The sequence below is a fragment of the Gymnodraco acuticeps genome, unplaced genomic scaffold (assembly GCF_902827175.1).
Source record: "Gymnodraco acuticeps unplaced genomic scaffold, fGymAcu1.1, whole genome shotgun sequence".
Taxonomy (NCBI): Eukaryota; Metazoa; Chordata; class Actinopteri; order Perciformes; family Bathydraconidae; genus Gymnodraco; species Gymnodraco acuticeps.
Genome location: NW_022991001.1, coordinates 857,096 through 989,927, shown reverse-complemented (window position 1 = coordinate 989,927; position 132,832 = coordinate 857,096). Strand labels below are relative to the sequence as shown.

At 40.2% G+C, this 132,832-nt stretch overlaps 2 protein-coding genes across 5 annotated transcripts; both read right to left on the bottom strand.

Annotated features, from left to right (window-relative positions):
• Positions 1-11,881: 11,881 nt before the first annotated feature.
• atp9b (ATPase phospholipid transporting 9B) lies at positions 11,882-73,524 on the bottom strand. Of its 4 annotated transcripts, none has more exons than XM_034235999.1 (30): positions 73,391-73,524; positions 66,804-66,977; positions 61,473-61,623; positions 59,419-59,532; positions 58,482-58,590; positions 57,832-57,890; positions 56,121-56,172; positions 47,087-47,181; positions 45,006-45,086; positions 43,299-43,374; positions 40,806-40,882; positions 37,025-37,185; positions 36,637-36,779; positions 34,667-34,782; positions 32,853-33,104; positions 29,551-29,712; positions 29,274-29,366; positions 26,870-26,953; positions 25,392-25,562; positions 24,495-24,593; positions 24,301-24,390; positions 23,172-23,316; positions 22,613-22,680; positions 21,854-22,006; positions 21,607-21,671; positions 21,240-21,348; positions 16,483-16,540; positions 14,569-14,772; positions 13,795-13,827; positions 11,882-13,535 (listed from the first exon to the last, which is right to left on the bottom strand). In XM_034235999.1, exons 1-30 carry the CDS (start codon positions 73,468-73,470, stop codon positions 13,399-13,401), a joined length of 3,411 nt encoding a protein of 1,136 aa, XP_034091890.1. In that variant the 5' UTR covers positions 73,471-73,524; the 3' UTR covers positions 11,882-13,398. The 4 variants fall into 4 exon arrangements, with proteins under 4 accessions (XP_034091890.1, XP_034091893.1, XP_034091892.1 ...); XM_034236002.1 differs by having other exon boundaries at positions 73,337-73,462; XM_034236001.1 differs by lacking the exon at positions 73,391-73,524 and adding an exon at positions 72,887-72,933.
• A 991-nt stretch (positions 73,525-74,515) lies between these two features.
• Positions 74,516-84,562, bottom strand: sall3b (spalt-like transcription factor 3b). The gene is made up of 4 exons (XM_034235960.1): positions 83,809-84,562; positions 76,986-79,934; positions 76,533-76,876; positions 74,516-75,354 (listed from the first exon to the last, which is right to left on the bottom strand). The coding sequence occupies exons 1-4, from the start codon at positions 83,885-83,887 to the stop codon at positions 74,962-74,964; spliced, it is 3,765 nt and encodes a 1,254-aa protein (XP_034091851.1). The 5' UTR covers positions 83,888-84,562; the 3' UTR covers positions 74,516-74,961.
• Between the last annotated feature and the right edge of the window lie 48,270 nt (positions 84,563-132,832).

Here is a 132,832-nt window from a genome sequence, read left to right as displayed (position 1 = left end):
CTCATTATAATGACTTACTATCTCATTATAATGACTTAGCTATCTCATTATATTGACTTAGCTATCTCATTATAATGACTTAGCTATCTCATTATAATGACTTAGCTATCTCATTATAATGACTTAGCTATCTCATTATAATGACTTAGTTATCTCATTATAATTACTTACTATCTCATTATAATGACTTACTATCTCATTATAATGATTTAGCTATCTCATTATAATGACTTATTATCTCATTATAATGACTTAGCTATCTCATTATAATGACTTACTATCTCATTATAATGACTTATTATCTCATTATAATGACTTATTATCTCATTATAATGACTTACTATCTCATTATAATGATTTAGCTATCTCATTATAATGACTTAGTTATCTCATTATAATGACTTACTATCTCATTATAATGATTTAGCTATCTCATTATAATGACTTACTATCTCATTATAATGATTTAGCTATCTCATTATAATGACTTATTATCTCATTATAATGACTTACTATCTCATTATAATGACTTAGCTATCTCATTATAATGACTTACTATCTCATTATAATGATTTAGCTATCTCATTATAATGACTTACTATCTCATTATAATGATTTAGCTATCTCATTATAATGACTTATTATCTCATTATAATGACTTACTATCTCATTATAATGACTTAGCTATCTCATTATAATGACTTAGCTATCTCATTATAATGACTTACTATCTCATTATAATGACTTAGCTATCTCATTATAATGACTTAGCTATCTCATTATAATGACTTACTATCTCATTATATTGACTTAGCTATCTCATTATAATGACTTAGCTATCTCATTATAATGACTTAGCTATCTCATTATAATGACTTAGCTATCTCATTATAATGACTTAGCTATCTCATTATAATGACTTAGCTATCTCATTATAATTACTTACTATCTCATTATAATGACTTAGCTATCTCATTATAATGACTTACTATCTCATTATATTGACTTAGCTATCTCATTATAATGACTTAGCTATCTCATTATAATGACTTAGTTATCTCATTATAATGACTTACTATCTCATTATAATGACTTACTATCTCATTATAATGACTTAGCTATCTCATTATAATGACTTAGCTATCTCATTATAATTACTTACTATCTCATTATAATGACTTAGCTATCTCATTATAATGACTTAGCTATCTCATTATAATGACTTACTATCTCATTATATTGACTTAGCTATCTCATTATAATGACTTAGCTATCTCATTATAATGACTTACTATCTCATTATATTGACTTAGCTATCTCATTATAATGACTTAGCTATCTCATTATAATGACTTAGTTATCTCATTATAATGACTTACTATCTCATTATAAGGACTTACTATCTCATTATAATGACTTAGCTATCTCATTATAATGACTTACTATCTCATTATAATGACTTACTATCTCATTATAATGACTTACTATCTCATTATAATGACTTAGCTATCTCATTATAATGACTTAGCTATCTCATTATAATGACTTACTATCTCATTATAATGACTTAGCTATCTCATTATAATGACTTAGCTATCTCATTATAATGACTTACTATCTCATTATAATGACTTACTATCTCATTATAATGACTTACTATCTCATTATAATGACTTACTATCTCATTATATTGACTTAGCTATCTCATTATAATGACTTAGCTATCTCATTATAATGACTTACTATCTCATTATAATGACTTAGCTATCTCATTATAATGACTTAGCTATCTCATTATAATGATTTAGCTATCTCATTATAATGACTTATTATCTCATTATAATGACTTAGCTATCTCATTATAATGACTTACTATCTCATTATAATGATTTAGCTATCTCATTATAATGATTTAGCTATCTCATTATAATGACTTATTATCTCATTATAATGACTTAGCTATCTCATTATAATGACTTATTATCTCATTATAATGACTTAGCTATCTCATTATAATGACTTACTATCTCATTATAATGATTTAGCTATCTCATTATAATGATTTAGCTATCTCATTATAATGACTTATTATCTCATTATAATGACTTAGCTATCTCATTATAATGACTTATTATCTCATTATAATGACTTAGCTATCTCATTATAATGACTTATTATCTCATTATAATGATTTAGCTATCTCATTATAATGACTTAGCTATCTCATTATAATGACTTACTATCTCATTATAATGACTTAGCTATCATTATAATGACTTACTATCTCATTATAATGACTTACTATCTCATTATAATGATTTAGCTATCTCATTATAATGACTTATTATCTCATTATAATGATTTAGCTATCTCATTATAATGACTTAGCTATCTCATTATAATGACTTACTATCTCATTATAATGACTTACTATCTCATTATAATGATTTAGCTATCTCATTATAATGACTTAGCTATCTCATTATAATGACTTAGCTATCATTATAATGACTTACTATCTCATTATAATGACTTACTATCTCATTATAATGATTTAGCTATCTCATTATAATGACTTATTATCTCATTATAATGATTTAGCTATCTCATTATAATGACTTAGCTATCTCATTATAATGACTTAGCTATCTCATTATAATGACTTACTATCTCATTATATTGACTTAGCTATCTCATTATAATGACTTAGCTATCTCATTATAATGACTTACTATCTCATTATAATGATTTAGCTATCTCATTATAATGACTTACTATCTCATTATATTGACTTAGCTATCTCATTATAATGACTTAGCTATCTCATTATAATGACTTAGTTATCTCATTATAATGACTTACTATCTCATTATAATGACTTACTATCTCATTATATTGACTTATTATCTCATTATAATGATTTAGCTATCTCATTATAATGACTTAGCTATCTCATTATAATGACTTAGCTATCTCATTATAATGATTTAGCTATCTCATTATAATGACTTCGCTATCTCATTATAATGACTTCGCTATCTCATTATAATGACTTCGCTATCTCATTATAATGACTTCGCTATCTCATTATAATGACTTCGCTATCTCATTATAATGACTTCGCTATCTCATTATAATGACTTCGCTATCTCATTATAATGACTTCGCTATCTCATTATAATGACTTCGCTATCTCATTATAATGACTTCGCTATCTCATTATAATGACTTAGTTATCTCATTATAATGACTTACTATCTCATTATAATGACTTACTATCTCATTATATTGACTTATTATCTCATTATAATGACTTAGCTATCTCATTATAATGACTTAGCTATCTCATTATAATGACTTACTATCTCATTATAATGACTTACTATCTCATTATAATGACTTACTATCTCATTATAATGACTTCGCTATCTCATTATAATGACTTCGCTATCTCATTATAATGACTTCGCTATCTCATTATAATGACTTACTATCTCATTATAATGACTTACTATCTCATTATAATGACTTAGCTATCTCATTATAATGACTTAGCTATCTCATTATAATGACTTAGCTATCTCATTATAATGACTTACTATCTCATTATAATGACTTACTATCTCATTATATTGACTTAGCTATCTCATTATAATGACTTAGCTATCTCATTATAATGACTTAGTTATCTCATTATAATGACTTACTATCTCATTATAATGACTTACTATCTCATTATATTGACTTAGCTATCTCATTATAATGACTTAGCTATCTCATTATAATGACTTAGTTATCTCATTATAATGACTTAGCTATCTCATTATAATGACTTACTATCTCATTATAATGACTTAGCTATCTCATTATAATGACTTAGCTATCTCATTATAATGACTTACTATCTCATTATATTGACTTAGCTATCTCATTATAATGACTTAGCTATCTCATTATAATGACTTAGTTATCTCATTATATGACTTACTATCATCATTATAATGACTTACTATCTCATTATAATGACTTACTATCTCATTATAATGACTTACTATCTCATTATAATGACTTACTATCTCATTATAATGACTTACTATCTCATTATAATGACTTACTATCTCATTATAATGACTTAGCTATCTCATTATAATGACTTACTATCTCATTATAATGACTTACTATCTCATTATAAGGACTTACTATCTCATTATAATGACTTACTATCTCATTATAATGACTTACTATCTCATTATAATGACTTACTATCTCATTATAATGACTTACTATCTCATTATAATGACTTACTATCTCATTATAATGACTTACTATCTCATTATAATGACTTAGCTATCTCATTATAATGACTTAGCTATCTCATTATAATGACTTACTATCTCATTATAATGACTTACTATCTCATTATAATGACTTACTATCTCATTATAATGACTTAGCTATCTCATTATAATGACTTACTATCTCATTATAATGACTTAGCTATCTCATTATAATGACTTACTATCTCATTATAATGACTTAGCTATCTCATTATAATGACTTACTATCTCATTATAATGACTTACTATCTCATTATAATGACTTACTATCTCATTATAATGACTTACTATCTCATTATAATGATTTAGCTATCTCATTATAATGACTTAGCTATCTCATAATGACTTACTATCTCATTATAATGACTTAGCTATCTCATTATAATGACTTAGCTATCTCATTATAATGACTTACTATCTCATTATAATGACTTACTATCTCATTATAATGACTTACTATCTCATTATAATGACTTACTATCTCATTATAATGATTTAGCTATCTCATTATAATGACTTACTATCTCATTATAATGACTTACTATCTCATTATAATGACTTAGCTATCTCATTATAATGACTTACTATCTCATTATAATGACTTAGCTATCTCATTATAATGACTTACTATCTCATTATAATGACTTAGCTATCTCATTATAATGACTTACTATCTCATTATAATGACTTAGCTATCTCATTATAATGACTTACTATCTCATTATAATGACTTACTATCTCATTATAATGATTTAGCTATCTCATTATAATGACTTACTATCTCATTATAATGACTTAGCTATCTCATTATAATTACTTAGCTATCTCATTATAATGATTTAGCTATCTCATTATAATGACTTAGCTATCTCATTATAATGACTTAGCTATCTCATTATAATGACTTACTATCTCATTATAATGACTTAGCTATCTCATTATAATGATTTAGCTATCTCATTATAATGACTTACTATCTCATTATAATGACTTACTATCTCATTATAATGACTTAGCTATCTCATTATATTGACTTAGCTATCTCATTATAATGACTTAGCTATCTCATTATAATGACTTACTATCTCATTATAATGAGATAGTAAGTCATTATAATGAGATAGTAAGTCATTATAATGAGATAGTAAGTCATTATAATGAGTTACATGATTTTTTTTCCCTGTGGCGCAAACAGGCTTCCATACATTTCTGTTATATTTATTCATTATATATATTTTTTTATTTGATTCATTTTTTTTTCAATATTATTTTTGTAAACTAAGTTCATTAAGGGGTAAACTACGTTCAGAAAACAAACTCATGTTTTTACTTTATGTATACAAATTTCACACAAAACAATGAAAAATAGAAATAAAAAATGTAAACAGTAACATAATTTAAAGTAAGATTAAAGCTGATAAAAGAGCAATGATACACTAAGATATGGTCACGTTATGTCTCCAAGATGCTTCAATTAATTCTTTATTAAGGGTAACACTTTTTTATTCTTTTTATTTTAGAATTTTGTAAGCACTTATTCATACGATCTCCTAATTTCTTCCCTAAAATTTCATCATTTACACAGAAAAGACAGACATATTTGAGCGTCATGTAGAAACCATAAATTCTCTTTTTTTATTTTATTTAAATGTATTGAAAAGAGTATTGTCCCAACAAAGACAAACTGTTCTCTATTAGTATAATAAATCATTAGTCACATGAACATTATCCGCTCCATCAAAGCTCCTCATGCAGCGCATTAAGTGCAGCTGCTTTGGAAAAGACACCACAATCGACACACACACACACACACACACACACACACACACACACACACACACACACACACACACACACCACACACACACACACACACACACACACACACACACACACACACACACACACACACACACACACACACACACACACACACACACACACACACACACACACACACACACACACACACACACACACACACACACACACACACACACACACACACACACACACACACACACACACACACACACACACACACACACACACACACACACACACAGTCAAAAGGAGAAGATGAAAGAGAACATTTCTGAACATGTTAAAGCCAGCGGACCATCACATTCTCAGGTCACTCCTCCGTCACTCCTCCGTCCACAAAGTGTTTCCTCCTCTGTGGGGAATAAATTGATAACACATTTGTTTGCTCCATGACTTCCTCAGATTACATGGTAAACTATATATTTTTGACTTATATCTCCTTCTACTCTGTTTGCATTTAAACACACAATCTGTAATTACTCTTTGCTCGGGCTTGTTCTCCTGCGTTGGCTCTAAAAGATCCCCCATAGAAATGTTTATCTAATGTTCTTTTTTCAACAAAACGTTCCATTACCTCCAGACATGTTTTAAAGGAGACATATCATGCTTAAATCCAGGTTCATACCTGTATTTAAAGATCCCATGTCATGGCCATTTCTACTGATCATAATTCCATTGTTGAGGTCTACTAGAATCGATATATAGTGTGCAATTTTCAAAACTCACATTGGTTCCTCATACAGCATCTCTGTATAGTATGTGTATTCACTCTCTGTCCTAAACGGCTTGTTGGAGCTCCTTCCCCCCCCCCCTCCCTGTGAGCCCAGTGTGCTCTGATTGGTCGCGACGTCAGAGGCTCGTTGCTGCGATCTGCTGCGAGGAGCGGACAGGCTTCCGTGTCGGCGATACAGGAGAACAAGCAAAACTCATCCTGAGCACACACAAACACTCACAGCCGAAGTAAAAACAATAAGTGTGGCTTGATATTGAGTAAGAAAAAGGTTTATAACGCTGTGAACATGAGTCTGTGGAGAGCATTTAGCCTGAAAAACGTTTACCCATTTAAACAGTCGTGGTAGATACCTTGTTTTTTTAAACATCATAAATACACAAACAACAATTAATGTGTGGCCTCTGGGTATTCACACGTCAGAGTACCCAGGAAGTAAACAATGGAAAATGAGAAATCTCCAACGAGGCGTTTTGGGGAGGTCTTTTCTGTGTTAGAGTTTTACTCGCTACAGGATGTACTTTGAGGGTTTTTGCAGACCGTTTACATGCATAAATCATTACTAGCTTAGCTTGGTTGGTGATTGGCTAATGAAGCTTAGCGCAAGTTCAAGCAGGAAGACCAAGCTCTTCATTCATATTACACGTCACTTCTTTACCCTCTCCTCCCTCATTAAGTGATCGGGGGTGTCACTCCCCAGCTAACCAATCACTCCTCTCTCCATTCTCACAAGCCTATCGTTGCACCCGCTAACCCCTTTATATCTGCTCTTCCCTCTTGTCAGCTGTCATTTCAGGTGACAATACGCAACCCTCCTCCACCCCTTTCGCCTCCCGTCTCCTACAGGACCAAGCTAATCCTTCTCCCTTCAGACCGCTCCCACCTACTTATCACCACCACCACCACCAGTGTCTAGACCCCGGGGGGTTTCTTCGGAGCGGTTCTTCCCCTCCTGAATGATAAACCTGCAAACCGGGGCCTAATCACCAAACACCATTCCATTCTCCTGTCTCAATTCTGGCAATCATTATTTCATTCATATTACGTGTCCCAGTAATAAATATGTATTTCATACATCAACGTCTCTCCTGATTGAAATGGTTACACATGCCAAAAAATCGTTATGACATCATAAAGTCGCCAAGATCTGATCAGCTCATTTTCAGACAGGTTTTTATATAAATGGATCAGGACAAAAAGTGAGCCAATCTTTTTTCTTGAAACTTTCAAAATCTCTTTACACAGAGGGAACACATGTTGATGTAGAAAATACATGAATACGTGGATTTTGCACAATAGGTGACCTTTAAGGGCTTCGACTACAACTTGTGTTCATGCTTTAATGTACAAAAAACACATTATGTTTCTCATAATGTAGGCCTGATAGAGAGGCGAAGTCCCGCCCTTCTACTTCCACCCCATGGGACCTTATTTCGGAAAAATTATGTATTGAAGTCAATGGGGAAAGAAAGATTATCTTTCGATCCCGTTTGAATTGTGCCACGAATTACACATATGATGTTTGTCAATCTTAAAAAAACATTTCCATGTGAAAAAAGTCACAGTTTGTCGTAAAACTATTGAAATATAAGACTATGGAAAATACGTAACTAGAAAGACTACAAATCCCAGAGTCCTGTAAGAGATGTCATTAACGTTACACATTACACTCGTGTACTCACCGAAACCTTGTAAAGCCGGTCACGCATGCTGGCTCTTACGGACAGACTAACTCCCCTTTTTTGTATGTACAGCTCTCAACATGCCCAGACTTGTAGTCATTTTCACCTCTTTTACTACTTTTCGCCTCATTCTGAAAGAAAGAGGTGAAACGTGACGGCCATCTTGGTGTGTGGTGACGTGTGCGAGACCAGAGATGTAGTTCATTGAGCGTTTCACACAAAATGTTTTGTTCTTCAGTTTTACGACTCATTTTAATTTTTTTGACTTGCAAAATTATCTTTTAAATTGACAAATATCATAGCCTATGTGTAAGTCGTGGCACAATTCAAACGGGATCGAAAGATAATCTTTCTCTCGCCATTGACTTTAATACATACTTTTTCCGAAATAAGGTCCCATGGAGGTCCACCGGAAGGAGAGGGGCTTCGCCTCTCTATTGCTGATTTTACCCTCTGTCGGAAACGCTTCGTTTTAGGGCCTGTCTCTTTAAGAAGTCTTCCGAAAAAGCATCCTCTTCTCTGATTGGTCATTTTGAGTAGCGTCCCAGTGGCCTTATTTGTGCTGGAGAACCGAGGATCGAGGAGCGATAATGGAGCGATAGTATGTATTAGTGATTTGTCGGTCGCGAACAAGCCGGTTCTTTTGAACGGCTCTTTGGTACGAACGAGGGGAACCGTACTTGGTGAGAGCCGTTCTTGTTATCGTTCAATCGTTGGTTCGTACTCACTGCCTGCCAAAATCCACTCGCCTTTTAAAAAGCTTGATTTTGTTCCCCACACGTATTCTGTGAAGACCTGCCCCTACTCTGATTGGTAGGTTTCAGCACGAGGAGTGAGATGGGGTGGGTCTTAATGGAATAAGCGAGAGAGAGAAGTCATAACAAGTGGTACAGGACAGGTAGACGACGTGTTTTTCGGATGGAAAATTAGCCAAACGCCAAAACGCAGCAGCATTTGGATGCACTTCAACCAAAACCCAGGCAGTGATAAAGCGCACCATTTGTAAAGGCAACATATCCTTTAAAGCAGGGTCAACAAATAATCTCCATCGCCACTTAAAAACGACAGTATCTAATAATAAGAGTTGCGTGAATTTCATTCAAGGCAAGGCAACTTTATTTACTTAAAGTGGACCTATCAAGCTATATTTGAAACATATATTGTAGGGCCATACCTATATAAAACATGTCTGTGAAGTTTGTATTTCAAAATACCAAACAGATCATGCATTTTAGTCATGCCTCATTTTGCTCTATTTGCTCTTTTCCAGCCCTGTTTTTGCAAGGGCTGATTCTGCTTTTGTGGCAGACTACAGCGCCACTTACAGACCTGGCATATGTACTACAGCGTCTCCAGTGCTTTTGAGCGGTCTCTCATTCCCCTGATAGGTGGAGAGTTTCCCTTATAGGCGGAGCACCCCTTTTCTGACGTCAGAAACATTCAAATAATAATCAGCTCCGTTGCAGCCCCGTTTTTAGAGATTTGGGTATGGAGGAAAAGAGAGAGGGTTGTGTTTTCTGACACTTGGTTAGTTCCCTGACACACCGGGGACACATATTCATATATAAAAGACATACAAAAGTGCATTTTGCATGATAGGTCCCCTTTAACACATACAAAGCACATTCAAAGTAGCACATTCACTGACATGAATGACATGGATATGGCGCCACCTTGTGTCATGTTTACAATGCAGATTATTGACATTAGGTGTGGCAATACAGTCAATCATTATCCTGGTGAGATAAACCTAGTAACCCCGCCCCCTTTAAAAAAAAACGGCTCTTTGAAAGGAACGGAGCCATAAGATCCGGCTCCCTTCAAAGAGCCATAATTCCCATCACTAGTATGTATGAACGATAGTCGAGGAACTACCGGACCATCCTCCGGTGAAATCCTCAGACAGTCGCCCCGCCCCCTTACTGTGTATCGCTCACTGATTGGACGATGCTGCGCATGCACTGATCTGTTGCTTCTTGACATGAGAGCAGTTTCCCAGCGGAGTGAAGAAAACACATGAAACTCACTCCTCAGTTTATACTGTGTTACACGGAGTAGAGCATCATTTATACCGCTCACTTTAGCTGTGACATCATAACCTAATAGGGGTCCTGGCTGCTCCTTTAAAGGCAGTTTCTCGAAACAGACTGCATGCATTTCACCAGGTGCGTCGCCTGGGCTGGGCATCCGGGGCTTTCGCAGAAAATCTGTTTAGAGTTCTGTTTCATATGGGTGTTAAAATAAGTATGCATATCTCTAAATTTTGCTCTCAAAGTGCACCAGATTGATGCTTTTAACTTCAATATTTAAAAACAAATCTTCCCGGGGGAGAATGCCCCCGGACCCCCGTAGAGGAGGTGAGGACCCCCCTAGCGGATGTTACCCCCGCTTACACCTATATGCCGTGAGCTGATTATCAAGCCTTCATTGTAACAGTCACAGGTGTACTGTGTTTGTGCGTGTGGGGAGTGTTGCAGTAGAAAGTTCCACTGTAGCGCCCGGTACCTTAATGTACCTTAATAAACTGTGGGCTAAGCCCCGAATGTTTCCAGGTCCAGGAAACACCCCTGCATTTCACTGTGGATTTAGAATGTATATAAATGAATAAATAAACGATATCACATTACAAAGTTTGACCCAAAGTCCAGCTCAGATTTTGACCATGAAAAGGCAAATTAAGTGGATAAATTGGCACAAGCTAAATGTTTTTAAACAAACATCAGTAAGAACCATCACTACCACAGACATATAACACAGACTGCGCACATGTCACCAGCGTTGATTTAGCATTTTGACACTTTCACAGTATTTGTATGGCTTCTAGATATGCTTTATAATCAAAATAAATCTCGCTTAATATACAATGGGATCTTTAAAACATAAAAATACAAATTCAAAACAAATATTTTAAATAAATTAGCACTTTATTTGCTTTCTGATGCAAAAGGTTTGATTACCAAGTTATTCAACAGGGGGCTATTAAAGTTATATAAATCTAAAATACAAATACAATTCAAAAATATATATGTATTGATGATATTTTAAATGAATAAAATAAATCCGAAACCAAGTGGGCAATTAATGTAGTGGAGGATAAAGTAAAATGTTTGCCTCTGAATTGTATTCGAGTAAAAGTATATATTAGCAGTATAAGTATTTCAGTGTAATACTTTACTTTGAGCCACATCCATGTCCAAGGTTTAGTCTCTACCTCCGTCTAGTGGCCACAAGATTCACTTCATGGTGAATAAAACAAACTCTTCTGAAGAGTTTCTGTTGCTATATAGATGTTTATAAAAAAATTGATATGTATAGCAACTGTTGTCTCTTTTTATTATTCATTTTCAATAACAATTGTATAAATAAAGACATACTGTTAGAAATCGCAGTGTAGGACAGGGAAAGCAAGTTGACAAGAAAGAAAAGTGTATACATTATCACACACTGAACACCGGTCTCAGCAGGAATACACTTTTGGAATTGCTCTTCATCAGAATGTCAATCAGGAATTTAAAACGCTGTGTCGCAGTCACATAACTGCATCATTTATTAGTCTTTTTTATTATAGTGTAGCTACATTTTAAAGTATGGTTGCCACGATTTAAACTAACAGCCGTGTTTAGGAATGATCGACCTGAGTTTAACTCAACTATGATTCAAACATATATGACAACCAGACTAATAATCATAGCTATAATAAATCCTGTATACTGAAATGTATATTTAAAAAAACTGATTTAACGCAAAGCTTAGATCATGCTCAACAATAGCATTACACAGAGGGAATGATAAAACTCATTCCTCCTCAAAGAGAGCTCAATGTCACCGTCTGCTACAGGACAAAGTCACATGGAAGCCCAGGGGAGTCATATTGTCAGTAAAGGTTTAAAAATAAACAGCCGTCAGTGTTCGGGGTCCTTTGTTGTGACTTTTTAAGTGGTTTCCCCTTCGGACATTTTTTTTCTTTAAGAGAATTTAAGTTCCTCGAAGTTCACATCTGGCTGCAGAGGTAACTAAAACAAACACCTCTGATGATTGTTTATGTGAGATGCAGCTTCAGCACACTAACACACGTCATGATGAGGCACAAAGCCAGCCGCCACGTCCAAACAGGAAGTTTGGCAGACATCGACAAACATCGCAAATACACTAACAAAACGATGTTTAATGCTGCTATGGAGTGCTGGTTCATAATACAGAGATGATAATGTCATGCGCCGTCTTACAAAATGTAAAGGACGCAAAGCAGCAAACGCACAGAAATAAAGTTTTACCAGCATTTGTGAATGTTGTGTTTATCTTTAAGGAGTTAGTGCAGTTGGTTTTACCGTGACAGCATTAAGGATAAATGCTGCATGTAAAGGCTTTATTAACAGTAACAAAGAAAACACTTTTGTCCCTACTCAACTCAGTTAAAAAATGCAGGCCGGCAACTGTAATTAATACCAAGAATAAAAAAACGACACTAAAAAAATTCTAAACTTCACATATTAAAATGTAGACATCCAAAAAAATGCAGAATTGTATAAAATGACATTTGGATTGTTTGAAATGCGTTAAAACAAATAAAGGCAGATTGACCCTTTATGAAAAATGGGGTCTTAGTGCAGTCACTCACACCGTGTTGCCCTTCTTTTGCGTGACTAAATCCATCGTTTAGAGTTTTTTTTCCCATGTGCTCTGTTTTTTCAAGTAATCCCAAATCTCAGTGAGATAATCCGAAGAACTGATTCCCCTCCATTTTGGATTGTTCCAGTGGTTCCTTACCTGTCCATCACTGAGGATCGGCGAGTGGAAAAAGTGCTGACAATAGAAAGCTCATGGCTTATGAGGAGAGTTTGGAGTAGCTCGGGGGGGAGAACTTGCGTTTCAGGTACTTGATGATGTAGAGAGGAAGACAGCTGACCAACGTGATGGCCGACACCTTCCACAGGAAAGGCCACGTCGTGATGAAGGACAGGTCTGGGGGGGGGAGAACAGCTTGAATACACATTTTTTTTGTGGTTTATTACTTCACAGGAAAGTAAGCGCTCAATCTAGTATAACTTGATCACAGGGGGATAAAACCACACGAACAGTGGAGAGACAGCGGAGAAGAATCCAATCACAACATGATGACACAAGCTCAAATGAAAAAAAGACAACATGATGACACAAACAAACATCACTGGGAAGTGCAAAGAGAGACATGAGGAGATCAACTGACAGGCTGCCAACCTACCAAGGAAAGCTCCCAGGGACACCCTGCCTATGCCTGTCGCAAACATACAGGAGCATAAGAGAGCAGCAGAAACAGTGAGAGACAGGTTAGCAGTGATGACAGGGACAGACAGACGGAAGCATAAAAGCACAGAGCTAAAGCTACTGCACACCATTAGGAGTAGTGTTGTAGTGTTACATTAGATTCAACACAAAGCTGTTGCAGAGAGAAAGTGTAAAATGAATACTGGATTAAAAGGGTTAAGTGAAGATATGCTTCTACTATAGTGAAAAGCCAGAGCTATGTGCTACATGAAAGCAGACCATAATGGATTAGCCAATGTATTCAAATGATATCTTATTTGGGATCTATTTTAATAAGCTCGAGTCATTTCAAAGTCTGAAATGTGGGGATTTGCTTATTTTCTTTGTCACATGTGATATTAAACTACATTTCTTTGGGTTTTGAACTGGTTGAACAAAAGTAGCAATTTCATAATTTTAACTATTAATTACCTTAATAATTGTTCTATATCTTTTGACATTTTAAAGAGAAATAACGTCACAACATGTATTTATTTAGAAAGGAATAAGCAGATGAATCTATAGCAAAATGTAAGTTAACTGACGTTTTTCCAAAAGCCTTGTGTGGGTAACTTCTCTCATATTTATTTATATATTTTCAGTTTTCATTAAACTTTGACACATTCATATATTTGTTTTATTAAACAAATAAGCTTTTCTTTTAGTTTCAGAGATTTTCAAAGATACAAGCGTGGAGTAAATGGAGACCTACCGAAGTACTCGTTGAGGAAGGCGAGGGAGGCCAGGTAGCAGCCCAGGCTGAAGAACTCGGCCACCACCATGAGCCAGTGCCAGGTGCGGATGGTGAGCGCCACCATCAGCAGCTCCGTGATGATGAGCGCAGTGAAGGAGATGGCCACCACGTGCACAAACTCAGACTCAAACAGCACCAGCGCGCCGTACATGAGGCTGCCCCCTGGTGGCCAGAGGAAACACATCAACCACATGATATTACCAGAACACATTTGTGATGGAGGAGGCGGATTAAACAAGGGCTGTTGTTGAATAATATTTTTGAAAAGTTCCTTAGGGAGTGAAATGACACGGAAGTACCGTGATAGCCATGATAATATCTTTTTGAATTTTCTAGATGATACCAAAGGAGCTTCAATGCTTCCTTTGTTATCTCCTGCAGCATAGGAAACACCGGACCATCCTCGACTAAAGGAAAGGAGATAACGCTGTCCCACAATTCCTTGCAGCCGCAACATTTTAAGTGATGCAACATTTTAAGTGATGCAACATTTTAAGTGATGCAACATTTTGCCGTTCACAGAAACGATCTATTGTGGCCAAATAAGCATCATGTCAGTTACACTGCTTATTTAGAATTTCCCCTCTTGTCAAAACTTGCTAAAGTGCTTTTATGTTCCACTCATACTTATTGGGACTAATAAATAGGGTAATGTTGATACATCTGAGGGGAAAGGAGGTTGAGGGTGAGCACATGCTACTATTTCATATCAACAATTGTTTTTTCATTCAAACCTTCATAAAGAAATTGTAAATAATCTTTTGCCTGTCCACGTTTATAGAGCCCGCATGAACCATCTTGATATGAACACACGCCCTTTTCTTAGTCACTCTATGGAAGATATGGTTTTCCCACAAAGGACGCACATCAGTAACATCTGCTTTCCACTAGAAGTTGCACTGTCTCAGCACTGTAATTGTCTTTTCCTGATGATTTCTCCTTCACATCTTTCGTTAACGCAAGGACGTTTTCACTGAGGTTACGAAAAATGGTTAGGAAAACACATAAGACCTGTTTTTAAAAAAAAATAAGATCACAGCCCAGGATTGTAAAGAGAAGGTTGTGTCATTTTCAAAGTATTATTTCTTCATCATTTTTTCTCAGGTCTGCTCCACAATCAGCTGCCTGGGACATTGAGGCAAGGATGTCTGGAGATAAGGACTGATTTAATAACTTTACAAGAGTTAAAGGTGCTTCAGTGAGTCTGTCTGAGTAACATATTTTAGTATCCAGACACTCAGTCATCTTTAGGCGCCTGCTGTATCTTGATAGCTCTTCATTCTATCATAACCAACACAAATTGAGCTCAATGGCCTCTAACGGATCACATAATTGCTGCTTCATAGTCTCCATATAGCACATTCCAGCGAGTCAAACTCTGTAATAAATTAAGCTAGATTGGCGGCTAACATTTTCCTCCTCCTCCTCCGCTGTCGTCCTCTCATATCGTCTTTACATTAACCTGCCCCCCCCCCCCCCCCCCCACCCGTACCAGAGACCTGGTATTGGCCTTTAATTAAAAAACCCCGAGCTGTCAGGAAGTCACGCTCCAGCAGGAACATAGATCTTTCCCACACGCTGCATGGCTTAGCGATTACAGAAATATCGATTTACTGGACGGACAAAAGCCCGCATGTAAAGGCGGATGGCGGTTGGAAACCTAAGATACTGAGAAAGTGACCGTCCGAGAGTTTGAAGGGGGCCCGGGGACCCTGGTATTAAGACACGCTAGAGAGAGATGATGAAATGGTGGTTGAAGAGTTGCTTTGACAGTCTACAGTAGCAGACTGCACATTCTGTACAGACAAGCCATGCTGTACCTGGCTCAGTTACAGATATAAGAGCTATTATGTTTTAGAATGAGCACCTTACCTTGATAGATGCTGATCAAAACCCAGATCAGGAATGTCTTGAAAGATAATGAACGCCCCTAAAAGAGAAACATCATCCATAAGTGGAACACATATATATGATATGACTTGATGTTAGGGAGAACATTTGCAGAAAATAAACTTTAGATTTAAAAGGTCAGGATTTGATTTGATTTTTCAAGCACTGATGGGATAAATGGTATTTATAGCGCTTTATCCGGTCTTTAAGACTCCTGAAAGTGCTTTACAGTACTGTATAGGGATGGGTATCGAGAACCGGTACCAAGTCAATTCCGGTACCTGATTGGACGGTATTGGTATACCGTTAAGCCGCTGGACAAACGGTGCTGCTATCGGTATATGTGTTACGTCTACTTCCTTAGTTTAACTTTAAACCATTCTGGCTGGTTGGGAACCCTCATCCCGTGTAATGTATCCGGGTTGAGACCCCTCTGATTGGCCACTGTAAATGCCACTCGTCATCTCTCTCAACAGTGCTCTTATTATTGTTGTGAGACTCCCGCAGGCATGGCGGACAGAGCGAAGCGATCGAAGGTCTGGGTGCACTTTAAAAAATGTAGTGGCGATAGTGCAAGGTGCAATCTATATACTCAATTAGTTGCTTGTAAAGGGGGTAACACAAGCAACTTAATGAAGCATTTGCAAACGAGACACTCATTGAATCTAAAACGGTGCAGCGTATTTGACAGCCTAAACAATGTGGCTGCTAGCGATACTGCTAGTAGTGATGTGTCGGTCGCGAACGAGCCGGCTCTTTTAAGTGAAGGACAGGGGCCGGCTCGAGCCGTTTTTTTTTTTTTTTTTTGTTAAAGAGCAACTTGCAGGTTAAAGACACCAGTGAATAAATGTGTAGGAAAATGATGAATACACTAGATTTTCCAAAAAATATACAGAAATATACACTACAGTGACATCTGGCGTCGTTTTAGTAAGACATTTTCACTTCCGCATGAAAAAGCCTCCGCACGTGACCTCCCGCGTGTGACGTAGTGATGGGCATTTTGATTCCCTTCGGGGACACAAATCTTTTGATTCAGTTCACTTTAAAGATTTGTTCACTGATTCGGTCACCGGTTCGCTTCTGGTGATTTGCACATTCGCGAACGATTCGTCTTTGTACTTAAAGGTGGGGTAGGTAAGTTTGAGAAACCGGCTCGAGATACACTTTTTGTTATATTCCATGGAATGCTCTTAACATCCCGATAGCAATGAATATCTTAAGTGCTTTGACAAAACATCCATAAAAAAATGTCATCTGTGGAAGCCGTAGTACTGTAAAAAGCACGACCAATCATTTTAGCCGGCCCGGCTAAAGTAACTGGATGGCCTACCTGCCTGTCAGCCTTCCATCTGTGCACAAACTTATCTCATGCCCTCATTGGTCATGTGCGCGTTCGTGTGTGTTGGAGGAGGGGCTCTGAGGAAGTGGCAGATTTTTTCCGGCTGTGTATTTTCAAATTCTAGCGCACTCGAGCTGGTTTCTCCAAAATTACCTACCCCACCTTTAATTTGTTCAGTGAGTCTTCACTACTGCCGAAGTCCGTACAAGAAGTTTGCTGGCATAAAATGTATGATATTAAAACACATTTTACACCTCACCTTGTTGCCCCATGAATTATGCTCTGGGAATAGGCTACATATTATTTAATAAATATAATTGGCCATTGTTAAATCTCATAAATGTGTGCCTGACTATACGATGTATTCAGTGGCGAACCGTGTCTATCACAACTGGACCTTCTGTAGACACACACACCCGCCGCTGCCCCCCCCCCCCTCCGCGACATTATAATGTCCGTCTTTTCACTGAATTGTCGTCTTGAAAAGGGTACTCACAACGATTCCGCAACAACTTCATCTTCACCTGTTGCACTTGTCATTTCAACGTTAAAAACAATAAAACGGCATGAATTGCTTCGTCGCATTCTAGATCCTCTGTCTCGAGCCAGTGAACTAGCGGGCCTTCTAGAATACCCTGGAACCGAGGGAAACTCTGAAAGAATACGCCCATTGGCTACAAATCAATATATGATTGGTTGATCAAACTGTCAGTCCGAACGTACACTCTCAGTCAGTGCAACGGCCAGGGCATTCGATCAAGGATGTAGAATACCTTGGTTGAAGGATATTCTACCCAGAGACCCAGAACAAGATCTGATTGGTTGCTTTCTTTTCTAACAGAAAACCACTGAAATGCGTAGTGCATGGTCCAAGAAGGACAAACAAATCAAAGTAACACTTTAATATTACAGATCAACAACACAGATACGATTCTCATTTATTCATTTTATAAAATTGTATTTCTATAATTAAATCGATATTTTGTTTGTTTTATCTGAGTGTTCCTGGGTATTCTCTGAATACCTTGAAGGCCCTGACGGTTCGCCACTGGATGTATAATCCCAAAGCATTGAACTCCATTAGGCCAAGTTCAAAGTGAATAATATATAAAATATATCCTCTACATCGGTGACGATTTATTCATATTCTATGTACCCATCTATGTTTACCTTTAGCTAGCGGCTAAGCTAGTGGGACGCTACGGAGCCCAGCTATCCGCCCTCTGAAGCTTTTAGGGCCGACAGGGGGAGGAGAATGTCCCGCTAACGCTGTGTGCAGGGGCGGACTAGGACTACAAATCAGCCCGGGACTCTCGACCGGCCCACTTCGGTACCCCCCAGACCCCCCCAATAAAGCAAAACTGAACATTTCAGAGTGGCCTTTTATTGTGGCCAGCCTAAGGCACACCTGTGCAATAATCATGCTGTCTAATCAGCATCTTGATATGCCACACCTGTGAGGTGGGATGGATTATCTCGGCAAAGGAGAAGTGCTCACTATCACAGATATTTTCAGATTTGTGAACAATATTTGAGAGAAATGGTTATTTTGTGTATATAGAAAATGTTTTAGATCTTTGAGTTCATCTCATTTAAAAATGGGAGCAAAAACAAAAGTGTTGCATTTATATTTTTGTTCAGTGTAATTTGGCCTTTCATTGAATGCTTTATAAACCAGTTAAACTTACAGATGTCATTGTGAATTAGAAAACTGCATTTAAATGTTGTTAAAGGTCAACGTTTCAATGTATGGTTCAGCAATTGTTGGTCGTTTACTAGGAATTGACATATTTTAAGCTCAAATACTTTGTTCTATGTTTAAACCTTCAGACACATTTTGACGTGTTTCAGTTCAGCACATCATTTATTTTGTGATGATTTAAAAGTACAATCCAGAATAATATACGTACTCGCCTTTATCTTTTTGCCATCTTAGCCTTTTACCAATTTCTTCATATCACAGTTTTGCATGATGTCACTGTAGGACAATGTTTTAAGGATCTCTTGTCGAGCTAGGTTGTCAGTTTGAAATGTCTGGATGAAGATGTAACTGATTTACAATTTAATGTTAAACATTTTTTTTAAAAATGCCTCTTTTCATCCTCTGTCTGAGGGAAAACCCCAAAAAGCATGATAGGGCGAGCCAGGCCCCTTTAAGTTATTTTATTTATTTTTGTCTGCTTCTGAGAAGCTAATGTATAAGTTATACAGTTATTTCTGCAAGAACATTACAATAAAATGACTGTTTAATCTTCACATCTTGTATTCATGTCTATAATTTTGAGCACCAAATTATTGAAAAGTATCGATAAGAGTATAGAAAAATACCGATAAGCGGTACCGGTATCGATAAAATCCTAACGATACCCATCCCTAGTACTGTATGTACAGTAGTATACAAGTCATCATTCACTTATTCATACAGAGCTATGTGGCACTTGCTTAAGTAAGCTAACATTCACACACATTTACACAACGTTGGCATCGGGAGCAACTCGGAGTTAAGTACCATGCCCAAGGATACATCGACATGTCGACTTCGAAGGTTGGGATCAAACCTTCCAATTGAAAGATGATCGCACTACCTGACAGCCAAAGTCGCCCATGATCGTGCGTTGAAGCTTGCCGGTGGGCGTGTCTGGCGTGCGACCAACAACCAATCACATTCATCTCCCGCCCTGGACACACAAGCACGCGGTTTGATTGGCTAGAGCTTGTACTGGCATATGAGTTGATTGGCTGGCACTTCCGTCGACGCTTGAAAAGTTGAACTTTTCTCAACTTTCGAAGCGAGCAACGGAGGCAAAGCTTCAACGCGACGCTGCGGTGTGGACGTACCGTTACACCACAGGGCGACTGTGGCTGAGAGGGGGTGCGGTCGTCTTTCAACCAGAAGGTTGTGGGTTCGATCCCAGCCCGTGCAGCCAACACGTCGATGTATCCTTGGGCAAGATACTTAACCCTGAGTTGCTCCCAATGGCATGGACAACGGTGTGTGAATGTGTGTGAATGTTAGGTCCTAGAGCAAGTGGCACTGCTCTGTATGAATGGGTGTGAATGGGTGAATGACATGTAGTATGTAAAGCGCTTTGAGGGGTCGTAAAGACTGGATAAAGCACAATATAAGTACAGTCCATTTACCATTTACCTCCCTAATTTAAAAATAAAATCTTTTAATGTTTTGAAAATGCTGATTCAGGCTACCGCTAAGTGTTTTTTACCTTCTGATGCATGTAAGTAAGTGTGGGTGAAGAGAAGAAAAAAACAAGGAAAATGGCCAATCCTGTTCTTGATTTTGAACGTAAAATCAAAAGCTTATTTGGATGGATTTCTAATTTAGAATACATATTGCGACACTGCAAGTAATGTAAATATATTTAAAAAAAGGGCACTGTACCTTGGTGAGGTCTTTATAAAGCTCTGGGTAGAGAAGAGCCATCTCTGGCTTCACATCTTCGTCCAGAACCAAGGAGAACACAGGGAACATGGTGTACATGGTGGCATACCTGCACACAACAAAACAGGGTTAAGATGGACCACATATTTCCACAAATCTGTGCTGTGTTACCGTAAGGCTGTTGCCATATTAGCCATAGTTAACCATTGCATTTGGTTGTCCTAAGACTGTTATATAGAGGTAATAGCTTTGTTATGCTAAACAGGCAACTTAGCGCCTTGGCTACAATAGGAGTATCTGTGAGGTGGCAGATACATTTAAAACAATACATTTTTACCACATTAAGACATTTGGAAAAGGTACATACCCAACCATGAGGAAACCCTGGTACAGTGGCACAGAGGCAAAGTAAAACACAGAAGAGAAGACCGCCTGAGGAAAGGGAACAGAAATTGTGTCATAAAGTCAGTTATTTAAGAATTGTATTGGCCACAATGTGGAAGATTGTCTCAGGCTTCAGCACTGAGCAATAATTAAAAGCAGGACCACTTATTTAAAACAGGCATCAAGGAGAAAACGACTTAAACATGAATATTGTGTGAGTGTTTTAATACCTGCATGGTGGAGATGATCATGCCTCTGTGCATGACGAACTGACCCAGCGCTGCAGAGCGCTTGTAGCTGTTCCTGCCGTGAACCATGAGCAGGCGCCCAATGTGTTTAAACTGCGTGATGGAGAAGTCTGCAGCCAGAGATGCCTGCGTGCCCGGCCGGCACACACACACACACACACACCACACCACACACACACACACACACACACACACACACACACACACACACACACACACACACACACCACACACACACACACACACACACACACACACACACACACACACACACACCACACACACACACACACACACACACACACACACACACACACACACACACACACACACACACACCACACACACACACACACACACACACACACACACACACACACACACACACACACACACACACACACACACACACACACACACACACACACACACACACACACACACACACACACACACACACACACACACACACACACACACACCAAAGTGTTAAACCATATACTTCTGAAATTGTATTAAAAAAGTATCTAAAGTTACAGAATGTGTCACTTTGTTCCTAGTTTCCCTGAAGTTTTATAGTTTGGTATAATGTGTGGCCTTGCAGGAATAATATCCGTTTGACTTCTTACTAAATTAAGTGTTTAATAAAGTTTTTCAAGATTATTGCAGTTTCTTTGACTGAATTAACTAGCTCTCATGAGTGATTAATCTAAATCTGTTTATGTAGTAAATGGAGGTCTTTACCTTTCCTTCAATTCCAATACCACAATCTGCAGCCTGGATCATACTGACATCATTTCCTCCATCACCTTTCACAAAAAGAGAAAAAACAACAAAATAATTGTACAATATTTGAATCTGGAAAAGCTAGATTAAAATGTATTTATTTTGTATTGTATTTAAGGCTGTAATTGTGGTGAAGTATGTCCCATGTCCTCTTGTATGTTGTGTTTGTGCCATCTCCTGTAAGCCAAATATGATCTGAACTGAAAGATGCACACTTTGCTGGGTGCTTCTCTTAGTGAGCTTTGACTGCCATCTTGTGGATAAAAGAAGTACAATATATATATATATATATTTGCTCCGGTGTCTGTGCATTGTCAGCATTTGATAGATATCAATGCAGGCACAACTGGGGTATGGCAGACAGTTTGAAGGCAAATCATAACTTTAAACCAAATCCCCATCCAAAAGAGAATAAAATAAATCACTGGATGGGTATTTAATTCATCTGTCCAGCCTTTCCTCCCTAAGGGACTGAGCTGTACAGACACGTGTGTCAGTCTGTGTCAGCCCTCACCTATGGCACAGGTCCTGTTGGCTGTGTGCTGCTTGAGGAGCGTGACGATCTGGGCCTTCTGGGTGGGGGAGCAGCGACAGCAGACCACCGCAGGACACTGACACGCCAGCTCCACAAACTCATGCTCGTAATAGCGCAAACACACCTGCAACACAACACAGATACACTCTGGTTGTCTTTGTTGTAATTGCATTATAGTTTTTTAAATCTGTACACAGGAAATCTGAGCTAAGATACAATACATAGATTACTGAACAATTAAAGTTCTACAGATATTCACGTGATCTCTTGCAATACTTTATCAGTCGGACTTAAATGCCATACAAGTGAAAACACTGATTACAGTAAAGCCTTTTAGGAAAGTAAATGGCCATTTCATCTCCTACACAATCTTAATTGTCTTTTACCTTTTGTACCATAGAAATATCCCTTTTGGTTCCAATAAAAGCGATACACATCCTGAGTTGGAAGAAGTACTTGCATAAAAGTCCAGTATTCAAATTGAACTCAAGTAAAATATACTTAATATACTTTAGGTTCAAAAAGTTAAAGTACGTATCTTGATGAATGGCCCATTGCAGAATGATATCTATTGCATTATGGTGTTCATCACTTCAATGTTGCACTGAGTAAAGTTGGTGTTTATTTCAATTACTTTACATGCTGCTGGGTAGCTTGAACTGTAATAATACATCATGATTTATTGTTTTCTTTTATTATAAACTCTTATCTGCAAAGAAGCTAGTAACTAAAGCTGTAAAATAAATGTAGTGGAGTAATAAAAGCTTCCATTGCAGTGTATAAGTATAAAGTGGCATCAGGTAGAAATACTGTACTGATGTAAAACAAGTCCAGGATCATAACAATGTCTTGTGTTTTTGTTCGGCACATTATATTGACCATTACCTGGCTGTACCTGTGCCTTTCTTTAATGTATGTCTTTTTCTAAGTTAAGTTAAAACTGAACTTTTCTAATCTTTTAGCCTCATAAAAAAGGACTAATATGATTGATGTCCTCTCCAAATCTTCAGAGCTCTGGTTAAAGTGTTAAGTATTGGTTTTGGCTGCATCCTCAGCATCATCTGCTCCCTTAGTAAACATGACTGTGTGCTGCGCTGTGCTCTAGTACCTCTAAGGAGTCTCCAGAGATGACCAGAGCACAGTCATGCTTCCTCCTGAAGGCGTTGAGCTCCAGATGGGCCTCTCCTCTGCTGGAGATCTGCTCGAGAGCCACACAATACAATTAGCCGTGAGGACATTAGGCTTTTAGTCATTCCCCGATACATAAGCGCTTTGTGATAACATCAAAGGGAAACAGCGTACCGGCTTGAACACATGGATGTCTTGGGTTCTGGACACCAGGTGGGAGCTTTTGGCGATGCACGTAGCCGTCTCAAGTTTATCCCCCGTTAGCATCCAGATCTGTAATTCAAGAAAGAGACATAACTGGTTGCTCTGTGTACTCAACCTGAGATGATGCATGTGTTGCATGCTCTTAGCAAACAGGGAACATCTGAATCAACAGAATGGAGATCAGGGCAAAAGATAATAACCATGAGAAAGGAAATGTTAAAAACTAATTTTGGTATATTACAACAGCAAAATGTTCCAACTACTCTATGTCAGGGCTAACAAATGAAAAAGGGAAATCTTTTTGGCTTTTCAATGATCAAGTTATATTATTTATTGATTTGTTTTTTAAATAGTTTGGGATAATAAATAATAGTATATTAGTATTTTAAATGATTTGAGTTAAGTAAATATATATTTACAATTGTTTTTAAATAAAGGCTTTTTAACATTTCCTTCCCCGCGGTAACTTGGATTTGAAGGGCCTGAAATTCACCTTAAAGTGTGAACTGTCTTTAATAACCTCAGATATTTTGGACGTGTACAAATTAAGATTATCATCATTACCTCCTTTTTGTGTATCTGGTTTAAACGCTGAATGACTCTTGAGGTATTAGGGGATATATTTGAGTCTCAGAGTTGACCAGAATAACCCTGGTGGCAGTATTCATAGTAGGTATGTTGCGAAATATCAGTATTGACAGTACGGAAAGTCATTTCACAACAGAAAGAGTTGAAGATGAATTTTACTGATACAGTTGCATTGTTAATTTTTCAAAATGTTCTACAGATATTGTCACAATATTTTTGCTAAGAATGCTTTTGGCACTTTAACCATGTATTGAAAGTCTGACACAGTGACAGCCTTACCTTGATGCCAGCGTTCCTGAGCAGCTCCAGCGTGGGCCTGACGTCGGCCTGCAGCTGGTCCTCCACTCCGGTCAGACACAGCAGCTCCATCTCCCGCTCCAAGCTCTCCACCACTGCTGCCACCTTCAGGCCGCGGTCATGGAGGCTCAGCTTCGCCTGGCTGTAGCGGTTCTATACATTGAGGGGGTAAAGAAAACGAAAAATAATGAATTGTGAGGTAAAAGTGAAAAAGGCAACTGATAATTACTCATGTCAACATAACTAAAAAGTGTGTGTGAATGCTGAGTTTTTAATCATTAAGTGACTCAAAAAAGCTGCTGTCATGATATAGAAACAACCTAAATCCAAGAGGAAACATCGCTATTTTGTTGAAAAGACTTACCTCTAGTTCCAATTAAAGAAAACATGAGTCGTTAACACTAGAACCGCCAGAGGTCGCTGTATACCTAAAACCGCCGAACGGGTAAAATGTACCCGCTATTGATTTTCAAGGTACAATGTTCTTTTATTGATCATACAGAACAGTGAGTTTTGATCCCACAGGGATGAAACTTATACCAATATAATCTGTGGACTCTCAGCTCTTCATTTGATATCGTTTGTGCAGATAGCATGAAGTATAACATATCGCTAAGAGTGCTGATTTAAACGCTTGGTGTTAGACTTGTGTTTTGTTTAGGTACAAATCTCTCTATCTCTCTATCTATCTATAACTATCTATCGATCCATCTGTAATGTTCTGTTCTATGGACATATAATTGTTTACATAAACAGACGACACGGACTACTTCTCTCATTCCGAGTGTCCATCTTTATTCAACTGGCACGTAACCTGCACACATGCATTACGTCCTCAACGTGAGCTCAGTCATCCAAGATCTTGTATTCTCCAAGATGTTACACTATCTATAACTATCTATCTGTCTATCTCTCTCTCTCTATTCATCTATCAATATATCTATCTCTCAATCTATCTCTCTATCTATAAGGAACCGCAGTAGATAAAAGGCGTTGCTATAGCAACACGTTATGTTTACGCTGCATTTTCTATGAGGTAAATATTACCCGCTGGCGGATATAGGTATAATGGCATTTTTTTTGGCGATTTTTTCAATCTGACTTCATATTGACAATTGTTAACAACTGAGGGTGCTACATAACGCACTTTCAGGAAAAGTCACGGACTGGGAGACTTTAATATGTTATTGAAAAAAAGTTAAACAGAAGGGCAACCAGGCAACCATGGCAACCATGCTCGGGAGGTCTGATTCGCTACTTTTGGTGTATTTTGTGGCGGAAGTACAGCGCCACTTACAGGCCCGGCATATGTACTACAGCGTCTCCAGTGGACGGACACCTTTCATGAGGCGATACCGTGTGGACGGAAGACTTTTTTGATATCGAATTCGGTTCTTTCTCCGTTTCGTCTCTGTGTAGATGCAGCCTAACACAGCATGCAATGTATTGATGATCCATACCTCAAAGTCCTGGTACTGCTCCTCAGACAGAGACTTCTTGGCCACCACCAGAGTCCTCAGGCCCTCCCTGGCCATGTTCCCACACTGACAGAGAGGAGAGGGACAGGGTGTTATGAGATATACACATAGTTCTGCCTTTAAAAGAAAGACTTTCAATTTCTATTCTTTAAGGTTTTGGTTTTTTAACTCTTGTGCCGCTCGAGACACACTTTAGATTTTTAGGCTGTGTTATTGCATATATATGGCATACATTTGGGTTGTTGTTTTTTTTATTATGAAAGATCATTCTCAGCTATTGCTATAAGTATAATAAACTGTTAGCTAAAATAGAAACACTCAGACTCATAAGGACTAAAATGTCCCCATTGAAACCAATCAAACCCACAAATGTTAATCTTACTGCCATAACAGCTTAGAATCTACATTTTTAACATGTCACGCTTTAATTCTACAGCTATGGATCAAAATGAATGTTGGTGATTGTCATTGTGAGTCAGTCCACAACAATTTCCCCACCCTTTGGCGAACATTCCTTGCCCTAGGAGACTGAATCTCTGATTGGAGGGTCAAGTTTGTGTGATGTTATTAAGTTGTGTGTGTAAATGTATCAATGTGTGGATTAATACGTGCAGAGCATTTAAGCAAATGCAAGTTTGTGCTTATTTTTCCTGAAAAAACCACAGTGCTATTACATAAACAAGCAGGCATTGAAAGGGTTAAAGTTTAAAATTAATAAATATTTCGTCGTTATGATCCGGATTGATGTTGGTGACAATATTTCACTTTGAAAGTGGATAAAAATACTAATATAACTTGTTATTTATTGGCACCTTTTTTACTTTTTCAAAGCGAGGCACAGGGGTCAAAATAATTATCCCTCGCGGAGATGAATATAAATCAAACATGGGCAGATCATTTGTTCTATCAGAGCGGCTGCTATAAGTACACCATGTACAGTACTGTCGATAGCAGCATATTGTTACAACAGCAGAGAAATCAATAGTGAATAACATAGCCTCTGGTGTAATTCAGAGGACACCGTAAAACAAAGGGATGGACGGCGGTTTATATTTGATATGAAACACCAATGGGGCGAATCTGCTCTGTTGATTGGTTATTGACAAGAGAATAAGCGTAGCGCCGGCTGATCTGACAGCGGGATATTACATCCAACAGGACATCGTTAGAACAATTGATCAGGAATATGACATACTGTAATTACTTCAACTTTATGTAGGTCACTAATTAAATCAAACGGCGCCCACAGTGCTAAATGACTCAATAATGCCAATATAATTATGAACATATGCACACAAGACCTTCGATCACCAAGCTGGTGTAGACACGGCCCGATGTCTCTCTCAATGAATGTCCTGATTACAGCATTGGACAAAAATACCACTATGTGATGATGTGTGTGTGTTTATCTATTGCTTGTTATTATCTATTTCATTACAGTTTTCATCAAGAGGTGCTTATTTCAAGCAATGAGATAATGATTGATGCTTTTACGAAAAGACACAAAAGATTACGCACAGTGGCTGGGTCCAACCAGACGAATAAACATAGAATAAAAATGTTTTGCCTAAAATTAAAGAGTTTTTATAGACGTTTTGGGGCAGATGTTTTATTTTTAGGTCTGTCCATTTTAATATGGATGTTTCCAATGAATTGCATGGCAGTGAAAAGGCTAAAAAGCGGAGGAATTGACATAAGCTACATGTACTGCACTGACTGGAGACCAATGGACATCAGTAGAAACCATCACTAACTTACTGCAATGGCTAAATTAATCCATGACGAATGAGTTGCACTTGTTCGCTTTAGGTGTGTTGAAAACGGTGGAAGACATTTTGCTGAACCATGAACTAGTTTCCCAGAAGCAGCACAGGAGTGTGGACAGATTCACCACTGTAGGAACAGATAGTGCTCGCAGTATGATAGCAGCATAGATATTATGCCTTGTGTAGCGCACGTTATACAGAGGGCAATCACAGTGTCTCTCTGTGACAGCCGGTAAGTCGATGGTTTAGTTTAGGATTGGAAAATTGTCGAACTTAATGCCAATTTTTGTAAAATAATTTCATAATAAATTCAAACCCCTTTGATTTCTCTTACCAGTTTGTCAAGCATTTCTTAAATATTTCAAACATGATTTAATAATCACTAATCATCATTAGTTGGAAAGTCTGAAGTGAAAATAAACTAAAGTTTCATGATTAATTAATTGTTTTGATTGATTGACAGAACAATTTATTTTACAGTTGATGGAAGCAGGAAGCTTCATCGTCATTGCATTGTAGGCGAATATTGTGCATGTGTCGGAAGTCACAATTAACAGAAGTTTCCCTGTCATTACAACTCGAATGCACCCTCAGTAGGTCGTATAGATTGTAGATTTTACCTCTTCTTCCAACCAGTCGTTATACTGGACGATGCTCGCCATGGCAACATCAGCTCCCTTCATGTAGAAAGTGATGTCTCCGGTCGACTCCTCCTAAACCATATCATCAATGACAATTAGTACATTTCCTGTTCACGGTAGCCGAAATATGTAAACATCAGAATCCTATAGCTCTACACCAAGCATCTTCCAGCAGCCACATTTAACACATCAAGGTGATAAAGAGTCATAAACAATTATATTATAATTATTATTATGTTATAAACAAGTTCCCCACCCTGACGATGATGCCCATCCTCTTGCTCTCGGAGGTAAAGGGGAAGATCTGCAGGATGTGGAAGGAAATGATCTGTCCGGAGGGGGTCCTCAGCTGCAGGGAGGCCAGGTCTCTGTTCACCAGGGTCAGGCCGACGCTCTGCGTCCACCGCACCAGCTCCACCTGAGGAAAACATTCAAAAAGAAAACTGTACAGAAGCTAGAAACAGGGCAGTTCCCCTACACAATAACATTTACGCTCTAACTTCAATAAATCAAAGAGAGCTGATGAATTCTGCCATTTTTTATACTGACTAAAAGGACAATGCAAAAGTCACAGTCAAATATCAATGACCTGATTCCTACAATACGAGAGTATAGGACAGACCTCTAAATTACATGTCATGTTTAACCTTGCAAAATTCATTATGATTCAGGATATTATTGTCCACATATGCTTAAACTTGCAACAAAGGCATCCTAAACACAATAAGGTAATCTTAACCTAAAAGAAACGTAACCTTCAGAAATCAAGAATAGATTTCCTGTTCCGCATTCAAATCCTATATCCCTAGTTAAGGATGGAGATATATTGCATTCAACCCATCATTTGCAAAGGACTCAGGCATTTACTCAATACAAATAAAATAAGCAAGCTAATCTCGCACAATACATATGTGAAAAAGATGTGATTTTTTATTTTGCGATCATTTTTAACCAAATATAAAACATGTTGAATCCAAATCCAAAATGTAGACCATGGAGCAGACTGAATCGTATCTCTCTTGCAGTTGAAAGACAAGGCCTGAGAGAGTTACGGCTTCTCCCGAGCTCCTCTTTCAGCTCCAGATAAGTGTTTTTCTGTTTCTCTTTCCTCTTCCCTCCTCAGCAGGAACTGCAGCCCCCGAGTGAGCGTTCAGCTGCACACGACTCAATCCTCAATGGGTTCATTTTCAATTTGCTCACTCAAAGGTTGTTATTATACTCTGACCTACAAATTGGAACTTCCTGTTAATACCCCGTCATTTCTGCTGCTCCCCCTTTGAGCTCCGTAAAAAGGAGCTGCCTGTATTTACTTAACACACATCTGTGTGTCATTATCCTGGTGGTTGTGTGTGTAGCTCATACACACATGGACAGATACACCATGTACTGAGAATCCTAAATCTAGCTGTTCAATCTCCTGTTTGAGCTCTACAGGAACTATTTAAAGCTTTGTCAACTTTGATACAAACTGAATGCGAATTATGCGTTACGACAGTAATAGAAAAGCTACTTTAGGACAGGCAGGATTAAACAACCTGATCAATATTCAACTGTGTTCACAACGTTTGAATGATCATGGACAATTTAAATCACAATGGTAGCACTGCCTTTAACATTAACAGCAGCTCAAGCATGTCATGAGGAAAATTGACCATTAACAGGTTAAATACTGCTCATGTCATGTCGATGTCAATATAAAAGGTATTAGAAGTGAATTATTCTGGAGATCATTTAACGGTTTTAACATGAAAAAAAGGGCCTAGTTCATATTTGTATTAAAATGTCTCAACTGTGACATGTCTACATGCTTTAATGTTAAACTTTTTTTTAATTGTTCTCATACTGCCTGTGCCTACCTCTTTTCACCCTCTGTCTGAAACCAGAGCCCAGTCTGCCTGGAACAAATCCATTGGACTCCTTCCATAACATAGTGACATCACTATGTAACACTGGCTCTTCTATTGGCTGACACTACAACATATTGTACGTAACAGGCTAAGGGGCGGGACATCTCTAAGCGGTTGACCAATCACAACAGAGCCGAGACCAGCTAACCAATCAGAGCAGACTGGGCTCTGGTTTCAGACAGAGGGTGAACAGAGGTGCTGCAGCACAGGCAGTATGAGAACAATAAAGAGCTTTTTGACATGTAGGCATTTAAATGGCACAGTAGAGAAACAAAATACAAATTTGAACCCAAATAAGATACCTTATGGTGAACATCACACTCAGTGAAACTGCCAGTTACATCCAATTGGAAATGATGAAGCACCCACTTCCTGGACATGGCAGTCATTAAAGTCTACAGTCCAATGCTCTTGTCTGATATTACGAAGGTCAAAGGTCACAGGAGAACTCTGTTCACCGGCAGGTCAGATGACCTCTGCGGCCGCCCACTTCATCTCCTTAATGATGGCTCATTACATTAGAGGCTGAGCAGAGAGCCAGGGCCAAACAAACTATCACTAACAGACGAGCAGCAGCCAAGATCTGATGCTGCAGTCAATGAGAGTGAGGAGACAAGGAGGGAGAGAGGGGGGGGGCAGAGGAAGAACAAAGAATATAGTAGAAGGGGAAGGGAGGGCTCCAGCTACAATCACAGACCTCCACCTCTCATCGTCTCTGGGAGAAAATTAAATATTGATCAATCCGAGCAGTGTGAGACAATACAGAGAGGGGAGATAGAACGGAGTGGGCCGGGATATAAATAAATATATACATCAACTCAGAGGGGGAGGACAACTGAGATTTATCTCTCGCCACCTTTTTATCTTTATTTTGATTGTTAGATAGCTAGACTCTGGGTTCAACCTGAAGTGCCGCATTCTCACAAAGGCTCTCACATATCATGGGTGACAAACGTGTTGAAATGGGGGTGTGTGGGGGGATTAACTACCCCTCAACACGCATTAAACATCTCTTTAAAAACAGATACTGACTGTTACTTACCTGTTAAAAAAATCTTTCCCTGTTTTCCAGATGTAAGTACAGATTCTCCTTGGGTTTCTCAATTGTATAAAATGATTATTAAGGGCTATATATAAAGGCTCAGCAGCACGTTCAGCCATAAAGGAACGGTCAGAGGAAAGGAAGCGGTAGTGATGCCTTTAGGGATCGTTTCTACGTTCTACCAGGAGCAGTAAATTCACAGGAAGCAAGTACACACGGTTAAATAGCTTAACCTCTATGAGGGGATCACGACCTCTGACTTTGTGTTCATGAAATGACTATTATGACAAACCAGGGTTATTTAGGATCACCAATAAAACATGAAGACAGAAAAACACAGGCTGTTCTCCTGAGAATCTCATTGTTTACTCTAACTTACAAAATATGAGACATTTAAAAAGATTTGTAATGGTGCTTTAGAAAACAAGGTCATTTATGTTCCTAAATGAAACCCTAAGCAATGGGAAATATTTAGTATAAAGGGCAAAATAAAGATAGTCATTAAGATGAGGTGTTTATGTAACCTCTGAAACACTAAGTTATTAGTGAACCCATGTATTCCCTCTAAAGTTGAAGGTGCTGAAACTGTTTCCTGGATGTCATGTTTACCTCATCAGGGCTGGAGGCCTGGTAGGTTCGGTTGTCATCACTGAAGTCCTGGTCGGCCTCAGCAGACTCCGTCTCTCCGTTCACGGCGGCATGGGACTCATAGACCGGTGTGACGTTGTGGCACAGGGCGATGGCCTTCACAGCCTCGTGGATGCGACTTCTGACGCTCTTGCGGACCTTCGGGCCCGAGCTTTGGGTTTTCCGTGCTGGAGTGGTGCCGCTGGTGCTTCCATTGGAGGGCTGGGAGGGCGGCTGAAATAATGTGAACCATGGAGTCAGAACATTAGAAAATGACTTGTAAATACATTTAAAAACAGTCACAACTGAAGGATGCCTGCACATAGGTTGAATCCTACACTGGTCGCCAATTCACTCTGACACCCCTGTTCAAGATAAACGACTCAGCGAAGGGAAGTGTGGTATCACCGTCTTTATCGTGTCATATCTGATTTGAGGACCTTTTATGTGTTCCGCTGTTTTGACATCAGCCATCAGTTTAACTGGGGGGTGACTAGCGGAGCAGGCAGACAGCCCACTGTGCCAGCTGCACCTGACGGGGGCGACGCGCTCTGCTGAAGCGTTTGATTTTGGCTTATTATTAACCTTCAGTCCTGCCAGGCAGGGAGGAGGGGCAGTGGGGAATACAGTATGACAACCTTCATGGAAAGTGACTGAAAGATCAATGAGAGACGATTGGGTTATGTTGTCAGACAAGTTAAGCATTGGAGCAACATGAAGAGGATGCTAATGATATTGCTAGGTAATGAAGTATAATATTAGTTCAACAACATGTACTACAACACGTTTGTTTTTAAAGATTTATAATATTAATCGTTAAAAAAAAGAAGGGGGGGGGGAAAGTGTGCGGGAGGGAAACTCCCTCTGGAGGGAACTTTGGGATTTAAGCCTTTGCAGACCATTCACATGCACAACAACCTATAGAACACACTACTACAGGGAAGGGAACACCACAGAAAAGGACCATTTTAATATCTTTTAAAGATTTAAAGTAAAAATAAGTTTTAGTTAAGAAAAAGTATTATATATAAATACATAAATGGCAACAACTGTTAATTTCTGCCCTAATCTGGGTGGATTGTTTACATTAACAATAGTGCTAAAAATGATTCCTGTAATTATGTCACTGTCACAGTAAATAAAGAGCAACATAGTAAAAATAGCTGGTCAGAGGAATTGCTTCAGCTGCAGCTCTAAAAAGGACTCGTCATTTTTCATTAGCCGAGATTACACATAAGGGTGTGGGGCAGATGGTTTCAGTGCTGAGCAGCTGCTGGAGCTGGCTGAGTATGAACAATATCATTCTGTCAAGACTGCAGCCAGATCTGAGCCACCCGGTGAGGAAAACACTTGCTTACAGTACGAGGACGCGCTGAGGGACACTGCCTGATGAATGAACAATATGGGCTTCTTTCCTGGAAATCTTATCCTTAGCTCAATATAAATATTGATCAATGTGATCTACAGGGAGAGGCGTGAATAAGCAGAAAAACACGAGAGAACACGTTTGTATTTAAATGTATCCTCTCCACGACTGGAAACACATTTTTATGTTGCAAGTGACACGTTTTGCTTTGTTTTGATTGGTTCTGTCCAGTTTTACATACTGGATGATGTAGATTTAACATCATTTATTGGGAATTCATATAATTGTATAGCTAAAGAGAATAAAAGTAGTGGATTCATTCCCAAATGAGTGCTCAAACTTGATGCTATAGTTTTCTGGATGGTGGTGGTCAGAATGTTTACTGAACAATCCAGTTAATTAAGGAATTATAAACGGAAATACATCTTACCTGTGCAGCATATGACTGAGCTATGTGGCTCTGTATCTCGTCCATGGTGTCCGTGCCGTAGGATACTGTGCCCAGGTGCAGCCGCTTGAAGACCATTTCGTTCTGAGTCAATGTGCCTGCAGTTCAGAAGACCAATACAATGTCACAAACTAATAAATCATAAAGAAATTACCCAATCATTATTCCTTTATTGAGGACTGCTCTCATTTCTGTTATAGCAGAACCATCTTAAGCATAACAAGTAAAGCCCAACTGATACTGTATCTTTAAGGCTGGTGTGTGTAGCACAAGTATTATCTTTGTGTGACCAGGGTGCATACTAAGTGGGAAAATGACAGTTTATAAAAAATAAACATGTCAGTGTTCTCTAGTTGACAAACTATAAAAAAGTTTATTTTGTTTGCTATTGAATTTAGACTATAAGAAAATCTAATGAAGGTAAATCAATAACTTAGGATCTTCTGCTCTGTACACATAACGTAATAAGATAAGAATGATATACAAAATATCAGCTGTTTAAGAAATGGGTAAAAAAACCATCAAAGGTGTCTGAATCAAAAAGGCACTATTTCATAGCAAAATAAATATACTTAACATATCTGAAGTTAACAAGCACACACACAGCATTTATCACCAGTGGACTGCCCACAATGCATCACTGTGTGACTGCCTTCTCATTGACCTAATCTCATTACCAATATGGAGTGCATGTCCTCTCTTACTAACAGACATTGCATACAAAAAGACTGAGTGAATGTCCAGACACTAAAAAACAACAACTTTGTAAAACAGAGCAATGGCTTTTTTGAATGGATGTGGGTAGACAGAATGTGTGGCGATGGAGCTTAAAGCTGATTAGAGGGCATCTCACTTCCAAAAACATTAGAGACAGGGGTTAACCAATTCTCTCTGATTGATTGTTTGTTCTTCTTTCCATGTGCTTTAACTATCAACCTGGACAAATAGGCTCTACAGCTAATCTATTCCTACCTAGATCAGCGGGGTAAGACAGAGGAGCATGTTAGGAGCACAGCAGGCGTTTATCACTGATCCACATTGACTAGAATTAGTAAAGAGCAGCCATTTGTTATTAGACAATCAGGACATGATTGTGAAATGAGAGAAGTTGAAGGAACACACATTAGGGAGATTTGTTTGACCTTTTGTCCTTTCTTTTACCTCAGAATGTGTATAACTTAACCACAATTAGGTGGCTGAAACTACATTTGAATACAAATGTATAAATACATTAAATACATAAGTTATTTGTTTATTGTTAAGCAAGTGTCTTGTGTGTGCTACACTAATAATTGCATAAAATCTACAAACAGTGTTACCCTGTACATAGAATAGAGAGGTGCAGTGACGCGTCCTAAAACCCGGAAGTAAGCTGCGCTCGGGTTCCCTCCACAAAAGAGCAATGGGATTTCTCCATAGGATTTTGGAAAATAGCTCGAAATAAGGTCTGTAGAAAATAACCTGTTAGATAAATGCACGTTTTGTTCAGCCGGATAATATTACCCTACTTTTATAATTTCTATTCATAAATCTATCGATCATAAATCTAATCGATAGATGTATGATTCCTAGAAGTTAGCATCACAAGGGCTCCCTTTGAGAAAAAGTAAACTTTCAAACATTCTCCAGAAGGGTTTTTACTGTAAACCGTAAAATAAAATGTGAATCTCTTGTTTACGACAGACCTTATTTCAGGTACCAAAAACACAAAAGAAAAACCCACACAAACCAACTAACTAAGTTCTGGGTTTTAGGATTCATTCCTGCGCTACTCCTATAAAGTCGGATCTTTATTGTTATGATGATTCCAACATCATTTTGCTATCAAGCAGAACAGCAAAAAGAGTTGAGCCTATACTTGGATGCAAAATAGTTGTCCTCTTGAAATCAGAAATAATGTTGCTTTAAGTCAAGAACTGTGAATGTAATCTTCAGTGTGTATGGACAACTACCTGTCTTGTCTGTCAGCAGATAGACCAGCCGGCCCAGTTCTTCTGGGATGGTGCTGGTTCTCACTACAGTGCCAGGGATGTTTTCGTCTTTCATGATCATCCAGCCGTAAGCCGACTTCCCCATGTCCAGATTTACACGCAAACTACCCATAGGAAAAACAAAGCCGTTATCTATCACAGAACTAATAATAATACAACTGTGTCAAAACTGCAACACAAAATTAATGAAATATATTCCATGTTCTAAAGAATGTCTTGTCCAAGAGGAAACAGACGGGAAGCTTGGGATTCAAAGTATTCATCGAAGAACTTTTTTTTTCTTTGTACAACCATACATATTTTATTTTGCCTGTGGTCACAAAATATCAAAACATTGTAAAAAAAGTACCTGATGGGGATGATGTAAGAGAAAAGCACGACAAATCGGAAAAGGTTGCGAAACCAAGGACCCACAAATCCCTGCACTGCTACCATGACAACAGACAAGACCACCTGGGCCAGGAACAGAGCCTTGGTGAGGCGGTTCAGCTCAAGGTCCAGTAAGCCCACCTATAGACAAGAGGTCATAGGTCAGACATCACTTCTTCATCATTGTCCTACTCATTTCCCATTAGCATGGAATTACTCGTACAAAATGAAAATGACATTGTGTGTATTAGGTTTTGATTCTACAGTCCATTGTGGGGGTTTCCTTCAATGGGATTCACAGAATTACCAGAGTAAACATGGTATTTATTTTAGTCATAAATTGTGACTAGAGAAGACTATGTAAGTTCCCCATCTGCTCCCAAAGCCTTACAATATGCTAGACAGAGAGCAAAAACAAAGCCAATGAAAAACACTCTTAGCTGCAGGCTTTTATCATGCAAACCATGTGTACGACATAAATACGTTTGTTTTGTAGTTGCTTTATTTCCATACTGAAGTATTGTCTTTCAATACAACAGAAGGTCAAAAGGCCTCAAAAATAAAGTTCCCATATTGAGATTGGCTTTATGGAAGAAAAAAAGAAAGAAAAGACAAAAAAGGGGGGTCAGAATTGTCTTTTATTTTTCGAGTGTATCTCCCAGCCAATGGAGCATGTGGGAAAAAGATGTCAAATAAAGAAGTGCCCTTCCCCTTTCTGGCAGCGCTCAGAGCAAAGCCCTGTACACAGAGGGCTTTCTTCTGACGCACCACGCTTACAAAAACAGCAGAACATAACATCTCTCCTCCCTCAAATAAAAGGAACTGCTCTGAAAAGAAGGGGAGGGGGCAAGCACGTATAAAAAAGCAGCAGAATTCCTCCGCTGCCCAAACCCCCACCAAGCCCATTCCCCTGAGGACTGCGAGAGCCGGGGGACCAGTGTGACTGATTTATCCGTCGCTGTTAAACTCCCAGTAGCAAGAAAAAAAAGGAAGGGTAACGGGAGCGAGTGGGTGGGTATCTCCCCACCCTGCTGCTTCACTACATGGTTCATGGTTGAGCTATTGAGAAAAATAGGGGGTTTGGGTGGATTAAAATGAAGAAAAATTAAGACAGAGAGCACGCCTGAAAAGCAAAGGATCGCCTTCTGCTCGAACAATGGCGGGTCTACATTTTTCCAAGCCTTGCCGGGGATCAGATGAAGTCATTATTCATTCAGTCAAGGGGGGGGGGAAGGACTCAATTACCTCAACCTAAAGATGCTATCAATGAATTAAAAAAAAAGTGCATATTTTACCCCATTCATCTCCAAGCCATTAAAAGTGAAAGGAATGACTCGACCTGCTTTGTGGCTTGTATTTATGTGTGTGAAATCTGATGGACATGAATATTCATTGAGTTAAAAGCAAAGAATATCAGGAGTTCAGTGAGTAAGTAGCGCTTTGTTAAGGTGCTTGAGACACCGGTGAATCATCCATCCATCCCTAGTCAACCGTTCATCCGGAGACGGGTCACGGAGGTAGCAGTTCCAGCAGAGGGTCCCAAACTTCCCTTTCACTCGCCACATCAAGGTGCTCCCAGGCCAGCGTGGAGATTTAATTCCTGCACCTGGTCCAGGGTCTGGCCCTCGGTCTCCTCCCAGCCGGACAAGCCGGGAACACCAGGATAGGGAGGCAACCGGGTGGCTCCTTTCAACACGAAGGAGCAGCAGCAGCTCTACTCCAAGTCCCTGCCACACTTCTCACCTTATCCATAAGGGACAACTGGAGTAAACCAATTTTGTCCGACTGCATTCAAGACAGTGTTTCCGTTAGAAGAAAAATGTTCGGAGAAAGGTTTAACTACTTTTTACTCTGGGCACAGCCGTAGCAGCCAGGTCGCACTGAGCAAAGGGGCATGTACAACGACAACAGTGGATTTGAGCAAAAGGCAGCTTGTGTAAGGCCCCAAATACGAACTACAAGTATTATTTTTCCTCGCGATATAAAGTCCTGAAGCTCCGCTCCGGTGGCACGGTGTCTTGTTGCGCGCTTGTGGCATTGATGAGAGCGGCTTGTGTTTGATTCTCAGGCCCATCTCACGCTCCATTGACCCCTCACTCAAGAACAACACCCAGAGATACTTGAACTGCTTCACTTGGGGTAAGGATTCATTCCCTACTCTGAGTGGACAGTCCATTGGTTTCCTGCTGAGAGCCATGGCCTCAGGTTTTGAGGTGCTGATCCGGTGAATCAAGGAAAACTAAAGTGAAATTGATTCTTGAGGTCTTAGTAAACTACTTTTTCCAAGAGTTTGATAGACATGTGAAGAGTATTAGAGTATTGAGAGCTGGATATGTACTTCAAACTAACAATCTGTATTGAGCAACAGCCTCTTGTCAATGACATTGTTCTGCCTCTTTACTCGGACAGAGGTCTGTCTAACAATACCGAGACAAAGAGTGAATCTATGTCTGACGTGCTGTCAGATTGATCAAGTGCAGGCATTGTCCCCAGCCGCTGTCACAACAGATTATATGAGGCCAAAACGTTCTTGCGACTTTAGCCACACTGTATCGACTTTCTCCCCCAATCTCCAGTCTCCATATTGGCACTTCTGACATCATCTCCTTGAAATATTGAATTCCTCTCAACTGTCGAGCTTACACAAAACAGAGGCCCCCCCACGCTCAGTTCGACCGGCCACATCAGCGTTCCTAATAAAAGACACTGGTGTCCAAACTGTGCCGCAGTAGTAAAGGGTTGTGTTGTGCCACGTAGAGCTTTAGTGGTGCAGACAATTGTAACTTTGTGTGTAAAAGTAATGTAGCAAAACCACCACCTCTATCAGTTGACCCGTGTCTATCTAGCTCCCCTATCTTCCAAGTAAAGTCTTATATTTAGAATCAGATTTCCATTCACCTCCTCAATCTGAGGACAAAACACTCAATGGGGATTCTGCGGGATTAACTTTCTGCTGCAAATGTCATTTAAATCCTCGGTTAGTTAATTTCCCTTTTGGTTAATTAGCAACCGGCGTTGACCTTTTGCATTGACAGGTCCAACTTTATCTAGAAAGTCAAGGTTAAAAAAGCACCTCGCTACAGTGATTGATTAATGATTAGAGGCAGGGGGAAGAACGATGGCATGGAGGGGGACTTGGAGCAGATGTTACTTTGTGTGTTTCACCCTCTGCAGCTTTTTCTAAACATTTATGTTTATACTGGCATACGATTAAAAGATTGAAGGGCTTTATTGTCATATGCACCGTAGCTACAGTGTAGTTTTTAGAATGAAAATCTTGTTTTTCTTTATTATTTATGAATTGCAAGAAACAAAATTAAGTGTATCTGGTTTGCAAGGATGTCAAACCAAGATATCCCTAATTATTTTTGTTCCCAAGAAAATCGTTACATCCTATGCAGAAAGTAAAACATATACTAAGAAGAGCATTTAGTTTTAATAACAAATATTTCCTAATTCCAGACTCAAAATCTGACGATTTGTTGCTTTTTTCATCATATGTGAAAGTAAACATTCAGGTGTCATATTTGGCTTAAGTAAATTTGGAAGTTTTTTTTAATTGAATTATTTTATACACTTCAATCATATGAATCGATAAGTCAAGAAATTAGTTGGCACATATAAGAAAATGATCATATATAGCATCATGACGTTTTATCCTTCTAATAACATGAATTTTTTTTTTTAATTAAGGCATTCGCGACCAAAAACAAATCCCATAACTTGCCGTTTGTTCTTGCAGAAACAGAAAAAGTATTCACCTTGTTCTTGGCAGAGGATGTGTTCAGTACGCTTCTGGTCTCTTTGCCTGTGTAGATCACCACCCCTATCACCGTGCCTGCCAAGGAGAGAGACAAGGAAAGTAATGCTGCTCATTAACGGCAACACACACACACACACACACACACACACACACACACACACACACACACACACACACACACACACACACACACACACACACACACACACACACACACACACACACACACACACACACACACACACACACACACACACACACACACACACACACACACACACACACACACACACACACACACACACACACACACACACACACACACACACACACACACACACACACACACACACACACACACACACACACACACACACACACACACACACACACACACACACACACACACACACACACACACACACACACACACACACACACACACACACACACACACACACACACACACACACACACACACACACACACACACACACACACACACACACACACACACACACACACACACACACACACACACACACACACACACACACACACACACACACACACACACACACACACACACACACACACACACACACACACACACACGAGAGAAAACACAATAAGGCTGAGCCTAGGCAGTTGTCTCATTGCCACAGACAGGAGTTTAATACGCTTAGACTCTGAGGGCCTCGGCCACCCTATGGAAGCTCATAAAAGCTGATCAATACTCTGCCATCTTTATTTGGCAATTCATTACGGTGGCCTTATTACGGAGGATTAATGAGTCATTAATATTAAATGAGCTTAATGGGGGCGCAAAGCCTGAAATCCCCAAACTATAAAAATGCCAAGAAAGTAAAAATTGGGCAGAAAACAGAACAAGGAAAGTGAAGAGAAGAAAAAGAGGATTGGAGAAGAAAGGTGATGAATTGATGAGTTTCAGAAATATGTGACAAATGGTTTGTGACTCAGCATGCAGAGGGGCTTCAATTTGAATATGTGAACGACTAATTATCTTGTCACAGCTGGACTTGGGGCCTGCATTGGAGGGAATGCACGCTGATCCTGGGGCCACTTCTACCCCGTTTTCACCAAAGCCGTTCCAGGGCCAGATCGGAAGGGCATACGTTTTCCAGTTTTTTTTGTTATAGCATCTATCGGGTGTAATCAATACAACAGGCAAGACAATTCTTAATGAAAAATATGCAGTTAAAATATGCTATGATAGTCAGATTAGCTTCCGTGGCTATGCTCACATCCCACATCGAATACCAGGGATACTTTAATAACGGCATAATGATCCAAAACAGTGTGAATTCAAATGAAAAAAACATTCACTTATGCGGATGGGAAATGTGCATCAGGGGACGTTGCTTGTGTGACAGTGAGTTATTACTTTCCAGCGCCTGTTGCCGAAAAAACAGTGACGTCATGACGTTGCACCATTTGGGATCTTGGAGATGGAAAGCGAAACACGTTCTCTCTTAGAACTAATTGAGAACTAAACAAGCACCAGCATGGAACTAGAACTAAACTGATTTCAGTGGAAAAGGGGTATTCAAGTGCCCAGAATGCCACTAGAGGCAAAGGAAGTGTCCGTCAAAGAGAGGCTTGTGAGGGAGAATGACATTCCTGAGCAGAGATGATGTAAGGGGGTCAAAGTCAGGCTTTTTCTGCGTGTGTGTGTGTGTGTGTGTGTGTGTGGTGTGTTTGTTCTTCTGGTCAAGGTCAGGCCAGAGGGGAGAGCAACACCGCAGATCAATGGTGTGGCCGTCGCCGCGAGCGTCACAAACACTCTCAACTGACACGAGCGTTTCTGTGGGGAATGGCTAAGTTGGAGCGAGGGAGGATTACCTCAACTGTGGGCATTCTCAGAGTTCTTCAAACAAGAGCATAGCAGTAACAAAGCCTTCAAGGTGTAGAGCCATGAAGCGGGGATTGGTATTTGTTCATTTTTTTGCTGTTGAATAAAACTGTTGCATAGGGTTTAAATACATTAGTGGGAATATAAATGTGTCCCTTGTGATCCAAGTTTATCCAGCTGTGTTATACACAATATATTTGAAAGAACCCCTTTAGGTAAAGCAGCGTGTTTTCACAAATATACAGAAAATAACGTAGCCCACATACACAGACAATCCGAAGACTGGCTACTCCCACAAGCACCATCTCCATTTCTTACAGGTTTTTTTTAAATGTATAAACGAGAATTGCTCACAACAACAGGCTTATCAAAACATACTTTTAAATTCAGGGATACAGTATTTTAATGAAGTCTAATGTTTTCAAATTAGACTACCAATAGTAGAGTTTCAATGGGCAGAACTCCATACATAACACTCAACATGAACACAGTCAGAAATGTTACAGTGTTCCTGGTGACCAATACACTGTGTCTGCAATGCATCATGTAGAAAAGTATTATACAGTATCTCATCACAAGATCAAAACAGACTCAAATAAAAAGTGGTCATTTACTCACCAGATGCGACGACTGTGCTGGCCCACAGAGTGTTTTCAATGCTCAGACTCTCGTGGATCTGAGGGTCAGCGTCTTCCTGCAGGAAAAATAAGAAGGAAATAAATGTGTTATAATTATGTGTATTTTTGTTTAAGCTTGAAAGAATACTGCAAGGCTGTATTTTACAGCAGGTAGCTGTGAGACTGTATGGGCACTGTATGCCGTTTAACCTCCTAACAAACAATGATGTATAGGAAGTGTAGTTCAAAAACGTGTTTGTGTAGTTTTTAACTGTAAAAAACTCTAAGTCCCTTAATAAAACCCTTTTGAAATTATTTCTGCAATTAGCCAATTTCTAGTTAGCATTCAATGTTGCCCTGCGGCAGAAAAGAAAAACAAAACCAAGACAATAGAGCCATGAATTTTGCTTTTAGACAGATCAATTGTTTTAATAAAGAAAATGTTTTGTTTGAATTTAACTCTTTCATTTATTGGCTTACATTTTCTTCACAACTAGCTAGATGTATGTGTTTAGGTGGATGACCAACATAGTTAAATGTGTATATATATATTTCGCATTAAGCTGAAATTTGCGCAATAAAAATATTTTATTAAATGATTTGGCAAATCACTTAATCGAGGCAAACAAAACTATCCTGAAAGAAAAACATGTCAGCTGTACCGATTTGAGCAAAACAAGCTCAGTGAGAGTGCATACATCGTGAGCAGAAGGACCGGCTCTGCTGTGCCATTAATTTCCACAAGCACCTGACACAGTAGTGCAGACCGAGGCAATACAGTGGTCCCTTTATCAATACTTTCACTAGATTTGGCATGGCGATAGAGGCTGCTTTTTAAAACAGTATAGAGAGTGCACGTAGATGAGATTTCAGTGATAAATAAGCCCCTAGAGAGCCTCTTGTTTCACCCTCCCCCTCCCCGCTTTTACCCTTCTCTCTTAAATAAAGACGAAAATGGCTTGAGTCAGGAGTGCAGAGTCAAGGCTCCAGTTTCGGCTCAAATTGCCTGCCTGATATGATAATTATGATACCTAAGCACCCACATCCTGTCAATCCCACTCGAACATGGGAAGAGGCGCATGAAAAATAAATGGCAGGTTGCAGAGTGCTTGACCGCCCTGACATTGGTGTTCATAACTGCACAGGGTCTCAATAAAAGACAGCAGAAACAAAGCCACCATATCCGTCTCGAGGAGAGAAAAAAAAGGAAAACCCCTCATAAATAGGTAAGTTCATTTAGTGCGGATCTGTGGGAACCCATTTTTTTCCCATCCTGCCAGGACTAAAAGCACACGCTATGCAAAGGAAGGCCGCGGAGGATGAATGAGCGGAGGAAGTGCTCCCTCACTAAGCCTGGTGTGTGGCCAAGAGTGAAGACGGGCCACAAAGCCTGCCTTTGTACCGGAGCTCTCCTCTCTGTGGGGGCTGCGCTAATCTGCTATTAATAAAAAAAAAAAAGCAGAAGAAAAAAAGAATATCACTGAGCAACAAGCAGGATGGATGGAGCTGGAGCGGCGAGAAGCTGTCTGTGATGTAAGAGGTACGCCTGCTGGAGATAACAACGGGGCCCAGATGGACACACAAGCTCTCATTGTTGCCGCTTGTCAACACACTGCAGTGATACACATCTTCCATGTCAATCCACTTTCTATAGGAAAAACTCTGCATGTGTTTAACAGGTTATAAAAATGTCAACGAGGTACTGTACCCTTGTGAAGTTCCCCTCGAAGCTGTGGATGTCCAGCTGAGGCTTCTGGGCGTAGACATAGGCGCTGATGGAGAAGAGATCCTGAGACAAGGAGGGAAAGGATTTAGTATTCATTTATCAAAATAAAACTCAAGCACAGTCGTATAGTCTTAATTAAAGAGCCCTACTATACTTTTGGGGTTTTCCTGTAGTGTGTTCTATAGGTTTGTGTGCATGTAAATGGTCTGCAAAGACTACAATCCCTGTGTTCCCTCCAGAGGGAGTTTCTCTCCCACACATTCCCCCCCTAGCCCCCCCCCCCACACACACCTGAAACGCCTGCATTGGCACTCCTTTGTTTACTTCTGTATCATAATGACATCACTACGCAACACTTGTGCTTGTATTAGCTAGCGCTCCGACACAGTGTATGTGATAGGCTAAGGGACGGGACATCTTTAAGCGGTTGACCAATCACAACAGAGCAGGCCAGCTAGGCAGTATGAGAAAAATAAAGACCTTTTTGAACATTAGAGCATTTATATAATAAATAAATATGAATATAAACAAATGTTTTAAAAAGTAATACGCTTTAATGTTATAATAATTGTAATTAAATAAGTTCAGTGTCTGTTCAAATCCTATGAAGATAGAAACCTACTCGAGCATTGAAAATCCAATCCTAGTCTTGGAAATATACATATATATTGTTTTCTTATTTTAATCATTATTATGGGTTTTAATATTTGGATTCAACCAAACTTAATGATATAAGCATGTTGAAGCAGTTAAAAGAATAGAAAAATAACCTGAAGAAAGACAATCATAAACACTTAATCATAAGTGTTTGATAAACTGTTCCTTTAAATCATCCTAAAAAATGTGACTGCAGCCTTTGGCCTGTGTAGCACCTAACACCGCCTCTTTTTTAGCCTCAAGTGGAACAAAATTGATTGTCAATATTAAATAATTCAGGCAGGCAGCCTCTGCAGCGGTGTGCTCAGATAGTGTTCTCCTGCTGAACACGGCAGAGCGGTTAGAGAGGAGCAGGGAAGATTATTTTACTGAGGCCCCAACGGAGAGTAGTGTTGCTCCAGCACTTCACAGAGAAAAGCTCAGAGACTCAGAGATCAATGTGGCTGCTGAACAAACAGGACTTATTTAGTCATTTAGAGCTGACACAGGGGTATAATAACACTTAAGGCCAGTGGTGGAATGTAACTAAGTACATTTACTCAAGTACTATATTAAAGTTGAACTGTGAGGTATTTAAACTTTACTTAAGTATTATAATTTTCCGTTACATCTATGAGCGATTGTACTATTTACTCCATTACTTAAATTTGACACTTGTTGTTATTTTATTACATAAGTAATGAGAAGTGTTATGTGTTACATATACTTTTTTCCCACCACTTCTTAATTCTTAATGTTGGCAGTACTCTCAAGATGTTCGTGGCTTTGAAACTTAGCCCAACAAAATTAAATTAAATATCATTGTTTTTATCATAAATTGACAACCTTGCTTTAGTTCAAAGTAATATTGACATATCCAATAGTATTTAGGAAAAAAATCTTTCAGTAATAATCTGAGATGACAGTTCTCTGTGTGCTAACTTCTTAACATAAATAAATTAAGAATCACTTTCTGTGTGAGAGCAATCACAAAATAGCACCATATTGATCTGTTTTACTACACAAAGAGTTAGTATTATAGGCTAAAACTAATTGTTTCAATAACCAATGTAAAAAGAAGGTTGTCTATAGGCTTAAGTGAGGACAACGCTTGTTATCTTCTCGTCTCTTGAAACCTAATATGGATGCCACGGCTCAATCATCGAATGACTTGCTGCAACTTTAATTCTCTGATCACACTAAGTGGCAACAATCGTCTGAGCTGAAATCTTAAGTGTTGAGTATCTGCAGTTAAAGGAAGCGGCCGTCAGGTTCACAATGTTCCCGCTGTCCGTCATCAGTGATTAGGTTTCCATCACAACTTCATCTGAGGAGCAATGCTTTTAGTGATAACACAACACTCATTCACTCGTGCTCAATCCGTTTGTCTGTTACCAGAGATTCACTACATCGTAATGTATCCTCACCCCCACTGCTGGGAGCCGCTGCGTGCAGCACACGGCGACCTTCAGCTTCCAGTCCGTTTCTCCGTCCAGCTGATCTGTTCTGATGAAACAGGAACCTGGAAAATGCAGGACAGAAATTCTATAAATACTGTAAGGCCCCGGCCACACGAGGACGAAAACGGTGTTTGCGTTACTGTTTAGTGTCATATAGACTGTTCGGCCACACGAGGACGACCGAATACGGCACTAAACGACTGCGGAAACGATAACGGGTCCCAAGGTGGATAGAACGGCATACGCAACGCCAGGGGCGGACTGGCCATCTGGAGAATCTGGAGAACTACAGAACGGCCGGTCGACAAGGGCCGTTGACGGCCGGCCGGCCCTTTTAAAATAAATAGTTTAACGTCATCATTTAAGTTGCGCTGACGGCCGACAGAGGGCGACAGCGGCCACTAATGCAGTTGTGTGGTTCTTATCTTTTAATGTTTATTTTATTAGCTTTTCTTTTTAATGACTGATTTTAAATGCCATTTTCTTAATCTCTTTCATTTTTTGTAAAGCACTTTGAATTGCCTTGTGTTGAAAAGTGCTATATAAATAAACTTGCCTTGCCTTGCCTTGCCTTATCTGTCAAATAATCACACGCGAAGAAGAAAAAAGACCGGCCACACGAAGAGAAGGGATTAGACGCCGCGGCAGACAGGGAGAATGAAAAAACATGGATACAAATCAAAGAAAACGAAAAGAAAAGGTGGGGCCGAGAAGGCAATAGAAAAAAAGGTGAAGTCACTCGTAGGTGAAGCATATACATTTTGGCCTTTGACCTTTTTGGCAGCAGCGCTGCTACAAGCACTACCAGCAGCAGCTTAGAACAAGTGCAAGATGATGAAGAGAAGGATGAGGGCGCGAGTTCAGATATACAGCCAGCCTCCTGCGTTCATGATGAGGGACAGAGTTGAGCTGGTGGAAGAACCAGCTCAACTGTCTGGCACATACAAGTGCAGGGCAAGAGGTGGGTGAGAATTATCCCTTGAACTCAGTGGTGCTTTCTCCTGGAGGCCAAGGGAAGCCAGGCTTCGCCTGTTTTTTTGGATTATAGTTATAATTTTAATAAATAAATAAAAACACTTTGTTTAGTTTCGGTAATTATTCTGCCGGCCCGTCTCTCCCCCATTCTCATTGAGTATTTTACAAAGAGTGAAACAGCGCCCCTCTAGATGTTATGGTGAAACAGTAGATTGCACTGTCTGTTGCGAGAGGAGGCTAGCCGAAATTGGCTTCCCTTGGTGAAAAAAAATGGAGGGATTGACCAATCAGATGAGGCTCACGTCATGCCTCACAATCCAATCAAATCGCATCAACTTCAGTTCGTACTGTAACTGTCATCACCGCCCTCAAAAAGTAGCAAGCAACTGAAGCAAGTGCAATTATGGAGGGTGGAGATTTGGAGTATGTCATCAAAAATAATTGTACTAATCTTCCGCTACAGCAGCAACTAAAAATGAAATCTGATGACAGGCCAATGGCCAAACTGGAGCTGTGTACAGAGAGGAAAAAAGGAGCGAATCGGACGTAAAACTTTAAATAATAAACAGCGGATTTCTAACATTTGACATTTCATGTGGCCGGACTGGGTCAGTTTCCAGGGCTGAATTTTAGTCCCAGTCCGCCCCTGCGCAACGCTCTGGGGGGGTCCAACGGCTCTGTGTGTACATAGCCCTATACCAGTGTTTCTCAAACTTTTTCATACCAAGGACCACTTAACCAATAAAAAAATACTCGCGGACCACCTAACTCCACAAATATCCAAAAACAGATTGTTTTTTACAAATCGCCTGAAAATGGTACAAACAAGTGGCCACATGTGTGATGAAGGTGTTGCGCTGGGCTATATCATGCAATTTAAAGTGAAACTTAAGCTCGCTCCATTGCGGAAATATTCCCGCGAGAGTGCGGAAAACTTAAATTTATTTATTTATTTCAAATGTGAAATTTTACCAATATACTCACGGACCACTAGGGGGCGCTCACGGACCACCAGTGGTCCGCGGACCACACTTTGAGAAGCACTGCCCTATACGATCATTTTCTGATAATGATGAGGCAATAGCCCCGCCTCTCCCCACCTCTGCTGCTCACCCCCGCGTCAAAGTAAACTGCACACTGAATTCAGATTATTTATCTTTCTCTCGATATGGACCTAAACGCGAGTGAAGTCTAATCTGACAGGACGGAGACACGCAGCTCTGCTCACCTGCAGCTCCTCCCGCTGTGATGCAGCGGTGAACGGAGCAAATCACACACTTTAGTCAGATCATCACCCTTAGCTATTTTAATTACCTCTCAAACTACCTAAACTAGTTATAGATATGTTTATTTTTACTGTCGGCCGGGTCACTCATTACTGGATCAGCTGCTGCATGAGACAGACACTGACGCTGTCCGAAGAGAGGGAGGAAAAAGAGAGGCTCCGTGTATTTTATTATTATATTATATAGAATTGTTATTCATTTGTTTTAAAGCTCAATAAATAACAAAGAAGACCTTTGACCGGCACTTTTATAATTTTGTCCGGAAGATTTAAACTTTAATACACGTTGACGGCGAAAAACTCTGCCCGGTGTCGGTACCAGATGTGTTCGGGGTACCAGATGTGTTCGGGTGTATTTCCGTCGCATCCGTCATCTGTCATATCCGTCATATTGTAAGGCAACTCAAGAGGGCCATCACGGTCAAATTACGAACATTTAAACATAGCCGACACTTCATTCTTTACTTTGTCCGTTATTATATGTAGAAGATTATACTTTTTCTCCGTCATGTTGTTTCCATAGCAACAACTTCAAACAATAACAACTAACCGCTAGCCGCACAGCTAGCATCACAGCCACTGCTCCGTTTTCGGAGACTTTGCACACGTTTGTCACAAACATTTTCACACGCTAGGACAGTGGTTCTCAAACTTTTTCTGTCAGGCCCCCCCCCCCTTTGGAGAAAAAAAAAGTCGGGCCCCCCCCAACACAAGTCAGGCTCAGTGGCGGCGCCAGAGATTTATTTTGGGGTGCTGTGGGGTAACTTGACGTTTCATAGAGGGTGCTCAAACATTTAGGGTTTCCCATTAATGTACCGGTCGCTACAGTGGAATTTTCTACTGCAACAATCCCCATGCATATTCACAATGTACCCGCGACTGTTACAATGAAGGCTCGATAATCAGCTCACGGCATATAGGTGTAAGCAGGGGTAAAGTGCTATTTTTATAGGTGGTGTGTGGACCTCACATAGGGGGGTCCGGGGGCAAGCTCCCCCGGGAAGATTTATTTTTAAATATTGAAGGGGGACGGATCGGGTAGTGACTGTCACTACCCGATCTGCAGCTCTGCCCGATCTGCAGTGCGCATGTGCGAGATGGTCCGCCATATTGGACAACTCCGTACGGCAACCCAAGAAGGACACTTGACACAATGGCTTTTGGCAAAGCTCAAAAAGAAAACTCGAGAGGGATGAGTTATTGTTATTACAACGTGACTTCACTATTATTTAACAACTCTTTTCATTGGGTTCTTTTATTTGGGTTTAAGTAAATTGTCAGAATAAGTGAGAAATGGATTTAACTTCTGTTAGACAAATATGCCATACATTTTTTTGCTAGGGCCGGGACTTTAACGCGTTAATTAAGATTAATTAATTACACAAAAATTAACGCATTTTAATCGCACTTATTTTTGCACCGCGGAACTTTTCTCACTGGATGAGTTTCAGGCGTACCGATTATACTGGAGCACCAACTAACGTTCATGACTTCAGACAACAACAAACCACAGTGAACAATATGTTGTTTTAAAAAACGGACGGATGGAAGCGTCGATAAGAGCACGGTTGTGTGCAAATTATGCAAAAAGGAATTCGCATATCACCGCAGCACATCAAGCCTCAAGTATCACCTCAATGCAAAACATATAGCAGCTAGCGTGGAAGCTAGCGTGGACGTTAGCCTCTTTTATCGCGTTCACACCAAAAAGAGCCGGTACTAAAATTAGTTCATGAGAACCTTTTTACCCCCACGAAAGTCCCTGCTAGAGAGCAGAGAGCTGCTAGAGAGCAGGGACTTTCGTACGGCTCTCTTGTGAGAAAAGAGCTATATTTCTGATTGGCTGGGCGGATTGCAAACCACGCCCCGTAAAACTCCCAAAAAGTTTTGTGAATTTTATTATCCTCGCATTAGCATTATTAGCATTAGCCCAGCGCAGAAACGCAGAGAGACTAATTTATGGCAACACAAAATAAAACATGGGAGCGGTGGAGATGAGGAGGTGTCGGCGTTCTGGCGATTTACTCGGAAGGCTGCTGGGACTCCCAGCAGCTTCTACTGAAGCCAGTCCCCAACTCCGGGGACTTCGGCGGGACTTTGGGCGGCAGTATACGCCGTGAAGTGGTTTGCGGCCTGCCAGTAAACCCAAAGCAGAAGAAGAAGAAGTGACGTCAGCGGCTTCATTTGCCTAATCCACCCCCAAATTCAAAGAGTTCTCATGAACTAAATTCTCATGAACCTTTGTGGGAAAAGTACTGCGGTGTGAATGCACCTAATGGTATACTAAAATCCATGTGAAAAAAATTGCTTCTCACTGTTCTCAGGTCAAATATTTATATGTGATTAAAAATGCGATTAATTTCGATTAATTAATTACAAAGCCGCTAATTAATTAGATTAATTTTTTTAATCGAGTCCCGGCCCTAATTTTTGCATACATTCACAGTAAATATGTATTCAGTATGATAGCTGTCTAACAGAAGTTAAATTCTTTTCTCACTTATTCTGACAATGTACTTAACCGCAAATAAAAGAACCCAATAAAAAGAGTTGTTAAATAATACTGAAGTCACGTTGTAATAACAATAACTCATCCCTCTCGAGTTTTCTTTTAGAGCTTTGCCAAAAGCCACTGTGTGAAGTGTCCTTATTGGGTTGCCGTACGGAGTTGTCCAATATGGCGGACCATCTCGCACATGCGCACTGCAGATCGGGCAGAGCTGCAGATCGGGTAGTGACAGTGACACCTACACCCAAGCCCCCAGGAAGTGCGCCGGACTCAGATGAAAATATTCGTGCTGGCCAAACGGCGGTACTACACTTCCGTTTGGTTGCCAGGCTCAGAAACACTTGTTCCCATTGACTTACATGGGGAAAGAGTGGTCTGTAAATCGTTGGATACTTTTTTTTAAACTAAATAAACTACCCAGTATGAACACTTGTTTTGCCCTTATTAAAAACATTCGTTCCTCAAGTTGTAATAATGTGCTAATAACGTTATTCTGAGAGTTATTTCCCTCTGCATTATGAACGCGCATCTAACCCACGGGACCGCGCCGCCCGGCACGTTCATGTTACGTGTCCCGACCAATCAGAGCACACTGTGCTCACAGGGAGGGTGGGGGCTGGAGCTATTGGAGCTACAACGAGCCGTTAAAGACAGAGAGTGAAAGGCAGTGAATACAATACACTGGCAGACAGCCAGGACCGGAGCATTTGTTGACGGTTGGGGATTTTGAAGTTCGGAAACTATCACCGTCACTGGAAATGTAAATTTCATTGTGTTATTATAACAATGTGATCTCATGATTCTTCTAATAGTAGTGGGGACCTGCTGTAAGCTAGCTAGCTCATGTAGCTAACCTAGTCATTTCAAATATACTGACGGAATAATTGCAATTATGAAACAGGCTAGGGTCAGCGAGAGTGGCAGTTGGCCAACTTTATAATCCCTGAACGTCAACAGCTGCTTCGGTCCCAGATGTGTGCTTCACTTTTTAGAGTCCCTGTTTTCGATCTGTTTTGAGCTTAATAATAGCCGAGTATGAAGTAGTCCCAGTATTTTTAGAACGTAGTATTTTTACTTTTACTCAAGTAAAGGATCTGAGTGCATTTTCTATCTCTGTGCAGAGTAAGGGTAAATGCTAAAACAAAGCCTAATTGTAGCTAAAGAAGTGAAAAGTCATTAAGCCTGTGAACTGATTTGGTAATGTTAGTGAGTAATCGATCTAAAGTTTGATAATATTAGACTCTATAAGCTCATGGTCGTGCCAGTTAGGCAGAATCAGAAAATTCCTCAAGGGTGTTACATTTGTAATGACTGCAAAATAAATGTGGTTTTTTATGGCTGTTTCACAATTTCACACAGATAATTTAGTATGATTTAAAACATATTAAATTAAAATTCAGCATATTTTGTATCCATTTGCTAAGAGATTGTGCTGCTGAGGAGGTTTATTACAGCATACAATACTTATTGTCATGTGCCCAGTAGGCCTTAGTTTAACTACATTTCTGAACATTTTCTAATAATAAAGTAAAAAAAACAAATCTAGACAAATCATTAGACATCTTTGTCAGAAATCGTATATACACTGAACAAAAATATAAATGCAACACTTTTGTTTTTGCTCCCATTTTTCATGAGATGAACTCAAAGATCTAAAACATTTTCTATATACACAAAATAACCATTTCTCTCAAATATTGTTCACAAATCTGAAAAAATCTGTGATAGTGAGCACTTCTCCTTTGCCGAGATAATCCATCCCACCTCACAGGTGTGGTATATCAAGATGCTGATTAGACAGCATGATTATTGCACAGGTGTGCCTTAGGCTGGCCACAATAAAAGGCCACTCTGAAATGTTCAGTTTTATCACACAGCACAATGCCACAGATGTCGCAAGTTTTGAGGGAGCGTGCAATTGGCATGCTGACAGCAGGAATGTGCACCAGAGCTGTTGCCCGTGAATTGAATGTTCATTTCTCGGCCTCACAATCGCAGACCACGTGTAACCACACCAGCCCAGGACCTCCACATCCAGCATGTTCACCTCCAAGATCGTCTGAGACCAGCCACTCGGACAGCTGCTGCAACAATCGGTTTGCATAACCAAAGAATTTCTGCACAAACTGTCAGAAACCGTCTCAGGGAAGCTCATCTGCATGCTCGTCGTCCTCATCGGGGTCTCGACCTGACTCCGGTTCGTCATCGTAACCGACTTGAGTGGGCAAATGCTCACATTCGATGGCGTCTGGCACGTTGGAGAGGTGTTCTCTTCACGGATGAATCCCGGTTTTCACTGTTCAGGGCAGATGGCAGACAGCGTGTGTGGCGTCGTGTGGGTGAGCGGTTTTCTGATGTCAATGTTGTGAATCGAGTGGCCCATGGTGGTGGTGGGGTTATGGTATGGGCAGGCGTATGTTATGGACGACGAACACAGGTGCATTTTATTGATGGCATTGTGAATGCACAGAGATACCGTGACGAGATCCTGAGGCCCATTGTTGTGCCATTCATCCACGACCATCACCTCATGTTGCAGCATGATAATGCACGGCCCCATGTTGCAAGGATCTGTACACAATTCCTGGAGGCTGAAAACATCCTAGTTCTTGCATGGCCAGCATACTCACCGGACATGTCACCCATTGAGCATGTTTGGGATGCTCTGGATCGGCGTATACGACAGCGTGTTCCAGTTCCTGCCAATATCCAGCAGCTTGGCACAGCCATTGAAGAGGAGTGGACCAACATTCCACAGGCCACAATCAACAACCTGATCAACTCTATGCGAAGGAGATGTGTTGCACTGCGTGAGGCAAATGGTGGTCACACCAGATACTGACTGGTTTTCGGACCCCCCCAGACCCCCCTAATAAAGCAAAACTGCACGTTTCAGAGTGGCCTTTTATTGTGGCCAGCCTAAGGCACACCTGTGCAATAATCATGCTGTCTAATCAGCATCTTGATATGCCACACCTGTGAGGTGGGACGGATTATCTCGGCAAAGGAGAAGTGCTCACTATCACAGATTTTTTCAGATTTGTGAACAATATTTGAGAGAAATGGTTATTTTGTGTATATAGAAAATGTTTTAGATCTTTGAGTTCATCTCATGCAAAATGGGAGCAAAAACAAAAGTGTTGCATTTATATTTTTGTTCAGTGTACAAACATTTAAAACACATGCTTAAAGTCTTTACATTTAAAATAAATGAACCAACTTGACCTTAATTTGTGTTTAGTTCAAATGAATTAATATAATATATTTGTAGTAATATTTGTGCTGGTAATTATATGTTGATCTGATTCTTATCATTGTTAGTGTGATATAGACTACTTGATTGTGTGTGTACCTGCTCAAGGTCTCAGATGGAAATGAACTAATAACTAAATCAGCAGAAATCATATCTTCTCTTTTCGGAGATGGTTGTATTGTTATGCATGGTCCTTGTTAAGTAAAAACATGGTATTATTTGTAATAACATAGCATATATCAATCACAAACTGCATGGTACATCGCAGCCTGTAGCAGATCCAGAGCAAGTGTGGCTGCTACGGACACCGCAGGGTCCGATAAACGTTGAGCAGTCGTGACCTGTATTGATCTGAGGTAATATTACATATGAAACTGATGGATGAGAGCAACTATTTGACAGAGGGGGTAAAGGGCAGCTATAAACCATCCCTGGGGGGATCACTATGATGGAGGACATTAAGGAGGAGGATTCATGCTTTGCTTCTGCTGAACCGGCACTAAAGCATCACTCACGTGTGTGTGTGTGTACAAGCATGCGAAATATAAAGATGTGTTTATGTAAGAGTGTGTTTTTTAAAGACATCAACAACTCCCTGCCAAGCATATTGGCACATCAAAGATTGATGGAAATGATGTCCTCAGAACATTTCCTGCCGATGCCCCTCAGGAAGGAGCGAGAATCTGACGCAGCTTATTGATTCATTGGAATTCGCATCATCACTCACTGGAAGAATGTGACATAAATCATATGAACCACGAGCTGCCTCGGAGATGATGCCACAGGACTGGTGGTGTGTGAAGTCACATTCGCACCCAAATCATCTTGACACTTTTTCGTCAAAGTGCTACGTTTATTCTGTCTGTTAATTGTATATTTGTATTTATGTTTCATTTACTGCGATGATTTATGAATGTAATTTGATTTAAAGAGCGTCATTCATTTGGGAGGAGTCCTTGTTTCAGCCCTTTACACTCACCGTTTTTCTCCGATGTTCTCAGGAATATCATGTCTGCAGGAATCCTTTGGTTCTGCAAAAAGGAAGATAAAAAGCCTTTTAATCGTGGAGTGTTACTGAGCACTAAGGCAGAATCTTCCTGAATAATTAAACAAGGTCAATACCTTGGGTGAAGGAGAAAGCGTTTTTTTAAAGTCAGTCTAATGGAAATTGTACTTAATAGAAGCAGCTGGATTTCATGTTGGCTGAAACTGAAGATCACAGGCTTAACAGGTGGGTGGGAGTTTCAAATAGTACCAAAAGCACATTGTAAGTTTCAATTCACAATGAAGCACAACTCAACTGAAATCAACACTGTGCTTTAAACTCTGTTAAGTTATTAAGGGATTTCCCTTTCCTTTAGTGTGTTATATAGCTTTTCCTGCATGTAAATCGTCTGCAAAGGCTAAACTTATTGTAAGTCGCTTTGGATAAAAACGTCAGCTAAATGCAATGTAATATAAACCCAGAGCCCAGTCTGCTCTGATTGGTTAGCTGGCCGGCTATGATTGGTCAACCACAAAGACATAATAATAATAACTTGAATTGATATAGCGCCTTTCGTAACCCCAAGGTCGCTTTACAAAGAAACATACAAGGACAAGACATAAAACATAATAAAAACATAAACATAAAACAGGGGGCAGAAATGGAAGTGTAAGTGGGGGGGGGGGGGGGAGTGAGTTATTGTTGGAAGGCGATGTTGAACAGATGAGTTTTAAGGGTTGATTTGAAGATGTTGAGAGAAGGGGCGTTGCGGATTTCTGCAGGGAGGGAGTTCCAGAGGGTGGGGGCAGCGACACTGAAGGCACGGCCCCCGAAGGTGCGGAGGCGTGAATGGGGAATGGAGAGCAGGCCGGAGTCTGAGGATTGAAGGGTGCGGGACGGGATGTATGGGTGGAGGAGATCTGTGAGGTACTGAGGGGAGAGGGCATGGAGGGATTTGTAGGTCACGAGGAGGAGTTTATAGGTGATGCAGGACTTGACCGGGAGCCAGTGGAGGTTGAAGAGAGTGGGGGTGATGTGCTCCCAGGGCTTGGTGCGTGTGAGAACCCTGGCAGCTGAGTTCTGTATGTACTGGAGCCTGTTCAGGGTTTTGCTGGGAACCCCGGACAGGAGTCCGTTACAATAGTCCAGGCGTGAGGTAATGAAACAATGTATCAGCTTCTCAGCAACAGAGTCGGACAGTGATGGCCGGAGTCTGGAAATATTTCTGAGGTGGAAGAAGGCTGATTTTGAAACGGATTTGATGTGGTTTTGAAATGAGAGGGTTGAATCCAAGACAACACCAAGGTTGCGGATCTGAGGGGATGGGGAGATGATGGAACCGTCGATGTTGAGGAGCAGATCTCCAACCTTCCCGAGCAGTGCCTTGGGGGCCACAACCATGAGCTCAGTTGTATCACTGTTTAGTTTGAGTAGGTCCCGTCTCTTAGCTAATTATGTACAATGTGTTGTAGTGCAAACCAATAGAAGCGTGAGAGTTACATAGTGATGTCACTGTGTAACAAATGTAAACAAAGGAATCAAATGAAGGAGTTTCAGGCTTTGGGAAGTGTGTGGGAGAGGAACTGGACATTTACACATGAAACCTACATAACACACTACAGCAAAAAGAAAACCCCAAAAGCATAGTAGGCCCCTTTAAAATCCGTGCATACAGAAATATCTAGAGGAAACAGTAGAGATTTACCTTTTCAACGATGATCATGTCCCCAACTTGTATGTCGGAGCTCTTAACAGGAATTTGACCTAAGGAAAAAGCCAAATGAAATGAAGAAAAAACACTCAAATGATACCTTTCTTTTTTAAGACATGCTATGAGTATTTGAATAACTACGAAATAAACTGAAGGTATTGATTTCAGGCTCTTAAAACCACAACCCACTTTTCCGTCTCACTTTCTAACAGATTGGTTACCTCCTACAGGATAATGTAATACCCCTCTGTTTGCATCTCTGGTCAGAGGCATAGACAAAAACAATGGCACATAGGGTCACTCTCAATTATATTGCCTCAATATCCTCCAAACCCTTCTTCTAGCTGCGTACATGCACACGAGCACATGGAGAGTGTGAGAGCTGCAGCCTCAGGTCACAGATAGCACACAGGGGGATTTCACCACACGATCAACAAAGGGACAGATCTTAGATCATACGGTCTTGAGAAAGTGAGAGAAGGAAAAATCAATGCAATTACAGCGAGAGGAATGACTTCTGTTACAAGTGTAGATCCCGTGGAGTGCCGTCTCTTTAATTGCACGGGGAGAGAATATCCGTTATCATAATGTCAGCAAACAGTTACAGTCATGAGGAGGAGAGTGGATGGATGTCTCTCACTAACCTCGCACTGTGAGCTTGCTATACAGTTGAGAGTTCATCTCTTTGTCCCGTCGGTAGCGCCGCATTTCGTCCACAGCCTCGCGCACCATCGTCACGGTTAACACAAAACCCTGAGACACAGAAGGTAGGGCACAACAGATTCAAGTCAGCAAGATCATTCAGAAAGCTACGTTAATATTAGAGCTGATGAACGGGACACATAAAGCTGACCTTTACACACAACAACGGTTCCTTTCCAACTGTATTAACTAACTGAGAACAGCCGTAACTTTGAAATTGGTCCTTTTATGTAAAATAATAGAGTTTATTTACAAATGAGGTCACAACAATACAAGCCGTTTGCCTTTGCTTCTTACATGAAGAATTATTTCCTTTTTTTAGCTTGATCATTATTACATCTTGACGGAAACAGAAACAAATGTAGTTTAAAACTGTCTCAATGGGATAAAAAGATGACTATAAAGTCATAAGTAGGTGATTCATCTGAATTTAAATGTGTTAATAACAATTATTCTAACTATACATATAAATGCAGATTAATTTCTGTGTCCAAGTGTCAAAAACTGAAATGATTGTCTACCATCAAATCAATTGACAATTCTTCAATAAACTAATCATTTTAATATTCAATTATATACACAAAGGCCTTCTTGAAACTCAACCTATAATGCATAGAGCACTTTTCATACACTAACGATACCAGTTTTACAAAAAACTAATGTTTAAAAAATACCAACACATAGACAGAGCAACACATGACTGTGTTTAATAAAAACACTTAATAACTCAATTAAATTCAAAGGCAAACTAAAAAGGCAGGTGTTGGGTAGGCCGTAAAAGAAAAAACACTCTCCAACTAGCTTCCATTGCATTTCTATGAGAGACTAACACATTTTTCATACAAATCAATTGCAGAGATCAAACTGAAGTGCATTTACCAGCGGTGCCCAGTACGTGTAGAGGTATCCAATCTTCAGGGATGGCACAAACTGGGAGCAGGCCACCACCAGGAAGTAGAGATTGAGGAAGAACTTGAACTGCTGGTAGAGAACCTGAGAGCAGAGGAGAGGATTCAGAGAGGTGAGGGAACCTGTCAGCGAGGCGGGTCAGAGACCATGACAGCTGCCAGCGAAGACAAAGAGGATGCCGCCGCAACAGATGGGTTACTGTACCAGATCCAAGAGGGAACAGGATACATGTTAATGCTGTTAACTTTACATTAACCTGATGGAAACTGTGGCACTCTGAGAACTTCTGTTACACATGGCATTCAGGGTGAACATTTCCCCTGACATGGTACCTTTGAGAAAGCAGTAGTGTGCAGTACTTAGGTCCAATTATCAGGTACTTATATTTTACCTGAGTATTTTCATTTGATCCTACTTTGACTTAATTTTAAGCCAATATTCTACTTTTTACACCATTTATCTGAAAGCTTGAATCACTAGTTACTTTATGAATTCAGATTGAAAGCTGATATACAAAACATGTATGAATTATGAAATAATCATGGACTTATAGGTTAAAATTAACAGCAGCAGAATAAAAAGTAGTAAAAGTTAGCTCCACATTTAACAGCCGTTGCCAAAAACCAAGCCCCCAGGAAGTTCGCCGGGCGTTGAAGCAAATGTTAGTAGTGGCCAAACGTTGGTACTACAACTACAGTGTCAGTCCCATTGACAAGAGACATCTGTAAATCAGCGTAAAATATTTGTTTAGATCAATGATCCACCAAGTGCACACACGTGAATAGCCTGTATTCAAATAATTTGTTCTTTAAGTTGTAAAATGCGCTAAAAGCAGAATCAAAGTTTTTTTCCATCCATTCATTTTACTGAGCTGAGACACTATGGGCCCAAGACCCCGGTTGATCCAGAATGTATTTGAATCAACAATGGCTCCATGTTTGGCTTCATGATCCACTGAGCAACTTTCATAGGAATGACCACTGAAGGACAAATACAGGACTTCTGATTCTCATTCTGATCAATTAATAATCATAAACCATTGATTTTATTCATATCGATCTGAAATGAGCTTTTACACTACACAAGTACTTCTACTTTCGGAATGTAGGTGTATTTGATACCAATACTCTTTGTATTTCTATCAAAGTAAGATGAAGGCTTGACTTTTACTTCTAACAGAGTATTTTTACATTTTGTTATTGCTACTTTCACTTAGGTATAAGATCTGAGTACTCGTTCCTCCTCTGGTATGATGTCTGTTGGTGCCTATGCTTTGCAGAACAAAAACAGCACAAGACAAACAGGACTGATCACCACAATAATGGATAAAGAAGGAACTTTCTTAAATCACGCGGAGCAAAGTGCCACCAGGCTGTGACTTACCGGGCTCTTTGCTAATGGGCCATCCATCAACAGGGATCTTGGTATCCCATTCATCTAAGGTCACATTTTGAATAATGTTTGCAATAATGAGAGTCCTGCATCTCGTCACAGATTATCAGAGACAACGGGATCAATGCACGGCTCTCGACGGTTAATGAACCCCCTGACCTTTAGGGAAAAATGCTCACTGCTAAACTCAATTTGTGTGTGTTTAATAATTCATCGCAGAGGGAGAAAAACAGAGCCGTTGTGTTCGCCATCGACGAGAATATCTGCGTCTCTAACAGACAGTTGACATTTTATTGCCTGGGCCAAAGGCGCTCCTCCTAATCATGGAACCGTTTGGTTTTTAATAAGTAAGTCTGATGGATCTCTTATGTCCCCTACAGTGTAAACCCTCGCCTTAATGACAGAACAGTTAACTATTAGACCAAGTGCAGGCTACTGTGCTTTACATAATACACATATTTCATCTGGATGAAGTAGGGATTATAAAACAGTGGGAACATTGACTCAAAACAGCCGTAACGTCTACGTTTGTACCGAAGATCAGAGCATGAAATGTGAATCCTGCTACATGAGCAAATGGAGTGATGTGACCCACAGGATATGCTTTAATTGTTCTCTGGAATCGAACGTACCCCAGGCACGAAGGTGAAGATGTTGTATTTCTGGTTTTTTATTCCGTTTTTGGGGTACTTCTCTTCACATTTCTCCGGGCAGCCGAGCCAAACGGTCCTGGCCTTCAGCTCCTTTCTCCTCCGACATACACGGGCCAGGCAGTCGCAGCAGCTGAGAGAAACAAAGAGACATACTTAATCCAGAGTTAACATCACACCAGATACATGCTGCTAAATGGGCTGCAACTAACAGTCAACAGCAATAGCAACACTAACATTAGCAATTCATCTCCTGATTATTTTCAGGTCTATAAACAGTCCAGGAATTGTTATGAATGTCTGTGGTGACATATTTCGTATGATCAACTGGAAGAGATGTCATAAACAAACACATAGCACAAAGTCAAGCAGCAGATTTTGAATTTGTATTGCTTAATTTACTGATTCAACTCAATTATAAACGTTTAGTTTGTGGCCGATTTATATACAGCTCTGGAAAGGATGAAGTGACCACTCCAAATTGTTCCTAAATCTCAATCTCTACATGTAGGGCAGCCCTTTCATTCCAGTGACTGTTGAATTCCAACACAGAGAAATGTTGGAAGTAGTTTATAGAATAAAATAAAATAAAAATGCATTTTTCTCAAACACATACCTAGAAATAGTCAAACCAGAGGAACTGATAATGCTGCTGTAACAGAGCTGTAACATTTTTTTCGATAAGAATGAAAAGAATATATAGAAAAGGTAAGTTGATACCTTCATTTTTAACCACTTTCACAGACAACTGACAAGACTTATTTTCTTCTCTTTTTTTTATAAAAGACAAGTTCACTTCAAACTTTTACAAAAAGCTTAATGGTCACACAAAAATATGTTTTCAGCAAACTTTTCAACAGGGAGGATTTGAAGATGTTGCATGAATCAGATCTTTAAGACTTCTTTTGACACAATTTCATAAACAAACCCTTTGTCAACATCATTTAAAGGTGGGGTCATTTTGGAGAAACCAGCTCGAGTGCGCTAGAATTTGAAAATACACAACCGGAAAGAATCTGCCACTTCCTTACGAAGACATGTTTTTCTATTGTTTCTCAATATCCAGACTAATTTATCATTGTCATGTCAACATTGAAGAATTCTGATTTGTATTTTTCAATTCAATATGGTATGGCTGTATGGTCTCTGTGTTTTATGATCGGAACCCTCTATCTGGCAATAACAGTGGTATGAATGACAATAAAAAAACAGAAGTTCCATAATACAGTTTAATAAATGTATCTGTTTTCAGTTATAATTACAAGTTATCCTCACAAGTCAGTAGTACTATAGGAATATAAATTGATCTTCTATTTTCATTCATGAATGTCAATCATCTTGCTCTCACTCATTCACTCGACACTTTCCATCTGATGAAGGCAAATGCCTTCCCAGATGTAAAAAAGTAGAAAACATTACATTCAGTTATAACTGCAAAACCAACATTATTTACACTATTATGGCCCCTGTTAAAAATGTTTGCAATGTTATCTACTGTAAGTTGGTCGAACGAATGCCTCCTCATCCGGAAGCTGACCGAGCAGCAGTCGAGAGGAGCCGAGCGCATCCGCGAAGCACACAAAATGGCGACGTCAGAGTTCCTGTTAGCCTGCAAATCTAAATCTCTTCGGTCAAAATAATTTCCCTTTAGTGCAATACCGCTTCAGTTGCGCCACTTATGTGACAGACAAGAAGAGTATGTGACAGACAAGAAGAGTATGTGACAGACAAGAAGAGTCTCTGACAGACCAGAAGAGTATGTGACAGACAAGAAGGCCCATTCCCAAACCGCCCCCTACACCCTACCCCTCCGTTTGCGCGTTCACGCGGAGGGTCCGCCATATTGAGGGCTGTTCCAAACCAACGAGTGTGGAGCAGTGTGGAGGGGGAGTGGGCTATCAAGCCCTCAAACAACGAGTCTGCAGCAGTGCTGACTTGAGACCGGTCTCTACCTGACCGGAGTCACGCTGTGTGTGTCCGTCAGGAAACAAGCTGTTTACAAGTAGTTCCAGCAAACATCCACTGATAAACTACGATGTTAACAACCTCATGATAACCTCATATGTTTTAACTTAGGATCGTACCGGAGTTTATTCTAGAAAAAGGTAAATGTGTGCATTTTATTATAAAGTTGTGTATATTTACAGACTGTTGCAAAAACTAAGAAGCTTATAAACATCAGGTTTAAAACTAAAAGAGCTTTACAAAAAAGTAACACAATGAAAGATGTTTGGAGTTTTATTTGAGTTATTAATTTACATTTTTTGTCTAAGAGATGCGGATTTGAAACCGTTGTTACATACAGTTACGGCATTTCCTGTTTCTGCCGGAGAGAGGGGAGGCCGTCCCAAAGCTTGCTGCTGTATTTACTCCCTCCATCTGACAGGAGGGAGCGTCGTTGAGCTGCGAGTGTGGCTACAGACGGAGTTCACTCCATCACGGAGGGGTAGGGTCGAGGGAGTGGTTTGGGATTGGGCCGAAGAGTCAATTCTAATGTCTAACACTTAATGTGGAGAAATAGATGTCCTGTATGGGTTGATTGTGCGTTGATCTGTTGGTAATGCCTCGGGGTTCCGGTGGGCATGTAAACAAATGCATAATGCTGCGCTATACTTTGCGGCCTCACCCGGTTGCATAGCGACGACGCTTATTGTTTAGGTGTCTTTTAATAAGCAGGTAGTCATATCATTAGCTAGAACTAGCTGGATCTGATCGATATGGACATAAACGCGAGTGAAGTCTAATCTGACGGGAGAGAGAGATCAGCTGCTGCTGTCGAGTCGAGACTCGACACGCAGCTCTGCATGATCACATGCAGCGGTGAGCGGACAAAACACACACTTCAGGTTAGAATATCACACATAGCTATTTTAATTACCTCTCAAACTACCTAAACTAGTTATTATGGGCTCAGAACAGTCTCATAATACACACATGCACACAGAAGGATTCACACTTGTATTTCCGGATCCACACTTGTGTTTTTCAATGCACACGCAAATGTGTTCCGTTTCATATACATGTAAATAAAATCCAAATACAGAAAAAAGTTTTACATATGTATTTTTGATCCTCACATATTTGTTTTCCGTTTAAATCCCCTGAACCTGCAAACACAAACAGCTTTCTGTGCACGGATTGACAGCCCAATGACTTTGCAAATAACACCCATTTTGAAGTTTACTTTTATTTTTTTTTTCACTGTCCCGAAATAGTCCCAGACAAAATAGATTTGTGTCCCAGTAGGAATTTGTATGGTCCCCGGGACATCGGGACATCGGGACATCGGGACATCGTTAATTGCGAGCCCTGTTTACAGTACTCCGGCTTCCACAGATGACATGTTTTTATGTATTTATTGTCAAAGCACTTAATATATTCATTGCTATCGGGATGTTAAGAGCATTCCATGGAATATAACAAAAAGTGTTTCTGGAGTGAATTACCTACCGCACCTTTAAATGATGTGAAATGTTAAGATATTCCCAGGAGGAATTGTTGAGAAGTTGTAAAGGCTATGGGAATTGAAAATCAGAGGAATTTTAAGAACCAAAAATAATGCTTGTGTGTTTATGTGAACGTGATAAACACTTGTTTTGAGTTGGTTCTACCTCATGTTGACTCTTACTAACATTCAATAACCAGCCACATGTACAGTTAGTATTGTGATATTATCAAAGTTCTGAGAGGAGATTAGATTGATGGATTGTGACATTTACTTTTTTTAAAGTATTTGACTTTCTATCAACCTGCTAATGACTACATTGGAGCTTATCTAGCATATCTGATATCAAACGCAAACAGAGGTGTAGTGCAGGGGTAAATTACAATGAGAGCGCTGGCACCTGGGGGGGAAGATGAGAGGGTGTGTGTGTGTATACCGTCATGCTGATCGACTTGGCTTTTCCACGTTTTAAGCAAGTTGGCAAAACATGAAACTAAATAAATCAACTTTGGTGAAAAGTCCTGTTTGTATTGGCGTCGCTGCTCTCTGTCTCTGAGCACCCCCGGTCCGGTTTCATAAGAGCCATTATTTGAGCAAATGCATGCTATTCAAACGATATGCTATTTGAACAGTCAGGGCTTATTCAGCGTGAATTATTTGAGTTTTATAATCCCACACTAAGCACACATAAAATTACTGGAAAGCATCAAACTGGTCAGCTGTGAAAAATCCAATTTGTTCATTAGAGGGGGGGGGGGGGGGGGGGGGGATCAATATGCAACTGGAGATGCATTGCTATCAACACAGAGAATGTTCCATGGAAGTCCTTCATTAGTAAACGCTTCTTTATGGGCACTGAACAAACATGTGTGTATGAATGTTACACTTTATTGCACGAACAAACACTTCTAAAAAAAAAAAGGAGCATCTTTAGAGGGCAAAACCTCTCAAATGAATCATTAGCTGGATCAACCGCAGCGCTGTGTCTGACCTGAAAATCTTTTTTGGACTGATGGTGCGCATCGAGGAACTCGACCAAAAACCATGCCCTTATCCTCTCTTTGCACTTCATGCACAGCTACCGGTGCGTTCGAAATCCAAACTGATCGTCACCAGCGTACTCGCTAACAGTATACACTACATTTACAGAGTGACAAAACAGAACCACCACTTTCAGAGCGGGGGAAAAGGTCCAAATGGAAGGACAATAACTCCTGATGTGAGGTTGTATTGCAGAACAGGAATTTGTTTAAGTTTGAAAGCAATAAACATGTATTTATATATATATATAAATACATAAATAAATAATTATACTATTCAAATCTGTATATACATCAACAGTTTCACCTTACTCTATTTTTGTGATTTTATTATATGCTGTTACTTATATTCTTTATGCTTATTATCCTTTTGTTGTACTGTTCTTTCCTGTACGATGTTATTCCTGTTGCTGCTTTAACATGTCATTTTCCTGTCAGTTTTATTGCAAAGTACCTGACCATACGACCTGGACAATGATTAACCTCATTTTAGAATAAAATGTATATACCCTGTGGTTATTGGTTCAGAGACATGTCGTAAAAATACTGCAATATATAAATCTGCAATTAGTGTAAAAAATGTAAGAATAATATTAAAGCTTCCACCCAGGAAAAATATAGTAAGAGGTAAATACATGTTGCAGAGGCACAAAGTATACACTTTCTGGATTACATTATAGTTTTGATATTTGTTCAAAAACGTTTCTCCAATGCAGGAGTTAGAGTAAACTTGAGCAAGGGAAGAACGTTGAGCTACATGAGACCCGTGCATCATCATGTTCAAATAAAACCATTTAAAGAATAATAATGCAAAAGGTGAAGAAATACCTGCCACAGAGGACCTTCCACCCCCCCAGCAGGAACCAGCCAAGGCCCCTCTGTCTGTGGCTGACTCGGGCCCGGGGCAGGGTCTGGTAGTCGCTCTCGTCATTCTCAAAGCCTTCCTCCGACATCATCAGAGGCATCTCGTCCAGGTTAGAGGGCTCATCTTCCAGGGAGTATCTGCCAGGACAGGGGACAGTCAATTATTTAGAAAAATAACTTGCCATGGAACTTCAATGGATTGTGCTGACAAGGACATACTATTATAAATGAAGAATGATAATATGTTGTGTTAAGGTATAAATGCAAACAATGTTCCAGCCTTGGACTTTAGATCTCAAAATATTAACTTTAGGTGTTTGTTTCTCTAAACAAATTATTTAAAGCCTGCTATCACAACTACATTGACACACAATGTCCGTTTCTTTTTTTAAATAGGTACATATTCTGAAGAACTTGGTGGTCTGACAAGGTGGGGTGGATGAGTTAGTGGGCAGGATGTGTGTTGGTTATTGGGCATGGAGGGGGTGGTATGAAAGGGTGGAGGATGGGGCGGCTTGACCTGGCATCAATGTGATTGTCTTCTTGTACATTGTGTATTCTTTACAGCCCTGATACTGTTATGTACAAAATATAAAGATTTGTATTCAATAATGATGATATTCTATTTACATTAAGTTACACTGAGGATAATAAACCCAGCACATTTGAAACATGTCCCTATCATTACGCTTTGAATCCAACTGGTTGCTGAATTAAACATGATCTACAAGCTGTTGGGCAACTAAGGACCTTCTGTAGTCAGTTGACAGAGTTCCAGATGTGCAGATTCTAGCAAAAGTCTGAAGAAAAGCCAAGATTAAAAGATATTTAGCGCAGTGCATCAGTTCCTCCATCACTAAGTACTGTTGAGTGTGTCTCCTATTCACATTATAAAGACGCATTGGATGCACTCTGGAGAAGCACATCATGACTTATTCATGAGGTATAGTGTAGAATCAAGGCAGCCTGGAGCTTAACAGAAATGCAACATTGGCTCACAATCCTGGCTCAGTCACCGTAAACCTCAGCATTATGTATGTATGCATTATTTACACTGTCACAATATACGATCAAGAGAAGATGCAAAACATATACAAACTTGTGGAGGAGTTCAAACTGCAGGAAACTCAGCATATCTATATCATGTTTAGCATTTGGTTCATATGTAAGTAAATAATAGGGAGAGGTTTACAGGTCTCTATTGAAAAATCTGCTAAATGAGACACATAAGCCCATTCTCATTTCTCACATTGTCCCCTCCTCGACTCCTCCGGTAGTGATCCGGAAATCGATGTCAGTGCGCCACGTTGAAGGACATCTCATTTCACTTAATGCACATCGAGGACCGAGCATCGAGGAGGCTCATATATTACATTACATTACTCAGCACTACTTATTATGTGTAGGGATGTATGTGTGTGTGTGTGTGTGTGTGTGTGTGTGTGTGTGTGTGTGTGTGTGTGTGTGTGTGTGTGTGTGTGTGGTGTGTGTGTGTGTGTGTGTGTGTGTGTGTGTGAGAGCGACAGGCAGGACAGGTCTCAGTCAGTTTGGTTTCCCCTGTTTACTTTTAAGAATTGTAAATAAAACGTTTGGCCTGTAATTGAGTTTCTGCTATTGTAGGGACCAGAGAGAGGTGAGGGAAAGATATCCAGTCTCTGATAATGTTACGTTAATAGTGCAAGTGCTTTGATACTTGTTTGATTCTGAAATCGTATATGTATGTCATTATTATTATGTCTACAGCATGTTCCATAGTTAAATCTGTTCATTTCATTTGATGAAAAAGGTTTCCCCCTCAGTCAATTCATACCGGCGCCTGCCCGCATCTGCAGCCTGTTATTGTTATTGCTACTCCCTCCTCGACTCTTACGCTCGCATCTCCTGTGGGCGGGACTAAGACGTGAGGCGAGGAGTCGAGGCAAGAGGAGTTGAGGAGGTGAAAATTGGGAAATGAGAAAGGGCTATAGTCTGCTGTAGATGAAGTGAGGATTGCGAACCAAAGGGAGGAGATGCAGTTTACTATTAGAGGAGATACTCTCTTGGTTAATATGAAGTCAAGGCCGTTGCCCATTCTGCTGGCATGTAGCTGAGCCTAAACTATTGTTTACCTGCTGAAAAAACATCACCAATTATTTCTGCAACCACGCATTTACTGGAGGCCTCCATGTGACAGCAGGCCTCCATATTGATTGATATACACAAATGTAATGGGTTTTGTGTAGAAATTAGACAAGTAGCAGGAAGTCACAATGCAAAACCCAAATCTGGTTTTGATAGGATAATAAGGAAGCTGCTACTGTGCCTACTGCTGTTAAAGCTGTTCCTACAGAACTACTTTTTTATAAACTAAAATAAACACTTCCAAGATGACATTAGGAGACCTTCAGAACCAATGAACGCCATTGTTGTATTGTCAAGTCTTTCTTCTCTCTGCAATGCCTGTTTGCTTTCATTACAAATAACTGCTTGTTGAATTAAAACCCTACTTCAACATATAGTAATAAAACCATGGGCTACTGTCTAATGATATCCCCTTCCTCTTGCCTTCCAGAAGGAGAGTGTGAGTGTCTGCGAAGGTGTTAACCGCAGGTGTTGCTGAATATCTACTGATAGATGCGTCCCTATGTTCTGCACACAGGGTGTGGATATGAGTGAATCATGAGTGATTATAAAATGTAACACCCAGTGTTATTGATAGAACAACAGCTGTGTAGAGTCATACATTGGAGACTTAAGTGTATTATTGCTGTTTTATATCAAAACTGCAAAACATCAGTGCACACAGTTACATTCTTCATTTTATTCAACTGCATGAAAATCAGGGCTGCACGATTTAGGGAAAAATCTAATTGCGATTTTTCTGACAGATATTGCGATTCGATTTGCGATATTTGTTTTTAAGCGACCCAACGGAAGTTTATTGTAAAATGCGGCCATAACTCCAGCTAGGAAGGTCGTATCAACGTGCTCCCGTCTCTAGCACCCCCGCAGCCCGAGCTCAGAGTGAAAGAACTAAACTTACATGAAACTTCCGTTGGGTTGCTTTAAAGTCAAGCTTCAGTTTCAGATTCACCCTGTAATAGAAACACGTGATGGAGCATTACTAACCTGACTCAGGTGCTTTCACCAAACCATCTAAAGCTCCATTGGAAGCCATTTGGAAAAGTATTTCAAAAATACTTGGTAGGTGATTGGATCAATCTGTCTATCACCTTCTATCATGGGCCACTTCTGATTGGTTAACAATGGTTGGTGCATGTGGAGCACAGCCCTTCTGATTGGTGTGGATGACTGACACACATCACTTTGCGATTTGATAATTGCATCATTTAAAATCGCGATTTCGATTTAAAATCGATTAAACGTTCAGCCCTAATGCGAATGCACAGTTCTGGGAATCGTTAGAATTACGCACATCAAACGCTATTTGAAAAAAGGGTTGAAGGATAAAAACACAAAATATTTGTCGTGTGGCTTCCCATATGGTTACAATGCCCAAAGAAAATATGATATGGAATATAAGTAGCCTGAAATGCCCATCTGCTGTACACCAATCCCTGTCTTGTACCTACAAAACACATTATGTAAACAAATACTACCAACAGCGGGATTAGGATCTTAACATCAACCGTTCATACTGATATGTCCCTCCAGAGCTCAATGACGCAGGCTGCTGGCTGCAACATGACTTCCTGTTTCCTCTGAGAGCTCCTGTACCTTACATTTAAGACAGATAATGATACCCAGATCATTAAGATACATTTCAGTCCCATAGAATGTATCCACCCATGCATAATGATAGCCAGTGTGGACTGTGACATCAAGGCTTTAACCACTGGTTGGTTGATTCTCAGTTCCTATGTTTCCTAAATACATTTCAGTATCTTAATCATGTGATAAAGCCTAAATGATACCACAAGCTTAAACCAAACCCCAATTAATTCAACTGCAACTACCTACAGTAGCCTGCACTACTTGATATGTAGTGCTACAACAGGTTAATGCTGTACACATTTGAATTCAAACGTATACTTTATCATATGGAGTAACAATTACAAGAAATCCTCAAGTGGGGAGATGATGTAATTATACAGTGTGAACATTAACTATTCCTATTGATTAAGGAGGCTGATAGATTATAAAACATGCTTTTTTTATCCAAAAGTATTATAATATAGGGGTATTACCTTGAGCAAAAACAGCGCTCAAAGCCAAACACTTCTGGGTGTTCTTTTGGGAGGCTGGGTGTTTGCATGTGATTTAGCTTCTGACACACTTTGGTAAAAGGTGGTTATGAAGGTCTTGTTTACATAACCCTGGCTGATCCAAGGTAACCCAATGAGGAAGAAGAGTTCGAAACATGTGACAGTCAATGATCTTCATTGCTTTGAGAGTTCGTAAGCAGTGAGTCACAATATGTAAATGATTGAAATGCATTCATAACTGAATCATAGTTTTGCTTTGAACCCTCAATTAAACTAATGGACCTCACGTAGCGAAACTGGCTTCATCCTAACTGTTATTTGTACTAGCCAACCTCCTATCCATCCCCACCCGCACCAATCACCGGACCTGGGGGGACAGAGCCTTCTCCGTCGCTGCCCCCTCCCTCTGGAACTCACTCCCCCAACCCATCAGAGACCGCACTGACCTCACCACCTTCAAAACACTCACCTCTTCAATCTGGCTTTTAATGGTGATAGTTTTTGTATTATTTCACTTTAACTATATATTTATTTGTTGTTCTTTTCTTTTCACTATATCTGTAAAGCGTCTTTGAGCACCTGTAAAAGCGCTAACAAAATAAATCTATTATTATTATTATTATTTGTTACTAGTCTATAACTACAAAGTACTCGATGTTGAGTGTGAACTATTGTTGTCAACACATCAAAAATAACGTATACCATGGCAATCGGAAAGATAGTTAGCAGCAAGAAGACAATAACATGCCTTAAGATAAGAAAACACTAATTCTGCTCAAAGGTTCACTGAAAAGTCTTCAAAGAGAAGCGAGGATCTATTGAATGCCTTAATATTAGTTGCAACAAGTGGGACCTTTGTCAAAAGCCAGGGACTGTAGCAAACTGTAAATGACATATTGAAAAAGCAGCGTTAGGTAGTGTTTGTTAGATATGGTTGAAAACATGCAAATCATCTCCTGAGGTTTTGACCTCAGCCACATTAGTGCTCGAGGCTACCACCAACTTCTCATCACTGTTTTGTTTACAAACTGTTGGGACCTTCCAACAGGAAACACTAACATCTAAAGTGTTTGTATGATCTATAACTCCCACAACTGATTGCAAAACTCTAACTCTAATGGAAGCGTGGGGTGGGTTTGGAAAGGTTTTATGACTCTCCAGTGACGCACAAGCATTGTAGTAAACCATTTTCAAATACTCTTATTGGTTTTTAAAGCTCTTAATGGTCCTGGTCCTAGATATTATCAGATTTGGGTTTTACCTATATTACCCTCAGGTCATCTGGTTCTGGCCTCTTTTAATCATACCAAAAGTTAAAACAAAGACCCATAGTGAGGTGTCTTTGTAGTATTATTATTATTATTATTATTAGATTATTATTTGACTCATTTTTATTATTCTTATACCGGATTATACCTGGGAAGGAGGAGATAGTGTTGTTCTTATATGTTGTTAAATGTCTATGTGTTTGGTTTGTGAAGCACTTTGAGTTACCTTTGTGTCTTCATAAATAAAGTTAGATTAGATTTGAACATTTACTTCCCGTTACAATAAAAAAAAAGCTTAGATAATGTGGCTTTACCAGCTTCAGGACCCGCTGCTCTGTATCTGTTTCTGATCCAGCAGAAGCCACAACAATTCCCCAAATAACTCCACATGAATGTAATTACTGAGAGCAAGAGAAGGGAATACAGAAAGGCTGACATTCTTTAAATGCGAGATAAGAGAAAACATCAAAACAAATGGTGCTACATACACTACTGATGGGCTACCATTACTCATATCAATATACAATGTAAACACTACTACTACTAAACAACATACCATCTAGTCTAAAAGTACCTGATAATGCGACTAGTTTCCTTCATTTCCATATCTGAATCTAAGGGCTTGTCCTCTCTGAAAAATTAACAAGCGGGTGAATGTATGCAATGTATGTATCCAGTATGCAACACATTATTATAACATGTGACGAACTTAACACACAGAAGCTATCATGTGACTTTAAATGAAATGCCAGCAGGGTACTAAGCAGTGCAGTGGTAAAGGGATATATGTCACTAACTAAGAGGTTATAGAGTTTGTGGTATTGGGCTAATAAAGGTATACTAAAATTAGAAGGGTTTGTAATTGTATGGAAACTGGTGTTAGCTCACGAAACAGCTGTCAAAGAAGATAATGCGAGAAGCTGTCAGAAGCAGAGCTAGCACACAAGCTAACAGCTACAACCAGAACACAAACATACACCAGGGAGCTACTGAGGCACAAAACATTTAAACATTTGGTACAAACCGCTGTGTCTTAAGTAGGCAACAGAAGAAAATATGTCAGCTGGCTCCTCCATACCTTGAAAGTCTGGCTGAGTTGTAATACGGGATCCTCCTCGAGTTCTTCCGTAACGGATTTAACGGGATGCTGTCAGCCATCTTGGCTGGGCAGTACACATCCTGACGTCACGTAAACGTTTAGGAGTTATGCTGCGTTCAATTACTATTCAGACATATCGTACATAATAATATATAATGGAGAAGTGCGTTTTAGGTTAGAGAACACAAAGGGTTTCCTTATTGTTTCCAGTTATTCCATTGACGTAGCACAACATAACACTAACCATTGATAACTCAAATAAACAAATAAGTGTTCTTCTAAAAGTTGTTCTAGTTGAATGGAACAATGCGGAGTATCCAAATTTCGAGAGTCAACGAATGCATCTTTTATTTTCCATTGAAAACTAATTTAGAGCCATGATGAGCAGATAACCAGCTGATGAAGACTATGAGATACGGTTGAAAGCTCCGCAAAGGCGAATAATAAATGAACATTTGCTTTTTGACTGTTTATTTGCATAGGCCTTTAGCTACAGTAAACCTAATTTGTTCTTTTTGGTTTATTTTTTCACTTAAATCCCAGATGATATTCTCGATAATCTAAAAAAAACAAAAACATTTAAATGTGTCCCAGATCAATTATTAAGTAGACAGTGTTTATATCATACGTCTGGAGACGAGATGAAAAGGAAAAACACAACATTTGTTCAAAACTTATTTATGCTTAAAACGGATTGCACCAAAAAATAAATTAGCTTATTAAATTGTGATTATTATTATTATTATTATGTATAATTATAATCATCTATTGTGTTCATAGAGTGTAGCTTGAGAAGAGTTCAGTTATGTTGTAGGCCTGCGACACAGAACAGAAAAGATTAACAAGATGCAGAAACCACATTTAAACAAATAGATTTTGTTTTATAAGTTACGTCTGCTTGATCCTGTTTGTTTGTGGGAAATAAATACTTATAGCTTACATAATGCATAAAGAAAAAGTAATCAAGCTTAATGAAATCAAATGAAATAAAATGAAAGATCTTAGTTGAAGTGTTTACAACAAAAACTGAGCATGTATTGTTCTAATGTGTAAAATAACATTAGGAAAGTGTTTAGCAGAGTGAGGCAGTGAATTGAACATACAGACTGTTTGTTCTAGTTTTTATTTGGGTCCAACTGTTGTTTAAGAATAACAATTTCTCACCATAATATTGACAACTCTTAATTGTGGGTATTCATGAGCATGTATTGTGCTTTGCACCAGCTAGCAGCATTGGGCAGCTGTCCGGAGGAGATAACAGACTCTTTGCATTATTGATTTGAACATACAGTATGTTCCCCTTATTCAGCACCCTAGGAATTCTCAGGTACAAGATAAACAACTTTTTAATGTATTGGAACCAAAACAAACATTCACAAATGACGGCAAAGTAAAATAGCAAAATGTGAATACCCAACTATTCTTTGTCAATTGATAAAAAGTTCTTTTTTAAGTCTATATATAATACATACGAACAAACAAGAGGTTTTACAAATATTTGAATGTTCATAATAGATTGCATAAGTATTAAGTCTCCATTCATTGTTTTTTCAATTGATTCCAATTTCTTTGCTGTCATCAATCAGCATAGAAAAATGCCTATTATTCCCCAGGTCCATGCCTGTCTTGGTTAGAGTGTTTATTGGACTTCCTGCGGCGCTCACTCTGTCCATGCCTGCAGTCAGAGGGTGCAGCTGAGAGATGCCTCTGTTCTGAATCACTGAGATCTCGTTGTTCTTCGTGGCCAGGCTGTTGGCGATCGCTGTAGCGTATCGGTTCCAAAATCCAGGATCTACGTTCATGGCTCGAGCTGCCAGGTCTTTCTGAAACATCTCTCCAAACTTTGCGGCATCTCCGCTCAGCAGGGCCATGGGGTTTTCCACTGACAGACGCCGGCCTCTCCTGGCTGGTGCATTGTTCCACATGTGAGTTCCCATATGAACCTGAAAATGACAGGAAATTAGATTTGATGTATGCTTTTATTTCTCAAAAAAACATGGGTTGTCGCAGTAAATATCCAGCCCCCTACACCTTAACAGCTGCAGCTTTATTATCTATTACACTATAATACTCATTCTATATATAATAGCCTTTTTTAAATAAAATGTGAAAAGGTTTCAGATATCTGTTTTAATTGATTAAATCTGTGTTTACCAAATCTGACGGAAGTGTAGTTCCACTAGAGTGGGTTTTTGAAAGTTGATTCATGCTTAGTCACCCAACAGAAAATTGATCAGCAAGAAAGTAAGACTTCATACAAAGAATCACTAGGTATTTGCTGGTACAAACTTGTGGAAGGTTAAGATTTGATGCTATTCTTTGGAGAAATTATTTTAGGTTTTGACCTTAGACTTAACAAAACATTTGTAATGCATATTCAAAATGTTGGGACATTTTATGACAACAATGTATTACTAATTCATGGAGAAATGTATCTGCAACTTAATCAATGAGGAAATAATTGTAAATGCCAGCCCTTTACTGATTTTTCTTTCGAAAGTGACTTGACTCAAATTGTTATAAACATGCTTTTTGGCTTATGGGGGAAAACATACCTTGAAACAATATCATAGGAGACATGTTGCACCTAATTATAGTCAGGGCATTCATAATTCCTACAGAATTTCATGTGGCTTTTTTATTTTGAATTTAAGAAAATGTTTTGTCTTTTTCTTACATTAGTTGAAATGGACGCATATGCCTGTGCGAATAAATATGTTGTAATTAAATAAGAATGTATGCACTTTTATAAAAGGGGGAATGATCTGTGTTCAAACAGGGAGTTAAATCGTAATTGAACAGTAACAGTGATTTAAATTTACAAACTGGCTTACTTTTTCTTTTTCTTTTGAACACACATGGGTCAATGATTAGTTTCTATAAAATAACAGGGAGGTTATGTTGTTGCCATGTATGCTGCCTTACATACAACAAAAGACCCACTTGCTGTGTAATTACAAAAATGTAATTTTTAAAATTGATTGACCAGTCACTTGTTTTTTTTCTGTTGTTGTTGAGAACCATTCATCTTATATTTCACAAAAGGCAGATAATTACCTCTAAATATACCAACAGAGCTATCAGCTTGACAGCACAACAGAGAAAAACCTCCTTTATCTACCTTCAGATTGCCTTTCGTGGTGAACGCTCTGCCGCAGGAGGAGCAGACAAAGGGTTTCTCTCCGGTGTGTGTGCGCTCGTGGATCTGCAGGGCGCTGGCAGAAGAGAAGTTCTTCCCACAGGCGTTGCAGTTGTGCTGCTTCGGAGTTCGACGGGGAGGCGCGGGGCCGAGCAGGGAGGTCATTCCTGGGCTGCCGACTGAAGCGTAAGCTGGGGGGATGTGGACGCTAAACGGTGGGAGCTGCCTTTCAGACAAATTGTTCGGTTGACTATGACCATTCATCTCGGTTTTTATCAGCCCTGACGATGTGCTGGTAACCAGGGTGGGAATACTTTGACCTGCAGCTGAAATCAAAGTGCAAAGGGGATCAATCATTGAATCATCTTCAAAAGAAAAACACATATTTATCTTTAGTAGGCTATGAACATTTGCATTTCAACATTGCAAGATTACCTCTTTCTCGGCTCAGTTGGAAGGACATACTATAAGGAGTCTCCTCTTTCACACACAGCTTGCTGGCCGGTATTCCTCGCAGTTCTTGGACCACTGCAGCTGCTGATGCCGAGGTAGGAGAATCAGGTTGCTCTCTCTTTACTGAGGCTGCCAAAGACTCGTGGGATTCTGGCCTATTGTTGTTCACTGCAGGTGATTTGATCGTCATGCCTTCTGAGTTGCTTTGAATCGGAGCTCCCGATACACGACGCGAACAGGAAGATTCTGAAACATTTGGGCTGTTAAGTCTGCAGTTCTCCACGCCTTTCTCTGCCAAAGATCTTTTAAAATTAAGTTGGCTAATGTCATTAAAACCATTTGTTAGAGATTGTATACCAAAGGAGTGGTTTAGGCTTAAAGTAGAGTCAATCATCCTCATTTGGTTCTCCAGAGCGGCTAAACTTGAAACAATGTTGGACTTAGGCGGTGAATAACAGTCATATATCAAGGGTTTCGATGGATTTACAACTTCCTCCATACTCTCTACTTCCTCGTCTTCTTCCTCATTATCATCCTCCATTGACATATAATCAAGGAGGTCATTGTCATTGCTGCTGAGACTATCACAATTCCTCTCGTTGAAGGACATATCCATCTCCTGCAGCCCCTCTATGAGCGTGGAGTCTGGAATCTGTCCGACCATGTGCATGCGGATGTGCTGCTGAAGGACAACAGCGTTGGTGAACTTCTTCTGGCAGATGGGACACGAGTGTTGCACCTGGACGGGAGGGTTTTCTCTGTGAACGCCAATGTGAGTCTTCAGGTTGCCTTTGGTGGTGAAAGCCCTGCCACACACTTTACATTTGAAGGGCCTCTCCCCGGTGTGGATGCGGTAGTGCATCTTGAGCGCACTTTGACAGCTGAGGACGCGGTGACAGAGGACACACTGGTTGGGATCTGTTATCTTCTTGTCGATGTTCTCCACCAGCTGCTGAAGCTTTGAGGTTTCAGACGTGTGCATAGAGTCCAGGAAATCCCCGCTTGGGTATTTCATTACGTCCGAGTTGTACGATAGAGGTGGGGACTCGGAGAGGGGGGATGCTGAGGTGATGGGTTCAGGCGTGGTGGCCACAGATGGGATCGTAGTGCTGGGTGCTTCTGTTATAGGGTTGCCTCTCAATATCAGGGAGCAGTTCTGGGGCAGGTGTATCCCTTCTGTTTTTAGTATATTGGACACTTCTGTCTCACGCTTCAACTCTGAAACAGGAGAGAAATGAGCCTCACTGCCTCTGTGGTTAGGTGACAAAGATACACATTCACCAAGAGCTGTCTGGAAGGGAGATTTAACAGATGGTGTTACACTTACAGGGTCATTCGAGCCTCTGATACAGGTAATAGCGGAGGGAAGCGGAAGACCCATAGTGGCTGGCAGAGTTGCTACAACAGGTTTGTTCTCCAGCCATGAGGACACAGGCTTTTCCGGGGGGAAGGACATTCCGTAGGGAATCCCAGAATTCGTTGGCACATTGTCTAGATATTCTGGCACAGGGTAGGGGTTCATCTGAACATGAGGGTACTTATCTTTATGCCTCTGGAAGTGCACCTTTAAGTTCCCTTTCGTGGAGAAGCGATTGCCACAGATGTTGCATTTGAAGGGCCGCTCTCCTGTATGGGAGCGCAGGTGGATCTGCAGAGCGCTGTCGCTGCCAAACACTTTGGCACAGAACCTGCATTTATGCTTGAAGAAAGGCTCCTCTGGGTTGGGCTTGGTTTCGTACAAGGGCCCGTTAGGCGGTTTCCCCTTCCCGTGCTTCATGAGGGCTGCGAGAGGGTCAAGTGTATTAGCTGTGGCGGCGATGCTAGCCAAGGGATTGGGGAAAATGACACTGCTAGGGGGGCTCTGAGGTAGAAATGGTAGGCCGGAGGGGGAACTGAGGAGGCTGCTCTGTCCCAGGGGGAGCGGGCTGGAGGAGCTCAGCATCTGAGAGCAGCTAATGCCGCTGCTGTGTGAGCCCATGTAAGGAAGCAGCAATGTGGAGATGTTGCTGCTGCAGCTGGTGACAGATGGGGTGGAAGTTTCTGAAGACGTTGAGGTACATTTCACATTTCTGAAGGTGGACTGCCCATATAGAGTTTGTGAGGGGAGACTGTGTGACTTCTCAAGCACAGAAGACAAAGAAACAGCAGCCTTTCCGTTGAAGGTTGAGGGCATGGTTCCTGATAGAGGCAGGATGGGAGGAGCTATGGTGCCTTGAGAAGGGAAAGGGATAGGGGCCAGAGACAGGGATCTGGAGACTGGCTTTAACGCCGCCTGTGTTGGTTGTCTGTTCATGATGGCTACCTGGCTGCAGATCTGCTCAATAAGCTGCAGCTGGTGGACCTGTTGTTGTTGAAGGGCCAGCAGGTGCTCCAGGATCACAGGGATGGCCCCTGAAGCCTTCCCTCCAGTCCCCATGCTGCTGAGCTCCTGGGAGAACTGAGCCACAGCCACCCTGGTGCTGTGGAGGATCTCCAGCGTCACGTTTGTACTCTGCATGCCATAACTGTCAACAGCTGACATCTTGGGGGTCTCAGCGGAATCTGGAGGCTGAGGGCTGGAGGTTTGTTTGTCGTGCAAGTGATGCTCAAGCTCCATGGCTTCATCTCGCTCCAAACCTTCCTCGAAATTGTCCAGGCTATCGTTGTCGTTCACCAGCGTCCCCCCCAGGCCACAGCTGGGTTCTGCTGCAGACGAGTCACTAGACGCAACGCTAGGAACCGGAGAGGGTCCAACAGGAGATTCATCAGGAACTGGCATCCTGTCATTGTCCTTCACTATCAGCACCAAGGGATCCTCAGTGCAGACTTTCTGATGTTCACTCAGTTCAGTCCTGGAGAAGAACTCAGCACAGCATCGTTCACAGATGTGTGTTTCCTGTCTGCTGTGGCAACCTCCATTGGTGTTCTCTCTGTACAGGCCCTCCACCATGCCTGAAACATGAAAAAAACTGATTAAGAACGCATAATGGCTCACTTATCGTCCTGATATTTCACCAGAGGGACACATTTTCCTTTATCAAGCTGTAATTATTTCCTACATACAGAGCAGTGAGTCCATCTTTCTTAACTTGTGTTGTGGACAAGCATTGTTCAAAAACCACTGAACCAAAGATCTGTGTCCAAAACTAACAATTCATGTTGATTTTAACATGGGTTTTTATGTAGAAGAAAACCATTTAATGTAGAAGAAAAAATTATTCACCCAAAACAAATGTATAACATTGTCATACAGTGTGGGAAATTAAATGGGAAACCACATTTTAATAGCAAATATTAGACACTTTCTTTCTCTTTTTATGTCTCAAATTAGATGATATGTAATACAAAGTTTTCCTATGTATATATATATTTACAGCAGCATTTGTTCGTGATACCACTTTGGATCTTAGAATTCTACAAGGCCCATAATAAACATCTCTTTAAAGTGTTGACAAAGGTTTTAAACTGGCACCCCCTGTTTGCAGATGTTAATAATCTTCCTCAAAAATCAATGAAGTTCAATGAAGTTATCTGACCTCTCCATTGTGCATTCAGACAGATAATGAAATCTCATACACTATATTGATTTTCCTCTGCATTCATACATTTAAGTATTGTCTCATCTGCACATCAAATGTGCACTTTCTACTATTGTTCAAAACCTACAATGTGTTAATAGTTGTTAAACTGGATTAAAAACCTAAAACGTGGTTAAATTGGGTGATGTCAGCTGACAATTGAATGTAAATGTAATTTGTGCAAAACATCATAGATTTTAGATTTTCAAGGCAATTTGAAACATAAGTTAAACATATATTCTTAATGAGCATGGTCAGGCCCGGAAAAACTTGAGTGTATTCTTATTCCCAGAAAAACACATTTGGGATTCTTCATCAAAACACAAGGCAATCAAAACGTGTATAATCTCACAGCTTTAACAGCATGTTGTTTCTATAACAGAAAAAAAGATCCGAATGATATGTGCACATTTTTCGATTTTTAAAGGATTTAATTTATTATAATGTCAGTTTGAAAGGGATCTTTTGACATCACAGTTTCCTCCCCTCCTCCGTCAGGAGCTCATAAGTGACGTAGTTTGAGAAAAGATTTTACAATCACTGTTGCATCTGTTCAGGCTTTGCCCCATTAGGGAACAGACAGCATTACCAGATGGAACATTTGGGGAAATCAATAGTAAATGATTTGTACATACACTCCGGCTTCCCTACACAAATTTAAGAATCACAATTAAAAAGCACCAAAGAAAATAGATGGGCAATATGTTATTTCATTGAACTTTTTAGCAATAATTTGAATTGCAATGGGAAAATAAAAACAAATGTAATTTAAAAACAACAAGATTAAACCAAATCATGAATAATGAAATGTAGTGAGTGTGTGTTCTGGGTGTGTGTGGCCGACATATGCTGCACGTAAACGCAGTAAACGTGGACAATTGAACGTGCCTGTCTTTGTGTTAAATTGACCATGAATGTGTGTGTGTGTGTGTGTGTGTGTGTGTGTGTGTGTGTGTGTGTGTGTGTGTGTGAGCTACCAGACTATACATGCACGCAGTTTGTGTGAATGTGTGTGTTACTATGCACATAGTTTGTGTGTATGCGTGTGTGTTATCACTCTCACCACCTGAGAGAATGAGTATCAGTGTGTTCAAGCTATAACCCCGAATGGGACATCTGTTGTATTCACAGTTATAGCAGAACACTCAACAGATCCTCAAGCAAACACACTGATACATGTCTGTATTAACCAGGAATATGTTTTTAATTAAATGACAGGCTTCTAACTGTGTCACATCTGTGTCATAAAAATTGATTTAAAAAAAAGAAAATTGGTGTAAAAAAGAAGAGTTGAGAGGGTTAAACATATTTGGAAGTGAAGAGGTACATAATCAGAGTGACTGGCTCTCCATGTGGGTGGTCTGAAGATCACCAAGGCGATTCAGCAAACACAGGAGCGAAAACACTTTCCCTGTGGATTTTGGGAATTGTTTCTCTTCCAGGAAAAACAAAGAAAAGATCAGTTTTGATTTAGATTCCAAATATAATAACACTGATCGACATGTCTTTTTTAAATGTCACCGATCGCTCAATCCATTATGTTAGGAGCAGAAAACAGATTTATGAGTGTTTCTCGCTGTGTGGTTTGGCCAGGGAAAAGGGTCTGCAGCAGCAAAGCAAACAGAGTGGGGCCAGCGCAGAGCCTCTTGCCTCTGAGTGACCCGCGGCTGCAGAGGTCACCACTTCACATGTACTAATTGTATTATGATGCAGACGTGGAGCACTTGCCCCTCGCAGGGTGAGGCTGACAAAGGTTAAATCAGCAGGCTTAAAGCCCCTCTCCGAGTGACCGAGACCCCCCGCCTGGCTGCAGGGCTGTGGGGGGGCCTCGAACACACTCGACACCTTCTCACACACACCAATAATAATTAATAAATCACTGACTGACATGAGACAAGAACTGAGGGGAGGATGATTTGAATTAATGCGCAGGCCTTTTGCTTTTCAGATGTATGACTTAAATGTTGAATAAAGTTGACAGGGATATAAATAAATACTTGAATCAATTGAATCATATTAGATTATATTAATTCAGATTCATTTATGAATTGTCAGCTACAGCCAAGCATGTTGCAAACCAATTTTGTCATTGCACAATAGTTAGAGAGCGAAGGCCAAATACATTTTTTAATTGTCATATTTTTTGGGTTTTTTGGATAACCTCTTGTCCAATACATTAAAGGTTTATGTATGTTATAATATCAGTGCTGATACGTACAAATAACATCCAGCTTTCCTACAGATATGATCAAATCACATTTTTTATTTTAATATGAAATCATTAAAAATGGTTAGTGTTCCACACCATGGGCTGGCAATAGGATGAAGTGGTATCTCATTACAAAGTGTAGGGCTGATCATTTTAAAACTAGATTGTTTATATATATGATATAATGGATGTTGAGATTCATTCAATATTGTGAATTTTCTAGGTAATTTGTGGTGAAAATATTGATATTTTTTAAAGTAAGAATATCAGTTAAACCCAGGGGTCCTGCATGCATGTAAAATACACTTTTATTATCATAAAAGTAATATCATTAAGGCCACAATTTCATTTTAGTTTATTTTCTAATGACGTATAAGATTACTGTTTCTCATTGCAGTTGTAATAGTTGTCAAGAAGGCCTCGAACCCAAATCAAAATAACCTACACATTTAAAACGTATTTCAGCTTTAGTTATATTAATGCATATTGTTGGTGAATTAGGCCTTTCCCACATATCCCCTAAAACGGTTAAAGTTACATTAAATAACATGTGAAAATAGTTGAATTCATGAGAGGTTTGATCGTTTTGGAGCCTACCGTTTTCAGAATAACGTTACTTTGATGACTTTACTGTGTCCAAATATCCAATAAATAAATACATGTACCGTTTTTGGTTAAAACACCAAAAAACAATTTAACTATCAAACATTTAATTCCATTCTTGTAACAGATTCATAGACTGTTTAGACATTTATTTTTTAATCAAGCACACTTCAGAAATTCAAAGTGTGAAAACTAATTTATGCTCAAATTGTAAAAAATAAAATAAAACTGTGAACCAATTTAAACCACTCAATTTAGTTTGCAAAATAGAGTTCGTCCAACATTTTAGATAGTAAAATGGTCTGAGCCACAATCATTCTTAATCTTAAACCTTTTCTTTGCAATAAAAGTCTTTAAATTAAGCTCTACTCATAGTTGTTGTTTTTATCCCATCAGCTGCAGTAAACACAGTAAAAGTGGTTTTAAACACACGTACCGGTATGGCAGAGCGGTGCGCTCCTCGCCACTCCCTCCGCCTGGAGCTGCTGCGGCTTGGCTTGCTTGCGGCGGGACATGTTGAGCTCTCTCTGCGCCTCTCTGCCTCCTCACCCCGGCTCATCTACGAGCAGCGAGTGGGACCCTTCAGCCGGAGCGGGGAGCTGGAATAAACGAAGTGTTCCTGCTGCTGCTGATGCCCGTGTGCAGATTGCGCATGTCAGTGTGATGGTGATGGAGGAAGGATAGCGCTTTTACGACTCCTGCTGCCCTTCGGCGGGTGATTGGCTCCAGTCCAGCCAACTCACGCAAGATATGGAAATGAGGGATGGGGTTAAATAATAATTAGTTCACTTCCTGTCCGGTGATGCTTTTACGCACAACTCTCCGAGGAACTCCAACATGGGTTAGTCCGACGTGTGAGTGGCTCGTGCGCTGTGTAGCAGACCTGGGTTTAACTTTGTGGTCAAATGCTGCATCCTGGTGTCCGTTTGGGATTAAGAGTGCCTTTCTTTGGGAGCTTTTTGACGAGTTTGCGTCAAAAGAGCCACTCCAGTTTGAGTTGACTTCTCTGATGGATGGATGTCGCCTCAAGAGCAGTTATCCTTCCACAGGAGGAGAGGCTGTGTCCAAAAACTGCGTAAAGTCCAGAAGAAAATCCTTTAAAAAAAGTAGTTGCGCAAACAATGTGAAATAAAGTCACATTTTGCGGAAACACCTCGCTCAGATCGCAGACAGGTCCGGTCTCCAGCCGGTGTGTTTCGGAAGTGAGGCTCCCTGGTTTGTCCGAGGCACCGGCGCTCCTTGGTGCCTCCGCCTCCGGTCCATCATTAGAAGCCCCTCAGCCGCATGCGATAGGCTGCTGCCAGGATACCGCAGGAGCTGCTGGAGCCCGTGCTTCATTTGTTACGACCTCCCACAATTTGGCGCCATAAAAGAGCGAAAAATGTCTCCAAGTTGGAAAATAAGTCTTCCTTCAGAGGTGGAAAAAGTACTTAGGTGTTGTACTTAAGTAAAAGTTGAAGTAGGCCTACCAGAGTGTAGGAATACTGTGTTGCAAGTAAAAGTCCTTCAATCAAAATGTTACTCCAGAACAAATGTATTGGCATCATAACATACTTAAACTACCATTGTGCAGATTGGTCCATTTCAGAATATATATATTGTGTTAGATTTAAGGGTAGATTATATTTCACATCATCAATCCAAATCTGTAAATAGCCTAACTACAAAATAAATGTAGTGGTAAAGTACAAGTACCTAAAAATTGTACTTGACTAAATATACTTAGTTACTTACAGTTACTCAGCAGTGATGGAAGAAGTATTCAGACGTTTACTTGAGTAAAAGTACCGATACTGAATGCAACTGATTATTTAATGTTTAATGTTGTTTTATAAGCAATAATTTAAGCTTTGTTTGTTCCAGGTTTAATATGTGCAATACGTTCATTTCAATACGTTCTGCACTGAACATTGAACCAGTCCGGCCCTCCACTAGTACCCATTTTTTTTATTTTGGCCCACTGTGTATTTGAGTTTGACACCCTATAGACAAACACAGGTCTGATTGACTTTTTGTAAAATATTGAAATCATTTGACTCTTTTATGACTTAAAGAGTGAGCCCACTTACATTTTTAAAGAGAAATGGAAATACTCAAGTTAAGTACAAGTACCTCAAAATTTTACTTAAGGACAGTACTTTAGTAAATGTACTTAGTTATTTCCCACCTCTGATTATCAGAGATGTGAGGAGGGTAAACCAATATCAGTTTGGAAATAAAATAAAAAATAGACCCTCTAGTCTTCAATTGTTGAAGGTTTGGTGGTTGGTTTACATTTGATTAGCACATAGTGAAGTAGCTAAAGATCACAGTGGGAATTAGAGCCAAATATCAGAGTACGAATAAAATCAGTTTGATCCTCCTCTTCCACACTGTAGCTATTTCAAAGCTTGAAGCACACTAAAGCTGTAATCCCCTTCCACCATGGCATTGTCCCACAACTTGTAATTATGTGGTATTAAAAGATGCAGCTGGGGGAGGACAGAATCAGCTGTTGATAATTGCAAGTACTACACAACAGCCCGGTATTGATCGGCATGTCTCCTATTCCCCTGCTATGGAGAGATAAGGAGACCCCGCTCCTGCCGGAATATCATTTCTTCTGACCTATCAGGTTTCTACAGACTTATGATGAATAGCCAGAGTGGCCGAAGAGGGCTTATCTGGGAGACTCAACCCTCCTTGATTCGATATCGATTCCTTGTAACCAGCGGTGGCACACAAAATCAAACTAGCTACTACTTGACCATGATCTCTTCCAGATTCTAACTTGGCCAGACTGACGCAGACTGCACTCACACCGAAGCACCACTCGAGGGGAATTATTGTGTACATCTGTGAGAGGAACATGTATCAATTTGTTCATTGTTTAGTATGATGAGCATAAGAGATGTGTTCACAATATCAAGTTCAATTAATTAGATGATACATGAGGAATGTTTTCAGTTTGGGTGTTGCAGGAATTGAATGCATACTTACAGTTAAATAGAATACAGACATAATACTAGAACAAATGATGAACGGGTTATTCACAGTTACCTGAAAAACATGTAACAAACACTGTGAAGATTAAACTGTTGAACTGTAGTCAACGTGCCAGAGAACTTTTGGTATAACCCCCCCCGTTTATTATGAGGCATTTATGGAAATACTGACATCATGAATCCTTTTTAAGGATATGCTTTTTTTTATTTGGGTGTTTTTGTTCTTTTCTGTTTGTTTATTTTCTATTGTTTTGTTGGGGAAATGACTAACTAGTAGGCGATTTGAAAAAATGATTAAATGTCCCAGTTTTAGGTTTATGCATACTGGATATTATACGATGTACATGTATTGTATAACTTGACTAAGTTAACATTGATGTTACTTGTGAACTACCTCCCCATATTAAATGAATGCCATGGGATCATTTTAAAATAAGTTAGTCAGTATCTATTTCTGGAAAACTATATTTCCACCAAAAACTTACATTTGCTTCAAAACAAGCAAATAATATAAATCAAATGTATTGTTTGTCTATAATTTATGTTTAAATTACTTACTCTAACTAATGGCCGCTGAGACGGACAGCCAGCAGCTAAATGCAAAGCTCTGCAGAGATATGTCAAGCTACTGTAAAAGACACCACAAGAGTCCAGGGGAAGACGTTGAGACTTCTACACCTCCATACTGAGGTGAAATTATTTCCATGTCAAGTGTACTGGCCTATAACGGAGGTTTGGGCACATTTCTTTAAATAAAAAAAAGTAATTCCAGCTCTTTAGACGTGCTGACCTATTGGTGGATCATGATATACTCTACATTGCAGCCAAACATTTTATTAAACCTAAACATTTTATTTCAAATTCTGTTGGAGATCCCAAAGTTTCCAAAGTGAATAAATATGTGAAGTTGAATTGAGAGGAAACGTATAAAAAGGATGTATAAGACATGTAGAATATTTACTTTATCTGAGACAGTAAATATGCAAATGATCAGACAGGGTGTGATTCAATTCGTTTTTTAGTAGTCCTGAGACCTTAACAACAAAATAAGCGTTTGTCATTGCCTTCCATTCAAAACCCCTGTGAGCGTTTTCTGATCTGGCATCTCTTTTAAAAGGACGGAAGTCTTTGTAAGTGTCTTCCAAACAGACATTATTTGCACAACAACAATAGAGACATTTGTCGGGAAAACATTGGTTGAGTGGGCAGTTGGCAGTCTGTCAGTTTTTATTTTTTGGTAAGACATCTTTGTGACATCACCAAGAGTCATTATGTTTTGCCCTGAGCCAACAAAAAGTCACTAGAATTTATGTTCATATTGGAAAAATCTGCAGCAAGTGCCAGTGCCAATACAGTGATGAAGCATGTAATGATCTCAGTGTACCCACATTCCCTTTACCTACTGTGTGCAGAGATATTATTTTTTCCAAGATCGAGTTTGATTCAGGCCTTTGTAAAGTAATCCAATATCATGGTAATCTCTAGCAACATAAATAATACAATTGCATTCATCTCCATTGAAATCAGATGGTGGGCCAAATACAAAAATAAATAATATGGCTGCGGTCACCAATGATTTGTCAAAAAAATGATTTTCTTTTGAAATGGGCTGCATTTATACATCCCTTTTCAAGTCTTTGCAACCTCTTAATAAGCATTCACCCATTCATACAGATGCAGCTGTATACGGTGCCCCCTGCTCAGGGACACTAACATTCACACACACTCCTAAACTGTTCAGGAGACATCTGGGGTTAAGTATCTTGACCAAGGACAGTTCGACATGTTGACTCCAGGGGCTGGGGATCAAACCAACAACCCCCCGATTGGTGGACGACCATTCTACTTAGAAAACAGCTGCCCTTAAGATGTGGCTGAACTGACCCTTTAAAGCAGTGGTCACCAACCTTTTTAAGCCCAAGATCACCGACCTCGGCCTAGGTGAAAGGCGAGATTTACCTATTGCAGAATTGAGTGAAAAAGACGGCCGAGGCAGTGCTTCCAATTTGAGGCCTTTTATATAAGCTGATTGAATCTGAATTACTGTTACAATGAAGGCTCCATAATCAGCTCACGGCATATAGGCAGGGGTAAAGTGCTATTTTTTATGAGTGGGGGGCGGACCTCACCTCCTCTAGGGGGGTCCTCACCTCCTCTAGGGGGGTCCGGGGGGACGCTCCCCCGGGAAGATTTTTTTTTTTTAAATATTGAAGTTGAAAGCATCAATCTGGTGCACTTTGAGAGCAACATGAAGAGATCTGGATACCTCTCTCAACACCCATAAGAAACAGAACTGTAAACAGATTTTCTTTTTCTTTATGGATATTTTACAAATCACTCCCCTTTTAAACTGTATTCTTGTTTTACTGCCATATAGTATTTCATACCTGTTTTTCATTTATTCTCTTATTGTTTGTATAACTATAATGATCATATGAAGGTGTGCCTCGGAAATAATCTTATGAATAATTTGTGACAAAACTGTTCTAAACACTCAGAGAGTCCTTTAGCTCACCTGAGCCCCTCAGTCTGACAGGGGAGGACTCTCCTCCAGCTTGTTGTGGAAACAGCTCCTTATGTCCGTTAGTGCAGCTAGCTAACCAGATGCTAACATCACGGTCCCCGCTAGCACCGGTCCCTCTCTCTCCCTCTCTCCCTCTCTCCCTCTCTCCCTCTCTCCCTCTCTCTCCCTCTCTCTCTCTATCACACTAAATGCGCTATTGCCACACACACACAGAGCCGAGCTTGAATGACACAAGCACACGTGTATTTCCATGCAACTCTCTGATTGGTCTGGTGACTTGCCTCTGTTGCATTCACTGAACACGGGAAATTGCATTCCTGCCGTCCTCTCTTGTGTCATGATGAGGTTCACGTAAAGCACGGTTAATGTATTATATTATTGAGGTGTTTATACGTCAATCAAGTGGCACCTCAAGTGGTGGATGATAGGTTTACATCTAAAAACGTATTTTTCAAACATTATTATTTTTATTTTATTTTTATTTATTTTGTTACTTTTTTTTTTAACGGTCCGCGATGTACCCCACCACACTCGCGATCGACTGGTTGGCGACCACTGCTTTAAAGTATGCTTGGGGAATTATGTCAAGTCCCAAAATAAGGAGTATCCAACAGTCAAAGGGGTTGGAGCCACAGGCTGCAGCCTCAGTTAGTAGCGACTGTGGAGCCATCGATTTCATTTGATTTACTTTCCCATGAAACCAACTGGATCATAACAATTTTTAAGTTAACAATATTTCTCCTCTGGGGGGCTTCAGGGTGGCAGTCTGTTTAGCCCTCCACCACCGGGACCCTGCTACATAATAGATCGAAAAGAATTACACTCACTCAGGCTTTGTTTCCTCATATAATCACACAAAAGGATTTTTCTTGAAAATGATCATAAATCACAGGCCGGATCAATACGCCGGGCCCAGCCTGCACTAGCCTGATAACACAATCAATACAGGGTATTTGGATTTTAATTAATACATGACGGCGCCTCAGCCCTAAAACGGTGAAATACGGCCTCAACTCCCTCTGAAATACGTCCTGCAGAGCATCACATGCGGCCCTGATATCTGCTACAACTCATCAGGTGTCGATGTGATCTGGTACCTGAGGAGCAGAGGGGATGAGGGATCACATATTTTTACAAGAAGCAGGTGAAACAACACTGAGACAGTTCAGCCAGCAGCTTTAGGCTCTATGATGTTTAAAATGTGTTACGATGAGACTTTGAGGCATCATCTTAATATCGTTGATAGATGTGTTCATTCCAAAAAAATGTAGACTTATTTAAATGCATTTTACATTTAGGCATATAGCTAAATTCAGTAATTAAATTGAGGACATTTGGATGTAACTGGGGTATATTGTGCTTATCAGTAGTGTTTTAGCATGCTAACATTTGCTATTTGTCACGTCAAAGGAAGTACAGATAAGCTTGACCAAGCACCAAATTGGCGATCTATCTAATAGTTGTCAAGATATTGCACCTACTGTACAACCTCCTGGTAGTTAACATGTCAATGGATCACAAGGCCAAACAGATTCATCCTCTTGGGAAATGAATGTCTTCACCAAATGTCATTGTGATCCTTGCAAAAGTTATTGAGATATTTCACACAAAAACACAAATGTCAAGCTCCTGATGGCACAGAGAATAACCAAAGTTAGACTTATTCATCCTCTGGTGATCATGAATGTCTCGTTGACACAATTCACTAAATAAAATGTCAATTCGTCTTGGTAGAGAGAAACATTCAGAAGATCAGCAAAGTCAATTGGATTCAACCTAGGGATTTCATGGCAATATATCCAAAAGGTAAGATATTTCAATAAAAAAACACCTTTTGATTGTGCTAGAAGAGTCAAAGGATCACTTAAATTGAGACCGGTCACTGAAATCCAAAAATGTCAACCTGCTTGTGGTAATACAGTGAAAATCAAAGGATTAGCAACGTAATAAGGATTCACCCTCTGGTGATCATGAATGTGTTTACCAAATGTCATTAGGATTACTCCAAAAGTTGTTGAGATATATCAAAATGAATGTCAACCTTGTGATGGCGCTAGATGAAGAGTCAATGAATCACAAAAATCAGGCTAATTCATCATCTGGTGACCATGAATGTCTTTACAAATATGCATGGCCTCTATCCAATAGTTGTCGAGACAGTTAACTTAATTTGCTTTTGCTTCTAGAGAAATATTAAGAAGATCCGCAAAGAAATGTTGGATTCCTCCTCTGGTGAATGTCTGCACCAGTTTGTATGGTGTATGGTGATCTATTCAAAAGTTGTTAATGATATTTCACAAAAAAACACAAAAGTCCACCTTGTGATGGCGCTACATGAGGAGTCAGAGGATCACCAATGTCACACTTATTCATTCTCTGGGGATCACCAATGTTCACCATGTCTTTTTATTTCATTATAGTGTACAGTAATCGATGCCATTTCATTGATATTGTAATATCACAGTACACTCACTACACTCCCCCCTCCCTCCCTCCACCCGCACATGCCCACACGGGGTTCACCAATTTTCAATAGTTGAGACAAACGAAAGAAAATGTCAACTTGCTTTTGCTTCCATAGGAACATTATGAAGATCAGCAAAGTCACTATGATACAACCTCTGGGGATCGTGAGCGCTGCACCTAATTTAATTGCAATCTATTCAAAATGTGTTACGTAATTTCACTTAATTCACAAATGTAAACATCATGGTAGCGCTAAATGGCCAGAGGATCAGCTGAGTGTTTAGGATTCATCCTCTGAAGACAATGCATGTCGGCACAACATTCCATGGCAATCCATCCAATAGAAGCCGAGATATTTCAGTCTGTACCAGAGTGTTGGACTGGCCGTCTGACACAGCCATCCCTAGAGCCACGCTGCTAACACGGCTAAAAACAAAAGACTGATCACTGCAGTCCATCCTCACGTCCCTCCGGAGAGACCGGCAATTGTCAAAGCTGATATGGAGGCTCAGACAGGCTCCCTGGCAATATCCAAAACCTTCACTCAGCAGTTATTGCAGCTGAATGGGAGCAGGTCCTTCATCCCAAAACACAAAGCAGACGGGGAATAGACCAAAAAGAAATCAGAAGTGAACAAAGCGGGATTGAACAGAGAGCAGAGAGTGATAGACAGCACAGAGACAGGGCTGTTAGGTTATGTAGACCGAGGGCCGAGGGCCGGGGAATTTCTGATCGCTTTAATTCACACAACCAACTTCGCTCAGCTCTCTCCCCCTCTCTGCTTTTATCTAACACTGTGTTTCTGTATTGATTTTTTTTTCTTTATCTTCAAGGCTGGATAAGAGAACAGAGAACTACGGGAGTGAGAGTGAATGGAGAACTTTCCTGAAGATTGCTGCTATTCTCCGACTTATTGCCTCCTGTCCTTCACGGTTTCACATGACGTCCCGAGTGTCAGGATCGCCTTCAGGCTGGAAATGAAGAAGCTGATGATACCAGCGGACTGGGATCAAAAAGGAGGGAATTGGATGAGGTAGTAAAAAAACACAGAAAATTAAATAAAAGCGGGGGATAATATCACCTCGGTTTATTTATTTGTTGGAGCACAGGCAAGAAAAAGAAGAAGATTTGCTTTAGGGAACTTTTTGTTGGTCGAGGACACTTGTGAAGGTGTTATGAGACTCTTTCCGTTAGGGACGCAGATAAAACACCTCCTCAGCTGCTGTTTTCTTATCCATAAAAGCTTCATAATGATATGTTGTGACTTTGTTGACTTGCGAACGTACATGACAACAAACCTAACGGCGAAAAAAGCTGCACATTTCAGGAAAAAAGGAAGTTAATGCCTCTCACAAACTTGCGCGCCAATTACAACAATGGCTGCAGTAAAACAGTAGTTAATTACCACCTTTGAGCAAGAAACATGTGAGGCTGGTAGAGGGAAACTAGAGGAAAACTACAGTATCTTGGAGTTGCTTTCTTTACATGAAATACACCAGAGTTGAAAGTGTCAATTTTCAAATGATGAGAAACTTTTCAGCCATAGATCTGTTAAAACAAAGAGGAGATACACATGAATATATCAGCATGGTGCTTCTTTCTTATTCCAGAAACAATTGGACAGCACAATCGTTTGGCATGAGAATAGATGGTTCTAGATCAAAGTGAAAGTAAGAAGTCTTTTCAGAGCCGACTAACAAAGCAGACTGCCTGCAGGTAGCCCTTTGTTTCAACTCCAGCATTAACAGAATCAGCATTTCATACCAACTCTGACAAATAACGTAGTTGGCAATCTGTTAATCTGGGAAAACCAGGGTTTGGTATTCAATGTAGGAATCCACAAACATTTTATTGTGGTTATGCAACTTAAATGTGACTTGCAGCAAACATTAGTGGTGATAGTAAATGAGTAAATCCACTCAAAAGTACCATTTTGAGATACTTGTTCTTCACTGAAGTATAACGTTTTTAAATTAAATGAAATCAAGATATCTAAATGCTAACATGTGTAAAATGTACGAAAAGGTCTCTTTTCACCAAGTCAGCTTATAAGAAACATGTAAGTAAAACGAAAAGGTGCTATACTTTATTTACATTATCACACAGACACCGGTCAAGAGAGAATCAAACAGCTAAAGGATTTTGCATAAAAAATATGTTGATAAACCCATAGAAATACAATTTAAATATCACATTTAAATAAACTTTTAAAATTAAGATTTATAATTTCCTTTAAAATTCGTTTTAAAATTACATAGAAAATTACATTTGTTACATTATTTTTGTAATACTTTAAATGGTCTATTATTAGCTTTTTCTTTAACTGTCTACCTTTTCTAATTCATTCCAAAGTGTATAAATTGCCAAAGATAACCTCCTCCATCAGCTAGATGTTCCTCACAACCTTTCCTTTTAATTTCAATACGCTTTACTTATAATATTTGAACCTTAGTAAATTCTCGCCGACAAGCTAACTTGCCGTGGAATACCGTTACACATAGTATTGTTAATATGTGAATACGTGTTCCACCACTGGCCCATCACACGGTGAGGCAGTGAGAGTAGCCTGCAGGCCTCTCTGTTACAGCAACACATGTGAAGATGTTCGAGCCTCCTGGTCCAGCGTGGCTCAGTGGGAGAATAATGATTGTAAACTCATCCTGAAACTCACCAGGAGAAACAGTGTCCTCACAACTCGGAGCAGAAGGCCAATAACAGCTGGTTAACATGTTGTCCTGCCACATCATCAGAGCACAGAAAGTCAAACCATGTTGTCTACTTGATAGCAGACTTAAGGAATGGGAATTCCCAGATAAGATAAACATCTTTCAGCTTTGTGAGAACATGAACGATGAGGGCGAGCTTACTCATGTCTGTGTGAAGTTGCAGATCCTCGTGAAAAGTCAAAACTGTCAAACATATAAAGGTGTCGTCCCCCAGCCAGTAAAACAGCAAAGCTCCGCCACCGTCTACACACAATGAAAAGGAGGCGAGAGGGAAAAAATAAACTAAAAAAGGGCCCAGACTGATTTTTATGTGAATGTTGACCAAGAATGGTCTCCATCTGTGTAAACCCACTCAAACAGTGACTTCCTGTGAGTAACCGTCTGAAGCCTGGAGCAAATCACTGATATTTATCATGCAAGATGGCACACATTCCCAGAGCTTCACTGCACTCACACTCAGGCCTGGGAGAGGCTACTTCTAAGTCAGCCCAAATATACCAGGATCTGAATTTCAAAGTTCTAGGTAAGTTTGCTACTTTGCTTACTAGCCACGGCAGACAGAACTAAAGGATGTTTTGGATATTATCGTACATAGGGGTGGGTTTAACGGGAGGTTACTCAATTTTGAAAAATGCTTAGTGGTTTTATCAGCAGTAGTGTCTGAAACAGCCTCTGCTGGTCCTCATCAGACTTACAATCAAACTAGTATTTACTGGCTAAAGCTGAACAATTGTTTAATTCTTAAAGTTTAAGAGCCACAATCATTTGTTCATTTGATCATTTCTGGAGTCTTTGGATTCTCCAGACTCTCCTGAACCTGTCATTTTTGGATCCAAACACTTATGGATATATCCACTAACTGATCCCTTATGCAACAGTTGTTCGTCAGTATCAGGATCATTCAAACCTCTCTAATATTCTTTATGTGATATTTCTACTTCATTTTGTTATTGTTTTTTCTGCTCTTATTATTGTCTTGTTCCGTACAGGGGGGGGAGGGGATGTAAAACATGGACAACACACACACTTCTGTATTTTATATTCTGCGCTGAATGTATTACAAGGTTGCTCAGTTGAAGATTGATTAATTCAATCATTAAAACAATTCTTCTGGATATAAAAAGTGTACATTTCAAAACCAAGATTGCACATTTTAGCAATTATTCAAAATGTTTCTCAGCAGGTTGTATGTTGGAACGACAAGACTATACTGTAGGCTTTTTTGTTGTTGTATATAACATATATGGTGAAAATAAATAATTAAGTAATGTAAACCCTTAATGTTTTAACCTTGTTGAAAAATATTTAATTTAATAAAGAAACACGTTTCTAAAAGTCGGTCAATTTCTCTCACACCCTTCTGAAAAGAAAAACACGCAAAATGCCCATTCCTTGACCTAAATACTTCTGGAATACGTACTTACTATAAAGTGAAAATAAAGTAGTAAGTAAAGTAAGAATTCATAGTTTCAACCTTGTGTACAAAATATATAAAATAATTATAAAAAGTAAGAAGTTTCTCAAAACCCTGCAAAATGCTGTCTTAGTTCCAGCTCCAGGTTATGATGTGTTCTTCTCACGGTGACAGACAACATGACAGCTGCCATTGACCCTATCCTAAATGTGATACATATTTAGGCATCATAGTCACCGTCTAAAGTGGAATCAAGATAGAGGGTTTTTTCCCTTACCAAAGTGTTTATGTTCTCCTTCCTTTAGCAGATCTTGCATGTTGAACACCAAGTAGTGTTTCTAAGAGTTGCCGTCACCCTCAGTTTTCACCCTGGCTTCCCACATATTAATGATGCAATAAAAGGCGGCGTGGTCGGAGCAAGTTACGGATAATTGCAAAGTCATGCTCCATAGGGCCTGCGCGGTTTATTTAATTAACCTCTGGTGACAGGTCAGATGTTGGGAGTATGTTTTTCAGCCAGATGATCACGGGTCATTTATGGCCTCCCACTGAAGGATAATCAATAGCTGGATAGACAGACAGCAGAACAAATCTGTCATCATACTCATGTTTGTATTATGTCTGGTCCTGAGGCGTAGGAACTGGCAGATATCATGATTCTGCCGCCGCTCGCTGACACTTTCTGCCTGGCCTGGTGTTTACAGAGAAATGAAAAGGGAGAGAACTTTTCTCATAAACTCTGGCCTCAATTAAACCCAGGGAATGTTTCTGTTTCTACCTGCCTCACACTTTGTTCTCTCCTAGCCACAAAATGGCAGAACGTGCGTCAAACGGTCAATTCAGAAAGAGAAGAGGGGGAGAGGCGGGAGAGAGGAGGGAGGGAAAAACAAATGTCATGAGATGCAAATAGTCAAACGAATCCAATCTGCTTTACAGCAGTTTTACAGCACATCCTGGCCCTGCACAAACCCTCTCATACCCTGCTCTCTGCTGCCTCTCTCTGCCACCCTCCCTTCTGCTGCTCTCTGAAAGCACCGCCCGCTTTGAGCTCCGACAGGCTGTAAACAAATGCAATTTTGCATTTCCTGTAGTCTAGACACAACTGAGGCAGAGCTGCAGCAGCGCTCATTCATCGTCTGTGGAGCAGATACACGCTTTAAGGTTGTAAAACAACTGAGTGCTAAACATTTAGCCACAATGCTAAGTGCACGCTGTCTACTTTGAAGAAAAAATATTGGTAGAATTATCCATTTTTAACAAAGGAAAAAACCTTGATAGAAGAGTAGACTAGGTTGGGGATATAACATTGGAACAAAATGGTAAAAAATTATAATAAATAATAACTTATATTTCCCTGAAAATTCAGGGAAATCCAGGTAAAACTTAAAAATCTTACATTTACTTTAAATCACTAAAAGCTCGAAACGCATACCTTTAAAACCCTTACCCTTAAAAAACATTGAAATCCACAAACCGTTTACATTTCCCTAGAACAACAATATTTGACGAATCAAATTTCACAGATTGTTTCCTAAAAGCTGAAAAACTAACGATTGGAAATATCTAAACATGTACAGTATAAAGAAATCCTTAAAAATACCTTAAAGCCATACAAATCCCTTAAAGGGAGAGTTCCCTAAAATGCCAAATCTTGAGAATTCAATAAAATACACATAAATGAAATCTCCTTAAAACACACTCTAAACATTAACTAGCAATCTTTAAAAAAAAGGATAGTAAACTTAAAAAGTAAAAAGTAAAAAAGTATAGGAACTGCCATAAAAATCTTTAACACATTACACTACTCTTACATTTTGCATACCCCAGTTCAAATAATGCTATTTTCTTGCCTTTTCTTGTATTAAACACCAAGACAGTGACGTGCCTTTGAGGTGCATCCTGGGTAAAATGTCCCCTGCTGCAGAGACAGAGGGCCGAGCAGCGCAGCCAGACGAATCAAAGACGCAGAGATGATCATTGATTTAATCACATCATCAACTGCAGCCTCTTCAGGGCCAACGCAGCTAATCCATAAGCAGCGAACAGATTCACGCCAGCATCACAACTAAATGGGGATCAGGACGTGGCGCAGGGATCGGCTTCATCACCTTCATCACCCTCATCACCTCACATTATGAAGTGTCTCAGCATCGATCCGGGATAACAACTACATGTCCATCGACCCCATAACACATAACTGCATCGACAAGAGAATCAGATGGATAATTGTTCCTCTGTCATCTAACTCCTGGGGGTGTGTGTGTGTGTGTGTGTGTGTGTGGTGTGTGTGTGTGTGTGTGTGTGTGTGTGTGGTGTGTGTGTGTGTGTGTGTGTGTGTGGCCTAGCATTACTATACTTGTGGGGACCTAAATCTGTTTACACAGTCACGTGTGGGGACTCGCCTCCCTTATGGGGACAACATGGAGGTCCCCATGAGGGGAATCATTAATTTTAGGGTGAAGACTGGGTAAGGGTAAGGTTAAGGGTAAGGGTTATGGTTAGGATAAGTCTCCAGGAAATGCATGTAAGTCAATGTAATGTCCCCTGAAGTGATGTATACATGGTATGTGTGTGTGTGTGTGTGTGTCTGTGTCTGTGTGTGTGTGTGCATGTGCATGTGTGTGTGTGTGTGTGTGTGTGTGTGTGTGTGTGTGTGTGTGTGTGTGTGTGTGTGTGTGTGTGTGTGTGTGTGTGTGTGAATGGACTGTACTTATAATACACTTTATATCCACGTATTCCAGACAAATGTATGTAAGGGAATATGTATTTGTATTTGTAAGGGCACATTGAGTGCATCATTTCATGTTCACAATGATGTATATATTTGTATGTTTTATGAGTTACATTTCCAGTGGCATAGGAAGTTATCAGATTCTTTACTTAAGTGAAAGTACCAATACATTTCTGGAAAGACTTTCCAAAGAAGATCCATACAACTCATGCAGCACATGAATATTATCAGTAACATTTTCTTAAAGTACTTTCCACTGAAAAAACCATATTGTTAAGAGAGATATGTCCATGCACCGCATTTTACTTTGAAGGAGGAGGAGATATTTCGTGGATTATTACATAATGAAAGAAGAATAAAGAAAGTGAGGCGTGTGGCGCAGTGGTCTAGTGCGTTGGGATCAGGGGAGCACAGGTTCAAACCCCACTGCAGTCAGCATGTCGTTGTGTCCCTGAGACACTTCACCCCACATTGCTCCTGTGGGGATTGTCCACAGTGATGAGTAAGTAAGTCGCTTTGGATAAAAGCGTCTAACAAGTGATGTTCTGTGAAACAAATTGGAAATATTTTTGGGGATTTTTATACGTTTTTGCTTTTCATTCAAACCCAATCATTCAGACCTGGGGAGTAACAGATTTCATGTAACGGGATAACGTAATCAGGATACCAAAAAAACCGGTATTCCCTTAAATTACATAAAAAAATAACATAATCAGATTACTGTTATATTTGTAAATACTGAGGATAACTAGCATGATTTCATGTCAGTGAAAAGCTAAGAAGAGCATAGTGGTGTAAAGGATCAGATGTTGTCTCTTCTCTCTACGCCTACTGCCTGAATCTGCTTTATGGTTCTCTTTCTTTGCTTCAGTTGTTCTGTTTTTAATTCAGCAGGTGCTCCTATATGTTCATCAAATAGTGTGTGTGAGCTTAACTGTGTGTATTCAACTAAAACAGAGCATTTTCTCTCAGCTTTAAACTGTAGTATGTGGTTGTGAATCGTGATGGTATGTGATGTTTTCCTATCAATAAAATCATTCTTGATCTAAATGTCTTGGTTTCTTCTTTATTAAGGTCACATTGTTCTGTTGTCTTAGATATAAGACTTAAGTAAAAAACATCTTATGATATTCCTTTTCTCTTTTATGTATTAGCATGATTTCAAGGGAATACAAAATAATGGCAAATAATCAGGTTACATTACTTTTATATTTCAATACTGAGGTTAGCGACAATATTTTGTTACAGGTAACTTATCATTGTAATGGAATACATTTAAAGTCACCTTCTCAACTCAGCTTTCTTGGCCTCCAACAGTTATTGTATGAAGTGTGTGATAAATGTGAAACTGCTGCTAAATATGTGGAGCATGAAGGGGGCTCACACTGAGTTTCTGTAAGAGCAAGCAGGTTTGGAATATAGGATCATCAATATGTTTTAATGTCAATTCTAGAAAATGAATGTAGTGGTGTGAAAACTGTAATTTCCTTTGAATGATAAGAACATGGAAATGCTGCGAGCATACGCCCTCAGAATGTTCCTAAAGCACAACTGTCTCAGGAAGTTCAATCTGAAATACACACATTATCTTCAGTCAAAGCTGAAAGTGCTCAATATTATTTTTGTGGAGGAGTCTCATTAGTTTCTCAGGGCGTTTTACAAAAGCCAAGGCATGAGGAAAGAGTGAAAAGAAGGACATACAAAAAAGGCTTTCTTTTGATCTGATATCAGGGCCTTCTTTCCTTTCCTCCTCTTGGGTGAAAAATACAACCCTGGGAAAGCTTTTCGGGGTTATTATTGAATGTCCACTCTTAAAGTATTTCCTCAACAATCCAATGTTGTGCTCCTAATAGAAATCTATGAATGCTTCTCAGGGGCTACGGCGGGGCTGTACATCTGTGAGTTTAGAAACAAAGCTTTGTTTGTGAGCCTCAATCACTTGTGCTCATGAAAGCAGACACTTACTTGAAAAACTTTCTTTTTTTTCTTTCAGGGGAGGGGGGTGTGGGGACACTCTAAACCTACATCCTGGTATAAATTTGCAAAACGCAATACAGGCCTGATTGTGTGTGGAGCAGAACGCAGGATGCATACAAATAGAATCCCCTTCTGAAATGTCCCCTTTTCCCTTTGCATGGCTCAGTGGCTAATGTACAATAAATCAACAAAAGGGGGCTTTAATACCAGCGACCGGGATACTGTTATTTTATCTTTTTTTACAGTATTTAATTGGAAGTTTTCCCTGAAACATTACACCGTGCTTTCAAATGCCCAAAATCTAAGAGGAGATTGATAAGAATTTCCCTTCTCTTCCTCCTCTCTTAAAGTTTTTTTTAAAAAGCCTTTCAGGAGAGAGCAAGTTTTTGCCGAAGGGAGACTAAAGTTACAAGTGTGTGGCATTTTGTGCGGGGGAGAATGAAATCGGAGGCTTGGACGCGCGGATAAGGACAGGCTGGGAAAAAGGGAAGTTGGCAGTGGGAGCGGGTCAACAGCGCGCCTCAGAGCCGTACCCACTGCACCAGGTGTCCACTTAATTCAAATGATACTATTATTCATAGACAGAGGAAGAGTATTGAAATGGACCCCCCTCCTCCCCCCTCCAAATCATTTGCAACTGAATACAGATATAATCCTGGAAATATAAGTCTCCATTAAGGCTATCCCATTTAGCAAACAAGGCTCCCATTGTGCAACATGTTGTGTGTATAAATCAGTCTGAGGGGAGAGGGAGGAAGAAAGACGAGGGAGAAAGTAAAACAGCGAGTCCGAGACCAGATTTGAGAATGTCACTCAGTCACACATGACAATTAGGAGTGTGTTTAGCTTTCTGATTTTATGGCGTCCTCTTTGTTAGTCTTGATTTTATTCGTTACTTTATTCAGAAAAAAAAAGAAGTATAGTAAATCAAAGAAGAAAATGAAGCCGGAATAACAGCTGTGCACATTATGGAAATAGCAGCAATTATATTGTTAATGATATAAATATATATCATTTAAACAAATGTAATAATAGAGGTCAGAAATGTGTTCTTCCTGCATAATCAACGCAATTAGGAATTGTTCATGTGCTTTTGATATATAGCCTACTGACATTTACTGATGTCACTGCATCGCCAACATATTAATACTCCAAGAATAAAGGAAAACATAGACAAACAACAATAACAGGGCCATAAAAAGGCCCAGCAGGCCACAAATTCAAAATACAACATGCAATAAAAACAAAACAGGAATACTTGACCGCATTAAACATTTTTAAAATGATTTTAAGTGGAGAAATATTGTGAAAATCTGGATTTCTTTTTAATTTGACTGATATTATTACGTCAAAAGTTCAAAAGTTATGAGCCCAAATCAACTTTTCAAAGATGCAAATGTATCAAAAAGGCCTCAAATTGCACTTTGCAATTGAATATGTAATGAAACCTAATGAAAAAGACGTACTGTAAAAGTGTAGGGGACTTATATCCAACATTATCTGCATAACATACACACAGCCATCTGTTTTAACGTCAAACTAATTGAAATGTTAACCTAAAAACAAACTGAGCCAAGATCTAATCCAGCTGGTATCATAGCATGGTTAAGTACCGGCAGACACATTGCTAGATCTTTAGCATATCTTTCTTATTTTCTGACAATTTATGGAAAAACTAAGGCCTGTTCTTTTCAATGCTTCATTGTTCTTTTTTTTAAGGCCTTAACTTTAAAAATAAATAAATCACCACACAGAATGGTTCCCAGTTGCCTAATCTCGCTAATTAATTTCAGTTCCCGGTAAAGAAAAGGACAAAAAGACCCCCCCAACCCCCCCGGTCCCTGCTGCTGGGTACAGTACGTCACCAGGACTTCTCTTCACCCAGTGGATCAATGTAATCCTGCAGAGGAACGTGCGGAGCGGGGCAATCACACATAACAATGGCTGTACACACTCTGTTCCCCTCACACACACACTCAGAGGTGAAAAGAGCAGCGCCTTTATACAAGCAGACTATATGAAGCTCCTGATCACTTCTGACCACCACAGAAGAAGAGTTTCAGCAAGGGCCAATTACAGGTTAATCTTCCAACTAAATATCCAATGAACAGAGTTTATATTGACAGACACCTCAAATGAACCTTTGATCAAATCAAAAATACTTCACTGGAAGTGACACTTGAACGCCTCCTTTTTGCGGCCTGATCACCGCTGTCAGTGAGATTTAATGGAATTATTATAGCATACTGTATAATAGGACAAACATGTGGTCAGAGGTTTGGCTTGGAAGAATGTATAAATCATTTTGACTGTCTTAAAAGTTGAAATCAGCTTAATTGCCAAATGATCCTCAGGAAGCTCTAAGACTTGGCCCTACTGTATAATTTAATGTGAAACATGCTGCTCTTTTGAAACAAAGCAACATTGGATACAGTTAAATGAATACATCCTTTATTTCTGAAGAGCTTCTTCTCATTTTGTGTCAGTGTAGAAGCGTTTTCCCCCAGGTTGCTGTACGGGACACTTGTTATTATTTACAGTTTGCATCAATCACAGAAAGATGAGCTAAATGTGACATTTACATTTATTTAGTTATAATTATTAGTCAATACATCGATTAGTTGATTGACAGATCATTATTAGACATTTGAGAAATTTTTGTAATTATTAACAAACAAATACGTGTTGTCTTATATATATAGTTGTTATTGCTTATTTAAAACAGTTTTCATTTTGAATATTAAAAATCGACATGCAGACATTTTTTGTTATAGCTGAACTGAAAACTCACTCATCGATTTATTTCTCTAAATGATAGGCAACTATTTTGATAACTTCATAATACTTCAGTATTTAAAAATAGTTCATTATTTTCTGGTGCCAGCTATTGAATGTGAGGATTTGTTTTATTTCCTCTGTATCATATCCGTGTAAACTGAGTATTTTTGTGTTTTTGCCGGACGGTCAAACAAAAGAAGCGATTTAAAGTCATCATCTTGGCCTTTTGAAAGGTTGGATATGCAAAACTATACAAACAACTCTTTATAAAAAGTTGGATTTCAGTGAGGTTGCCTTGCATAAATAAAAGTTTGCATTAGTCAATCAATCGACAGCACTTTTCTAAGTCAATTCACAAAGATTCCAAAATATGACTATTTCAGACAACATTAAAACTCTTGTTGTATGTCTGTCTTCATAAACCTTTATAAATTCCTCATTGGGTTTTCCAGACCTGTCTGTGTCTGTGTCTCCGTCTCTCCGTCTCTAAGCTGAAGTTCCCATGACCCGTCACAATACAGTGATGATGTATTCAAGCAGTGATGTATGAAATTCGGGCAAATAAAAACCTTTGTCCTCCCACACTGGCTAATTATTTGACAGATTGGAGCCCTGTTGTGTGTGGATACTGTGAAGGAGCCCTCCGCAGCCCATCCCCCACCCAATAAAGAGGCCACTTGCAGAAAAAAATTCCTCTATAGCCACCCTTTTCTATTCTTTGTTAGAAGATTACATTTTTTCCCCACATTTTGGAATGACAAAATGGGGGAGAACTGTGGGTTTTTTGGAGGGGCACCCTGTGTGCTCAGGCAGTGACAGAGGGGGCCAGGACAGCAGTCAGTGGCCGTTTAAAAAGATTTTCTCAAGCAGAAATATTTAATCTTCTCAGGGAAAATAAAGCAGAGAAAAAACAGAGGACAAAAAGAAGCTAATCATCCACAGGTCTCCCCCCTCTCCCTCCTCCCCACAGTTATCTGTACAAAAACAAGAGAGAAAAAGATTATGTGAGATTGATAGAATAAATCTGCATGTGTAAGTATGAATTATACATGTTCCCACATTTACGCGAGACAGCTTTTCTGATGATTTATTTTCTGTCAATTTTACACCGAGACTGACGCTGCGCCACAGGAAAGATCAGTTATTGTAAAAGTACTGACAAAAGTATAACCAGACAACTTTAGCGTAGTGAGATGGTATTTTGCAGTAGTATTTTATGTTGACTGTTAATCTGCATTTTTTTCTCACATCGACAACTTTTCTGTAAAGAGCTAATTAGCAAAGCTGGAAGCCTTCAATTACTCTCAACTGGGCTCTGTTTTTCCAATTGGTATGTGTAGAAGGAGCATGAGTATGCACATTGCATGCAGGTGCAAGATGCTTTTGGAAAACAGCAAAGAGAGAGGAGAATCCATACCACAAAATCACCCAATAGACACGTCAATCCAAGGCTGATCTTCATCTGGTCAAACATCCGCCATAAAACTTTAACCACACTTATCACCGAAGTCTTTTTTGTCCAGTAGCCTTAATAACATTTTAGTTTAGCATCAATTTCCAAGTGTTTTATTGAAGTCCACTGTTTGAAATCAGCAGTTCACTATTCAAAGTTATGGCCACATTTTCTAAATAGCTTAATTAGCTTAGATGTGGCTAAAGCTTAACCTGCTGCTGACATTAGCCCTAAACTATTATCTAACATTTGGTACAGTCAGCCATGCTATACTATATTAGAACACATCACTTCAGCAACAGTATTGTTTGCAGTTATGTTTTTTTCTAATAGATTTTGGATCTTTCTAACTTGTTAGTTAGCTTATGACAGAGCATAAACTACATAGCATAATTCTTGCATTTTGGTGCCACTACATTTTTTGATCAAATAACATATTACAACCTTTAGAAAAGTGTTGCAAGTGTTCATTTATTAATATATGTAGGCTATTGATTGATTTAGTATGTATCCCAATCAGCTTTAAACTGAACTGGAATTCACAACTTTAGCTGCTATCCACGTTAGACAAACTAGCATGCTAACATAAGCTAGATGTTAGTTAAAATAAGTTTAGTGGGTACAAAATGTACATTGAATGATAATACAAATGCTTTTTGTGTTTTGTTGGTTTTGGATGATGCTCCCTAGTAGGCTTTAATAATGAATCATACTATTTCGTTAAGTTTTGTTAAGTAACTAAGTAGCTATTCAGCTGTAATAAATATGGTTTAGTATATTTTAAGTGTGTTGTTATATGTATCTTTTATTAATTTTGCAGAATAAAGTGTCTTTGAGCTCCGTTTAAAGCACTTTATAAATAATGTAATAATAATATATAATAATAATATGTGTTATTATTAATATTAACTGTAACACATAATGTCAATGTTAATGTCGATATTAATTCTTCTCTTTAGCTTAAAGTTTAGTAAGACATTTTTTCATCACTTTCTGCATTTTTCTCTTTTTATTTACATCATACTAAATTATATTATTTTTCTATTCTTTTATTTTATGTTGTATTGTCTTGTGATTTTAGATGTAGCTGAGCCAAAACAAAAACTGGCATCATACATCACGCTCGGCCCATGACTAATATCACAGGCTCCAGGTTTGGACACAACCTTGATGTTGTGGTCCTGAAGCTACCAGAGTTTATCCTCTTGGCATCTGGCTGCGAGGTAGAGGGGACCGAGAGAAAGCATCTGTGGGGTCTCGCCACCCCCCACCCCTCCTCACAGAGCCCAGGCTGGAGGAAGAGTTGGCACCGGCCCAGTGGAGAGGTGGCTGGAGTATTAACCGCACAACTTCCCCCACGTAGAAGGTTAAAACCCTTTCACAGTTCCCTCCCTCCCTCCCTCTGTAGCATTAGCACAACATATGCTCCTTAAAAACATATGGTCAGCAGCAAAACTTCATCTCTTAAAACAATGGAAGAGCTCACTTTGAAGCGAAAGCGGTGAAAGTAATGATACATTTAGAAACAAAATAAAGGCGATTAGAGGATCCCATGTCAGGCTGTGGTGATTTATCACACACATATTGTCCCAATTAGCACGATTATGGCGATGGCACAGGCTGCTTGACCTTCTAGCACCATCCTCATTTGTATTGTGTCAACGAAAAAAATGCTCCTAAATCACTGGCTCGTCTCTCGCCGGTCAAATTACCGTACACTGTTTAAACCTGTGATCCCAGAGATATGGGAACGGGGACACAGTTACAGGGAACTTTCCAAAATGTGACTGTGTCCTACTGCAGAACAAGTGTAAGATCATTGTGAAGCTTAATACTAGTAATATAGATAAAATCAGCAATAATATCTAAAACTTCAATAAAAGGTGCATTTAAAAATACCTCTAAAAGTCTTCAGTTCAATATTTTCACTGCAATCACTTTGTAGTAGTAATTGTGATGTCTTTAAGATATATATATTAAACTAACAAACAAAAACTACATTTAGGTTATCATAGGCTAATTATCTACCATTAAATCAACATGAAAAATGAATGAAACATATGTTGCATCTTTTAGCCAACATTACAGGATACAGGATTAAAGTACAGTGACACATGTGATGTTGCAAATAACTTTCAGAGTTTTTAAATAGTTTTCATCATAAACATCTACAAGCATTATATTATAAAAGTAGTATGTTACAATGAAAGCAGTGGACATGATATAGACAAAGTAGAAACTAAGGAGACAGAGAAGTGTAGCAAAAATAATACGGAGAACGTAGAAACAATATGAATGAAGAGTAAAAGTAGATAAAATCATAAAAAGTAGAAAGTATACAGAAAAAACAGGAAAAAAAGAAAACATTGGCAGAAAAAACCCCACAGAAGATACAGAAAGAGAACATAATGCACATATGTAAATGAATGTAAGGTAGATAAAAAAACAGATACAAATTAGAAAGTAGAAGTAAGTAGTAGTAGTAGTAGTAGTAGTAGTAGTAGTAGTAGTAGTAAGTAAATACAACTTGGAGAGATGCTAAGTTGGTTAAAAATGTGAAAATCAACTCAATATCAACAGAAAGTAGATAAAATGCAAGAACGAAGGTAGGCACAAAGTTTTGAGAAGAACATAAAGACAGACTTATTTGTCTCTTGCTGATTCATACACAGCAGATGCTCTGAGAGAGTGACAGTGTGTACAGTATGTGACTGTGATGACTCTGTGCTGCAGCCACAGAGAGACGAGACAATGAGGCTGCTCCGGCCCGCCTCGTGTTGAAATCCATCTCTGGATGTTTTGTTTTGGCTAATGGCTGATGTGTCAGCTCGTATGTCTGTGTCACACCACCGGCCAAGATCAGCCTCCCGACAGGGCTCCGCGGGTGTGTGTGTGTGTGTGTGTGTGTGTGTGTGTGTGTGTGTGTGTGTGTGTGTGTGTGTGTGTGTGTGTGTGTGTGTGTGTGTGTGTGTGTGTGTGTGTGTGTGTGTGTGTGTGTGTGTGTGTGTGTGTGCGCGTGTGTGTGTAGGTGGCAGTAACAGAGAGCTTGGAGTCGGGCATTTTTTGGGGTGGGATAAGGGGGGGGTGTCAGGCTTCGAAGGGAGCACATGGAAATGAGACCTATTCATCCCTCTACCCATGACCCCCCCGATTGGCATATGGCATGGCATTGTCCTTGGCCGCTGAGCCAGAAGTGATGCAATTTGTTGGCATGTCCTGTCATTTCACAAACTACCCATCCCATTGAGGCCGCCAGAAAACAACAACAGAAGACATGGAAGGGCAGCCAACAGCTCAGATCCTGCCACTGCCCTGCCAACACACTCAGGGGGGGGGGGTGAAAAAGAACTTGGGCTAGAAACACTCAGACATTTAGCCATATTACTCAGATTTAGATTTTTATACACGTTTTTGAAATGTGGCAAAACATTTGCAGCTTGACATAGTATTTGAGAAAGCAAGTGAAAGTTGTTTTAAAAGTGGAAAAATACTGAAAGAAGTTAAAATAGTGGTTACAATGGGAGTACTGAAAGAAGGGGTACATTTAAGGGTGTGAATAAAAGCTAGCTCAAATGAAAGCTGAAGTAAAAGTGCAGCACATGGTTTAAAATGCAACAGAAGTGGTACATTGAGCTGGAAGTGCCTGTTGAATTGTGTAAACAAAAAAACACGAGTCAGTTCGAGTGTAAGCTGAAGTGATAGAGCTGAAAGCCGCTGAGGTGTACTGTAGTGTGTGAACAGGTGTGAGAGTTAGAAGAGCGGAAGAAGTTTTTGTTTAATGTTGCTTAAAGCAAAAAGCCTAATAATTCAAAAGGGTTCAAAATGTCAGTTAAAGAGGAAGGGATTAATGTGGTCAAGATTTCCATTAAACAAAGTGGTGAAAGCTGTTCAAATGTCAGTTATGGTATAAGGGGTCAAAGTAATTTGCATATTAGAAAACAGACTTAGCTGGACAATGAAAACAATTGCTTAAAACGTGCATTTGAAATAAGAGTAAAAGCTGAAGTTAAAGTGGGAGGTAAAATAAGATTACTGAATGAGATAAAAGAGCAGAAACTAATTTAAGTTTAGGTCGTTTCATATACTGAAAGGAGCTGAAGCCTGGACTAAGTGACATTGAGCTTGGCGTTTGAGTTGAAGTGAAAGTTATGATAAAGGTTACTGCAAGTTTAAGTGTCTTACCTGCTTGCATCCGATACGCCCTGTGTCCACCAGTCAAACAGAAAAAGTAAATGACTGAGTGTTTTTAGCAGTTTTGATCAAAGGGTCTATTGGTATTTAGGAGGAGTAGACCTATGTTTATTACAACTTGAAGAAGCTGTCTTTAATTACAAACTGCCATGATGCTAACATGGCCACCAAACTCCCTTTTGTTGTTACTGTTTTGATTGAGAGACCCCTAGTGGCAGGAAACAACATATTGTACGTTACAAGATTAAAAGCTGAAAGTATTGGGAGTGTGTTGTGTATAATTGGTAAAAGGTAAAAACCAGAATGTGTAACTCCAAGTTTCATTAAGAATCGTGGTTGAGATACTAAATGATTAAATAAAAAAATAAGAGATGAATTCAGTCGACATGCAGTTGAAGTGGTAACAGTAACATTTCAGAAAATAACTCTAACACACAAAACCAATTTGCTTTTAGGTGTTTGCATGAAAATGGAAAAACTTGTTTTCAGCACTTCACCAGAAGTTAATGATAATTCGCTTCAACAAATATTTAATGCAGCATCCTGCCACAATGACATAATAAAAAAAAAGTATTTTTCTATTTCACTTTGAGCCGAGGCTTGACCCCAAGCTGTCCAATGTTTAATTAACTCTCTCAGAACCTGACGGGGGTGAGAGGCTACAATCTTCAAAGAATATGACCAGTGCTTTGTGGAACATCAAATCCAGCTCCAGATCCCTTTGTGCAGAGTTTGCTCATAGTTGACCTCACCTTCTGTTGGTACATCCTGTTGAAAGACGCGCTGGGCTGGGACAAAGAGGATTTCCCTGCAGGGAGACTCTGAGCCGTCAGTGGGAGAAGCTGCTGATGCTGCGTCACGTGTCTGATCTGTTGCTCATGCCTGAAAAGGATCAACGGAGAGATTAGTTGTTGTTTTTTCTTTCAAATGTTTGGCTGAAATCTGTCAGCCCCATGCAGAGCCACCTATTGTTGCCTCTCAAGTGACATATCCTTTCATTTAAAACACAATTTGTCTCTTTCTCGGACAGAAAAAGTTCTCCACAAAGCACAATCCCTTAAAGGCTGCAGTTAAGATGTTGGTTTCTGTTACGTGGAGAGAGCTGACCACTCTCCTGCTGCCTCTGCTGGGGAGGGATGTCTTCAAGTTGCATGCTGGTAGGCAGAGGTGGAAGAAGTACTCAGATGTTGTACTTCAATAAAAGTAAATACCAAAGTGTAGTAATACTCTGTTCCAGGTACAAGTCCTGTATTCAAAATGTTACTGAAGTAAAAGTATAATCAGAATAGTAGGTTCACCCAGACGAGGAATATGCTTTGGTGTAAATGGTGCACATAAAGACACAGAAAGAAGAATAGGTTGGGTTTTTTTAAATAAAAAGAGCAACAAATATTACTATTATAAAAACTATTAAAAATAAATAAAAATAAAGATAGTATTTACACACAATATATATGTAAGAAATTAGTACAGTAAAATAAAAAAATTACAAACACTATATTGGCATCAAAATATACTTCAAGTACCAAAATTAAAAGTACTTTTGATCCTTATTGGCACATTTCGCAATCCTATTTATTGCATGTTTTATTATAATCATTGATGTATTTATCAAGTGCTGGCAAGTGAGTTTACTCCAGGTGTAACTAAAGTCTTATTTAAGTGTTGATCATATTGTTATCATTAATCCAAAGTAAATGTAGTGGTTGAAGTACAAAGTAGCATATCATGGAAATACTCTAAGTACCTCAGAATTGTACTTAAGTACAATACTTGAGTAAATGTACATATCTGCCAGTATGTGGTAATTGCATTACTACATCTCAGTTTACTGCAGGATCTTCTCCCAGGTACAGTACATGATGTGTTATCACGTGATGTCTGAGAGGCTCCTTGGAAACAGATAGTAGCTGTGTTAGCAGGACATTAGCTGGCAGTTCAAATGTCCTTCACAATTACCAGGTGAAAGTCAAATGATTTCCTTGTTTGTGTTTTGAGTTGCTGAGTTTGAGTGGAATTTACCGTGTTAATAAAGGGAGAAAAGTTCAATCCTTTCAAGAAAGGATTGTAAGACAGAGGTATAAAAAGGAGGATTGGAAAAGGACAAAAACATACAATAACATTTGTTTGATTAGCTCTTTGTTTATCAGACTGACAATAACTGTCTAGTTTAAAATGTGTTTTTTTTTATTGTCATGCAATTACAATATTCAGACTCAAACTATAAGGTGCACAACAAGGAAGATATAGTTATTTCTTATTATATTGCACTGCATAAAACCTTTAAAGTGAAATCTACAAAAAAGAAATTGATATGTGTATAATTTTTTATTTCTTATAAAATAATCATGTTGTTTTCTTCATCTTGTTCTGCTCGGTCAATTAGGATAGCATGCTACTGTACACATACACCTGCATAAACAACACTGATCACTTGATTCGCTCCTTGACTTCAACATAACTCGCACAAAGTGGGAACCCCACATTCCATCCATCAGATTGTAACTTTAAAAAGTGCACTAAGGAGGCAAAAAGAATCGTTTAAATTGAATGTCACTTTGAATCAGTTCTTGCCATTTGTTACAGACATCTCTATTTGACCCTATGTTAACAACTACATTAATATCAATTGTATTCTGATTGAAAGCCTCTCAATCCTTCAATTGGACAGCTGTATAGCTGAGGCACCATCCATCCTTTCAGGTGACCAGGTAAATACATTCAAAGGGGGGTTAAAGGTCTGAGGTGGGGGGGGGGGGACCTGCTGGTAAGTTGACAGCAGGGTCACACTGTCACTATCAGTGGATCATTCCTACTATCGTTTCATTCCCTTTCATCTCCTTTCCTTTTCCCTATCTTTTGTTTCAACATGTGTATTAATGCTTTCCTTCCCTTTCTCCCCTTGGTGAACACAGATCTTTTTCTTTCCTTTATCATTTCACTTCTTCCCTTCCATTCCCCTCCGTTCCCTTTTCTTTGCTTTCCTTCCCTTTTCCTGGTTCCCCCTCCCTTTCTTGTTCTTCACCTTTCCTGTCCATTTCCTTCCCTTTCCTTTATCTTCATTTATTTTCCTTTCCTTTTCTTTGTATTCCTTTCCTTATAACTGCAGACACAGCTTAAACCGTGTCATGATTAATTAACTGTAATTAAATAAATCATTGTATTATTTACTGTCTTGTTTGCACTCTTTGTCAATGTGAGTGCTGCTATTTCAAATCATATTTGTTTATTTATTTATTTTTCCTTAATAATGTATAACCCTATATTAATGTCACACTTCCTGCATACAGTAATGTGTATTTTTGTGCGCTGTAATCCGCGCTCTCTGCAGGTCGTCTTTCCCCATCAATTAGGAAAAGTGTTGGCATCACAGGCTCTGAGTAATGCTGATGATGTCATGGATGCAACCCACAGCTTACAAATCACGACCAAGTCATAAATCATCACCCAGATGTCCCCCTCATTGGATTAACACAGTGTCCATATGGCCCGCTGTAGTATATCAATCAGCACAATATGGCAGCCACTGAGCCTGATGGAGAACACGCAGTGATACACACACTCCTCACGTTTTACACTTTGCTGTTATTCCCATCATCGCACACGTCCATCTTTTATTTGTTTATCATTGGGTTTTGTTTCTCTTTGCCACCATTTTTTTTTTTTTTATGAGAATCCAATTTGCACACATTTGCATTTGCTGAAAAGTGAAGCTCTTAGCAACTGCTACAAAGCCAGACCCTAAAGGTAGCGGGAGGTTATGATAATTCCACACACAATAAGGCCGCTGCTGTGAGCCTTATAACACCTCAATGCTTCCTCTCTGCATATCAAAAACCCCAGCGTTTATACACTTCTCCTCTGAAGACTCATCCGACCATTATATCTTTGTAAAGATCTCAGAAATCATGCAAAATATAATTAAGGGATTCCACGCTGCAGATATGAGTGCTAATTATGGTACTGTTGTAAATGTATTCCGTGGTGTTTCAAGTTCTCCCTCTATTGATTTCAGCGTTGTTTCCTCTTAATAACATTTCTTTTATGTCCTGCAACCTCCAGCATTAGTCGGTCTCATTTACATTCAGGCCTAAATGGCACAACAAGACCTTTGAAGTAGGTGAATATGATTTATTCATTTTTCGTTCATCTTTTATTATAGACAGGTATTGAATATGTTTATCTTTAATATTGTTTTGAATGGAAATCTGGCCAGGGTGGTGGCTCAGAACAAACCTGGAGTTTGAAGATAAACCAAATGAGTAAGAGACACAGAATAACAGGGTGAATAAAGGTTCAGATAGGAAATGTTGTATGGCAGAATCAGGATCAAAGACTCTTTAGATTTTGACAAAAAATGTATTACATGATTTTATAGGAAGAGGAAAATAATGTGCACTGATTTGGGTTCACTGACATTTTGTAGGAAGCTGTTTGAAATTCAAGCTATCATTAAAATGTACAACAGGTCTATTTTTTACATCTACACGGCAGTCTCTTTAATTCAAATCAACCAAAGACAGTGTGGACAGGAGAAGCCAGGGATCGAACCATCAACCCTATAATTATTGTCTGAGCTTCCAAATCAACAAAAACACAACCTTTCACTCTTTGGCTGAAACTTTCACAACTTGGGAACTTGTAAATGGACACAGTTCCTTTTAAATAAAGAATGTGTCTATTCCTTTTATATTATTAATCTGACATTTGAGTGACTTTATTGCCAAAAAAGACACCATGGGAAACAGCAACAAAGCTCTACTGTGTGGGGGAAACTTCTGAAGCAATAGGAGTCAGGACTCAGAGAGACACGAGGAGAGCTGGAGCTTTGATGGCAAACACTGACGGTTTATTTGGAGCTTCGGCCGGAGAATTCACAAGACATGTCACGGGCCACGGTCTGACCACACGGTTGGGATGCCACAATCAATTCTGAAGAACTCTACCCCAGACCCGCGTATTTAGCTAGTTCAGAGAGAATAATCCACATTGAGCATAACAAGATAGAATGATAACCCCTCTATCAGCTGACGCCAACAGGCAGGAACAGGGAGACAAAACACTCAGAGCACAGCAGCCAAGGTTACAGGTGCGTGTGCTGAGTCAGGACAGTTTGAACTGATCAACTGGGTCAAAATTATGGGCCTTGGAAAATATTTCCCCAACATACTGCATAGACTTTTAACAAGATGTTCTATTTTCTTTCAGGGATGATCCACCAACCCTGCAATTCTTGTCCAAAATCTCAATCAAAGCTAAAATACAACCATCCACTATTAACCCCTGACTTTTACATGGAGACAGGTTTTTTTTGTAATCCAAATGGTATTGTCAAAAAGGCATCCTGGCACATTGCTAACCTCTAATGATAAATATGATATATGCTGAGCTGCAAAAAAATGAGGCTGTGATCAGATAAAATATCTAGATGTTGCAGCTTTGCTCACACACCGAAAAGGCTTTGATCTTCTAATTTGTGGAACATAATTAATAATAGGCGTCCAGTTTCACAGAGAGGTATACATTGTTCTGCAACTCTCTTATTGGGTTTGCACCTCCGCAGATACAGAATGAATAACTGGAAACCAAAACAAAAGCTGCTATTCACTTTCCATGTGAATTCACTGGTGGACCCTCAGTGGATCAGAATGAATGGCTGATGTACACGCCTCATTGTCAACTGAGTGTTGTCTGGTGGGTACTTGAAAATGCATTAACCTACAAACCAGGGGGAATAAGGCAGAGCGGGCCCGTGTAAAACCAGTGAACTCATTAAAAGGCCTGATCAGAGCGCTCTGTTTATGAGTGTCTCCACTTCATCCTAATGTAGCTTTTAGATGATGCTAATAGATCACAGGCCGTTGTGATCAGACAAGGTAATGGACCTTTGTCACAGCTTGCTGAGTATGGCTTCAGGGGCCACACACACACACACACAAGTTCAACACATATACGCAAACAAAAGAAGTACACATAGGCAGACACACACACTAGAACAATGACCCTAATTAATAACGATTAGTCCTCTCTCAAACACACTCGCAAAATGTGCAAATGGAACAATAAACATAGCTCCTAAACATGGCTTTTACAAGTGAGCTGAAACAATCTCTACTAATCATTAGCAAACATTGCAGCGATTTGTCATTATTACTCTGTGATGCGTGCAGAGGAGGATAAACCGAGCGGAGCTGGCACAGCAAGCAGCTCGTCAAAGTTTAAAGTGAGAATAAAACAACAGACGGAAAGTCCAAACACAAACTCAGAACTGACACAGAGACAATTATTCACTTCTAGCCAGCCATGGATAATAACTTGGTACATTTATTTAACTGCAATACTGTTTATAGGCACAGATTGGAGATATTTTACTTGTTTTTTTACTTGGTGTTTCTGTTTTGTGCAGCCTTATACTTCTACTAAATATTATTTAAGTGGGAAGTAGTATGTATAGCCATATCTATCTGATACAGGAAATAGTTATTTGCATATAATGTCATTCATTAAACCCAAAAAATCATAGTCATGCTGTCCAGGAAATGATTGTTCAAAAAATCGAATGAAAACAATTAAAATGGTAAAAGAGTCCATGAAACATGAATGTAATTGTGGGTGAATTTATGTTAATGAGTTTGCTGCTCAAAGTTAGCCGTCATTGACAACAGTGTTATCAGATGGACAGGATTATCACTTCTCAATATTATCATGCTGATGCAACACATGCAACCAAATAAGAAAAATGTATCACCTCCTGGCTTATTAATACCGTAGTTGGAGAGATGTTTTTCACGTTTAAATGAGTAGACCTATTTCATACATTTAATATCGCACGTCTAACCGATCAAAACAATGAAAATCAACAAAGCAGAATCGTAAATGTCCTCTTTTGTACTCTTCGTAATATTTTTCTTGTCAAAACCTGGGGCCTTTATACCAACCCTCATCTCAGACTCACGCACACACCTCAGAGAGTTTGGCTGCATTTCCAGGTGTGTCATGCTAGTCGCCACTAGCCTGCAGCAGAGGTGAGGAGAGAGACACAGAGGCTTTCTCTACACCAGCAGATTTGTAAACATTTGTAAACGTGTATTCTCCCGACCAAACAGACAGATGTATTAGATTAAACACAGTTTTCTCCAGATCCACAAGAGGCATCATTTACCTTTTCCCACATACTCCTCAAAACCAGTATACCCTCTTTGCTCTGTGAAATGGGTCGAGACAAAGCAAAGACAAAAAAAGTGGACATTGGATTAAGTGTTGTGTTTTGTGCAGGTAAATTATTGTCTCAAAGGTTCAATAATAAATGTTTATGTCCAATATTTGAGTTTATTTGAGTCTGAATTGTGGCAGGAGTTTGGGTTACCCATTGGATTCCCAAGATACTTTTAGAAGAATTATGTTTTAAATATGTTTTATTATTCTTCATGTCTAATATCATCCCCATTTACTCCAAATGTCCCTTTAGAGAATAATTGTATCCTCTTATAAAATATCCAATGATTTTCGGCCTTCAGGCCTCTGCTGAGCTATTATCAATGACAACAACTGAATAACTTAAAGTCATATGGACTCTCAACGTAATGTCATTTTAAACTAAAAATCTGTGGATTTGTTGAGCATTGCATTACTTTCTGATTTTTTTAATAAAAAGACAAATGAAATAGTTGTTATTAAAGTACATAGCTATGTTTAGGTGGGGGTCAGCATTGACTGTGGGAGATGTTATTTGAATTTAAATATATATATTTAGTGTAGGAAACATAAATAAAGGGGACATGGATGTGTAAAGTGCTGCTGTGGGGAGTTATATGCTTTGAATAAAACGGTCAAATGCATTAAAAATAAAACAAATTGTTCACCCTCTTTGAGTAAAGTGCAGCATCGATCCAAACACTGTGACTCTCTGTCACTTTAAAACAGTTTCCCCTCAAAGCCTCGTCCCCCATCAGTGAGCGGAGCATCAGAGCATCACTTGTGACAAACAGCTTATTGTTTGAGCCCAGAGACACAGAGGGAGCACACAGGGGTGACAGTGGGTAATAGGGGACATAAAAAAATAATGATTAGCCTACTATGTAAATGGCAATTAAAGGACACTAAGTGCTGCGGGCGTTGTCCTTGCATTTCACGGTTCGTTTTGATAGGAACACACCCAGCTGCTGAAAGCCTCTGGCCTCTGAACCTCATTTGGTCAAATGAGGAAGCGGAGGGGGGTGTGGTGCAATGCATTAAATCAATTAGGTTGAATTGAAAGTGATCCGATTCTACTAACCCAGTATCTAGCTAGTATATACATTTGTTGCTTTGCTTCTCCAAACGTTTTTGAGCACTGCACACATCCTACATTAAACACAGATAGATGATGGACATGTTAACAGAGTGCTGTGGTGTGCTGCTGGAAATGAGCTTCATTAGTTTCACTTTAACTCTACTGGTGTAATGAAGGAGGTGGGGGGGAGAACTCGGAGATGCGAGGGTGACGAGGTAGAAGAGGAGAGACTTAGAGAGAACAAACAGGAGTGGGAGCGCAGAGATTGTCTAAATACTCACTTATTCATCACAAGAATATGCAGATAGAAGAGCAACACTGGAGATGATTTGCATAGAAGCGCACTGCCACCTAGAGTTTGTATGTAAAACCACAGAATTAAGAATGGTAAAATAATGATAATAATAGACTTAAAATGCTGAATACTTAAAGGTGGGGTAGGTAATTTTGGAGAAACCAGCTCGAGTGCGCTAGAATTTGAAAATACACAGCCGGAACAAATCTGCCACTTCCTTACAGAGCCCCTCCTCCAACACACACGAACGCGCACATGACCAATGAGGGTACGAGATAAGTTTGTGCACAGATGGAAGGCTGACAGGCAGGTAGGCCATCCAGTTACTTTAGCCGGCTCAGATGATCGGTCGTGCTTTTTACAGCGCCACAGCTTCCACAGATGACATGTTTTTATGGATTTTTGTCAAAGCACTTAAGATATCCATTGCTATCGGGATGTTGAGAGCATTCCATGGAATATAACAAAAAGTGTATCTCGAGCCGGTTTCTCAAACTTACCTACCCCACCTTTAATAAAATGACTAACTAACATAATTGGGACTAAACAAAGACACACTAAATAAGGGAGGAACCAATGAAGAAATGCTTATTAATTAAAAAAATTACTGCATCTTAAGTATTTAATGAAGGTCTATACTGTATAGACCTCCGTTCATGTGACGTGTTCAATACTACACAAGTTTTACGGATTATATGATTATATGAATACTTTCGTGACGTTTCGCTCTCTCAAAAGTTGGGCCATTTTGTCTTCATGCGCCAATGAGCAACTCTCATAGAAATGAACGAGGCCCCGCCTCCCACGCTGTATCCAGTTCTTATTATACATCCATGCGACCCAGTGGCGTAACAAGGTTGTGATTGGCCCCGGTGCAAATATTGTTTTCGGTCATTGGACAGACAAATTACAAATAAATGTAGGTTGCTTGGTTACTTTGAAGACTGCGTGAACCGGTCAATGCCATTGGGGCCCCAAAATAATAAAATAATAATAATAATTATATACTTTATTTTTTCTTTTCTTTTTTACATGGGCCCCTGGCCGGCTCTGGGCCCCGGTGTACAGTCGATAGTTACGCCACTGATGCGACCTATACAGACCTGGACCTATAATCAGGGGTGCACATAACTTGTACGCAGGTACGTATGCGCGACAAAAATCTGAAATGCGTAATGTCACTTTTGTCACTGCGCGGCACGCGCCTTTGCGTACCTGATAGGTCATCAAAACAAAACATATATTTTGTCTACTGTACACATGTTTCTTGCATAGACTGTATATATAAATGGACGTAGTGTCCGTGACGTCACCCATAGGATTCTGCAGAGTTGCCGAGAAGCCTAAAGTATGCAGTGTCGGCCACTAACGGCTCGACAGTGACGTCAGAGTCTAACTCCCGCCTGCTCCAAATAAGGGCAAAGAGGCGGAGCAGCCACCGAGCTGGAAGTTCCAGAGCTAGCTAGGCTACCAAGCTAAGCTAACATGCTCAGCAGTGCTGCTCTGTGATGCTAGCCGGCTAACCTACGTCTGTTGCTCCCGGTCTGCACATTTTACCTTGCTTAAAGTGGACCTATCATGCTATATTTGAAACATATATTGTAGGGCCATATCTATATAAAACATGTCTGTGAAGTTTTTTTTTCAAAATACCAAACAGATCATGCATTTTAGCCATGCCTCATTTCGCTCTATTTGCTCTTTTCCAGCCCTGTTTTTGCAAGGGCTGATTCTGCTTTTGTGGCAGACTACAGCGCCACTTACAGGCCTGGCATATGTACTACAGCGTCTCCAGCGCTTTCGAGCGGTCTCTCATTGAGAGTTGCCCATATAGGCGGAGCACCCCTTTTCTGACGTCAGAAAAATTCAAATAATAATCAGCTCCGTTGCAGCCCCGTTTTTAAAGATTTGGGTATGGAGGATAATTATTATTATTTCAATAATAATCTAAGGTATTGAGTTTTTGGATAATACTTGCATACAAATCTTAAAATGCCTTCAGGTTTCTAAAATATATATTTTGTGGTCAATTCAACACTGGATCCAGCAAAGATTCAAATATGTGCATGATTTTAGTTATTGATTTTGTGCTGTTACTTAAATTGTACTTTTGATAAATTCAAGTCAAGCTTAATTAAATGTGATGGTAGCTAGTTAGTGCTCTTACCTGTGTGCCTCCTCCACAACCAGACTGTATTAAAACTCTTAAGTACCAGTTCTATCTACTTTACTTTAAACAATTAAAAAGACAAAATCAACTAAATGTATTGAAATAACAATCTTAATTTTAGGTGCCTCTTCTTCTTTTAAATTAAACTTTCAGACGTGAGATATTGAAATACAGTAATAGTATTGTTTATTTTAAAAAACTGAGCCACTCCTTACAGTTAAATTCATATTTCTTATTGTCTAAACAGAATTGTACCAAAACTACACCAACAGGCTGCGGAGGGAGACTCCCCTGCCTGTGCGTGCACACTCTGTGCCCCACGCACACACTGGAGAACTGCGCAAAATCAGCTGATCACAACGTTCCTTAATGTGAGACTTTTAATCGATCTGTGGTCAAGCTGCAGCAGTTTTATTTACAACAAGGTGGAGCAAAACACACAGCTGCAAACTTACTCAGGGTGTTAATGGAAGAGTTTGAAATCAGACAGAGGTGGAAGAAGTACTTACCAAAGCTGGTAAAGGTGAAGCTAGTTTGAATGACTTTGTATACTGCAGGGTAGCTACTAGCTTGTGAATTTCCTCCAGGTGGAACTAAAGTCTGATTTAAGACTTGATTATATTTTACGTGATTAATCCAAATCTGTCAAGTAACTAAAGGTATTAAATAAATGTAGTGGAGTAAAAATACACCATTTACCTCTGAACTGTAGTGGAGTAGAAGTACAAAGTAGCATACAATAGAAATACTCAAGTAAAGTATCTCAAAATTGAATAACGTAGTTACTTTCCACATCTGAAATCAGATATGACTTCAAGTCATGTGATCATTTCTTAGTATTTGATCCTTCAACTTGGCCTCAGGAAATTCAAGGACTTCACAGTTTTGGCAACACGTTTTGGAGAAAGCAAATCGGAGGCTTAAACAGGGACAGGGAGGTGCATCTGCAGCATCTTCATCATCTACCATGCAAGAAGTGTAAATAGAGGACAGTGAAGGAGACACTGAGGAGGACAGTGAGGAAGACTGTTGCACAGTATTTTACTGTATATCTGTATAGTTCAATGTTAATTGACAATAAATATTGTTATTTTTTAATTGTACTTTCTTTATTTGATTGGCAGTCAGTTGTTGATTACATGCAGACGTTAAAGCTACAGGCTACTTCAATATATCACACTAATTCATAAAGCAACAAGACATGTTGATGTTCTGGACCTTTGCATGGGGAGATTTTCTCTAACTGGACCTCGTTGAATTTCAGTTGAATACCCCTGGTCTATAGGGTTGCAAGAGTCATTTCAAAAGGCTTGAAGGTCTTGAAAGCAAATCTCATTCAGCTTGTGTGTGATGATCGGGACTGTTATCAGAGCTAAAGTTACATGAGCATAAAAGACTACAAGATTACAGGGAGAATGTCCCTGTAATTGGTAATTGTTAGTCGCTTTGGATAAAAGCGTCAGCTAAATGAAATGTAATGAAAGTAATTTCATATTACCAGAGTATTTACTGCATACACTTGTACATCAGTAACATATATTAAAGAGCATGTTTAAATGTTGGAAAAAGGGTAATATCTGTATGAGACAATCCTACATGAACGGCCTCCTTATGTATGTTCTCTACTGAGGCCTAAAACAGTATATGCAATCGTTTTTTAAAGGACTTAAGACTATTTGAATGCATAAACCCCTGTTAAAAAACACTGCAAAATAATTGTTTGATATATAATTCTTGTTTTAAGACAGTTGTATGTCCCCTATGTTAAACTTGTTATTGTCAGGATTTTCATGTTATGTCACGTTTATAGTTTTGTATGTCTGGTTATGGGTATTGTCCTCCTTGTATATTGTCTGGTCCTTCTTCCTGTGTTTTTCCCCTGACGTTTGTTTCCCTGGTGTGTCTAATTGTCTGTTTGTGTTCACCTGTAGCCCTTGTGTTTCTCCTCCCCTGCCCGGCTGTTTCTCGTCTTGTGTTCAGTGTTGGTTCGTCTTTTGTTTGTGACTAAGTCTACGGTGAGTGTTCTGTTTTGTCTTTATTAGTATCCGGTAGCCTTGAAATAAAGGAATTTTCAGTTTAAATCTGCATTTGGGTCCTGCCTGCTTCACACACCGTAACAGAACAAACCAACCGAAATATGGGCCCAGCAGATCCTTTTGAGCAGGAGATATTGGAGTTTTCCTTTGCTTTGGCTGGCTGCTCTAGTCGATAGTTGGGAGCGTCCAGGGTTCAGCAGCGAGAGGCTGTTCTGGCAGAAGCACGCCAGTATACGATGGAGAAACCAGGCTTGGTTAAATTCTTACCGGGCGGGATTTTGGATTTCCTCATGGTGTGTTATCCCCTGCCTGACTGCCCCAGGCCTCCCAACTCCCGTTATGACACCACACACATCGGTGTGGTCCGTTTGGAGTCAACCCTGGCTTCTGCCCCATTGCCTGCTCCTGTCCAGGAGCCGTTCTCTGGAACTCGTCTGGCCTTTGGAGGTCCACGGAGCCTCCAAACGGCTCCTAAAGGAAGGAGTCGCAAGGCGAGGTTAGCAGCCCGAGCCCAAAGATCCATGGTCCCGGCCCCAGTACAGGCCCCAGCAGCCATGGTTCCGGCTCCAGTAAAGGCCCCAGCAGCCATGGTTCCAGCCCCAGTTCTGGCCCCAGCAGCCATGGTTCCAGCCTCAGTCCTGGCCCAAGCAGCCATGGTTTCGACTCCAGCCCCTCGTCTCCGGCCGACGCCAGCTCCCCGTGTCCTGTCGGCGTACCGGCCGACGCCAGCTCCCCGTGTCCTGTCGGCATTCCGGCCGACTCCAGCCCCCCGTGTTCTGTTGGCGAACCGACCGTCTCAAGTCTCCTCTCAAGTCCCTTCTCAAGTCCCCTCTCAAGCCACATCTCCAGCTCCCTCTCAAGTCACCTTTCAAGTCACCTCTCAAGTCTCTTCTCAAGTCTCCTCTCAAGTCTCCTCTCGAGTCTCCTCTCAAGTCACCCCTCCAGTTCCCTCTCGAGTTCCCTTTCAAGACATTTTGCAAGTTCCCTCTCGAGTCCCCTCTCAAGTCACCCCTCCAGCTCCCTTTCGAGTCCCCTCTCGAGTCCCCTCTCGAGTCACCTCTCGAGTCACCTCTCGAGTCCCTCCTCTAGTCCCTTCCCTAGTCCCTTCCCTAGGCCCTACTCAAGTCCCTCCTCTAGTCAATTCCCTAGTCCCATCTCTAGTCCCACCTCTAGTCCCACCTCCAGTCACTTCTCTAGTCCCGCCTTGAGTCCCCTCTCGAGTCCCCTCTCGAGTTCCCTCCTCAAGTCCCTTGTCTAGTCCCTCGTCTAGTCCCTCGTGTCTCCTCTAGTCCCTCCTCTAGTCCCTCCTCTAGTCTCCTCTCTAGTCCCCTCTCGAGTTCCCTCCTCGAGTCCCTTGTCTAGTCCCTCGTCTCTCCTCTAGTCCCTCCTCTAGTCCCTCCTCTAGTCTCCTCTCTAGTCTCCTCTCGAGTCCACTCTCTAGTTCCCCCTTGGTTCCCCTCTTGAGTCTCCTCTCGAGTCTCCTCTCAAGTCCCCTCTCGAGTCACATCTCAAGTCCCTACCCAATGTCCTGGTCCGTTGGAGGTTCCGCTGGGGGTCCTGCCAACTCCATGTCCTGTGCCGTTGGAGGACCTGCCGATTACTCCTCTGCCGGGGGTCCTGCCAATCCTATGTCCGTGCCGTTGGAGGTTCCGCTGGAGGTCCTGCCAACCCTATGTCCTGTGCCGTTGGAGGTTCCGCTGGGGGTCCTGCCAACTCTATGTCCTGTCCCGTTGGGGGTCCCGCCGACTACTCTTCTGCCGGGGGTCCTGCCAACCCTATGTCCTGTCCCGCCGACGACTCTTCTGCCGGGGGTCCTGCCAACCCTATGTCCTGTGCCGTTGGAGGCCCCATCGACTGCTCTCCTGCCGGGGGTCCTGCCAATCCTATGTCCTGTTCCTCTGGGGGTCCCGCCGTAAACTCTTCTGCCGGGGGTCCTGCCAACCCCTTGTCCTGTTCCGTTGGAGGCCCCGCCATCACCATTCTCGCCGGGGGTCCTGCCAACTCCTGGTCCTCTTCCGTGGGGGATCCTGCCGAAGCCTGTCCCACCGGCTCCGGTTCCTGTCTGGCCGACACTGGGTCCTGCCCGGCCTCCGGAGCTGTCCCATCAGCGCTTTCCTGCCCGGCCCCCTGAGAGCCGCGGTCTTCGCCCTCGAGCCCGGCCCCCTGAGAGCCGCGGTCTTCGCCCTCGAGCCCGGCCCCCTGACTCTTCCTGCCGCTACCTTCAACCTTCACCCTCATGCTCGGCCCCCTAAGTTCGCCCGCTGTGGCCTTCGCCCCACCATGGACTCTGCCTTGCCCCCGGGCCGTCCGCCCGAGACCCCCACCATGGACTCTGCCTTGCCCCCGGGCCGTCCGCCCGAGACCCCCACCTTGGACTCTGCCTTGCCCCCGGGCCATCCGCCCGAGACCCCCACCTTCAATCAATCAATAGGATACGGCTGTAATAGGCCTAGGCCTTTTAGTCGCTCATAAATAAATGAGTAGATCACTGATTCTTTATTTACTATGGATGCTGGCAACAGTCACATAGTCCAAAGTGAAGGTGATGTTTGACCAGTAGTGGTCAAGGCGCGATTTGAGACCTTGGACTCTGCCTTGCCCCCGGGCCGTCCGCCCGAGATCCCTTCCGGGTCCTCCGCTGTGCTCCTGGGCTGTCAGCCCAAAACCCGTCGTCCAGACCCCCTCCACCCACCCTGGTGGCCCTAGTTTTGTGTCTTGTCTTTATTAGTATCCGGTAGCCTTGAAATAAAGGAATTTTCAGTTTAAATCTGCATTTGGGTCCTGCCTGCTTCACACACCGTAACAGTTATGCTGCTGTCTTGGCAAGAATTCCCTTGCAAAAGAGATTCTGATGGGTAAAATAAGGCTAAACTAAAAGTTCAATGTGTACACTTGGATAATTCATCAACAAGGTATCTGTGCAGAAACAATAGTCCTGGTTTATGTGGATAGTATTGTTAGTTACTTAATTGTTATCCATATTATGCAAGATGTTCTTTTGCGTTTTTAAAAAGCGTTAAAACACCATAAGACACTATCGTCCAAACAAAAAGAACAGCAATAATATCAGTGGGATTACTGCTATTCTGCTTTGAGCCCCAAAAAAAGTCCACATGTCCCTCAATCTTAATGGTTGCGAAGGATAAATCTCAAACCCATGGCAAACAAGACCAAAGCTGCATGACAACACTATAAGGGTAAGGTTGATAGGATTTGAGAGTATCCATGCTTTGAACTGTCAGACTTGACCCCTGGGTGAAACAGGAAGTGGGTCTTTGTTCCCACCAGCGGGACCCTGTAATGAAGTTCACCGCCCCCCCCGCCCCAGCTCCTCTCTGCTTGGGACCAGAGCAGTGAACTGGACGTGAAGTCGCACTTCATTTCATTTTTCAGAGCCGATGGGATCTCAGCTGTTATCTGATGAAATTGAACAACCATTACTAAGCGAATAAAGCTCTTTTGAGTGCTCCCTAACAGAAATCCAACACCCACCCCCCCTCTTCCTCTTTGTCCACCGTTTTGAATTCATTGGCCCCTTCTCGACAAGATGATAGGAATAATCTCGCCAAGTGAGATTGACAGTTCATTTCAGAAATCAATATTTACAATTTACTTCTTTCAAAGTTCATTCTGGGAGAGGGCTCCATATTATCCACCTCCCAAATAAGCTGATCATATCTCCGCCAGCCCTGGAATGAGTTTCCTACCCAAAATGTGTCAGGGTTTTTTTTCTATCCTCCTCCCTCTCTTTCCCCGCTCAGAAATCAATGTCTGCGTTTGTGCGCTTTAATCTGGCCTCTGATGACAGTAAATCTTTATCTGTTTCTGGGCGAGCAGCAGTGAGAGGCTGACACCATTTCCCATCAGAACAAAGAGCCAGGCCTGTGTGGACTCTGGGAGATACATGGGGCTCTAATGTGGCTGGACATGTTTCAGCAGGGCCATTAATCAGAGACGCTGACAACCAGAGCTGCTGCGGCACCGCGCTCACAAAAGTGAGGAGAGCAGGGCAGGTGGATAGAGATCAAACTGCTCTCCTCTGTCACAACATGGGGCCGGATATTTCTATCTCAAACACTAGGATAGAAGTTTTTACACAAAGAAAAATCTTCTAAGAATTACACATAGGCCTATACTGAGAATGGAACATCAGGTCCAATTCAAATACTTAATAATGAATCTTTCCGGCATTATAAAAAGGTAAATATTTGACAAAAAGGAATCCTAGAGCTTGTAATAACTGCAAAATAAGCAAAAAAGTGTTTTTTTCATGCAAGTGAACATGAAAAAGATCTTAATAGTAAAAAAGAAAAAGCTCTAAAAACATATCAAGCTAAGCAAATGCAGATTCAATATAGCACAAATTAATAAAGAATGCAAAATTATGGAAATAATTAATAATAATGTAGTATATTGGTCATATTAAAAGGAAACGTGGCTTTACATTTTTGTAACATTTAACATTTATGACTGAAATAGAAACAATCAATGTTTATACTCTAAGTCCTCAGCAATGCTAGCAGCTCTGAGGCTGTAGCCTTCTTAAAGCTAATGCTAACACCAGCATGAATATGCTAATTCAACGCTAACATGTAGTTTTTTACCATGTTTACTGCCTCAGTTTAGCATGCTATCATTCGCTGATTGTTGTAAGTAAAGCTGAGTCTGGTGTGCGTGTGTATGGTCATGAAAGTATTGGACAAATACAAATTTCACGGCAATCCATTCTTGAAAAAAAATCTTCTAAGAATTTGAAATATAGGCTACTAGAGTCGGAACCTCAGGTCCAATTCTGAATCTTTGTAACATTTAATATTTATTACTAAATAAGAAATAAGGTTTAAACTCGGTTCACAGCCGTGGTAGCCTGAGGCTACTAAAAGCTAATGCTAACACCGGTATTCTAACATGCTAATTTAATGCTAACATGAACGATTTAACCATGTTCAGCATGTCTGAAAACTGAGGACCAATCGATAAAGAGAGCAATCGAGAAATGTAACAATGCAAAAAATATGAGAAGTAATAAAACGTGAGAAGATACTGAATATGAAAACTACCATCAAGTATAGAGCATAACTGCTCCTGGGTAAAACATGTTTATAGTGTGTATCCACAATGTAAAGAGCAACTGGATCTCTAGGTACATGACAATAAAGCTGCACATTTTTACTATTTTTAGTATGTTTTGAAAGATTTTCAAACTGTAAAATATCTCAGCTCACAAAAAAGAATACATATCACTTCACTGTAGTCTCCTAAATGAGGTATTAGGTTTCAACATCATACCTATGGGATATGCACAAAGACAAAAACACTCACATACTGTATGGCAAGGTCAGAGTAACCTGTTGGAGGGCCCCAGAGGCCAAAATAAATTCCCATTTACACTGTTGTCTCACTTTCTGTTTAAAGTTTAAATATGTTTGCTTTTTCTGCAAAAATACCACTACCTCTGGATTAGTGGTGTCATAATGTGAAAACATTTGTGTATTTAAAAGAAAATAATATCCTCGGGATTAAGCTAAACAGTGCAGTCAAAATGCCCTGATATTGTGCTTTGTTGCAAAAGATTTCCAATTAAATTAAAGATTCTCTCTTCTCTGCTTTAAAATCCAGCCAAATGTTTCAGTTAAAAATGTTTTGCTTTTAAATGAGACATTTATAGACAAACAAGTTATGAGGAAAAGGTTAGATTAAAATGATTGATATGAGTGCTGCATTCTTTATATGTTGCATCTAAACATCAAATAATCCACACAAACCATCACAAATTACTCAGAAATCCCTCCAAGGTGTTATTGTGATGATTCATAACCTACTCTGTATTAATAACAGCACCTCCAGCACTGGAAGAAGCAATATCTATTATTCAGCAGATTTATGACACCACCCCCCCCCCCCCCCCCCCCCCCCCACACGTATCACACCCTGCTGAAGTAGCTCCATTCACAGAGGCTCCATGGGGAATTAGTGTGTGGTAATCTATTGTTAAACAGCTTTTAGAGTGATGGATGAAAACTGCCACAACTCACAATCAATTCATATCTAATTAGCCCCTATTATTTATGACACCTTCAATAGGCAGGGTGTGAGTCTCAGGGGGGAGAGCTCAGCTGCCACCAGGGGAAGGTTGGGAGAGGTTATCAGGGGGTCCTATCAATTAACATAGAGGACCAACAATTAATTTCCCACCAGGGGGAGAAATCCAGTCTGATTTAGACAACACAGACAGGAAAACTGAAGCAAATGGAACTGGGATGTGAGACATTTTGCAGTTTTTGGTTCGTTTTTAAGCTTTTATTCCCAGAAACAAACACCACAAGTGCTTTGTAGGCATACAAACTGATTTAAAGACAGACATTAAAACTACAAGTAGCCTATTCATATAAAAAAAAATCACGATGAGAAAAAAAGAAAAATAGACCTAATGTTTGAGTAAGCCTGACATCTGCTGGTCAACTGAGCTTATTACAGCTTTTGACAATATGTTTTAGGAACTATCCTCAGATTTGGTTTGACCTATACAGCATCAGGGATGGAAAGAGAATATCTGAATCAAGTAAAAGCAGGCGCCTTGTTTGTTTTTAAACAAACTAGGTCGATTTTAAAGACTGATAAAGTACATTAAATGACAACCTAGAGTGTATATATAGACTATTTATGGAATATCAGTCACTACACACAGAGCCTAAAGGTCCAAAGCTTGTAGGCTATATAAAGTATTAATATATGCAGGACTGCACATAACTGGTGCGCAGGTGCGCATGCGCACCCTCCGCCAAAAAAGAGCATCGGATCATTTGAAAAAAAGGCGTATTTGCGCACCAACACAGACAGAGAGAGAGAGAGAGAGCGAGAGAGAGAGCGAGAGAGCGAGAGCGAGAGCGAGAGCGAGAGCGAGAGAGAGAGCACGACGGCATCTGCGATCCCTCGCTCTACCCCTCGCTATCGCGTGAAGGGTCAGCTTTATGAGCTCCGCACAGTAACCCTGCTGCGTGCTCACTAGCACACCTCCCCCCGATCATAAAGTCAAGTAGCCTACCCCCCTCTCAAGACCCCAGTCACGACTGTCATGCGGTCCCCAGCAGCCTCCGGGGTAGGCGGTTTTTTTCATTTTAAGGATGCACACCAAGCAACATCTACAGGTGCTCCTTTGAGAACCAGGGCAAAAAAGTTATGTGCACCCCTGAATATATGACTAACTTTCTCAGTGAATCTTCTCTAGAATTAACCAGAAAATAGCCCAAATTAATAAAAAAAAAAGTCTATGTAGAATAAACCGGCCAGTGTAATGTTCAAGCACATGGGCAATGTTCAGCTACATTATATAAATACATTACAAATTAAATCTTATATAATTCATTTCATTTCCATCTTTGTTTCGAACAGATTAAAAAAACAAATACAAATTAACGAATGTGAAAAACAGAATACCGTATGGCTAGAATACAGTGTTTATCAATATTCATAATAATATTTACATATTCAACAAAACCGGAATCTTCAGTGTGTGTGACTTCAATAATAATGAATTAGTGTGTTCAAGATATCCAACATTATTGATTATTCTTATAGCCCTGTAGGTTGGTTTTGTAAGTGTTTCCCCAAATCTCCACACAGTAACTCAGATATAGCAATATGATAGTGATGTGTCGGTCACGAACAAGCCGTTTTTTTAATATTCAGTCTCTGATTGTGTTACGTTATTATGAGAGTGCTCTCATACTTGTTTGATTCTGAAATTTTATATATTTATATAATATGTGTGTGTATGTGTCCACATCTGTAGCCTGTTATTGTCTCATTATACCGCACTGTGAATGAATTAAAAGTAAATATATAAGTCGTCATGAACACATCTGTCCATCAGACAGAAAGGGTGTTTCTCAGGACGCTTGCTTGGTAGCACATGTCTTCCGAGTCACTTCCTTCAGAAGCGAGGCAAGAATCCTTCCTAGCCTCGGAAAACGAAGAATTGTGGAACAGGCTAACAGGTGTGGAGGTGTGCGTCATATGCGAGGCCCCGCCTTAAATGGAGCGTGATTTCCGCTAAAGATTTGGAAATTGGTCCGTGCGCAAAGCATTGTGGGGATTTTAAGACCGCGGAGTCTCATGTGGTCGAAATTTCCCGCTACGAAGTACGCCGGCCTCGGTAGAATTCCAAGTATGCTGGACATTGGAACAGTCCTTCGGCGGCACTCGATGATGTATATGCTTGAAATAGTGGCTCTGGAGCAGCCTTCCTCGACATTGACAAACACCCCCAGAGGGCTGCTGTGCCTCCTGTCATCATTAATGGACGTCTCTTTAAAATGACCGCTCAGAGGAGAGGATTCCTGCTGTTTCCACTCCCCTCTCCTCGGTTCCCCTCCTCGACTCCTCCGCTCGCATCTCCTGTGGGCGGGACTAAGACACGAGGATAGGAGTCGAGGATAGGAGTCGAGGAGGGGAAATTAGAGAATTGAGAAGCCTTCCGTGTGTGCCTAATCGTTTGTTTGCGTTTCGCTTCTTAGGCACTGATTCGCTAAGCTGAATAGCCAATCAGAGTGATTTATTTCTGCTGGCAGCGGAAGGTGTCGGCACGACCGAAAAGACACAACGGTGCGGGACACCACACCAAGGAACTTATTTACATACTCTTTCTATGTTTATGTTGTCTAGTATTAATTGCACCTGAAGATTTGTTTTATGTTTTCCAAATAGCATAATCTTTGTTTTGCTTATATTTAATGATATTTTGTTCTTATCAAACCAATGTTTTACTTTAATCATTTCTGCTGTTATCACTTCCATTAGCTCTTTCAAATTGTCACCAGAACAAAAAATATTAGTATCTTCTGCAAATAAAATACATTTCAATATATGTGATACTCTGCAAATATCGTTGATGTATATAATGAACAGCTTTGGACCCAACACAGATCCCTGAGGTACTCCACAAGTTGTGTTCATGTATTCAAAACTAAGGCCAACAGGGTGGGTGGAGGGGGTCTGGAGGACGGGCTTGGGCTAACAGCGGAGGACCCGGAAGGGGTCTCGGGCGGACGGCCCGGGGTTAGGGAATGCTCCGGTATTGGGACAAAATTAACATGGGATCACTCCGGTCATTGTACGTACTTCGTCTCACTGGAATATTAACGGTCAGAATGAATACAACATCGACCCAATTTCTCCGGGCAATGACGGGAGAGTTTTGAAAGTGACAAAACAGTTTTCACACATTTAAAAACACTTAAACAATTAAACAATGTTTACCCAGGATTCAGGCAACTTCCCTGGCTTGTAAAGTGCTGTGAAGCAGCCTGTTCTCTGGGTGCAGTCTGGGTGCGCATGGAGGGGTTTAGTCCGAGTGAGGAGTGCTCAAGTGTGGGAGGATGTGTAAGGCAGAGGAGGGTAAAAAAATAAGTTAAAATGTGAACCTCCAGCAGGGCAGGTGGTGCTGTGAATAAGGCCGAATATTGATGCTGGTGTGCGGACAGTAAAGCACCACAAAATCCACCTCCTTTAAGTGTTACCAGGGCCATGAGAACATCCTCCACAGGAGGGTGGGTGGTGCTGCTGTGAATAAGGCAGAATATTGATGCTGGTGTGCGGACGGTAAAGCACCACAAAATCCACCTCCTTTAAGTGTTACCAGGGCCATCAGAACATCCTCCACAGGAGGGTGGGTGGTGCTGCTGTGAATAAGGCCGAATATGGATGCTGGTGGGCGGACAGTAAAGCACCGCAAAATCCACCACCTTTAAGTGTCACCAGGGGCATGATGTTCTGGAGGGTGTGAACATCTGGGTTTAGTCCGTGGGGGAGTGCTTAAGTCCGGGGGTCCGGGGTCTCACGGTGTGCGAGGTTATGGAAGTATGCATGATTTTCGAAATTCTCGAAAAAACGGCTAAATGCCAACGGAAGAGGGGCTACAAAAAGCTCAAGTCTTCGGCGCTTCCGGCGGAAGCCCCGGAGACATTTGCACCCCCTCGTTTCATTTTACAACGGAGAGGGGAATCAAGACCTCCCTTCCTCCGTCGAAAAAATTTATTAATCTTTTCCAAGCTACCATCTGCACGAAATCGGAAACCTGGTTTTTGAGAGCACTTAGAAAAAAACGGGCTATTTTCCATCATGGAGGAATGCATCCGCTACATGAGCACTTTGGATTGGATACAATTGTTGCCTGGAGGACCCCCAATCATGGTTCTTACCAAACTTTAAGTTTTTGAACTGGTCTCTGGATGAATTCAAGGGGAGTTGGCACGGAATAATGAGACACTATTTTCGGATACATTTTATCCATTTTCACCCCTTCCTCTGGTTCTTCCAAAAGTTAACTTAGACTTTTTCTGACTTTGGAGGAATGTAACGGGAGTTGTCAGGGGACTCTATCCGCCTTAAGAGACACTATTTTCGGATACATTTTATCCATTTTCACCCTTTTCTCTGGTTCTTCCAAAAGTTAACTTAGACTTTTTCTGACTCTGGAGGAATGTGATGGGAGTTGTCAGAGGACTCTATCCGCCTTAAGAGACACTATTTTGGGATACAATTTCTCCATTTTCACCCCTTTTCTCTGGTTCTCTGATGCCTGGAGACCCCCCCAGCCTGGTTCTTAACTTTAAGTCCAAACTGGTCTCTGGAGGAATGCAAGGGGAGTCGAAAGGGGACTCTTCTTGCTGTTTGTCTTGTCAAAATTGAGGGGTGTGTTTGAGGGGAGGGCCCTGGCTGTTTCGGCAGCTGCCGCTCCTCTCTTCTCTCCCTCCCCGTGCGCGGGCCCCCACTCACTCTGAGCCTGGCTCCCGAGCAGCGCGTTCTCCCCGGCAGTCTGCCAGCAGATGAAAAACACCCACCTCTCCGCCTCTACCGAGGGACGAGGGAACCGCGCGGGGGGGTCTGCTGGAGACTCCAGCCAGGTGCTCCGTCCTGCGTTTCACCGGGACCCGGCTCCAACACTCGGAACTCTGACTCCAGCGCGGTGTGGCGGCCTCGCCCTGGCCGTCCACCGTGCGCCCTCTGGGTACCTGACTCCCCTGCCTCCTCTGGGGGCAGGTGTGAGGGGTTCAATGCCTCCTCCCCCCGCTGCGGCGAATGCCGGAGCGGGATGGAGCGCCCGGAGGTACTGTTGTCCCCACGTTACCATGTTGTCTGGAGGATAGGACCGAGAGATGACATACTCTCTACCCGGGTTACAAGTCACCATTTTCGGACCCTTTCTTTGCTTTACCCCTGTTCTATCACTCTTTCCTCCTTTGACCATAAAACGTGTTTCCTGCTGGGGTACTGCCTGGTTCCGGGGCACCCCAAACCCTCTCATGGTCGGGGCACCATGAATTGATGCATCGGACCCAATGTTGCCATCACCAGCCCCGCGTTGGTGCGGAGGTGGCACCATTTAGCCAAGTGGTAACCCAAGTCCTCCCTTGGTCCGTGTACCAGGCATTGAAGCATCGAA

What these genes read in the sequence shown, in the direction of transcription:
- atp9b (XM_034235999.1), bottom strand. Translation starts at nt 73,470, where the DNA reads ATGGCTGACAGCATCCCGTTAAATCCGTTACGGAAGAACTCGAGGAGG. An exon ending in ACATCCATGTGTTCAAGCCG is followed by an intron (nt 24,391 to 24,494) that starts GTACGCTGTTTC and finishes GCTCTCGAGCAG; the next exon opens with ATCTCCAGCAGAGGAGAGGC. An exon ending in TCTCTGGAGACTCCTTAGAG is followed by an intron (nt 23,317 to 24,300) that starts GTACTAGAGCAC and finishes GTTGTGTTGCAG; the next exon opens with GTGTGTTTGCGCTATTACGA.
- sall3b (XM_034235960.1), bottom strand. Translation starts at nt 83,887, where the DNA reads ATGTCCCGCCGCAAGCAAGCCAAGCCGCAGCAGCTCCAGGCGGAGGGA. An exon ending in CGCACCGCTCTGCCATACCG is followed by an intron (nt 79,935 to 83,808) that starts GTACGTGTGTTT and finishes TTCATGTTTCAG; the next exon opens with GCATGGTGGAGGGCCTGTAC. An exon ending in CCAACTGAGCCGAGAAAGAG is followed by an intron (nt 76,877 to 76,985) that starts GTAATCTTGCAA and finishes CTTTGATTTCAG; the next exon opens with CTGCAGGTCAAAGTATTCCC.